Source organism: Chlorocebus sabaeus, chromosome 13 (assembly GCF_047675955.1).
Source record: "Chlorocebus sabaeus isolate Y175 chromosome 13, mChlSab1.0.hap1, whole genome shotgun sequence".
Taxonomy (NCBI): domain Eukaryota; kingdom Metazoa; phylum Chordata; class Mammalia; order Primates; family Cercopithecidae; genus Chlorocebus; species Chlorocebus sabaeus.
The window spans coordinates 10,925,534-11,069,712 of NC_132916.1; the positions used below are offsets into that span (position 1 = coordinate 10,925,534).

At 42.2% G+C, this 144,179-nt stretch overlaps 2 protein-coding genes, 1 non-coding gene and 1 pseudogene across 8 annotated transcripts; 3 read left to right on the forward strand and 1 right to left on the reverse strand.

The window, feature by feature from the left end:
- Nucleotides 1–5,558: 5,558 nt before the first annotated feature.
- WTAP (WT1 associated protein) lies at nt 5,559–35,209 on the reverse strand. Of its 4 annotated transcripts, none has more exons than XM_008007723.3 (8): nt 35,103–35,209; nt 26,181–26,218; nt 23,752–23,807; nt 20,695–20,753; nt 19,039–19,166; nt 14,137–14,315; nt 8,943–9,097; nt 5,559–6,873 (listed from the first exon to the last, which is right to left on the reverse strand). In XM_008007723.3, the coding sequence occupies exons 2-8, from the start codon at nt 26,208–26,210 to the stop codon at nt 6,290–6,292; spliced, it is 1,191 nt and encodes a 396-aa protein (XP_008005914.1). In that variant the 5' UTR covers nt 26,211–26,218; nt 35,103–35,209; the 3' UTR covers nt 5,559–6,289. The 4 variants fall into 4 exon arrangements, with proteins under 4 accessions (XP_008005914.1, XP_008005913.1, XP_008005917.1 ...); XM_008007722.3 differs by lacking the exon at nt 35,103–35,209 and adding an exon at nt 34,747–34,945; XM_008007726.3 differs by lacking the exons at nt 5,559–6,873; nt 8,943–9,097 and adding an exon at nt 13,088–13,917.
- On the forward strand, nt 35,129–78,798 carry SOD2 (superoxide dismutase 2). 3 transcript variants are annotated; one of them, XM_008007721.3, is made up of 6 exons: nt 65,330–65,512; nt 65,794–65,996; nt 70,474–70,590; nt 73,662–73,841; nt 75,279–75,443; nt 78,618–78,798. In XM_008007721.3, exons 1-5 carry the CDS (start codon nt 65,490–65,492, stop codon nt 75,422–75,424), a joined length of 669 nt encoding a protein of 222 aa, XP_008005912.1. In that variant the 5' UTR covers nt 65,330–65,489; the 3' UTR covers nt 75,425–75,443; nt 78,618–78,798. The 3 variants fall into 3 exon arrangements, with proteins under 3 accessions (XP_037857102.1, XP_008005912.1, XP_037857101.1); XM_038001174.2 differs by lacking the exon at nt 65,330–65,512 and adding an exon at nt 35,129–35,239 and having other exon boundaries at nt 75,279–78,798; XM_038001173.2 differs by having other exon boundaries at nt 75,279–78,798.
- Nucleotides 35,387–51,525, forward strand: LOC103240820 (heterogeneous nuclear ribonucleoprotein H2-like; annotated as a pseudogene).
- Nucleotides 42,166–42,289, forward strand: LOC119625531 (U4atac minor spliceosomal RNA). The gene has a single exon (XR_005241724.1). It is a non-coding gene; the product is annotated as a U4atac minor spliceosomal RNA (small nuclear RNA).
- Nucleotides 78,799–144,179: the final 65,381 nt, after the last annotated feature.

Below are 144,179 nucleotides of genomic sequence, written 5' to 3' on the forward strand. Positions count from 1 at the left end.
CGCCTCCCGGGTTCACGCCATTCTCCTGCCTCAGCCTCCGGAGTAGCTGGGACTACAGGCGCCCGCCACCTCGCCCGGCTAGTTTTTTGTATTTTTAGTAGAGACGGGGTTTCACCGTGTTAGCCAGGATGGTCTCGATCTCCTGACCTCGTGATCCGCCCGTCTCGGCCTCCCTAAGTGCTGGGATTACAGGCTTGAGCCACCGCGCCCGGCCGGGCTTTTTTGTTTTAACCTTAGTTTTTCGAAACAGTAAAGAGTGGGGTGTGACAAAAGACTCGTTCAGCTCCCACGGGCGAGAATCTCGAGTGAGAGCCCGGCCCGCCGCGGGTCTCAGCAGAGCTCTGATGGGTCGTTTTGCTCTCGGCGGCTTCGGGAGGTCCTGTGCGTTTCGCTTGGCGTCAGTCATTCGCTCGCGTGCGGGGCTTGCTGGGAGCGTCTCGGTGCGAGCCCCCTTGGGGCTGGCGCCCCCTGACCTTCGAATATCAGCTCTGGCGATGAAGGGGTGAGGACGCCGGGAGCGTCTTAATGTCCCACAGTGAAAAGTTACCTTGGTTGACGTTTGGACAGTGAAAGGAGCATATAACAAGTGGGGTCAGTTTTGTTTAAAACCCTTGCTGACTTCCCAGCCTCTTACTGGGCAAAGTTCATAATTTTTCTGAGCTTTCTAGGGTTTCTAGGCAAGCTTATGAGGGCCACCATTACAGCAACTTGTTGGGAACACCTGGATAGTGGAACAAGAAAACTTGGTCACAAAGTCATGAAGGGGAAAACGGTTGACGGACCTGGAGAATCTTCCTGAAGAACTTTAAAGTAGATTGAAAGAATCATTAAATCCTGGAAACCTACATTAAGACTTTGCAGAGATATGTGGATGAGTCAGATAAATCAGAGAAGATAAACTAGAGTGTACGCCCCAGAGGTGGGGCAATAGAGAAGGAAAAAAGTTGCATAACAGTGCAATTTCAGGAGAAATCTTTAGGGTCTGGAATAGTGGTGAAATCAGCTGCCTCCCCTGCTAAGAACTGAGCAGCACACTTAAGTCTCTTCTTTTCAGTTATCTTGAATGTGTTTCCTGTGCCCTAACATATCTGAGTCCAAGGAATTCTAGGAGTGCCTCCCGTGGCTTTTGCTCTATTCTATCCCATTTTCCCCTTACTCTCTGGCCACTTCTGAGTCTTTGTGGGGTTACTCTGACATCCCCTTAACATGTTCTCCAAGGCTCCTACTTTGCACCAGCTCCCTGGGTAATACCAGTCCTTCCCACGGCATCAGTCACCACCTGTATACTGACAAGTCTGAAATCTTTACATCTAACCTAGTCTCCTAAACTGAGCCTCTTCATTTAAATTCTTACAAGCGCATCAGGTCGGGCACCCTGGCTCACACCTGTAATCCCAGCACTTTGGGAGGCCGAGGAGGGCGGATCATTTGAGATCAGCAGTTTGAGACCAGCCTGGCGAACATGGTGATATCCCATTTCTACCATAATGCAAAAATTAGCCGGGCATGGTGGCGTGCGCCTGTAATCCCAGCTACTGGGAAGGCTGACATAGGAGAATTGCTTGAACCTGGGAGGCAGAGGTTTCAGTGAGCCGAGATCACACCATTGCACTCCAGCCTGGGCGACAGAGAGAAACCATGTCTCATAAATAAATAAACAAACAAAATTTCCTATAAGCACCTCAAATTTGACATTGAAACCAAACTCTTCCAGCCTGTTTCTTCTCTAATCTCAGTGAGCAGTGTAACTATCCTCTGTTAACCAAGCCAGAAATTTACCTCTGAAACTCCTCTTAAACATTACTTCTTCTAGAAAAACCTTCCAATCTCCTGGATTTGGTGCAGCATCTTACCCCTAACTTCCTCTTTCAACTTACCATGTAATTCCTCGTTTATCTGTCTCCTCTACCAGACTATATAAGCTTTGCAAGATGATCCTGTTACACTGCTTTATTATGAATGAACACCAATACATTCTTTATGGCCAGTGCCTAGCACATTTGAATGAGTATGAATATATTCTTCTGGAGACAAGAAATATATTGTTTCCTGCCTGAAGGCTCTATCTAGAGTAAGTTTAGGAGCAAATCTTGATAAGGTAATTGCATGCTTCTGTTGAGTGGCCAAACAGCATCTGTTCCCTGAGGGGTCCTCATTATAGCTACTCATATTATTACCTACTTATATGGGCTAGATGGGGGCTAAGAATAACGAATAAAGGAAAGAAGAGGAATTTTTTTTTTTTTCTTTTGAGATGGAGTCTCACTCTGTCGCCCAGGCTGGAGTACAGTGGCACGATCTTGGCTCACCGCAACCTCCACCTCCCAGGTTCAAGCGATTCTTCTGCCTCAGCCTCCCGAGTAGCTGGGATTACAGGCCTGTGCCACTATGACCAGCTAATTTTTGTATTTTTAGTAAAGACAGGGTTTCACCATGTTGGTCAGGCTGGTCTCGAACTCTTGACCTTGTGGTCTGCCCACCTCCCAAAGTGCTGGGATTACAGGTGTGAACCACCGCGCCCAGCCAGCTGGAAGGTAATTTTAAAAATTATGTCTTGGCTGGGTGTGGTGGCCCACGCCTGTAATCCCAGCACTTTGGGAGGCCGAGGCAGGCAGATCACCTGAGGTTGTGAGTTTGAGACCAGCCTGACCAACATGGAGAAACCCTGTCTCTACTAAAAAAACAAAATTAGCTGGGCGTGGTGGCACATGCCTGTAATCCCAGCTACTCAGGAGGCTGAGGCAGGAGAATCACTTGAACCCGGGAGGTGGAGGTTGCGGTGAGCCGAGATTGCGCCATTGCACTCCAGCCTGGGCAACAGGAGTGAAACTCCGTCTCAAAAAAAAAAAATAAAATAAAATTATGTCTAGATCTCGAATCATAAATACCTGGACTGGTGAGCAGGGTGAGTGGGCAGGAAGCCACAAAAATCTCCAAGTGCTTACTCGTGAGGAGCCACCATTATAGCAGAGCTATGGAGCCAGTTTATCCTGAAGGGCCTTCTCAGCATCTTCCCCCTCCGCCCCGTGTAAAGATGCAGTCATTCTTGGTTAAGTTTCATAAAGAGTTGCAGGAGTCCAGGCCAGGTCTTAGCCAGAGGCTGGATTCACCAACCTACCATGTAGCAAATTCCTCCTTGGTCTCCATGAGGGAAACAGTGAATCACCAAATTGGATTTGCCATAGGATGGAGGTCAGCAGTGTGCTCCTTACCACTAGGGGTGGCTCAACACTGCCTCAGCACAGCCACCCCATGGTGGGTCCAGATCAGAGTTAATGACATTACCTGGGGCTATGAAAGGTTCACTGTAACTACAGGGATAGGTGAACTCCCAAGACAGTGTTGTAGAGCAGCAGGCAATGATTGAGTACAGGGCATAACTACTCATGAAAAGAGGGAACATCTGAGAGACAAAGTTGTCAGAAGGAATGGCTTTACATTGTTCTGCAAAAGTGTCTCAAAAACTGGAGTAGTTAGTTGAATCCAATACAGCTGAGGAGCCAAGGAAACTGACATCTATTGCGCTCTCTGTATGCAGACTCCTACCAGGAACCAAACTGGGGCACCAATCGGGGCACTGTGATCTTATACTTCCCAGGCTCTAAAAACAGTGAGGAAGGAGTGTGTAAAAGCCACCCAGTCATTTTTTTTTTTTTCCAAATAGCCGCCCGAGCTAAGACAGTAGTAAGTGCTCTTACAGGGGAGAAAAACAAAACATCGAGCCACGAGGATACTTTTGCCCAAATCAGTTAAGTGTAATGCCAGGATTCAAACCAATTAGATGCAGAAGCCACTCTATCACCTCTCTTATCATAGTCATACCAGAAAATAAAGCATCCAATTCCAGAAATGAGAAATACTATGTACCACAGCATAAGTGCTCTGAGTTATTCATCAAGGCAGACTCAACAGAAACATGAAAATGTCACATTAACAGGTCAATATTAAATTCAGTCATAAAATTATATCACTGGTTGAAAAATTTAATTTCCTGTCACAAACTCATTACACCAACAGGGCAGAGAAATTCCATTTTTGTTTAAATTGGTCAAGTTGAAGGATGTACATAACAAAAGCCACAATATTTGATATATCAAACACCAAAATGTTTAATCATATGCAAATACAGGATTTTTTATGCACTCGAGCACATTGTAGAAAAGGTTAATCAAGGTAGGGCACGGTGGCTCACAAGGTCAGGAGTTTGAGACCAGCCTGGCCAACATGGTGAAACCCCGTCTCTACTAAAAATACAAAAATAAGCCAGGCGTGGTGGCATGTGCCTGTAATCCCAGCTACTCAGGAGTCTGAGGCAGAATTGCTTGAATCCGGGAGGCGGAGGTTGCAGTGAGCCGCGATGGTGCCACTGCACTCTAGCCTGGCTGGCAGAGCGAGACTCTGTTGCAAAAAACAAAAAACAAAAACCAGAAAAGGTTAATCAAGAGACAGTACAGTATTTAATATACTTCTGAAGACTGGACATACCTGTATCGGCTAAACCAGCAAAAGCAGCAGTGACTTTCAAATAAGTTGTACTTCAGTTTTCAAGTATTGTAATTCCACTTCCAGGGTTCCTGGATTGTATTACAAGTTACGTCTAAAACAATACTTTTTATGTTTTAGACATAACAATACTTTGTATGTCTAAAACACTACTTTTTTCTTTTAGCAGAAATGGAATTTTATTTCAACCATATATGAAAGCTACACATTTTTAAGGCCATTCAATATCATAGACTTTATACTTAATTACCTCTGAGAAAATGGAGCAAACTTTGAGATTCTTCCACCTTAAAAACATTCTCTCCTACCTACATTCTAACACCCCTTACTCATGTAATATTACCAAGTATGTTGTTAGTAAAAATCAGTAGTACTGGCCAGTGTTTTAAAACAAACATCACTGACTACAAACATACTCTACTTGAAATCAGGTCACAAAAAACAAATCCTGCTTTTCAATTAAAACTCAAAAAGGGCCAGGAGCTGTGGCTCACTCCTGCAATCCCAACACGTTGGGAAGCCAAGGCAGAAGGATCCCTTGAGTCCAGCATGTGCAACATAGCAAGACCTTGTCTCTACTAAAAATAAAATAAATGTAGCTGGGTGTGGTAGTATATGCCAATAGTCCCATGTACTCAGAAGGCTGAGGTGGGAGGATCACTTGAGCCTAGGACTTGGAGGCTGCAGTGAACCATGACTGCACCACTGCACTTGAGTCTGGGTGACAAAGTGAGACCCTGTCTCAATTTAAAATAAATAAATAAATAAAAATTTAAAAACCCCTAAGAAATATTTGGATGACTATTTTCTTTATACTTCTCTGTATTTTCAAATATTTTGTAACAATTATAAGAAAAAATTTTAAGTGTAGACCTAAACTCCAGCTCCATTTTGCAAAATAAGGCATAAATTAAAAATTAAGTGCAAAATCAAAATCGATGCTTGGTCTTAAGTTTCACTGTTGTAGTACTTGAAAGATGAGTAGAAATTCAGTGACTCAATGAAAATCAATGACAAATGCTAAACATACACCCAAAACAAAACAAAAACGCTAATTAAGGAGTTACAATAAAAATCTTTATTTAGGTTTGGTCAGTACAGGTAAGATATACTGGAGTCACAGAGCAATATGCATTAACAGGATACAACAGTTCATAAAAACTGAGTAACTATGCACACAAATTTCTTAAACATTCAGTCACCTAAAGAGAAAATGCACAGATGTATGGTGGAAAAAACTGTATCTAACACTGAAACTACTACAGGACTCCATCAATGAGTCCAACTTTTAGTGATAAAAAACTACTGTACTGGGCAAACTTGGCAGTCATAAACCCACATCTACTCTAACAAGTCTGAATGGTGCATAAGTACAGTAACAGCATGAGGAAGAATGCCCTTACACAGCACAGGTTCTAAACAGACATAGATTTATACAGACGTCATTGTGTTATATTTTAAGGAAAAATTTCCATTTACAATTTCACATTAACTCATATAAAAATAACTTGACCCTACACAAAATGTTCTTTTAGCAACATTCAAAGTAATTAACTGTTAACAATTTCCAAAGTGGCAGAGGTATTGAAGCAAAAAAAAGAAAAAAAAAAAAAAGAAAAAAAAAAAAAGAAAAAAAACAAAAAACAAAAACAAAGAGAAAACAACAACAAAAAACCAAAACGTACACCCACAAAAAGGCAAATTGTGACAAAAGTTTGCATTAATTTTCTGGACAGTATCCTCTCCCAAATTAAATGACACTGTATAAAAATTTGCTGAAAAAATATTACAAAACTGAACCCTGTACATTTACACTTGAGTCCAAGCCATTCTGAACGTGGCGGGAACCCACAGTTCGGTTACCTTTCCCACTCACTGCTTTCTCCTCTTGAGGGTCATGATTGGAGTCTGTGTCATTTGATTGGTGTGTGAGAGAGTTTTCACTGCCCGTGGGAGAGTCTACACTTTCATACCCCGCACTGAGTTGATTTATGTAACCACTACCTCCTCTGCCAGTTCTCTCCTCTGAGCTGTTGGAGGACTTATTACCATTCCCTGGAGAAGAAGGAAAGTCATCTTCGGTTGTGTTGCCCTCCCTGTGAAATCCAGACCCAGACGTCCTCTGGCGGGAGGAGCTACCATTACTTGGTCCGTTTGTCAGACGACTGCAGTCTTTACTTGTGGCCTCCAACTGTTCTACAGGTTCAGAAGCTGTAGTCCTGCTGGTACTTGGGGCAGAGGCCTGAGACTGCTGCTGCTGGTACTGAGCCAACTGCTGGCGTGTCTCCTTCAGCTGCTGCTGCAGAACGAGAATGGTACTCTGCATACCCTCTACTTCTTCATCAAGCTGGATGATGAAGTCATTCAGTTCTGTGCAAAGGAGAGTCAAACCAAGTTTAATATCGCTTATAACATTGAAAAATGTTTCTTTAGTGCCTGCCACAAAGCAAGGCAGTCAATAAATGCTTAAGTAAACAAATACAATTCTTTTTTTTTTTTTCTTTGAGACGGAGTCTAGCTCTGTCGCCCAGGCTAGAGTGCAGTGGCCGGATCTCGGCTCACTGCAAGCTCCGCCTCCCGGGTTTACGCCATTCTCCTGCCTCAGCCTCCCGAGTAGCTGGGACTACAGGCGCCCGCCACCTCGCCTGGCTAGTTTTTTGTATTTTTTAGTAGAGACGGGGTATCAACATGTTAGCCAGGATGGTCTCAATCTCCTGACCTCGGGATCTGCCCGTCTTGGCCTCCCCAAGTGCTGGGATTACAGGCTTGAGCCACTGCGCCTGGCCAACAAATACAATTCTAAAATCGCACTACATTTAACAATTTTGCTTGGAATCTTAAAATATGACTGAGTTTGTTTTGGGGGAAGTCAGATACTTAAAATAATACACAGTTGGCCCTTCACATGCACCCATGGATTCAACCAACTGTAGAAGGAAAATATTCAAGGAAGAAAAAACTGGGTCTATACTGAACATGTACAGTTTTTTTTTTTGTCATTATTCCCAAAACAATACAGTAAAACAACTATTTTCATAGCATTTAGATTGCATTAGGTACTGTTAAGTAATTTAGAGATGGCTCAAATGGGAAGATGTACATCGGTTTGTATGTAAATACGACATCATTTTATATGAGGGGCTTATCTGTGGGAGGTCCTGATGATACCAATCCACCATGGATACCGAGGGCAACTGTATTAAGCAACCAAGTTAAAATTGTTTTAGTCCATCTTGCCATACGCCTGATTACAGCCCCAAAGTTTGACTCACCTTTACCTATGGACCCACTATGGCCAGTCCCCATATTCCTGACCCAGTGCCTTAGTTCCATGCAGCTCTGGCCCTTAAGGACAGCGTGGTCCTCTATAACACTCCAAAGAGGCCCATGTTCTCAACCAAGGACTGTTATACATGTAAGGACAAAAGTCACAGGAAATAATTCCTGAAGATTTTGAAAAGGTAGGTGGTTTAGAAGAAATTACTTGGCTACTGATCATCTTTGCAATTAACCTGAGACACTAATTTTCAATTTAAAATTTCAAAGAATCTGGATATTTTCCTTACTAATAATGCACCTTACAGAGAGGAGAGGCTGGGTGCGGTGGCTCATGCCTGTAATCCCAGCACTTTGGGAGGCCGAGGCGGGCGGACCACCTGAGGTCAGGAGTTCGAGACCATCCTGGCCAACATAGTGAAACCCCATCTCTACTAAAAATACAAAAAATTAGCCGGGAGCAGTGGCGGGCGCCTGTAATCCCAGCTACTCGGGAGGCTGAGGCAGGAGGATCGCTTGAACCCGGGAGGCGAAGGTAGCAGTGAGCTGAGGTCATGCCACTGCACTCCAGCCTGGGTAACAGAGTGAGACCCTGTCTTAAAAAAAAAACAAAAAACAGAGAGGAGAAACAGGAGAGATGCAGCTACACTTGCACTAAAAAGGATGGAGGCTGACAAGTTTTGTTTATCTCAGCAAATTTAAAGATTAAATCTCTTATTCACTAATAAAATCTTCACAGATACAATCAACTATATTACTTTCAGATCGCTGAAAACTGCCAATGTTTCTAAGATTCACACTTAATGAGAAATGGTTAAAGATATATCTTCCTTTGAAACACTGAATACAAATTTGTCCATCTTGTTAAATAATACAACACCCTTTTATCTTTTACCAACTCCTACCCCCGACTAAAAACAAAAACTTAAGAAATTCTGAACAATAAAGAATTAGGAGGGTAGGGATAAACACAATAAAATTATATGGCTTTTTTTGCTGACTCAACTAAAAATGTTTCATTCACAATAATATACAATCACAGGCAGAGGTTATTGTAGAGAATCTAACCTATAATATTCATGACTGGCAGTTTTAAAAAGCCAATGCAAAGTTAAGAGAACTTTTCAACAAAACAAAACAAAACACAACAAAAAAACCCTTACCATCCTGACTGCTTTTAAGCTCCTCACTATATTTCTTCTGTAAAGCCAACTCTGCTTCAAGTTGTGCAATACGTCCCTGGGACAGCTGCCTTCCAAGCTCTTGATTCTCCTGGATAAGCATTCGACACTTCGCCATTAACTTTTTCCCTGTTTGGCTACAAAGGAAAGAGCCATCCATCACAAAATGAAGACAAAATTCTGTCTTTGCTTACAATTATTACAGTGATAGATGTCACACATACAAACATAACTACATCACAGCAGATGCTTCCCCATAATTACCATCTTCTTTTCTGGGACACATCCATCTTCTGCATTTCAGTATTTTGCCAACACAGCAGCAAAAATAAACCCTAAACAAAAAGTGCCCAAACAGCTACACCTTGTTTCTATTATATCAATAATCAATTCTGAAATCCATCTGTTTTCATCTCAAATTATCATCTGAAATGGAAACAGAGCCAGTTTTAACACACACCTTGGCTATACCAATATTATTACACTAAGGAATCTAGTGCTTTATCAGAAAAGTTCTTGAAAAGGTATATGCAACATCAATCACAAATGCTTCTCTATGAAAATCAGTACCTACAAATAAAAATGCATGAGAGTATATTTATTCTTGCTAGAAAAAACACTTAATAAGGATTTTCCTTAACAGGAAGTCCTCCAGCATGGGCAACATAGTGAGACCCCAACTCTACACAAATTTTTTTTAAAAAATTAGCCAGGCACACATGCTTGTAGTGCCAGCCTCTGTCTGGAAAGGCTGAGGTGAGAGGATTGCTTAAGCCCAAGTGGTTGATGCTGTGACCATGCCACTGCATTCCAGCCTGGGAAACAGGGACCCTGTCTCAAAAAAAGGAGGAAAGAGGGAAGTTTATGGTACATCCATCTTCCATAACTCTCAAGAATATATCTATTATATTAATTGAGGCACATTCAGCAATTAAGTTGTTTTTTTTTTTTAAGACTTTATTAACAGAAAAGATCGTCCTTTTGACACAAAATAAGACCAGTGGTCACGTACCACAATTCAAACATGCAAATATCTGCCAATCTAGGAGTGTCACACTTTCCACAAATTAGTTTCCAAATGCTAGTGGAACCTATGTGCACATACAGAGCAACTGCAAATATGTAATGAAAAGCTCAAATGTTTCCCAATAAAATTTTACTGCTTTTCTTTAGCCTCAGCAATAAAAGGAGAAATTATTTGCTTGTTCTTGTAATTAGTTATGAAGAAGAAAAAAATGATCACTTTTAAAGGGATCTAATAATTGTGATATTTACCTTTGAGACTTGGATAAAGACAGTGTGACATTCTTGTCCTTGGGGTAAGTTCAGAATGACCTTATTGGTTAAAATGTTTTTAAATTCTAGTCTTTCCTTCTCCTAGTGAGACTTTCACTTGCCTGACACACTACTTCAGTATGCCTTAGAACTTTAAAATGAGAGCATTTGGTAAATAATTGTCAGTCTTTGAAGAAATGTTGCACGGTTCTTTCACCTACAGCATTTTTTTTTTTTGAGATGGGGGTCTCACTGTGTTGCCCAGACTGGAGTGCAGTGGCGTGATCTCAGCTCACTGGAGCCTTGATGTCCCCAGGCTCAGATGATCCTCCCACCTCAGCCTCAAGAGTAGCTGGGACAATAGGTGTGCACCAGCACCCCCAGCTAATTTTTGGAGTTTTAGTAGAGATGGGGTTTCACCATGTTGCCCAGGCTGGTCTCAAACTTCTAAGCTCAAGTGATCTGCCTACCTCAACCTTCCAAAGTGTTGGGATTACAGGTATGAGCCACCGTGCCTGGCCACATGTTTTCTAACCTAATGTAATTCAAGGAAGTTTGGAATTAAGCTTTCTTCCAGAAAATATGTGAAGAGTTAAACCTGGGTTACTACTGCTCAGAGGAGCCGAAGGGTGAAAGGTCACCAGTGAGCATGTGGTAAAGGCTTTATTCTTTCATAACATTATTAGCTGGTGTTCTTGTTCGTTGCTACTGTAGCTCCAGATTTCCACCATTTCCCATAAGCACTCTCAGGCGTTAGCCTCCACTGAACACCCACTTAGAAATTAAACAGTGGGAAAATGAGAGATATGCAAGATTGTCAAAAGCGATGGAATTCCTGCCTATGCGCTCAAAACTGTCTTCTTGCAAAGTATATCTATTTCATTGGTGTTTACAACTAACCTTCTTATTATATGAATTTTAAAGAGTGGAAAAAGAAAACTATAAGAGACATTAATTTGTGACCTGACTTAACCCCATATAAAAATGCCACAAATTCTAATGCAAAAAAGGGGTTCGTTTAAAAAGTCATACCTTTTAATAAATAAATGTCTAAGCTAAGATAATCGTATCACATTTAAAACTAGTGATTACTAAAATAAATTTTAACAAAACCACATTTTGAAAAAATAATTTAATTACAAGTAATTGTTTCTGAAATAATTTTTTAAAATTACAAACAAAAAAACCCATTCCTAAAATCAATTAACCCACACACATAATAGAAAGCACTTTGAAAGATATACCTCTAAACACTCTAAAATGTGTGCATTCTCACATGAATGAAATATTTTAACTGAACCGGACAGGTTATTTCTGAGAATCTTTCTTCCTCAAAATTAAAACAAAAAAACAGTAAAGCGAAGACACACGTGGGCACACACACACCCCAAAGCAAAACCCATTCCACTACTGGAAATATTCCAGACAGGGGGATTGCCTGAGCCATTATTTGTTTCAAATTAGTGATGTATTTATAGTACCTGATATACTCTAGCTTACAGCCAATTTTACAGAAAAAAATCAATTTATAAGTGATTTAAATAAATTATGATTTCTTAATATAATGGAAATACACTATGCAACCATTACAAATGTAGTAGTCTAGATACACTAAAAAATGGAAAAATGCTGAAGAGACCAACTAAAAAAAACAAGGTGCAACTCATCTGTATTTATGGTATGATCACATTTGTTTAAAATAATATACATAAAATGACTGTATATGCATAGAAATTATCTTGATAATACCCAAGAAAAAGTAATAGCAGTTACTGCTCCTGGAGAACAGAATGAGGATGTCCAGGTAACATCAGAGAGTGACACTCACTTTTCATCTCCCCCTTTCTCTATAGTATTTCAATTTTATATACAAGCATGTATTATCTTATTATTAAGAGAAAATTTTAACAATGACAAGAAAAAAACCCATAGAACTCATGACTGTTATCTAAGTGGCAAAGAAAGATGCCTGCTAAATTTGAGTACATGTTAATAATACATTTTATGAATTACTTTTCTACTAAATTTTACTAAAAAGATACTTAGGCCATTTCTACTGTGAACTTAAAATGGCATAAAATATATACAAAAGCGTTAATGCAAGCACATAAGCTAATTTCAAACAGATCTGGTTACTTACCCTCCAACCCTCACAAACAGTGAGAATTTTAGAAGCAGGTTTCTTGCTGAAAAGTCACATAAACCACTTCTTCAACCCACCCTCTGCCCCACAATCAGTTCCCTAAAGCACAAACATATAAGATACTTACAATTGATTTGAATGATTAAGAGAGAACTTAAGTCACCCTTGTTAAAACTGCACTTAAACGTTGGGACAAGCTGGAACATTTATCTTCCACTCATCTTAGACTCCATTATCACCAAGCGAAAATTTGAATTGGTGACTTATAGAATGATCTGACGGAAAAAATTCACCTCCAGGATTGGATGGAAGCATGAAGAAAATAATGCCTCATTTATCTAAATGATTAAATGAATTTGCTAGAAATGATCACTATACCTTTTTTCAATTCACAAAATGTCTTACTTAGGCCAGCCCACAGTTCCAACACATTATCTTCTGGCAGGCACCCTGTGAAGCTGTCCCGCAATTACTTTCTACTGCAGTACCCTGGGACAAAGTGTCATAAAAGTAACCAGTGTCAAGTCTCCTTGTCTTTTATGTAGGTCTTTTAAAAATGAGGCACAGCGCCTTTTCCTTCACTTTGAAGAGCACAGCAACAGTATTTCCAAAATGAATCTGCTCTCCACAGGCCCCCCCCAAATTAAAATGTTAGAGTACAACAAAATCATCATAATATTCTTTGAACTTAAAAAAAAAAAAAACCAACTATTTCAAGGCACATTTAATTTAATATCAAGAGTGCAATACAAAAGGCCCAAATACAATGAAGGAACACATTCCCCCATTAACACCAACGACAATGCTCTTTTAAACATGTGCCTGTTGAATGGAATGGGGATTTCATAAAATTCACTAAAAAAATAATGCAGTGAGTCTCATCACAGCTAATATCCTTATACAATCTAGTTGTGAAATGAATGTTTATAATGCTTCAAACAGTTTCAACCTGAAGTTTGATACCACACCTTCATGTTTGTACAGTCCTCAGTAAGATAATCTACAGATTTGCAACCATTCAAAGAACAAACCATTGAATAAAACCACATTGATTAAGGCTCAAGCAAGTAATATAGAGCCCCAAACTAAATGGTTAAATATATGCGCTACTTGTACGGACATCTATTATTTGATTCTCTCGTGACTATTAAAAGTTGGTTCTCAGCAAATAAACCCTTTAAAGGCAAAATTCACCTCATTTGAGTTTTGACCCAGAAGTTCAACAACAATCATGAAGTCCACAGTCTTATTGGCAAAACTGATACACAGTGTCTCTAAGTCACTATGCTCAAGGTTAAGAGCGATGCATATTCCATTTTTACATTTTACTGGAATTTTACATGTTCAATTCATGATTTAAAATCTCTAGGTTTTCATTCCTTCAAACTGTCTGAAGACACAGTGTGCCACAGACTTAAGACTTCTGTTTCTCCCTCTATTTTCTTCAAACAGAAACATTTCTCAAGTGTCTACATGTTCTAGAAGGGGAATTTTTCGGAGGTGGCCACTTCTTCGGAATAGTCCGACGCCATCAGGCCTCTGAAGCAAGGGGAAGGGGAAAAGAAAAAAGCTGAAACACAAGGTTCATCTGGTAAGTTTTACATTAACCATTACAAGCTGGACAGTGTAAGAATGTGGCTTTTTTTGGCTCAAAAAGTCTGAGTCTTGGTGTGGAAACGAGTACTTGGCTGTCCCACCACAGCTTTCTCGTAGTGGGACTGTCAGGGAAGTCTTGACTGGGGAGTATGATTTGTTTACCTATCAGGCGTAAACTTCCAGGCACTCAGTTCATTTTGGGCTTGTTCCAGTTTGTCTTTAGTCTGTTCCAGTTCACCTTTCATTTTTAGGAAAAACAAGTTGATCGCTGGGTCTACCATTGTTGATCTCAGTTGGGCAACGCTCGGCTGCTGGACTTGCTTGAGGTACTGGATTTGAGTCTGTGCAAAGCAAAAGAAACAATTACGACCAAATCAAAGGGAAACATACATAAGAAGGTGGGGAAAACTCCCTCCATTCACTTGATTTACCAACTCTTTCATTAAGTCCTCCCCTCTTTGATCCTGAAATTCTCTAGAAAAATCTTAAAACTTTCTCGAAAAAGTACAGATTAAAAACTATTTGATGAATATGCTAATTACCCCAATCTGATCACTATACATTATATGTATTAAAACATCACTAGTAGTCCTTGAATATGTACAAAAATTATTTGTCAATTAAAAAATAACTAAGGTTAATCATTTAGGAATTGAGGCCATTTGATTACATCTCCAAATCTGGATCTTAAAGGGGCTACATACATTTTACTTTACAATCCAAAATTACCAAAAAAACAAACAAAAATCAACATTATATTTACTAAAAATGCTGACAACTCACTGGAAAAAAGCAAAGTTTAAAATATTAATTACCTAAGAGTTAATGAAGTCTTTTGGTTTGCTTATTTTAATTTTTTGCCTATGGAAATTATTCTATGTAAAGTCTCCTAAAAATACATCAGGTGAAAGATTATAACTTAAAACACACATTTGCATTTCTAAAGGAAAAAATATACAGTACTCATAGCTACAAGAGTTGCCGTTACAACTTTATAAAAGCAAAATTCTATAGGACCTTAAGCCAAAATAAAGTATAATTCATATATTTTTCTCCCTCTGAATAGATTTGAATCATAGAATTGTAAAGCTGGAAAGTAACTAACCTAACCCAAACTGCTTATTTTGAGATTAAATAACCCAACTGTTTAGTTCAGTGCCATAGCTGGGACAAGAACTCTAGTTCTCCAGCCTTCTGATTCCCAGTCTAGAGCTTTTTCCATCACACCAGAACCCTTCTACTTACATATGAAACCTTCAATTTCGACTTCAGTTGTACTATTTACTAGAACACTAAAAATACATTTCTAAAATATGAAATATAGTTATTAGCATTAAATTCATCATTTTCTTCATACTCAAAGTAGATCCGGCCCAAGATCTAACTCCATACTAAGGCTTAAACAGAATTACAGTTGAAATTTTCTAATATAAATTTAGTAAAGGAACAAATATACTAAGTAGTTTGGGAATATATTTGTTCCACTGAGCAAAAATCTACTATAACTGCACAGTCAATGTGAAACCAGCTGCTAAGATAACTTAAGAGAGCAAGAATAAACCATGACTTACAGTGCACTCCACGTATTGACAGGACTGATTAAAACAGTCTACAACACTGACTGAGACTCAGTTACTATTTAGCTTTACAAAGACCCAATAGTCAACACTTTCAATCATGAAAAGAGAGGTGAATCTGACTAGAATAAATTCCATGTCCTACAGAAGAGAACACTGAGTAAAGTGTTTTCAAAGTTAGTTTTATTCCTAAATCTATTTTGCATTGGTTGGCAAAAGGACTAAATGAAAAATAGAAATACCACTGAGGTGAACAAAAATGATAGATTTTACTTACCAACAAAATAGAATATAGTTAAGAACACAGTATATAGTTAAGACTATAGTAACTATGTGGCTAACTTATGCCTTACACTGAAAACTGACTACTGATGTACTTGGCAAAGACTGCACATAGACAATCAAATAGATGATTTAGTATGCTGGACAAACAAAAGATCTACAGAAACAAATTGACTCCTGAGGATGTATTTTATTTTTTCTAAGCTTAGCTTAATTTAACACACCAAGAGTAAAAGCAGCAGCTCTGTTTTAAAGGACAAGTACCTAATACAAACCTTTCCACTATTTTTCACTCGCAAGAGGGTAAGAAACCCTACTTCTCAGGGCCAATCCTTTCAACCATTTGCTTAACCTATTCCCTCCTACCTCCTATAGTACACAACTCCCATTCTTTCTACTCTTTAAATTCAGTTTCTCTCACTTCCCACTTGACAGTTCCTCTAGAGCAGGGGTATCCAATCTTTTGGCTTCCTTGGCCAACAATCTCTTAACTGCCAATCTAACGAACAATTTTAAATTCGTAATGTACAGAACTTTATGTACGCCTTTGTTTTAATCACTTTATATTTTGGGGAAGGAGGAGGGAATGCTGGATTTCCTCAGTTTTCCTAACACCACACTCTACTCTTCTTTTAAAATTTGATCTTTGTAGGCTCTATCCTAGTGCATTGTTACTCAAACGAGACAAGCCTGAAGCTGTGATTCCTCCCTAGATTTTTTTCATTCCTTCCACAACAGTATCCAAACTAAACAATTCCTATTGACTGTGCCTCCAAAACACCTACTCTGTCCTGTCTGCTATTACCAGTGGCTTAATTTATTTCATCTGGACTATTTTAATAGCCTCACAATTGGTTTTCTTGCTTAAAGTCCTGTTCCACTCAAATCCATCTTTCATACTCAAGCCAGAGTGATCTACCTAAAATGTGAATCTAAATCTGACCCTTACATACATCTCTTGCTAAAAAATTCTTCAATGGCCCCCTCTCTTCTAGAATACCCAAGATTCCAGGCCTGACCTCATGTTTTTTCACTCTCACCTGAAACTTCATCCTCATTTGCCATATATAATCTTGCCCTTTCCTTGTGATTTTGCTCCTGCTGCCCTGCCCTGTCTGCAAAACCTCACTTATATTATAACTGGAAGAATAGGAAGTTGTTCAGCTGGCCTGTGCAGGTGACAGCTGTTTAAAGAAAAAAAAAAAAAAAAACCTGGAAAAGGTTAGGTTCCATTATAGTTGAAATAACCTTAAAATCCAGGTCGGCCGGGCGCGGTGGCTCAAGCCTGTAATCCCAGCACTTTGGGAGGCCGAGACGGGCGGATCACGAGGTCAGGAGATGGAGACCATCCTGGCTAACACAGTGAAACCCCGTCTCTACTAAAAAATACAAAAAACTAGCCGGGCGAGGTGGCGGGCGCCTGTAGTCCCAGCTGCTCGGGAGGCTGAGGCAAGAGAATGGCGTGAACCTGGGAGGCGGAGCTTGCAGTGAGCCGGGATCCGGCCACTGCACTCCAGCCTGGGCGACAGAGCGAGACTCCGTCTCAAAAAAAAAAAAAAAAAAAAAAAAAAAAAAAAATTCCAGGTCAAGCAGACAAGAGTGATGAGGTATCACCAAGGGCCCTGACCAGGCATAATATGATCAAAACCGCCAGTGTATACAGGACAGATGGAGAATCAGAAGTGCATGAATAGCATACACATTGTGATGTGCACACATCAACTATGATGTCAAGAGTAGGAATCTGGAAGAGAAAAGGAATTCAAGACATTCCGATCTTATGAGATATTACCATCAACACCATCTATTCACAATCTATCTCCCAAGTGCTAGCAGTCTAAAGGTAAGATCCATTTTTCGTGAAAAGGGAAATTTGTTAAAAAACATTCATAAGTAACTGGAGAGAAAAGTATCAGTGGTGTGAGAATTACAACAAAACTGACAGAAACAAAAGAACAAAATGTGGTGAGAAGGTAGAGAAAATGATAATGGGCCAGGTGTGATGGCTCACACCTATAATCCCAACAGTTTTGGGAGGCCAAGGAGTAAAGATTGCCAAAGGCCAGGAGTTCAACCTGGGCAACATAGGGAGACCCCATCTCTACAAAAATTAAAAAATTAGCTGGGCTTGGTGGCACGTGACTATAGTCCCAGTTACTCAGGAAGCTGAAGTGAGCTGTGATTATACTACTGCACTTCAGCCTGTATGAGGCCCTGTCTCAAGAAAAGGGGGAAATAACAACAAACTAAAACAACAACAAAAACAAAAACAAACAAACAAAAAAAAAAAAAAAAGGAAAGAAAATGATAAAAGCCAGCCTTTAGCAAAGCAAAATGTAAAGAAGTCATTTAGTAAAAAGTGAAAGAGTAAATAGGTACTTTTGTGGAAATTTAAACAATCTCTGCACAGGAAGAAAAAGGACTGTGACCGAGCCTTAAGGAACACTCTATTGGTAAAACAAACAGGAACAGGACTGTGCCCATAGATTTTTGGTGTCTCCAGTGATCAGACTACCTTAGAAGATTTTAATAACACATTAGAAGACTTCAATATGTATCAAATGGAGAGTACCCAAAGAATTGAAGAAACATTCAGATTTTAAAATCAGAAACAAGGATACAGCTGCCTCTAATTATTTTGTATAATTACACTGTAAGATTGAGTCTAAACTACCAGAGCTGGATGATCAATTATGTCACTAGATTTCAGATCTACATAGACATAGTAAATACTACACAGTACACATCAAAGTTCTAACAATTAAAAAGGACACGTTGAAGAAGTTGCTGACACTAGGAAAAACAGTTCTATACACAGAGGGGACAAGAGAGCAGAGGTAAAGTCATCAGATGGCTTTCCTAACCAGTGAAAGTAAAGCAATAAGGAGCAAATGCTCTTTTATTGATTATACCCTCAGACACCAAGATATCTGAAAAATGTCTGGAATTGATGAACTAATATTCACAATGCATGAAAATTTCAAAACACAACTTAAAACTATTGCCTTCTTGGCCACAAAAAAAAAAATTATTTAAATGAAGAGACATTATCAAAATTTTTCACCTGGTATACTTAAAGCTCTAAGTGTACATACCTATAAAAAAAAACCTCTTATATTTAATATTGTTTAAAATTAACAAGCAATAAGGCGGACTAAAAACCAATTCCTCAACTAAAGACATTTATATAACTTGAAATACTTACAGTACACTCTTGCATCTCTTGTTCCTTGGTTGCTAGTCGCATTACAAGGATGTTTTCCCTGCGTGCAGACTCCTGCTGTTGTTGCTTTAGTTTTTCTTCAGACTCTCTTAGGCCAGTTACATCATTAGCTGATGATTTAAAAAATAATTATAAATATAATTTTAAGATCAAGTTCAAATACTTCTGTCAAGAACAATTAAAAACTAGGGTCAAAAAATTAATCAAGTCTTTAATTTCCATCCTAACTACTTTTATAACAAGCAAATTATTTCCTGGTCATGACAGCTGATTTAGAAGGCAAGGTGTCACAGTGCTCCATGACTACCAACTGAATTATGTTTTCATAGTTTCATCTATTCCCAACAGAAGACAGGAAACATTTGTGTTTTACAGCATGCACAAAATCCTGATGAGTATGTTTTAACCTATTTAATATAAAAATGCTGTCTGGGCACAGTGGCTCACGCCCGTAATCCCAGCACTTTGGGAGGCGAGGCGGGTAGATCACCTGAGGCCAGGAGTTTGAGACCAGCCTGACCAAGATGGTGAAACACCATCTCTACTAAAAATACAAAATTAGCCGGCTGTGGTGGTCCATGTCTGTAACCCCAGCCACTTGGGAGGCTGGGGCAGGCGAATGACTTGAATCTGGGAGGCAGAGGTTGCACTAAGTCCCAATTGTGCCACTGCATTCCAGTCTGGGCGACAGTGCGAGATTGTCTCAAATAAACGAACAAATAAATAATATGATAGTAACTGCTGGACAATTTGTATTTTAAACTTTGAGGCAGGATCTTATTCTGTTACCCAGACAGGAGTCCAGTGGCACAATCAGGGCTCACTGTAGCCTTGACCTCCCAGGCTCAAGTGATCCTCCTGACTCATTTTTTTTTTTTGGTAGAGACAAGGTCTCCCTATGCTGCCTATGCTGGTCTCAAACTCCTGGGCTCAAGTATCTTCCCACCTTGGCCTCTCAAAGCACTGGGATTATAGGTGTGAGCCACTGTGCCCAGCCTTAATCGTTCATAATGTTCATGATTTCTTTGGATAACATAGTCACGTAAAATTAGAATTTCAGGGTATTAACCCTTCTGAAGTTAGAAAACAATATATATTGGTTTTTATACTCAAGGAATAGTATGTGGTTCAAACAGTAAAAACTGAGACTAAAATGGCTTAAAATGATAAACTTTGTTATTTTCAGCAGATTTAAAAAATTTGTAAATATATATTACATATAATTAAGTTATACATATTAATTTAACCTGTCATAAATCTGTTACTAGTTGCTTCTATTTATTTCTCTTCTAGACTAGTAACTCACGCTTCAAGTCAAATTCCTATGTAGAAGGGGTTAGGGACAAGTAAGAAAAGTTTCAAGTAGTTCTGAGTTACTGTATCTATACTCAGAACCTTGCATATAATTTTGCTAAGTCACGCCATTACATGAGTATTACATGTCTGTCTTCTCCAATGACTGAGACTATGTCTCATTCACCTTTATATTTTCTTGCACCCAAAAGTGCCTATGTATAGTTCTTATAATAAAACACCAGAAAAATTACATTTGCTTTAATAAAACCAATTACCCTTTTGATTGTAACAATAATCAAAAGGAGATTATTCAGTCTTTAAGAAGCTAAAACTCAAACTTACAGTTAAGATCTGTGTACTTGCCCTCCAAAGCTTGTACATATGCTTCATATTGTTTCCATCTAATAAAAAAAATCCATACATTAGTTGTTATAACAAAATAGCTTTTATTAAATAACCTAGAAGATATCTCAAACAGATTTTAGTAATACTGAGCATTCTGCTGGATGATTTTTCATTTTAAATCTAGTTTTCTTAGACAAAGTCTCGCTCTGTCCCCCAGGCTGGAGTGCAGTGGCACAAACAGGGTCTGGGCTCAAGCGATATCCCTGCCTCAGCTTCCTGTAGAGCTGGGATCAAAGGCACATGGCTAATTTTTTGTAGAGAGGGGGTCTCACTGTTGCCCAGGCTGGTCTTGAACTCCTGGGCTCAAATGATCCTCACACCTTGGTCTCCCAAACTGCTGAAATTACAGGCCTTAGTCACCACATCCTGGCCTAAATCTAGTTTAACTGATAAGAAAGTAGTCCCCTCATTATTCCTTCCCATTTTACAGGAAACAGGTAAAAGGAGATATATAGAGAAGGTGTTTTCTGCTGAGAACATGCCAAGCATGCTCTGGGTGAGATCAAATCCCAGATTTGGTTTGACACTTTGGTATCACTGGTGATGTTCAGGATAATCCTGGATTATAGAAAAAAAAATCCTACTGCTACTTTCATATGTTGTCCCCTTAGAAAAAAAGGCATATTAGAAATGTGCCTAGTTATGTAGAATTGAAGGTTCTTTATTTTGGCTCTTTTGTGAAAATACCATGTGACTCTTCTCAAGGTAATATCAATTTCTGCCTGTAAACACAGGGGGAGAATACAACATTTTTCAAGACTGTAATTTAACAATCACATCTAACTGGCAGAAACCTGCATGCCACACGCTATCGGAATACAAGGGCACCATTTTTCTTCATTATACTTCTCTACCCTGAATATATACACTGCTAAGTCCTCTTAGCAATAAAGATTTTTCCTAGACTTATTAGGCAGTTCCTAATGGAAAGTGCCCTGCCCTGAATGTCTGTTCTCCTGCATACTTAAGAGCCATGTTTTCAAGCTGCTCTTTAGGTACAGTTAATTAAAATTTGGCTTTAGAAAACCATTTTATCATCTTAAAAACAGGCTTGCCATGAGTTAATAATGTTACAACATAATGAACAAAAAGGCTCACGCCTGTAATCCCAACAGGGGATTTTTTGGGAGGCCAAGGCGGGCGGATCATGAGGTCAAGAAATCGAGACCATCCTGGCCAACACAGTGAAATTCCGTCTCTACTGAAAATACAAAAAAATTAGCAGGGCATGGTGGTGTATGCCTGGAGTCCCAGCTACTTGGGAGGCTGAGGCAGGAGAATCACTTGACTGGGAGGCGGCAGTTGCAGTGAACTGTGATTGCACCATTGCATTCCAGCCTGGCGACAGAGCGAGACTCTGTCTCAAAAAAAGAAAAACCTTCTTAATACCAAACTAATCCACTTTCTATATAAACACTACTGTTAAGCTAAGGTCATGCTTTGTTTCTATGGCACTTACAACCTAGGACACGTACAGTTTACCAAATATTTGGGGATGTATAAGAGAAAGGTCTCAGTGGAGACTATAAAAGAACAATTTATTTTAGAAGAACAGAAAAGTATAAAAACTGAAGCAAGAACATGTATATCACAAGGATAGAAGGTATAGACTAGTTAAATAAGTAGCAGCTGGTTTAAAATCACCAAAGAAATTAAAGAGAAAAAAATCCACCTAAAAGTCTTACATGAGAATTCCCTAAGGAAAGATGTTAAACTGACTGCAAGGTAATACACTGCATATAATTTAGAAACCTTAAAGGTATCTTAAAATACAACATTTCTAGGATTCTTTAAGATTACTGACTTTTCCACTCCTACAGTTAAATCAAGAAAACGACTGCAAAGACTAACCAGAGCAATTATGTAAGAAGGCATAAAAAGAAGTGTACAATGCCAGAGGTAGGGAAAAAAAAAAATCATGGCCGGGCATGGTGGCCCATGCCTGTAATTCCAGCACTTCAGGAGGCCAAGGTGAGAGAATCACTTCAGGCCAGGCGTTCAAGACTAGCCTGAGCAACACCTCACCTCTATTATAATTTATATGTACATTATATATATGTACATATGTTGTTTTAACATATGTGTTGTTTTAATAGTTAAATAAAAAAACAAAAAACCCAGCATTGAGTAGTAGTGTATCTTAAGTATCTACTTCAGCGTAAGACAGAGTGTTTTAGAATACCAACAATTTAAATTTTATGTGCAAGAAGACAAAGGTATGCAATGGAAACTGTCCTATGTATGAGATTACGGCAAAAAAAAAAAAGGATAAAAAGTGTGTTCATAATACAGTAGCTGTGCAAAGGTCAAAGTAGGAAATTGTCACACTGTAGGAAACAACAAAATCTGTTACTCTATCTCACAAAACATCTTTTCTCTCCCCCGCTTTCAGCTTGTTAAAATACTCATTTTATTTTTATCTAAAAGTTATCAAAGCTATAAAACATAGAACATCTTACTTCCTGATTTCTTACACAATCTATAAAGATTATATGCTGTACCTGACAATCTGCTTTTGTAAGACATTTATAAGATAACCACAGAAATTCAGACCTGGAAGTCACCTTTAAAAATAACTTAACCCAACTCCTTCAACTTACAGATGAGAAAATGAAGAGTATGAAGTTAAATGAGCTGGTCAAGCTAATAAGAAAAAGTAACCTCACTTCATTAGTAAATTATGTATTTCTTCCACAAATATAAGTTTATCTTTTAGGATCACTTTTTTTTCAAATGTTAAAACACAAAAAGAAAAACTACACAAAACAAGCCATATATTTGTTAAACTTATAGCTTCCTAGTAGTTCTCTAAAGTGTTACGTTTTCCTCAGTGTTAATATAAGAAATAGGTCATAGTATGTTCAAAAAGTACATTAAATTATTTGAGGATGTAACAACATTAAAAACAGTATCTGGCACAAAGACAATTACAGTGTAGAGGCATAATACAATGTTCTATACAAAGATTTTATTTTTGAACAAGTAACATTTTACCTTAGAATTAACTCATCTCTTGCCATAACTTTGAAGTCTGTTTCACTCAGTCGAACCTATAAGGAGAATTACAATATGAATTGAGTGATCTTCCTGAAGACACAAAGCTCTATGAGACCTATGAAACATCTCCTGAGTGTGAGATTTAAACAGCTCAGTACATACTTATCACTAAAAAAAAATCATTTGATTACAAAAGTTTTTTTTTTTTTAAGGTAAACTATTTGTTATCTTAACAATGGGCATCATCATTAGGAATATGCACATTAAAATCCCAAGTATCACCACACACTGATTAGAATGGCTAAAATAAAAACTAGCGGCAACACCAAATGCTGGTGAGGATTCAAAGAAACTGAAGTTTCCTACACTGCAGGTGAGAATGTAAAATGGTCTCAAAAAGATATACACTACATGTTGTTGTTTATATAAACACTCTGAAATAACAATTATAGAAATAGAGATAAACTAGTGGTTGCCAGGGGTCAGGCATGGGGAGGGAGGGGGTAGATGTGGCTACAAAACAATAACTCAATGAAGTTTTATGCTAATAGTTCAGATATGTATCTCGATTAATGATGGTTACACAAAGCTAGACATGACAAAATTGCACATAGTTCTTCCCCACTCCCCCCACAAACAGTACAAGTATAACGTGAAATGTGCATAAGCTCTGTGGATTGTACCAATGTCAATTCCCTGATTTTCAGTTATTAGAGATGTCTGCTAGTCATGCAAGACATTAACAATGAAAGAGGCTCAGTGAAAGCTGCACAGAACCTCTCTGGACATTTATTTGCAACTTCCTGTGAATCTGTAATTATTTGAAAATAAGAAGTTGAAACAAGGGCATAAGCTGACATGCTTCAAAAATTGAGAAACAGTATATTCACTATACCAAATAAAGGCTGTAAAGGTGAGATACCTCTCCTACTTCAGTATAAAATTAAGGCTTTGGTGGGCATTGTGGCTCATGCCTCCTGCACTTTGGGAGATTGAGGTAGGAGGATATCTTGAAACTCAGGAGTTCAAGATCAGCCTGGGTAACATGGCAAAACTCCATCTCTACCAGAAAATACAAAAAATAGTCAGGCGTAGCAGCACACCTGTAGTCTGAGCTACTTTGGGGGGCAGAGGTGGGAGGACTGCATAAGCTGGGGCATGAGGCCACAATGAGCCAAGATTGTACGACTGTACTCCAGCATGTGCGACAGAGTGAGACCCTGTCTCAGAAAATAAAAAATAAAAAGAAAATAAAGGCTTTATTAGTATTTCCTTATTTTATTAGTATTTTCCTTATTTCACTTAAATTTTTTTCCTAAAAAATGTTTCAAATTATAATACTAACCAGTAAAATAGTATTACTATAATATAGAATGGGGGAGACTATCATAGTGTAAAATATTAAAAGGCTGCCAAAGGCAGCTCACGCTTATTATTCCAGCACTTTGGAAAGCAGAGGCAGGTGGCTATCTCTTGAACCCAGGAGTTCGAGACCAGCCTGGGCAACATGGCAAAACCCCATCTCTACAAGAAACACAAAAATTAGCTGGGTGTGGTGGCACATACTTGTAGTCCCCAGATAATCAGGAGGCTGAGGTGGGATGATCACTTGAGCCCAGGAGGCGGAGACTGCAGTGAGCTGAGACTGCACCACTGCACTCCAGCCTGGGCAACAGAGCAAGACCCTGTTCCAAGGGAGGAAAATCAAAGGCTACCAGAGGGAACACACAGTAATTCTCAGATTATGAAAGTATAGTACAATCCTTTACTCATTTTATGAGTAATTTCACTCCACAACAGGAAACTTCTGTAGTATCTATTCACTTAAATATTCAGTTTAGTTAAGCACATGCCCTGCTTTCCCAATTGAATCACAAATTCCTCCTAGAGACTATGTTGCTCTTTTATAACATCCACTGTGTGTGTATGTAAGAGTAAACTCGAGGTAGGAATGCACAGCAGGGGGAGATTGAGACTAGACAACAAAATTTCAGAGAAAAAAGTAGAATTTGAAAACTAGCTATAACCATTTTTTAAAAATAAAGTAGTTTTTAATTTTAATCAAAGGGATTTACAGTAGGAAAAGAATAATATACTCATGATCTCCATTTTTGACGTTATTTGTATATATGTAGCTGGAAATAGTCACATAATGAACGTTAAGAGTAGACCACGGGAATATTATTATAACTAAAGTTTTCCAAAATCTGAAAATATTCTAAAAATATACTGGATATAAGATACAATATCTAGCACATTGTACAACTCCAATGCTATTATTGTTATAAAGGCAAAGAAATGAGAAATAAGCAAACAATGATAATCCTTCCAGTCTATTTTTTTAAAAAAGTGCTTACAACTGCTTAAAAAAACAAAACAGAACCCAAAACAAAACAAAACAAAAAACCCAAAACCAAAACCCATACCTTCTTGGGAAGAGGTTCTTCGTTGGTCATCTTGAATCCTAAAAAAAAAGTTGAGGAAAACAAGTTCAATTGATTTTCTTCCAGTGCAAGTAGGGATAAAAAATACTGACTCTTTCAAATCAATTTATTAGTGAACTAAATTACTGTCGAGTAATTACAATTTAAATAATTTAAAAATAGTTTTAGATTTACAAAAAGTGGCAAAGATATTACAGAGTTCCTATATACTCTACACCCAGATCTTCCTGTTAACATCTTCCATTATTATAGTTATTGGGTAGTTTTTACAAATTCCCTCATAAAAAAGCTGATCAGCCATTCAAATCATTTGATGTCGCCATAAAGGGTCAAGAGAAATACAATTTCTCATCACACTATTACAATCCCCCTATGAAAGTCTCGTCACAGACATGATACTGACCTCAAGTAGTATCCTAGCCATGTTGCTAAGGGGCTATTAAAGGGTAATACCAGCTTAAGTCTTCCTTTTATAGCATTAGGTTGTTAAAGCAAGGCAGTACCTACCACAGTCATAATTTACTACTGCCCAATAGTTTTTTTTTAAGATATATTATATATTTTATTTTTATTTTTTTGAGACGTAGTCTCACTGTGTCGCCCAGGATGAAGTGTAGTGGTGCTATCTCGGCTCACTGCAACCTCCGCCTCCTGGGTTCAAGCAATTCTCTTGCCTCGGCCCCGCAAGTAGCTGGGACTACAGGTGCGAGCCACCATACCTGGCTAGTTTTTGTATTTTTAGTAGAGATGGGGTTTCACCATGTTGGTTAGGCTGGTCTCGAACTTCTGACCTTGCGATCTGCCAGCCTTGGCCTCCCAAAGTGCTAGGATTACAGGCATGAGCCACCACGTCCGGCCTATATTTTGAAGTATATGTATATGCTGGGTGTGATGGCTCACGCCTGTAATCCCAGCATTTTGGAAGGCTGGTGGGTGGATCACTTGAGGTCAGAGGTTCAAGACAAGCCTGGCCAACACGGTGAAACCTGGTCTCTACTAAAAACAAAAAAATTAGCTGGGAGTAGTGGCACACGCCTATAATCCCAGCTACTAGGGAGACTGAGGCAGGAGAATTGCCTGAACCCGGGAGGTGGAGGTTGCAGTGAGCCGAGATGGCACGCCACTGCATTCCAGCCTGGGCACCAGAGACTCCATCTCAAACAAACAACAAAAATTCACATACACGGGTATGTCACACCTTAATAAAAATATTCCTTCAGTATTTAATTTTATGCCAAATATTTTGCATCTCAAAATTAGCTTCTTTATTATACAAAATTCACTTAACTCCGTTTCAAAGATAGGTTAATGAATTCAAGTAGAGAACACTTTATTATGCTATTTTTTAGAATGAATGCTAATAGCAGCTATTATTCATTAAACTCTACAAATCCACACAATAAAAAAAGACAAAGAAAAAATGTGTAATAAACGTACCTTAAGCATCACATTAAAATACAAGGTCGGAAAAAAGAAGCATACAACATGAAGCGCTAACCAGACAAACATAAAATCTTTATATAAAAATTCTATGAGGATTAAAAAATTGAATCAGGTTCTGAGTACCAGTGATCTTTTGAAAAAGCATCTAAATTGCAATTGGCATATTAATAATTTATACAAATTAAGAAATTAGTTCTTACACTAGTTATTCTCATTCTTTCTTTCTTAAGAGATAGGGACCCACCATAGTGCCCAGGATAGTCTTGAACTCTCAAGTCATCTTCTCACCTCAGGCTCCCAAGTAGCTAAGACTACACATGCAAGGATCATGCCCAGCCCTAGTTATTATTTCTAATAGCACAGTCACGAATGTTCCCTTACTTTACAGTATTTATGGTTTATTTTACTTACCCATACTTACTATAAATTCTAAACTACTAGAACTTTGACTAAAAGCTTGGTATGTTAAACTGAATTTTTTTTTTTTTTTTCCCTGAGATGGAGTCTCACTCTGTTGCCAGGCTGGAGTGCTGTGGCGCCATCTCGAAAGCTACTTGAGGCTGGTGTGGTGGCTTGCACTTGTAATCCCAACACTTCCGGAGGCTGGGACAGGAGAGCTGCTTGAGCCTAGGAGTTTGAATCGAGCCTGGGCAATGTGGTAAGACCCTGTCTCTCATTAAAACAAACAAAACACACACACACCAAAACTACTTGATTTCTCCCACTTGATTTTGAGATTCCTCAAAAGGAGATAACCTTCCAACAGCATTTTTTATACTATGTACAATCTCAATTCTACTTTATAAATGAAACATTGTAAACATACTGTTATTAAATCCTGGTTTTCAGATTAAGTAAACTGTGTTGAAGAAAGCAGAATTCAGAGGAAAAAATCATAAATTGATCTAGGTTACTGGCTTGCTTCTTTCTCTCTTTAATCTTTTTTTTTTTTTTTTTTTTTTTTTGGAGATGGAGTTTCACTCGTTGCCCAGGCTAGAGTGCAATGGCGCAATCTAGGCTCACCGCAACCTCCACCTCCTGGGTTCAAGTGATTCTCCTGCCTCAGCCTCCCAAGTAGCTGGGATTACAGGCATGCGCCACCATGCGCGGCTAATTTTTTGTATTTTTAGTAGAGACAGGGTTTCTCCATGTTGGTCAGGTTGGTCCTGAAATCCCGACCTCAGGTGATCTGCCCACCTCAGCCTCCCAAAGTGCTGGGACTACAGGCATGAGCCACTGTGCCAGGCTTTTTTTTTTTAAGACAGTCTTGCTCTGTCACCCAGACCAGAGTTCAGTGGTGCGATCACGGCTCACTGCAATCTTGACCTCCCAGGCTCAAGTGATCCTCCCGGCCTCAGTCTCCTGAGTACCTGGGACTACAGGCATGTGCCACCACACTCAGCTAATTTTTGTACTTTTTGGTAGAGACGGGATTTCACCATGCTGCCCAGGCTGGTATCGAACTCCTGGGCTCAAGCAATCCAACTGCCTCGGCCTTCCAAAGTGCTGGCATTACAGGTGTGAGCCACTGCACCCTGCCTTCCCTCTTTAATCTTTCTCAAGGGATATAGTAAACTGATAAAAACCTCAGTATATTATTTGTTTCTGAGCTAAATGTATAGTCTGTTTCACTGAGCAAGTCACTCTGTCCTATGAAGACATAAACCATACTACTATGAATAAAATGTATATTTTTTTCTTTAAATTGGTTCCTGCCTACTTTATGACCCTTGTTGCCCAGTTTATAATCTCTGCTGCTATTACAGAAAGCTGCTTTGTAACTACCTTAACCTGGTGGCAGTCATTTTAATCATCTGAGAAACCATCACCATATTTAACTCCACATGTCTAACTACTTCTATTTTAGCATGACACGTGCATCCACTCCATTAGACTGCGAAGTCTTAGAACTCAGATATCAAAAATGGCATTTCCTTGTAATTTTTCTAGAGCGAAATATTAATTTTACACACACACACACACACACATATACATACACACCCACCCACCCCGGAGTCTTTGTTGCCCAGGCTGGAGTGCAATGGTGCGATCTCGGCTCACTGCAACCTCCGCAGTCTGGGTTCAAGCGATGTTCCTGCCTCAGCCTCCTGAGTAGCTGAGATTACAGGGGCCCACCACCACTTTCAGCTAATTTTTGTATTTTTAGTTTCACCATGTTGACCAGTCTGGTCTTGAACTCCTGACCTCAGGTGATCCGCCTGCCTTGGCCTCCCGAAGTGTTGGGATTACAGGTGTGAGCCACCATGCCTGGCCAATATTTTTAATTTAAAAAATCTTAAAAGACAATTTTAGCTATTTTACCTGTACATATTTAACCAGTATATCAGTATCTGTATCTATGTATATGCAAACACAAAATTTTGAGAACCAACCAGGAACTTCATATAACAGGTACTGTGGTAAGAGAGTGACAGTTTGAAAACAGCTGTATTTATCACTAAGGCTAGGTGGTATACCTTTTATCTAGTTACTTGGTATCCTACCTACTCAGTATGTACAATTTTAGTTGTAATACTAAAGTATCATTGATGTTATTCAATATAAATTCCAGTTTATGAAAGTTATTATAGTTAGCCCTTGAACAACCCAGGTTTTAGCTGTATGGGTCCACTTATATGTGGATCTTTTTCAATCAAACTCAGATAAAAAATACAGTACTCGGATCAAAAATACAGCATTCATGGCATGCGAAACCCGAGTATGCAAAGGGCAGACTTTTCATACACCAGGGTTCAAATTCCTTTGCCAGGATTTTGGCAAGGATTGTCTGTGTATGTTTCTACAACCTGATACTTCCCGGATCCCACTATGATGCTGATGGCTCTCAGCATCATAAAGTTACTTGCTTACTCTCTTCTTAAAGTTTACTTGCGTCTTCATAAAGTTTATTTGCTTACCCTCTTCTTAAAGACAAGTATCCATATTCTTATTCCATTAAAATAAAATTAACTGTAAGCTTAGTTAGCAACGAGATGATAATCTGTTTTTAAAGGGCATTAAAAGGACTAAGAAACACATGAAGACAGTTCTGATAACCTTGGTATTCTAAAACAGGCTGTCAATTTTGCAAATACAAAAGTAGCAAAATCTCTGCACCTCAGTTTCCCCACCTCAAAGAGAATTACTGCAACTAGGGTCCAAATATTGTGCTATTTCTGAAGACAGACATTAATCTTTAGCATGGCAACTGGAACAAAATGGGCATTTAATTATTAGTTTCCTTCTCCCCATCAAAAACACACACTCAGTGTTTCTTGAAACACCTGAAAAGATAATTCACAGGTTGCGGATAATAGTCACACTGTCATCCTGACTGTTTCTAACACTTACTGCGGAATTCTTGGCATCTCCAATATTTAGAATTCTAAACAGAAGTTACTTAAATTTTCTTTTTCTCTCTCTTTCTTTGAGACAGCGTCTCACTCTGTCGCCCAGGCTGGAGTGCAGTGTGACTCGATCATGGGTCACTGCAGCCTCTATCTCTTGGGCTCAACTGATCCTCTTGACTCAGCCTCCTGTGTAGCTGGGATCACAGGTGTGCACCACCATGCCCAGTTAATTTTTTTTTTCTTGTTAGTAGAGATGAGGTCTTACTATGTTGCCCAGGCTGGTCTTGAACTCCTGGGCTCAAGTGATCCTCCTGTTTGGACCTCCAAAAGTGCTGGAATTACAGTTGTGAGCCACCACACCCAGCCTACAGTTACTGAAATTTCTTTTCTTTTTTTTTTTTGTTTTGAGACGGAGTCTCTCTCTGTTGCCCAGGATGGAGTGCAGGGGTATGACCTTGGCTCACTGCAACCTCCGCCTCCTGGGTTCAAACGACTCTACTGCCTCAGCCTCCTGTGGAGCTGGGACTACAGGCGCGCGCCACCATGACCAGCTAATTTTCGTATTTTTTTTTTTTTTTTAAGTAGAGACATTATTTCACTATGTTGGCCAGGCTGGTCTCGAACTCGACATTGGCTTACATTCTTTTTAAAAAGTTTGATGTTGAGTAGATTTTAATTAAATGGAGATTTTTACTGAACTTTTCTTTAAAAATAAAATTCTGTTATTTGTAATGTAAGTCAGGAGTAAATACAGGTTTTGGATAAATGTGTACGCTTCCTAAGTCAATTCTCAGAGTCACTTTTAAGATCACTCTAGCTGTTTGGGGTATCCAACTTGGGAAATTCAGCGCCTCGGCATTTAGAAAGAAAATCCTTTCTCAACTTTAATCTGAGGAAAAGTAAATCGTTCCTTGGAAGTCCATGATATGTCACAAAGTTAAATGCACCATCTGGCAAAATCAAATTAGAACAGGTTCAAAATTTACAACTATCTAACAACATTCAACTATTTGCTCAAAATAGAACCTAATTGGCAATTTTGACTTTCACACCACAAGAAGGTACTGAGAAGTTTGGTATTCCCCAGGGCAATTTTTTTTTTTTTTTTTTTTAAGCGCAAATGACAAACACAATTACCATTTAAAGTCAATTCTAGATTCATAAAGACAATGAATATTCCAGGTTTTCAGAACAATCTATTGTCACATCAGAAAAACAGAATGACCATAACATCATTTGGAGTCAATTAAAATTGAATCCTGAAGGAAAATAATAAAATATGCTCAGTTCTTATGAGTCACACATTGAATAACAGCACTTTTCAAAGTCAAAGTTAGTTCCCATTTTCCAGGATGAAAATGACTGTGAGTCATTAGGTGATTAGCTATTAGGTGATTAAAACAACTATTAATAAATTGGGGTAAGGGTCTCAAATTTAGTGCCACCCAAAAAGGTGGTAACATGATTGACTAATTTTATAACACGAAAAGGTTTCAGTTATTTATGTAGATAATTCAGAGATAATATATCTCAGAATATCAGGACAATCATCTACTCTTGATGCCTTAACATAGAAAAACAGCTTAGTATGGAGTTCAGTCTTGACTGGTTAGGTGCCTAACATCCCAGATCCCAGTACCTTCCTGGCTCTCAGCATCATAAAGTCAGGTAACTCAGTTCCCTCTGAACAGAGGCAAGCGCCAGCCAACACAACTTCAGTAAGAAGACACAGTACCTTGGTGAAACAAATCATAGCTGAATGTAAGAAATCAATCTTCAGACACTGTAGGAGCAAGGTACTGATGAGGAACTGAAAGGCCATCTTTTCCTTACCCTCTATCTGCCATATGTGATTCCAAGCAAGTCTTTTAACTCTTGCAGTTTCAAGTCAGCAAAAAGATAATTTTGCCTGCCTCACAAAGTGCTGCAAATATTAATGCTTTCAGCACAATAAAAATGCTACAAATAGATTTTTCAAACAAAATATGAACATAATATGAACAAAAAAGGCAACTTCAATGTGCACTTAGAAAAGATTAAATTCTACTAACTGTATTTTCAAAGGCAGAAAATATTTATAGCACTATATTCTAGTTAGATGGAATACCCTGTTATACACAATGAAGTATACTATTGTGGAGATACTGAAAAGTTTTTCTGTGTTAAGCTTAGTAACTACAAGAATCAAAATATTTAGAGGCAGAAAGTTGGAGACAACTAAAAAAATTAAAAACACTATCTTAGTCTTGTTTTGCTGAAGGACCTACTAACACACAATTTTGACGAGCAAGAAACATAATGATCTAAACTGCTAAACAATATATTCAAAGGGATTCAATACTACATACAAGACCATAAGAGACCTTGAACACTGTACTGTACAAATTGTGACAATGCTCATCTCCACATCATAGGGCTTTTACATATTTTCTGTTTCATCTCTACCAGCTTATTTCTGACAAACAATACACAAAAATATTTTCAGCAAACATGACTCAACGTTGAATTGGAAAAGCTACACATAAAAGAGCCATGTAAAAATAAGCTGTGCCTGGGACACCCTATTATTATTACTTTTATCCTTTAGGAGTTAGACATTCTGGTAGCTTATACAAATTCTGCCACTGAAAAAGTACTAAAAATACTGAACTTTTAAACTATGTGTCTGCTTAAGATACCTTAAGATCTAAAAGCACTGTAAGAAACACACCTATCCAAACCTGTAAAATGTAACCTCAACCTTATCACAAGCCAACCTGCGGACTTGCCTAATCAGATGCTACTTGAATGAATTAAAATGTATCCACCTTGAAAAGATTTTTCGCTCAGAATTTTAAATTACGGTTTTAAATGACCACAACATGTTTATCGTAGAAAACTTAATGGTCAAAATTTTAAAATCCAAAAAACGAGACCTTGTGATGGATCTATGACGTCCACTTATCTTCTGAAGCAATGGAATTAACTAAAACTAGATAAAATAGGCACAAATACAACTTCTAACTGTAACATACTAATGGAAGTATTTCCCTACCAGACTAAACAGTTTTTTGTTTTTTTTTTTACATAATCAGCTATGCTAGTCCTTGATAATGTTAAGCTAGTCCTTTGGGATCAACCAACCAAGTGACTTCCTTATCAAAACAAGAACTTGGCCTTTTCCACTACGTGTACACTGACTTATGAAAAAAGGTTAAAAAAATAATGTAGTAACTGCCTCACAGGGATCCAACATAAGACTTGGATTTCACAAAAATCTGCAAATAATTCAGTTTCTTTCCTCAGAATGCATGCACTCATTTAAAAATGGAAGTCTACAAGAGAACGTAGCTGCAGTAACATCCTACTGCGTGACATGAAATGTAGGGAACGAACGTTTCTTTTTTTCCTTGCTGAACTCGGCAGAGGCCCAAGGGAGGTGGAGGGAGCGACACCGAGGTGAGGAAAAAACGAGCGCCGCCGCTCAGCCCGGGGAGGGCATCCTCCGACCTCCGTGAGTGGCCGGTCTCTCCGGCCGCCGGAGCACCCCTCTCACCCCGGGCCCTGGGGACGGAGGACGGAGATAAAATGGCCTCGACGCGGCGGAAGTGTTCCCCGCTGGCGGGAAGGGAGAGCGGATAACGAGACAGGTGCCGCGCCGGGCCCGAGTGGCCTTTCGGGCCCTGCCAGCCCCTTACCGGCTGGGGGCGGCTGCGCCCCAACCCTCAGCCCCGGAGGTCCCCCGCGGCCGCTCCCGCCAGCCGGCCCGCACCTACCTCTTCAGGCAGAAGCCGCGCCGGCGCCGCCAGTCGCATAGGCCGAGGCCGCGCTGCTTGCCCTGCCGCCCGGGCCCCCCGGGCCCCCGCGCAGCCGGACAGCACTGGCGCCTGCCCCGCCGCACTCCTAGTCCCGCCGCAACCCCAGCGCTCCCCTTTATTTGTGGGTCTCGCTGCCACAAAATGGCGCTGAGGGAGGAAACCAGGACCCGCCGCCCGGCCCCGCCCCGCCACCCGGCTCCGCTCCGCCCTGCCCCGCCCCACAGCCGGCCCAAACTCGCCGCAGGCCAGCGCCACTGCCTCCCGCCTCCCGCCAGCCTCCCCGCTCCGCCATGTTCGCGTTCTGGCCCACTCACAGAAGAGTCGCCTTTCAGGCGTGGCCGCAGTCACTCGCCCGCCGCCGGGCCCTGCCAGGAGAGGAAAGGTGAAGGGAGGGAGGCCGCCAGCCTAGCGCGATCGGGGCCTCGAGGCGCAGTGGAGCAGCTGCTCCCAGGTAATACGCCCCGTCCTTTCCCAGGAGCCTGGCGCGAGCTCCGCGGGCGCCGGAGCTCAGCTAGCGCGGTAAGCGAAGCGGCCGAAGGGAGGGGCGGGCCAGCGAGGTCGGAGGTCAGACCCGGGGCATCACGGGAAGGGAAGGTGGACGTACTCGCCGGGGCCACCTGCGGCTGCGGGGGCGGCCTCGTGCGGAGGGATCTGGGCGAAGGCGGCGCGTGATTGGCCGCTTTGTATTCGCGATGCTCATCCGTGATGCTTCCGCGTGCCGGAGAACCAGGTGCCACCTCAGGAGAGAAGCGTTGGGCGGCGAGCCGCGGGCTTTTGCTCTTAGCAGAAGCTCACCTGTAAGTTTTGGGAACTTAGAATCCGATGTCCTCTCTCTCTTCAGTCGTGAGGCGCAGCCTCCTGGCCGCTGGGTTCGTTCCTCCTTGACATCTCTGGAGACGCATCAAGGAGCTATTGTTCTCTGGCGTCGGAGGTTGCGCTGTGTCCGCGACGCCGAGGGCTCCTTGCTAACTCGAACGTGGGGAAGGCGGCCCTGTGAGGTTTAGTGAACCCAACCAAAGAGGTCCTGCAAGTGGAGTAGACTCCCTGAAGCAAGACTGTGCCATCTGGACCGCCGAGTAACGGCGGTGTTACCTGGAGAAGCAGTCTCTAAACACTTACTAGAGGAGCACGTAATTCTTTTGATTGGTCTGTCCTTAGCCGGCTTTCTCGAACCTGTTCATCCTCAAAGGAGTGTCTTGTAGTGAGGTGATCTATTAGGATAAGATTAAAGTACACTCCAGGTGGTCATAGTGTGTTCCCAGTGAATCAGATCAGTCTGGAGAAAATCTTTGCAACTTGTATCACAAGAGCTCTCAAAAATTGAAAACAAAAAGTCCAAAAGCCAAAGGGGAAAATGGGGAAGGACATGAACAGATGATTCTCAGAAAAAATACAGTCATTTTTTATGTTCTATGTAATTCTGTGTTCCTCATGAACATAGAAAGTCGCTCCACCTCACTTACAATGGAAATACACATTGAAATTGCCTTTCCTGGTGGGAATGGAAAAATGGTTCAAGTTCTGTCGAGTTCAGAATTACTTGTGTTTTTTTTTATACCTTGAAGTTATACTTCTAACCCTAACCTTATTCTGAAGGTACAGCTCCACACATGGAAACAATAGGTACACAAGGTTATTGCAGTGCTGTCATAGCAAAAGTTAGGGATAACCCAAATATCCATTAATAGAGAACTGATTGGGAATGGTGCATCCATACAGTAGAATACAGTGCAGCCATTAAAAAGATTCATAAAATAATCATGTATTGCTTTGAAATGAGTCTCAGGTTATATCAAGTATTCACTTAAATACTTAAGTATATTAAGTATTCACTTTATTCAAAAGCAAAAATAAGCATATATGCTTTTATCTATTTACTTAAATATATAAAAATATATTTAATATGAATATTTATATATATATATGCTTATTTTGGGGGAGGAATTGGAAGGATATCCTTGAAACTTAAAATAGTTACCTATAAAGAATGGTGGGAAAGAGTGGAGGGGAGACAAGACTTCTCTATCTTTGAATTTTTAGTTTTACATAGCCAAAAAGTAAATAAAAAAGAAAACAAAATAAATCCTAAGGTTGAAAGCAAATAGAAACAAATGAACTTAACTAATACAACTAGCGATACACAGAAAAAATAATTATTCTTTGGGGCTTTTTTTTTTTTTTTGGAGACAGTCTCACTGTGTTGCCCAGGCTGGAGTGCAGTGGTGTAATCTCAGCTCACTGCAACCTCTGCCTCCTGGGTTCAAGCGATTCTCCCACCTCAGCCTCCTGAGTAGCTGGGATTATAGGCATGTGCCATCATCCCCTGCTGATTTTTGTATTTTTAGTAGAGATGGGGTTTCACCATGTTGGCCAGACTGGTCTCAAACTCCTGACCTCAGGTGATCTGCCTGCCTTGGTCTCCCAAAGTGCTGGGATTACAGGTGTGAGCCACCACCACTGGCGCCTCCGAGGTTTTGAACACAGTACTCTAGTAGTGTATCTGTGTTGAGATAGTGTAGTCTTTCCTTATATGCAGGAGATTGGATCTAGGACCTTCTGGGAGCATATACAGAAATCTGCATACTAAAGTCCCAGACCTGAGCATAGGGAAAGTTGGTTCTTTGTATAGGCATGTTTTGCATCCTGCTGTACTTCTGCTTTGTTTTCTTCCTTCCTTCTCTTTCTTTTTCTTTTCTTTTTTCTTTCTCTCTCTCTCTTCTTCCTGCCCTCCTTCCCTCCCTCCCTCTCTCCCTCCTTCCCTTTCTTCCTTTCCTTCCATTGCTTTTCTTTTTTTTTTCTTTTTTGAGAACAGGGTCTGACTGTCATCCAGGCTGGAGTGCAGTGGTACGATCACGGCTCACTACAGCTTTGACTTCCTGGGCTCAAGCAGTCCTCCCATCTCAGCTTCCCGAGTAGCTGGGACCACAGACATGTGCCACCACATCTAGGTAATTTTTTTCTGTTTTTTTGTAGAGCGCTATGTTGCCTAGACTGGTCTTGAACTCCTGGGCTCAAGTGATCCTCCCACCTAGCCTCCTAAAATGCCAGGATTATAGGTGTGAGTCACCGTCCCTGGCCCCACTGTGTTTGGGTAAAAAGAAATCCACATATAAGTGGACCCTGGCTGTTCAAACTAGTGTTGTTCAAGGGTCAACTGTGTATCCTAAGGATGAAAAAAGTGCAAAGGAGCTTTCAGCTTCACTGATCTATGATTAATGGTAACATTGTTACTGTGGTTTTGAAACTGTACTGCATATGGTAGGATAACATAAGTATTTTAATGTTACTGTGTACAAAGACTTGCAGTGTATGAGAAAATGAGATACAAATGCAAGATCAAAGAAGTTCAGAAGAGGGCCGGGTGTCTGATGCCTGTAATCCCAGCACTTTGGTAGGCCAAGGTGGGAAGATCGTAAGAGTCCAGGAGTTTGAGACCAGCCTGGGCAACGTAGCAAGATCTGTCTCCATTTTTAAAAAAATTTAAAACAATTTTTAAGAAGTTCATTGATCCTCGGGGGTAAGAAAACTAATATAAAGAATTTTAGGCCGGGCGCGGTGGCTCAAGCCTGTAATCCCAGCACTTTGGGAGGCCAAGATGGGCGGATCATGAGGTCAGGAGACTAACACGGTGAAACCCCATCTCTACTAAAAAAATACAAAAAAAATAGCTGGGCGAGGTGGCGGGCGCCTGTAGTCCCAGCTACTCGGGAGGCTGAGGCAGGAGAATGGCGTAAACCCGGGAGGCAGAGCTTGCAGTGAGCTGAGATCCAGCCACTGTGCTCCAGCCTGGGCGACAGAGCGAGACTCCGTCTCAAAAAAAAAAAAAAATTTTTTAAGAAGTTCGGAAAAAAAAAGTCTGTAATATTGAGTTTAAACTGGAGGGCTGGGTGCCGTGGCACATACCTTGAATCCCAGTGCTTTGGGAAGCCAAAGTGGCCTAGGAGTTCAAGACCAGCCTGGGCAACACAGTGAGATCTTGTCTCTACAAAATACAAAATAATAAAATAGCCAGGGGTGGTAACCTGTGCCTATAGGCCTAGCTACTTGGGAGGCTAAGGCGAGGGGCCCAATTGAGCCCAGGAGTTTAAAGTTACAGTGAGCTGTGATATCACCATTGCACTCCGGCTTGGGCAATAGACCCTATCAAAAAGAAAAAAAAAAAGAAAAGAAAAAGGAAAAAAAAGTTAAACTGCAAAAAAAAAATAATGTCCTAGTTCTGTGGACTGAAAGGGCCTAGAAGCACTAGGGCGACCAGTTGTTCCAGTTTGCCACAGACAGAGGGGTTTTCTCTGGATGCTGAACTTTCAGGTTAAAACTGGAAGAGTCCCAGGTGAACCAGGATGTACAGACATGGTCACCCTACAGTAACAGTGAGCACATCTAACACCCAGATCTTGGTTTCTAAATTCCATTTCCCACTAAAAAGATCCAGAGCTCCTTTGGAGAATTGGCTGATTCCAGCTCTGGGATGGGAAAAGTACAAGATGAGCCAGGTATTTCATTGTGCCTGAATGTAAAGGAAGTGCTTAGACCAATGAGGCTATGCCAGCTGTATTTAGGAGAACAAACAAAACTAATCCATAGTGAAAGACAGATCAGTGGTTGACTAGGAGGGGAAGAGAGAAGGAATTGACTGGAAAGGAAAATGGGAGAACTTTTGGGGGTGATGGAAATGTTCTGTGTCATGGTTAATGGGGATGTATATAAAATTCATCAAATTGTGTCACTATAAAGGATGCATTTTATTGCAAACCAAATGAGAAAAGCAAAGTCTGTTGAGAACTTGCCGTAGCAAGGGAGTCAGCTACCATCCCTTATGTTTTGGCAGAGGTTCAAAGGCATGCAGAGGAGTGGGAAAGCTTTACAGTGGACCAAAGGAAAGGTTTCACAGGTATGCCTGATCGGAAGCTGTTGGCATGGGGAAGCTGGAAGCTAACTGCAAGTTGGCATCCTGTGGGCTTGGTTAAAGGAGGATATTTGGTTTTCTGTGAATGGTCATAAGCTAGAAATGGGGACAAAAATTAGGGAAGCTATCAATTTTTAATCAAGTCCTGGCCATTTTGAGCTGATTGTCATAGAAGTTATTATTTAGCTTCCTGGATTGCTACCAGAGATAGAGTCTGATTTCCTACAAGTCTGGTTGATAGCAGGTTTGGCTTTCAGGCTGGGAGGACAGCACTTATGGTAGATAGGTGGTTGGTATACTGGGCTAGTTGTTGCAGGTAATGGGTCAGAATTCTGCTTTTATGTATATTCTGGCCATTTTCCATTTGTATTTTCAGTCTCTCAAAAATAAATTTAGAGACAGGGAGCCAGCTTGAAGGATCTCCCACAGGCCAAATTTAGGGCAGTTTTAGCGTCAAAAAGAAAATGAATACAATTGATTGCAAGTACTAAATAAATAAAAATCTGCTATCTAGTACAGAGAAGAGAGAATAAGAAGAGGGAAACTATTTTTCCCTCATTAGTAGTGTCTATTACATCAATTCGATACTCTGAAAATTAGTTATTAAAGGGAGATAGCATTTACCCTGTTTGTTTTTTGTTTCATTTGTTTTTGTTTTTAAGACAGAGTCTTGCTCTGTCATCCAGACTGGAGTGCAGTGGCACGAACATGGCTCACTGTAGCCTTGACCTCCTGGTCTCAAGTGATCCTCCTTCTTCCTCAGAAGCTGGGACTACAGGTGCTCACCACCATACCTGGCTAAGTGTTTTTGCTTTTTTTTGGGTTTTTTTAGAGATTGGGTCTTGCTATGTTGCCCAGGCTGGTATTGAACTCCTGGGCTCAAGTGTTGCTCCCACCTCAACCTCCCAAAGCATTGGGAATACAGACATGAGCCACTGCTCCCAACCTACCCTGTTTTTTGTTGTTGTTGTTTTTTTAATAAAGAATGTGGTTTATCCCCAGTTGATGAGGAAAAACTCTACTATAGGATGCCAGCTAATAAGTATAGAATAAAATATAGAATCAGAAAATAACCATGATGCAAACCTTAATGAAATAATTGACTCAGACAAGGACTATCAATGGACTTTAAAACCTTTAGATGAAAGACTGCTGGGAAATGCCATAAAAGTATCATTCTACAGGCTACTTACCTAATTGTAAAAGAAATTACAGGCTGGGTGTGCTGGCTTACGCCTGTAATCTCAACACTTTGGGAGGCCGAGGCAGGCAGATCACAAGGTCAGGAGTTCAAGACCAACCTGGCCAATGTAGTGAAACCCCCATCTCTACTAAAAATACCAAAAAAAAAAAAAAAAAAAAAAGCCACAGTGGCTCATCTTTGTAATCCCAGCACTTTGGGAGGCCAAGGCAGGCGGCTCACCTGAGGTTGGGAGTTTGAGACCAGCCTGACCAACATGGAGAAACCCTATTTCTACTAAAAATACAAAATTAGCCGGGCGTGGTGGCGCATGCCTATACTCCCAGCTACTAAGGAGGCTGAGGCAGGAGAATCGCTTGAACTCGGGAGGTGGAGGTTGTGGTGAGCCAAGATCGCGCCATTGCACTCCAGCCTGGGCAACGAGAGCAAAACTCCACCTCAAAAATAAATAAATAAATAAATAAATAAATAAATAGGCTAGGCGCAGTGGCTCATGCCTGTAATCCCAGCACTTTGGGAGGCCGAGGTGGGCAGATCACGAGGTCAGGAGATTGAGACCATCCTGGCTAACACGGTGAAACCCCGTCTCTACTAAAAATATAAAAAATTAGCTGGGCGTGATGGCGGGCGCCTGTGGTCCCAGCTACTTGGAAGGCTGAGACAGGAGAATGGCGTGAACCCGGGAAGCAGAGCTTGCAGCGAGCCGAGCTTGTGACGCTGCACTCCAGCCTAGGTGACAGAGTGAGACTCCGTCTCAAAAAAAATAAATAAAAATAAATAAATAAAAAGTAAATTAAAATAAAAATACAAAAAAAAATTAGTTGGGCGCAGTGGCATGCGCCTGTAGTTCCAGCTCCTTGGGAGGCTGAAGGCAGGAGAATCACTTGAACCCAGGAGTGGAGGTTGCACCGAGCCAAGATCACGCCATTGCACTACAGCCTGGGCGACAGGGCAAGACTCTCAAAAAAAAAAAAGATAAAATACACCTGTATAGTGGAGCCATCTGGTGGTCACCATTTGAACCAACCCATCAAATTTAGTATCAGTAATAGTGGGACAACCTCCAGTTTACAGAAAATACAAGAGAAAGGGTTGTCATGCAAATCTAATAGTACTAGCAAAGATAATTATTCAAAAAAAAGTCATAAGACTATAAGCAATAAATATTGAGCAGCTGAGTTAGGCATACTATAGTCTCAGTTTCAATATCTAACCAGCTTCAAGTCACCATTTCGAATGAAGTATCAGTACATGATGAAAGTTACTTACAACCATCCATTTCTTGGGTTTGTGCTACTGTTCAATGAGTGCCTAGTGAGGGCAGTACCACTAACTCCTGCACAACACTGAAATCAACTAGAGCTGTGCTTTACCTTAGTGCAATTTTTGGGAAAATGAGAAACTGCTTTCCCACACACACACGAAGTTATTTACATATTAGTGTATTAAAAAGTACATACAGGCTGGGCACGGTGGCTCACGTCTGTAATCCCAACACTCTAGGAGGCTGAGGTAGGTGGATCATTTGAGGTCAAGAGTTCATGACCAGCCTGGCCAACATGGTGAAACTCGGTCTCTACTAAATATATATATACATATATTTACATTTTTTAAAAATAAAAAATGTGGTTTATCCCCAGTTGATGAAGAAAAATTCTAGTATAGGATGCCAGCTAATAAGTATAGAATAAAATATAGAATTAGAAAATAACCATGATGCAAACCTTAATGAAATAATTGACTCAGACAAGGACTGTCAATGGACTTTAAAACCTTTAGATGAAAGATTGCTGGGAAATGCCATCAAAGTATCATTCTACAGGCTACATATATATATGTATACACACACACACACACACACACACACACACACACACACACAATTAGCCGGACGTGGTGGTGGGCGCCTGTAATCCCAGCTACTCAGGAGACTGAGACAGGAGATTCACTTGAACGCGGGAGGTAGAGGTTGCAGTGAGCCGAGATCGTGCCACTGCACTCCAGCCTGGGAGAGGGAGCGAGACTCTGTCCCCCGCCACCACCCCAAAAAAGAAAAAAAAAAAACAAGGCTGGGCATCGTGTCTCACGCCTGTAATCCTAGCACTTTGGGAGGCCAAGGTGGGTGGATCACTTGAGGTCAGGAGTTCGAGACCAGCCTGGCCAACATGGTGAAACCCTGTCTCTACTAAAAATACAAAAATTAGCCGGGTGTGGCGGTGCACGCCTGTAATCCCAACTACTCGGGAGGCCGAGGCAGGAGAATCTCTAGAACCCAGGAAATGGAGGTTTCAGTGAGCTGAGATCGCGTGACTGCACTCCAACCTGGGGGACAGAACAAGACTCTGTCTCAAAAAACAAAACAAAACATAATACTGAGTTAGATTGAGATTAAGTGAATTGGCCACTTCTTTGCCATAAGCCTAATACTTAGCCTATAACTTTTTTTTTTTTCTTTTTGAGAAAGGGTCTTGCTCTGTTGCCCAGGCCGAAGTGAGGTAGCACGATCTTGGCTCACTGCAGACTCCGCCTCCTTTGCTCAGGTGATCCTCCTGTCTCAGCCTCTCCAGTTGCTTGGACCACAGGCGCAAGCCACCTCTCCGGATCTGGGCTCACTACAACCTCTGCCTCCTTGGTTCAAACGATTTTCCCACCTCAGCCTCCTGAGTAGCTGGGATTACAGGCACGTGCCACCATGCTCGGCTAGAGTCATGGGTAGAGACAGTAGAGACAGAGTTTCACCATGTTGGCCAGGCCGGTCTTGAGCTCCTGACCTCGTGATCCACCCGCCTCGGCCTCCCAAAGTGCTGGGATTGCAGGCATGGGCCACCGCGCCAGCTAACTTCTCTTATCTCTTACGTGGTGAAAACAGGAAAAGAGAGCTCTATGAGATCCCTTTTATAAAGGCACTGATCTCATTCCTGAAGGCCCTACCTTCATGACCTAATCACCTTCCAAGGGCCTCACCACCTACCTCCACATTAGGGATTAAGATTTCAACATGAATTTTGGGTGGATGCAAACATTCCATCTATTGCAGAAGTACAGAGGAAAAAAAAAATTTTGCAGTAAGTCTAGCTTTTGGTATTGGCACCCAGAAATCCAGGGATCCTGAAGAGATCAGAGTTGTTGGTTAAAAACATTAATGTTAATCCACAGTGCTCTCAAGAACTCACATCTGGTATGACTATGACCATGTCGTGCTGTTTCACCAGTTAGTACCTCTGCTGGGTCCATTCTTTCTGTCTGGAATGCTCTTTCTCCTCTTCTATGCCAAGTTATCTCCTATTCACCATTAGCAATTAGCCTAAGAAACATTTATTTACCTTAGTTTGTGTCAAGCATAGAGATTTGTGGTTTTACAGATAGGGAAGGCAAACCAAACTTCCTAGTCTTCTTTTTCTAATCTAGCGGATTTTACACCGACTTATGTGATTTTACTGTGAGCAGCAATGCAGCATATCAACCCAATGTATCTAATCTTTCAGATTTAGTGAACATTTAGATCTTTTAAATTATAATTAAAGCTAATAATGTTTAGTCTTCATTTTCTCTGCAGACGACAAAGACTTCTGACATTCTAAGTTTTTTTTTTAAAAAATTAAGTAGGTTTTTATAATTTTTACTAGGCTATTATTAAAATACTATTTCAGAAATTCATATGTTGATGAGATATCTGCGTTCTCGTGTATGTTGCAGCACCATTCACAATAGTCAAGATAAAGACTCAGTCTAAGTGTCCATCAACAGATGAATGGATAAGGAAAATGTGGTATATATGGCCAGGCATGGTGGCTCATTTCTGTTATCCCAGCACTTTAGGAGGCTGAAGTGGGAGAATTGCTCAAGGAGGGTTTGAGACCAGCCTGGGCAACAAAGTAAGACCCCATCTCTAAAAAAAAATAAAAATTAGCCAGGCATGGTGGTGTGTGCCTGTAGTCCCAGCTACTTGGGATGCTGAGGTGAGAAGAATTCATGAGCCCAGGAGTTCAAGGCTGTAGTGAGCTATGAAGGCACCTCTGCATTCCAGCCTGGGTGACAGAGGGGAGAGACCCTATCCCAGAAAGAAAGAGAAAAGGAGAGAAAAAGAAAAAGAAAATGCGGTGTGTATATATATACATGTACATATCCATGTATATATGTAAGAATACTATTTAGCCACAGGAAGACATTATATTAAGTGAAATAAGCCAAACACAGAAAGAGAAATACTGCATGTTCTCACTGATATGTGAAAGCTAAAAAAGTTGATCTCATAGAAGTAGAGAGTAGAATAGTGGTTACTAGAGGCTGGAAAGGGTGGGGGTAGGGAGGGGACAGCCAGAGGTTATTAACAGATACAAGAGTACAGCTAGATGGGAGGAATAAGTGCTAGTGTTCTACAGCACTATAGGGTAACTATAATAACCAGCAATTTATTGTATATTTTCAAATAGAAGAGCAGATTTTGAATATTTTCAAACAAAGAAATAATAGGTATTTGAAGTGATAGATGTGCCAATTACCCTGATTTCATCATGACACATTGTATACATGTATGGAAACATCACAGTATACTCCAGAATATGTACAATTATTATGTGTCCATTAAAAACAATATTATGACTATAAATTATTTTATAAATAATTTTATACTCTGTCTCTAATTCTAAAATAATAATAGTAAAAAAATAAATATAGAATTAGGTTTTAAACATTCTGAACTCCTTGGTGGGAATGAGGAGCATCCATTAGTCAACAGAGGTAACAGAGGTATGGGTAACTCAAGAGTCAATTATTCTTGGAAACAGGCTTGTCCAGCTACTGGAAAAAAATCCCTTTATTGGGAAAAATAAAGGCACACTTTGCATGTAATTTCCCTGTCCTGATCCCTGTAATTCTTTCCTGGTTGCCCATTCGGTACAAATAACAGCAGCTTTCTGAAAAGGATTTAGCATGCCAGAATGACTAGGCGTTGCTGTACTCCTTCCAACATCCCAGTACACACTACTGGGAGCCATGTTCCTCCTCTTGCACAATCTAGGAACTTCTAAATTGTGTTTGAGTCATAGTGTCTTCAGGCCAGGAGATGAATTACGGCCGTTGTAAGCCAGTGTTTCTCAACAAGTGTGCTGTTGTTTTTGGACAAGACAATTTGTGTGTGTGTGAAAAGTATTTTGTGGACATTTAGCATCCCCAGACCAACCCACTAGATACCAATAGCACCTCTCTGTTTATGTGACAACTGAAAGTGTCCCTTTCTATATTTTCAGTACTGCCCCCTCCCATCATACCCTTGATGAGAACCCGTGGTCTAAGGTAACCATGGCTATCATGGTCTTTACCAAATAGTGGTGGTGCTCAGTCTTCTTGCAGGCAGAGTTGGACAGTTGAGCAGTTCTGACTGGGATCAGAGGAAATCTCTCAGGGTTTCTGAGAAAAATTTTCCTTCCTGAGAAGAGAGAGGCACACAAGGTGAAATGTTTTCCCCCTCCCTCCCTTCCTTGTCTCTTACTAGGCTGTGAGAGGCTGTGATGCTTGCGCCTATAGAAACCATCTTATGATGATGAGGCAACAAGTTGGAAAATGAAAGCAGGCTGCTGGGAATTCAGAGTCAAGAATGGAAAGTCCCTGGATCCTCGATGACCCTGTTAATCTTCCAATCTCACCAAGGGACTGCCAGTTCTTGGGCTTTTTATTAGGTAAAACAGATATGTCCTTATATTTAAAACCCTGTTCATCAGGATTCCTGTTACCCATAGCCAAACACATTCTAACTTAGTTAGGAAGGGCATTTATATGATAAACAGGTGAAATAAAATGGAGAAGTGCCAGCAAAACGAGGTTTTTCTGTGACACTTTGCTTTATTGTTGTTGTTTTTACATTATGATGTACATAGCCCTTGTTTTATAATTTAATAAAGCAAAAATTTAGAAGTCATTATTCATTTCAGAAAACCGAACTTTTATAAGACAAAAAGCTAGCTACAATAAAAATATAAGGGTCTTGAAGCATTTTATTTTCAGAACTTTTTTTTTTTTTCTCTTGAGACAGGGTCTAACTCTGTTACCCAGACTGCAGTCCGGTGGTGTGATCTCGGTTCACTGCAGTCTCCACCTCCTGGGCTCAAGCAACACTCCCACCTCAGCCCCCCAAGTAGCTGGGACTACAGGTGTGACCTACCACACCCAGCTCATTTTTGCATTTTTTGTGGAAACAGGAGTCTCACTATGTTGCCCAGGCTGATCTCAAACTCCTGGGCTCACCTCCCAAAGTGTTAAGATTACAGGCGTGAGCCACCATGCCTGGCGTATTTTCAGAACTTTTGAAAATGCTATTCTGTTTGCCTCTGATGCTTGCTAATTATGTTTAACCTTATGGATGCAACAGTAAGATCTTGTTTGGTTGAACACTCAGTCAAATCTCTTCAGTTTTTAAAAGGACAGTTTTTTGTTCCCCACAAATTAAAGACCCACTAGAACAGGAGACAGTCCATTCAAAAACTACGTGCCTGTTGACAAGCTGCAAATTGCAAATCTGTATTTCTGCCAGAGGAATTCTGCCTTAAGCAATGGTTCTACTGTGGACCACATTGACTGCCTGTTAGGCTTGTTTTTGTTGCTCTTCCCTGTCTTTGTTAACCTTTAAATAGTTTTCTCCCAGTGCTGCTGGCCAATCCAGGTCTTCAGCTTTTCTTGTTGACTAACAGTCGCCCCCTAGTTGGTCCTCTGCCACCCATCTTTGCTTCCCATCAAAACCGTCTCCTACACAACAAGCCTTTTCTAAGCACAGTTCTGGGAGATTTCCACTCCTGGGAAAATGAAGTAGACATACTTTGCCATGTTCCTCTCACCAAGTACGGCTGAAAATCCTGAGTATTATATGTAAAACAAGCAGAAGAAGACTAAAAGGCAAACTGGCTATGGATTTCAGGATCCAAGGACTGACACAGGAGTGACTCCCTGTGTTTCGTTTTTGCTTCATATATCCCAGAAGCCAGCAATCTGTAAACATCAACAAGCATAGACCAAAAACAGCCCCCAGCAAAAGCCTCTTATGTATAACTAAAGGTCCAGGAAAGGAGGCAGTCTACCAAGACAGAAAACCTTTAGACAGTAACTGCTCTACTCCAGCCAGACAACAGAGAAGAATCTGTAGCCTGCTCCCATCCACTCAAGCAAAGGCTCCTGATGAAAATGCCAGTGGGCTGTGATGTGATTAATTAGGCAGGACACCAGGGTAGGCTTATCATAATCTGGGCGCACAGAATTGCAGTCATTCGGCACACCTTTTCAGCAAAGTGAAAAATAGGAATTGCTTTATAGTACTGTGGGAAAGAGCACCGCCTGGTGATGAAACAAGAACAAAACATCTAGAGGCTGTGCTGCTGAGCCTGGGAGTGAAGTAGGGAATGTACAGTCAGGAAAAGGGACTGATGGAATGTGCTGGTCTGTTCCCAATGGAAGCTAGGCACATCTTCCCTAAGAGGGAAGAATCAGTATGTAATGTGTCAACCAGTGCAGGACTTACGGAAGTCCAAGGTCATTGGGTTTCTGGAGGGGAAAAGAATAGAGGAAAAGGTATGGGCAGAGAAAGAGACGGGGAATGATGTTTCTTTGGTCCTCACAACCCAACATCTAGGGAAGTGAGGGCCTGCATTAGTCTCGTGTGACAGATGGGACAGCAGAGGCACAGAGAAGTTAGATGGCAGCACAGATAAGAGGTAAAGCTGCTGTGCTCATGTGATCACTTGCTTATGTGAGCATAAGTAGTTCTGGTTGTCATCTCACTATAGCCCATTTGAAGGCAGAAGGAGGAAAATTGCCCACTACACCAAAATTGCATTCAGCCAAACTTGCCACCAAGAGCTGAACAGTCGCCACGATGCTGAGCATGGAAGGCAGGGAGGGGTTCGTGGTAAAGGTCAGGGGCCTACCCTGGTCCTGCTCAGCCGATGAAGTGATGCACTTCCCTGATTGCAAAATACAAAATGGCACATCAGATATTTGTTACATCTACATCAGAGAAGGCAGACCAAGTGGTGAGGCATTTTGTTGAACTTGAATCTGCAGATGAAGCGAAATTGGCTTTGAAGACAGAGAAACTATGGGACGCAGATACGCTGAAGTATTCAAGTCTAACAGTGTTGAAATGGATTGGGTATTGAAGTACACAGGTCTGAATAGCCCTGATACTGCCAGTGATGGCTTCGTCTGGCTTAGGGGACTTCCGTGTGGCTGTAGCAAGGAAGAGGTGGTTCATTTCTTTTCAGGGTTGTAAATTGTGCCAAATGGATTAACACTGCGAGTGGACTTTCAGGGGAAGCCTTTTTGCAGTTTGCTTCGCAGGAGGTAGCTGAGAAGGCCTTGAAGAAACACAGGCAAAGAACAGGGCACAGGTACATTGAAATCTTCTAGAATAGCCAAGCTGAAGTTCAAACCTACTATGATCCCCCTCACAAGCTCATGGCTGTGCAGTGGCCGGGTCCCAGTGATAGGCCAGGGGCTGGCCGAGGATATAATAGCATTGGCAGAGGAGCTGGGTTTGAAAGGATGAGGCAGGGTCCCTATGGTGGAGGGTATAGAGGCTATGATGACTATCGTGGCTGTAATGATAGATGTGGCTGTAGGTCTGATAGATTTGGAAAAGACTGCATTTACTGTTTTTCAGGAATGTCTGATCATGGATATGGAGATGGTGGGTCCAGTTTCCAGAGCACCACAGGGCACTGTGTACACACTAGGGGGTTACCTTACAGAGCCACTGAGAATGATATAATTTCTGTTCACCTCTTAACCCCATGAGAGTACATACTGAAATTGGACTCAATGACAGAGTTTACTGATAGGGCAGATGTTGAGTTTGCTGCTCACGAAAATACTGTCGCAGCTATGGCAAAAGACAAAGCTAATAGGCAGCACAGATACGTGGAGATCTTTTTAAATGCTGCAGGAAGGAGTAGGGGGGTTTATGATCACAGCTATGTAGAACTTTTTTTTTTTTTTTTTTTTTTTTTTTTTGAGCTGGAGTCTTGCTCTGTCACCCAGGCTGGAGTGCAGTGGCGCGATCTTGGCTCACTGCAAGCTCCGCCTCCCGGATTCATGCCATTCTCCTGCCTCAGCCTCCCGAGTAGCTGGGACTACAGGTGCCTGCCACCACGCCTGGCTACTTTTTTGTATTTTTAGTAGAGACAGGGTTTCACTGTGTTAGCCAGGATAGTCTTGATCTCCTGACCTCATGATCCACCCGCCTCGGCCTCCCAAAGTGCTGGGATTACAGGTGTGAGCCACCGCGCCCAGCCTGTAGAACTTTTTTTGAATTCTACAGCGGGGGCAAGTGGTGGTGCTTATGGTAGCTAAATGATGGGAGGGAAGGGCTTATCCAACCAGTCTAGTTATACAGCTAAGTGGTGGTTATGCAGGTGGTTATGGTGGTCAGAGCAGTATGAGTGGTGGTTATGGTGGTCAGAGCAGTGTGAGTGGTGGTTATGGTGGTCAGAGCGGTGTGAGTGGTGGTTATGAAGGTGGTTATGGTGGTCAGAGCAGTTGAGTGGTGGTTATGGTGGTCAGAGCAGTGTGAGTGGTGGTTATGCAGGTGGTTATGGTGGTCAGAGCAGTGTGAGTGGTGGTTATGAAGGTGGTTATGGTGGTCAGAGTGGTGTGAGTGGTGGTTATAGAGGCGGTTATGGTGGTCAGAGCAGTGTGAGTGGTGGTTATGGTGGTCAGAGCAGTGTGAGTGGTGGTTATGCAGGTGGTTATGGTGGTCAGAGCGGTGTGAGTGGTGGTTATAGAGGCGGTTATGGTGGTCAGAGCAGTGTGAGTGGTGGTTATGGTGGTCAGAGCAGTGTGAGTGGTGGTTATGGTGGTCAGAGCAGTGTGAGTGGTGGTTATGGTGGTCAGAGCAGTGTGAGTGGTGGTTATGGTGGTCAGAGCAGTGTGAGTGGTGGTTATGGTGGTCAGAGCAGTGTGAGTGGTGGTTATGGTGGTCAGAGCAGTGTGAGTGGTGGTTATGGTGGTCAGAGCAGTGTGAGTGGTGGTTATGGTGGTCAGAGCAGTGTGAGTGGTGGTTATGGTGGTCAGAGCAGTGTGAGTGGTGGTTATGGTGGTCAGAGCAGTGTGAGTGGTGGTTATGGTGGTCAGAGCAGTGTGAGTGGTGGTTATGAAGGTGGTTATGGTGGTCAGAGCAGTTGAGTGGTGGTTATGGTGATCAGAGCAGTATGAGTGGTGGTTACTGTGGTCAGAGCAGTGTGATTCGTGGTGATGGAGGTGGTCATGGTGGTCAGAGCAGCTGAGTGGTGGTGATGGAGGTGGTTATGGTGGTCAGAGCAATGTGAGTGGTGGTTATAGAGGCGGTTATGGTGGTCAGAGCAGTGTGAGTGGTGGTTATGGTGGTCAGAGCAATATGAGTGGATATGACCACGTTCTGGAGGAAAACCCCAGTGACTGTCAGTCAAACCTTGCTCAGATAGAGAAGGAGCACTAAAGAGCTACTCCGGATATAAAAGATGTGCATTTATGGGAGTTGAATAGAATGGGAGGGACATCTAGTATATCCAGTATGATGGATAAATGGGAAATATAATTTATTCTGATCACTCTTAGTCAGCTTCTATTTCTTTGTCTTCTTTCTTTCTCTTTTTTTTTTTTTTTTTTTTTTTTTGAGATGGAGCCTCTCTGTGTCGCCAGGCTGGAATGCAGTGGCACGATCTTGGCTCACTGCAGCCTCTGCCTCCCAGGTTTAAGCAATTCTCCTGCCTCAGCTTCCTGAGTAGCTGGGAATACAGGCACACACCACCACGCCCAGCCAATTTTTGTATTTTTAGTAGAGACGGGGTTTCACCATGTTGGCCAGGATAATCTCGATCTCTTGACCTCGTGATCCGCCCGCCTCGGCCTCCCAAAGTGGTGGGATTACAGGCGTGAGCCACTGCGCCCGGCCTCTCCTTTTAAAGAAAACAAGCAAAAGTTTACCAGTTTTGCATTACAGGCTTGTGACACTACATGCTTACTGTAAAAGTGGAAGATTATTTTAAAACTTTGAGCTCAGTAGTTTTGAACACCGAACACTGAAACGTTCATCTATGACATAACAATAAGTTCAGTATTGACCATAACTATTGAAACAATTTTCAGCTTTCCTCAAGTTAGTTATGTTGTAGGAGTGTACCTAAGCAGTAGGCATATTTAGGTTGATGCAGTTTCACTTATATTAAATGTTGCTCTTATACCACAAATACATTGAAAATTTTGGAGACACGTTGAGAAACATGCTTTTCTGTAAAACTCAAATATAGAGGCTGTGTATACGATTCAAAATGAAAACATTCAGCATGTTTGTTAATTTTAGCTTTTTGGTTTAATATCCTCTAAGGCATGTGAGTGTACACTTGAGTGTATACTTTTACTTTTTTTTTTAAGATATGAGACAATTTTAAGATGTAATACTAATACTTTAGGAGTTTTGTCATGTCATTTGTATGGAATTCTGAGGCTTTTGTTTAAATCTTTCCTTGTGATTTCCATTTAGAAGTAATGTACTAAGTGAAACTTGTTAAATCTTCCTTTAAAAAAAAAAAAAAAAAGTAAAGCCTCAACTTGCATGAAGTAAGCTGCTTTCAAGTCCACTCCTTGAAACACACACAACAGAATTTCCATATGTACATACAAAAACAGAAGCCCTTTGCTCTTGTTGCCCAGGCTGAAGTGCGGTGGTGCAATCTCGGCCCACTGCAACCTCCACTTCCCAGGTTCAAGCTATTCTTCTGCCTCAGCCTCCCAAGTAGCTGGGATTGCAGGCATGCACCACCACGCCTGGCTATATTGTATTTTTTGTAGAGATAGGGTTTCTCCATGTTGGTCAGGCTGGTCCTGAACTCCCAACTTCAGGTGATCCACCCGCCTCGGCCTCCCAAAGTGCTGGGATTACAGGTGTGAGCCACTACGCCCGGCCAGAAGCCCTTTTTTTCAAAGATGAGGTCTCACTGTTTGCCAGACTGGAGTGCAGTGGTGCAATCAGAGCTCACTGCAGCCTTGAACCCCAGGGCTTAAGCAGTCCTACCTTAGCTTCCTGAGTAGCTGGGACTATAGGCAAATACCACAACACCTGGATTTTTTTTTTTTTTTTTGAGATAGGATCTCACTCTGTTGCCCAGGCTGGAGTGCAGTGGTACCATCACAACACACTGCAGCCTCTATCTCCTGGGCTCAAGTGATCCTCCCACCTCAACCTCAGTAACTGGGACTACAGGCGCATACCACGAGACCTGGCTATTTTCTTTTTTGGAGGAATGGGGTCTCCCTGTATTGCTGCTGGCTGATTTAAAAAAAAAAATTTTTATAAACTATATATATATATATTTTTTTTTTTTTATAGGTGTGGCGGGGTGGCTCACACCTGTAATCCCAACACTTTGGGAGGCTGAGGATGTGGGCAGATCATCTGAGGTTGGGAGGTTGAGACCAGCCTGGCCAACATGGTGAAACCCCATCTACTTAAAACACAGAAATTAGCCAGCTGTGGTGGTGCACACCTGTAGTCCCAGCTCCTTGGGATGCTGAGGCACAAGAATTGCTTGAACCCGGGAGGCAGAGGTTGCAGTGAACCGAGATTGCACCAATGCACTCCATCCTGGGCGACAAGAGTAAGACTCAGTCTCAAAAAAATAAAAAAAATTGTTTATACAGACAGGGTCTCGCTTTGCTGCCCAGGCTGGTATTGAACTCCTGGCTTCAAGGGATCCTCCCGCCTCAACCTCCCAAAGCACCGGGATTACAGGTGTTAGCCACTACAAATGCTTAGCAGCATAAAGGCACAACTTAACTTCAGAGAATGTAATCTAAAGTATGTGTAAGCTCATCAGACTGATATGATAAAAGTAAGGTCCCTTATTTGGGACATCCTTATTTTATGCCCATAAACCTTTGAACTGAATAACAAGTCTCCCTCTCAGTAGAAAAAACCTTAGATACAGGGCAAGGACATTTTGTTCTTGTTCTCTAGGAAAAAGTGAGAGAAAAAAAAATGCTTCATTAGCCAAATGATCCAGTAAGTTTGAGTAGTACCACTGCCCCTGACAGGGGAATGAGCACATGGTAATGAGGGCAGATTTGGGTAGGAGGCAGCTAAAAGAAGCTGCTGTGGAGATGATCAGGGCCCCAGAGGCTTCCTTAATAAGGAAAACTGGGCTGTCTAAGGCTATGGGCAGAAGGCAGGGAAAATTTAGGCATGTTTTGGGCAAACAAATGTTTCCAGGGGTCCATTCTCCGAGCAGGGCTCAGCAGTGAGAGAGTGCAGGAGGTGGAACTGTGTGGCACACCAGCTGGTTATATTCCATCTAGGACTGTAAGTGAAAGCCAGGACACAGACACGAATCTGGCCCCAAAAGAAGGGATTGGCAAGGGCCAGGGCATGTTCGGGGGCCTCAAACACTGAAATTAGGGAGTGAGCAAGATACACAGGATAAATGTCAGCAGATAGGTGTGCCTACTCTATACAGGAATCTTACTAGAAGGCACAGAAAAGATAATATATATTTAATAAGTGTTTTAAGGATAAACCATGGCATAGCTTTGACCTAGGTAGTTTTCTAAAATCTATGTAACTTCAGCCTTGACTTTTGGAAAGCTGGAGTCAAGTGATAATTTTAATGTCATTTGGGCTGTCCCTGACCTTGTGCTAGATGAGCGATTATGTAACAGCATAGGTTACCATCATATTCAACCAGGCTAACATCATCAGTCATATGAACATGCCATGCCATTTGTATTATTATCAATGTCTAGATAGTCAATAGATATAGTGTAGGGTGAAAATATTCTTAAGTTCTATATTCAGCGAAATTCTGTCAGTTAAAATATAAATGTGTATATACTATGCAATAACTTTAAATTGAGCTAAATACATCTCATTCTGATTAATATCATTTATCTTCGTATACACATTTGTTGATTCAAAAGGACATAATGGTCTTTCTAAAGTTATCTGGCGAATAACGTACTCTTTTAATGGCCTTTATTAAGTTTCCACTGCACTTAGCTTTTTTATTTTTTTTAAAGAGAGCAGAGTCTCATTCCATCACCCAGGCTGGAGGGCAGTGGAATGATCATAGCTTACTGCAGCCTCTAACTCCTGGCTGAAGGGATCCTTCCATCCCAGCCTCCCGAGTAGCTAGGAATACAGGAGAGTACCACCATGTCTGACTAATTTTTATTTCTTGTAGAAATGGAGTCTTGCTATGTTGCCCAGGCTAGTTTTGAACTCCTGGCCTCAGGCGGTCCTCCCACCTCAGCCACCAAAAGCACTTGAAATACAGGCATGAGCCATCATGCCCAGCCTATTTAGGTCTTTTTTTTTTTTTTTTTTTTTTTTGAGACCAAGTCTTGTTCTGTTGCTCAGTCTAGAGTGCAGTAGTGTGATGTTGGCTCACTGCAACCTCTGCCTCCCAGCCTCAAGCAATTCTCCTGCCTCAGCCTCCCGAGTAGCTGGGACTACAGGCGTGCACCGCCACTCCTGGCTAATTGTTTTGTATTTTTTGTTTTTTGTTTTGTTTTTTGAGATGGAGTGTAACTCTTGTTGCCCAGGCTGGAGTGCAGTGGCGCAATCTCGGCTCACTGCAACCTCCACCTCCTGGGTTCAAGCAATTCTCCTGCCTCAGCCTCCCGAGTAGCTGGGGTTACAGGTGCCTACCACCATGCCCGGCTAATTTTTATATTTTTAGTAGAGATGGGGTTTCACCATGTTGGTCAGGCTGGTCTTGAACTCCCGACCTCAGGTGATCCGCCCGCCTCAGCCTCCCAAATTGCTGGGATTACAAGCATGAGGCACCACGCCCAGACATTTTTTTGTATTTTTAATAGAGATAGGGTTTCACCATGTTGGCTAGGCTGGTCTTGAACTCCATACCTCAAGTGATCCACCCGCCTTAGCCTTCCAAAGTGCTGGGATCACAGCCATGAGCCACCATGCCTGGCCCTATTTGGGTTTTTTAAAAGTTCATAATAATTATCTTTGTACATAAAACTTAATTATTAAAATTAACTTTCAGCCATGATTGTATAATGGTTAATATTTAAAAATAGAAAAAATAAGTTTCACAATCACTATAAATATGGGATTGTGCCCTTGCAATAATACATACAACACTTATACTTCATCTAATAGTTCTGCAATGACCTCTGCAGTAATCTAGCAGCTGACATGCTGAGAAATTATGTCAGGTATTTAAAATTAATTAATTTTAAACTACTATTAAATGTTTTAATAAAACTTCAGATTCATTCTTGAATTTCAGAAGTTCATTCTCTGATGGTAATATTTGCATTTGATCAGATATTGATCCTAACAGCTGGTCACTAGGCATTCAGCTAAAGCATGCATTTCTTGCATGTCTAAATTCTTTAGAAAGTGACTAGAATTGTGGCATAACATTTCTTGATAGTCTGTGGATATTAATTGATATCTTAACATTTACTAATTACCAGTTACAGAAACCTTAATCAACTTTTTGTGACAAAGACTTGTCAAATAGTCACCAAATCCATTTCCTCTTCTTCCTGGTCACAGGCCAGAATGTGGCCACGTAGCTGAGCTCCAGATAATCCAGAGGGGATATATGATGTTTCCACTCCACAACAACCTTTCTCACTCTCTTTGCCTTCTTCCAACTGGATGGAGAGGAAGCCAAGGACCTAGAGGAGGATGAAGCCATGAAATGGAAGCCAAGGAACCTCTGCACGAGACTGTGATGAGAATGTAAACCGTGGAGAAGCAGGAATATATCTGTCAAAGCAGCTAGTGTTACTCTTCTAAAGGAATTTCAAAAAATGAAGACAACTCAGGAAGTCTTTAAGATCCAAAGCTGCAGCTGTGCATAGCACTTTCTAACTGTAAAGGTCACGCTTGGGCTGACTGGGGGTGGGTGATCGTCCGGCAAGAAGGGGAATTTAGGTTCTCTCCTAAAATCCCCACTGAAATGACTCATAGAATATATAGACTGGGGGGGAAAAGTCCACATTCAAGCTGGAAATGTTGGGTACTGTTCAAATACCAAAAATATGGGAGATTTTGAGATTCCACCATAGCACTGATGTGTGACTATTACACAATGAATAACAGTGACTCATGGATGAGATCATGAAGTGATATTCCTTTATTGCCCAATAGGTCATTAAATTTGTTTCATGGGCTTGTTTTTTCTTTGTCCCTGGAGCAAATGCTGGTCCCATGACTTTTTTTTTTTTTTTTTTTTTTGAAACAGGGTCTTACTCTGTCACCAGGCTGGAGTGCAGTGGCATGATCATGGCTCACTGCAGCCTCAAACTCCTGGGCTCAGGTGATGCTCCTGCCTCAGCCTCCCAAGTAGCTGGAACTATAGGCATGTGCTATCACGCCTGGCTTGGTCCCATGACCTTTTAAAAAATATGTTCTTTAGTAATAAAAAGTCTTATAATCACTTTAAGTGAGAACACAGGCTCAATTCACTGTCCAAAATGCTCATTCCCATGTGAGAACCAAAACTCCGAAAGTGATTTAAAGTCAAGACTTCTTCAGCACAGGCCTCTAGCAGACCAGCAGCCTACTGAGGGAGAAAGATGTTGGCGGCTGGCAGGTGTCTTCTCTAGCGTCTTGCCTTCTGCTGCTGCTCCTCATCTTTGAGCATGCTAACCATGGTTCCTCACATCTCCAGGGATTGGCCTGGAGAGGAAGCAGGTGTGGGGTTATATTTATATTGCTCACAGTGGTGGCATGTGGGTGGAATACAGGGAAATCTTACATACTGTCTTGCCTGACAGTTGCTTTAAGTGGACTCTTATATAAGATTTTGGAGAACACCCCATCGCTGAGAATTTGTCTCTTAGAGTTCAATCTAAAAGTCGGGAACCTACATTGTGTTCCAGGGAAGCTTAAGAAAATTAGGTCTCTGCTTGATTTGGAAAGCTTAGATTGAACCTAAATGAAAATCAGGTCAATAAAAAGTCAGAGTTTAACAAAGATAGATGTTACGTCCCAGAGACCAGACACATTTTTTCTTTTTTTTCTTGAGACGGAGTATCGCTCTGTCGCCCAGGCTGGAGTGCTGTGGTGCGATCTCAGCTCACTGCAAGCTGTGCTTCCTGGGTTCGCGCCATTCTCCTGCCTCAACCTCCCGAGTAGCTAGGACTACAGGCGCCCGCCAGCACGCCCGGCTAATTTTTTGTATTTTTCGTAGAGACGTGGTTTCACCATGTTAGCCAGGATGGTCTCGATCTCCTGATCTCGTGATCTGCCCACCTCAGCCTCCCAAAGTGCTGGGATTACAGGTATGAGCCACTACGCCTGGCCGAGACCAGACACATTTAAGCATTACTTTCAAAATGGACTCAGAGAGGTATCTGTTCTTCATTTAGTACTTGGAGACTAAGTCTTCTTATCCATGCCATCAAAAAAAAATGGGAGTTGGAAAACATGCCACACATGTTAACAACGCATTTTAACTTAAAACATGTAAATACAATCAGATGAAGAACCAGAAAATTATTGGAGCTACTGCATCACCATACTAGTAATGTGTTGTCTCTAATTTCCATCAGTTCTCTGAAGTGGAGTGGAACTTAGACACCTGCAAACCAATCTGATCCCTTAAATGTTTAATAATTGACCTACTCTTAAATATTTGTTTTGTCCACATCTAACTGAACAGTGATCGTTTTTAGTGGCTTACCTCTAGTGTACCATCATATAGCTGTCTAGTTCCCTCAAACTAAATATCTTTAGCATGAAAATGAAGTCTTATGCGATTTTATCTAATTTCTCACCAAAGGGTAAATGCAGACGTAAGCTGGCACTAGAGGAGGGTGATGTGGCCCGGATGGATAGAGTCCTGGGAGTTGCCTGGATGGGACACTGGTTTCCAGAAATACTCTGATATCAATACTGTTCTCAGTGGACCACGATCTGGCATGGGTGGTATGCGAGGCCATTCCTCCTGTGTACTTATTTTGGCTCCTCCGAGTAGATGTACAGTGTGGGGTGGTTGTGCTGGCCCAGAGATTCACCCAGCCAAGATCCTATGCTTTGTCACGGCCCTCAGTGGTCTGGGCCACTCTTTAGTAGCTTGAGTAGCTCTTGAGAGTCATTCTTGGAACTGTGCACCTGAAATCAGTCTTACTCTATGACAAATCCTGGGATATGAACTAGAAGTTGGCAGTTTAATAATGACAGATCCCACCCCTTACATAGAATGCAGTGACCATGGTTTTTTTTTTTTTTTTTTTTTCCGTGGAGTAGTAATGGGGAAGAGGTGGTGTTCATTTCCATAAAGGAAGCAGGATGTTGCAGGAAGTCCTCATGAAGGGATCTTATGGAGGGCTCTGCCAGACTCTCAATATGGGACAACCCTTCTCTTTTGGCCTCCTGGGTCCCCAGCAAGTCTGAGTCTTTCACTAGACTAGGTTGGGAAGACTCAGCTGGGCCATTGTGAAGGGAAACTCCAGGAAACTGGGTCTTCACTGAGGCTACCAAGCAAATGTGATCTAAGGGGCAGATGGACCAAGGTCAGGGCAGAGAAGCAGTATCAAGCTTCAGGTCCAAGAGTGATGACCAGAGTCATGTGTAAGAGATGGGACAACAGGCCAGTCGGGAGTTCGGGAGACGGGGATAAGTTGGGAAGTTGCGTAGGGACAGGAGGAGGAGGAAAGTTTCAAACCTTGGGCTCCAATTAGATAAGGCTGGGCCCAATTATTTTGGGTTTGAGGAATGTGGGAGAGGGAGTGGCAGCTGTTTAAAGGCACAGAGTTACACAGGTTTAACAGCGACCCTTGAACAACATGGGTTTGAACTGCATGGGTCCACTTCTATGTAGATTTTCTTCTGCCTCGGCCCCCCGCCCCGCCGAGACAACAAGATCATCCTCTCCTCTTCCTCAGCCTACTCACCATAAAGATGAGGAGGATGAAGACCTTTATGATGATCCACTTGCACTTAATGAATAGTAAATATAATTTAACTTCCTTGATTTTCTTATTAACATTTTTCTTTTCTCTAGCTTACTTTACTGTAAGAACACAATATACATACAAAATATGTGCTAATCAACTTTGTTATTGTCCTCTCTGTGATGTATAATCTTTATGTTATTGCCAGTCAACAGCAGGCTACTAGTGGTTAAGTTTTTGGGGAGTCAAAAGTTATAGTCAGATTTCTTTTCTTGTTTTTTCTTCTAAATTTTTTATTGGATTCTTTTTTTTTTCTTTTTTCTTTTCTGAGACAAAGTCTCACTCTGTTGCCCAGGCAGGAGTGCAGTGGGTGCAGTGGCGCAATCTCAGCTCACTGCAACCTTTGCCTCCCAGGCTCAAGCGGTTCTCTTGCCTCAGTCTCCTGAGTAACTGGGACTGCAGGTGCTTGCCACCATGCCCGGCTAATTTTTTGTTTGTTTGTTTTGAGAAGGAGTCTCGTTCTGTTGCCCAGACTGGAGTGCGGAGTGCAGAGTGCAGTGGCGGGATCTCGGCTCACTGCAATCTCCACCTCCTGGGTTCAAGTGTTTGTTTGTTTGTTTTTGTTTGTTTTTGAGACTGAGTCTCACTCTGTCACCCAGGCTGGAGTGCGGTGGTGAGATCTCAGCTCACTGCAGCCTCCACTGCCCGGGTTCAAGCGATTCTACTGTCTCAGTCTCCCAAGTAGCTGGGACTACAGGTGCGTGCCACCACGCCTGGCTAATTTTTGTGTTTTTAGTAAAGACGGAGTTTCACCATATTGGCCAGGCTGGTCTCCAATTCCTGACTTCATGATCCACCTGCCTCAGCCTCCCAAAGTGCTGGAATTACAGGCGTGAGCCACTGGGCCCTGCCAATTTTTGTATTTTTAGTAGAGATGGGGTTTCATCACGTTGGCCAGGCTGATCTTGATTTCCTGACCTCAGGTGATCTGCCCACCCTGGCCTCCCAAAGTGCTAGGATTACAGGCATGAGCCACGGTGCTGGGCCTATACGCAGATTTCTGACTGAAGGGGTCAGCACCCCTGACACTGCATCGTTCAGGGGTCAACCGTACATTCATACCCCCCTACTACCTACTGGCTCTATGAGTGACCTTGGTCAAGTCACTGTCTTTGCTTACAGTAGGAATAAAGCATTTGACTTAGTAGCTAGCAACATGGAGGATCTGCTCAATGATGCTGATTCCCTCTTCCCCTTATGGATAGAATCAACTCGTGATTACCTGCCATGTGTGCCCGTTTTATCCCTTTGTTTAACAGAACACTTTTGTTCTGAACGGAGCTACTCCTTTCCTTTCCAATAGTTAATGTGTTCTTTGAGGATGCAATCTAATCGTAATTTTGCCTGAAGTGGGGAAAAAATTAAGCTCACGTTGAAACCTTAATATATCTCTATAACCGTTTTCTCTTTTTGCCTAGATCATTTCATTTTAGCAATTTAAGTACTACTTTTGGTCCTATTAACAATACCAATCTTGCAAAGGACAGGTTAGTACAACCAATTCTCAGATAAGAGAATTGCCTGGATAAGATTTGTGACCCCAAATTTTAAAAAAGCAGAAAAAACCCCCACAAACCACAGGCAGGAAGAAAGAAAAACAAGAGAATGTAGCTAAGATAATTCCATTAATGATCAGTTTATGTCAAAGCGTGTGGAAATAATGCCTTATAGGAGGATATGTAGCAATGACGATTTTTTAAAACTCATTTTCCCTTGTAGGTACAGAATTGCAAGTTTTTTCTGACTTCAGATGTGCAACGCTGGCTACGTCTGTGTGTGTGTCTACCTCTCTTGCCCAGACTGGAGTAAGGCGGCACAATCATAGCTCATTGCAGCCTCAAAGTCCTGGGCTCAAGTGATCCTCCTGCCCTCAGCCTCCTGCATAGCTAGGACTGCAGGCACGTGCTACCACACCCGGCTACTTTTTTTTGGTAGAGACAGAGACTTGCTATGTTGCCCAAGCTGGTCTCAAACTCCTAGCCTCAAGCAATCTTCCCACCTCAGCCTCTCAAAGAGCTGGGATTACAAGCATGAACCACTGCACCTGGCCCCATACCTGACTACATTTCTCAGCTTCCTTTGTGGCGAGGCTGTGCTAGGTAGCCTTGTACCTAATTTTGACCAGTGAGCAGTGAGTGGAATTTGTTGGGTGAATCTACTACAAAGGATCCTTAAAATGGAGATAGTGGGGCCAGGCGCGGTGGCTCATGCCTGTAATCCCAGCACTCTGGGAGGCTGAGGCAGGCAGATCACTTTAGGAGTTTGAGACCAGCTTGGCCAACACAGTGAAACCCCAGCTCTACTAAAAATACAAAAATTAGCCAGGCATGGTGGCACACACCTGTAATCCCAGCTACTCAGGAGGCTAAGGCAGGAGAATCACTTGAACCCGGGAGGTGGAGGTTGCAGTGAGCTAAGGTCGCACCGCTGCACTCCAGCCCGGCAACAAAGCAAGACTCTGATTCAAAAAGAAAGGAAAAAAAAGGTTGGGGGAGACAGTGGGAGGCCAGTCTTTTGTGCTTCCCCTTTCCTAGAAAGGAGATGAGGTTGCTGGTGCTCTGGTAGCTATTATGGACCATGAGGCAGCTTTGAAGACAGAAAGCCTGCATCCTTGATGACTGTGGAATTTCATCCCAACCCAGGACTGACTGCCCCAGATCTTTGTTACATGAGGGAAAACACTCTTCTGTGTTTAAGAAACTGTGGCTGGATCTGTTACTGGAATATGAATGCAGTTAATACCTGGCTCAAAATGCCTTCATCTCAACCCACATTGGTTGCCTCTTCCAAACAATATATAGGTCTGCACTGTGGCGGGTCTCAGGATGGCTGCGATGTAGTCTTAGGAAGTTTATCTATGGGAAATCTATATTCATGGTGTCCTGATGTTGCAGAGGACATCCTGAGCTCGCTGGAGAAACTTGGGACACAGCTCAATCGACTGTAATCTAACTTCTGAGGCCATTCAGTAACCTACAGTGGCCACCTAAAAAAAAGGCAGCCAGGTGCGGTGGCTCAAGCCTATATAAATCCCAGCACTTTGGGAGGCCGAGGTGGGAGGATCACTCGAGCCGAGGAGTTTGAGACCAGCCGGGGCAACATGGCGAAACTGTTTCTACAAAAAATACAAAAAATTAGCCAGACATGGTGGTATGCACCTGTAGTTCCAGCTTCCTGGGAGGCTGAGGTGGGAGAATCACATGAGTCCAGCAAGTTGCTGCAATGAGCCGTGACCACGCCACTGCACTCCAGCCTGGGCGACAAAAATAAAAAGAAAACGGAGCCTATTCACTGGATGTGGTAGACAAAGTGATAAACTTTTCTTTTACCTCCCATATCCCACAACCTTGGATGTGCTCACAGTCATGGTAGTGTTTTGTAATGATGTAGCTGATGACAGGTGTGATGTTGAAGATTCTTCTACCTGACTGCTGCTGTCAGTCCTACCAGCCCCCAACGTTTGGTTGGTGCTTGTTCTAAAGGGCATGTCCTAGGAGTTACTTGAATCTCAAAGTATCACTCTCTGTACAAACAAGAAGTGCAAGTAGCCTGAGCTCAGTCTCCCTATAGGAATATTTGATTACGACTAGATCAAGTCTTTCCATTACAATGACTGATCTATCTCTGAATCCTGTTGGTTCATCCATCAAAATGCCCTTTTCTTCCAGTTCTCATAGCTAGTGCCCTAAAAGTGACCTGCAGTACCTCCTGCTGAGACGAATGTACCAGCTTCCTAACTAGCCTGCACTCCCTTCGCCCACCCAAGTCAGTGCCAGACCACCTTGCCTGAAAAACCACTTTCAGTGTGCCTCATGTCAGCAGAAATGTTTCTCAGCTTCCAATTAACCACATGAAATCTCTGCTCTTGTCTGCGTTTTAAGGCTATCTATAGGCTGGGTGTGGTGGCTCCTACCTGTAATCTCAGCACTTTGGGAGGCCAAGGGAGGCGGATCACTTCAGGTCAGGAGTTTGAGACCATCCTGGCCAACATAGTGAAACCCTGTCTCTACCAAAAGTACAAAAAAAAAAAAAAAAAAAAAAAAAAAAAAAATGCGGGGCGTGGAGGCGCACGCCTGTAATTCCAGCTACTCCGGAGGCTGAGGCAGGAGAATCACTTGAACCCGGGAGGCAGAGGTTGCAGTGAGCTGACATTCGCGACACTGCACTTCAGCCTGAGTGACAGAGCGAGACCGTGTCTCAAAAATACATAAGTAATAACTTTAAAAAAGCGTATCTATAACCTGGTCCCAGCCTGAATTTCCTTCTTCACCCCAACACGTAGCCCTAGTTACATTCTTCTGATGTCTGTAAACAAGCCCAGCCCTTCCTGTTGTGAAGCCAAATTCACGTGGTTCCTCTTTGCCTGAATGTTTTCCCATTCCACTTACCAGAAGCCTAGTCATCCTTGGGAGGGCTGTACCGGGGTTGCAAGAAGCAACGGAAACGGTTCAGCACCTGCTACCTTCCATCATATTCTCTTCAATAAAGGGGTAACTCCCGCCAATGGCAGTGTAGATTTCCTAACCTCTACACATGGAAGATTCACACCATTCGGGATTGCTGTTTAACTGTTGAGAGAGCACTTGATACTTAACAGCTTACTAGGCTACAAAACAGCGCAGGAAAGAATCCTCTGTTGTCCTTTTATGTTATCCTGAACAGTTGGTTCACAGAGTTACTGTAAACACACAAAACATGACTGCCAGGGCCTAGTAGTCAGGAAAGTAGGAACTAGTCCTGACTCACTCAGTAACTGTGCCCAGGCGAAGCTGCTTAACCTCAGGATTTGTCACCTGGCATCAACAATGCCAACCCTAGGGGTAAAATAAAGATAAATGTGTGCAAAGGCTGCCGCAGTCTCGGGCAAGTCGTAGGTGTCCAAGAACTGTTATTAGGCAGCCGGTGGGGACAAAGTCTGTGTGCCTCCTGTCCTGGAGGAGGTCCCAAGGTCAGCTTACTTGCAAAGCAAGGACACGGCGCAGGAGTGCTGAATACGGGCTGGAAGGCCGCTGACTCTACCCTCCGCTCATAGGCCGGCTGGGCGGCGCTGACCAGCAGCTAGGCCCCGTCTTCCCTAGGAACGGCCCCGGGGGCCCTGGGAGGGTACGAACGTGTTGCAGTCAGGCCTCTGGACCCCGCGGCCGCCCCAGCGTAACCAAAACTCAGGGGCAGGTGCCGCAGCCGCCTCGTGCAGCGCGATCCCCGCCGGCACCCGGATCTGGGGGAGCCGGAGGCAGGGCCTTCGGGCCGTACCAACTCCACGGGGACAGGGGCCGCCTTCCCTCGGCCGCGCACCGCCCAAGTAAGGCAGACAGGCAGCGAGGTTGCCGAGGCCGAGGCTAGCCTGCAGTCCCCTTTCTCCCCTGCCCTGGGCGCGGGGTGTACGGCCAGCGCGGGCGGGCGGGACAGACCCGGGGGCGCCCTGCGTGCCCCCCCCCCCGGTTGGGCGCGGCGGGCGCGGGGCGGGGCCCGCGGGGGGGCGGGGCGGCGTGGCGGTGCCCTTGCGGCGCAGCTGGGGTCGCGGCGCTGTTCCCCGCGCTCTCTTAAGGCCGGCGGGCGGCGCAGGAGCCGCAGTTGTGGCTGTGGCGGCCTCTATAGCGGCTTCAGCAGATTGGCGGCATCAGCATCAACACCAGCACTAGCAGCATGTTGAGCCGGGCAGTTTGCGGGTGAGACGAAAGGGGACCCGGTCAAGGCCCCAAGGGCGAAGGGGCGCGCGGCGGGCAGGGCCTCCGCGGCGATGGCGACAGTGGCCGCACTGGGCCTGGCGGGGCCGGGGCACCTGCGGGCGGTTCTCCCGGGAGTGCGCGGCGCGGCGGCTGGAGCGGGGATCCGCAGGGAGGGGACGCGGGGACTCGGGGGACGCCGCGCGCTGCGGTTCCTCGGCAACCCAGCCTGCGTAGACTGTCCCGCGGCGCGCACTGACCGGGCTGTGCTTTCGCGTCTTCAGCACCGGCAGGCAGTTGGCGCCGGCTTTGGGGTATCTAGGCTCCAGGCAGAAACACAGCCTCCCCGACCTGCCCTACGACTACGGCGCCCTGCAGCCTCACATCAGCGCGGAGATCATGCAGCTGCACCACAGCAAGCACCACGCGGCCTACGTGAACAACCTGAACGTCACCGAGGAGAAGTACCAGGAGGCGTTGGCCAAGGGTAGGTTCCAGGCTGTGCGGCGGGAGGCAGTCCCCGGCAGAGGCGACCCCAGGGGAGCCGGGCCCCACACGAATGGGCCTCTCCGTGGGGGAGAACCCGCTTCGTGTTTGTACCGGTTCCGAGTTTTCCAGGCACAGTAGTCTCTCTTAAACACATGGTCTACCTCGTTGTAGAAGGAGTGCCTCGATGGGTTTGAACACACTTCTGTCATCTCAGGGAACTTGGGGTCCTGCGAAGGAGTTTGTCTTAGTGTTGTAAGCCACATTCGGTTACTCATATTGCCAGCACTGGTGAATTGTAGGGCCTGAAAAGAAAACTCTACTGTGTCACTCGTTTTTTTTGCAAATTGAAGTTGTTCTTGTTGTATAATGTGCTTTGGCGAAATGTTTGATCTCTCAGGTAGGTGTGCCAGCCGTTTGCAGGAGGGCTGAGAGCGCCTGTCCACTGGCGGCCCAGACATCATCAGGTCCGCAAGTGTCTCTGAGTGTCTCTGAGTGTCAGGGTCACCTCCTGATAGAAGTGGGAGTGGCGCCTTGCTGCCAGGTCACACTGAAGGTGGGAGACAGGAGGACACTACTCGGTGCTAGGAACCGTGGTCCTTGTCATCTTCCTGAGAGCAAACAGGGTCGGGAGTCCAGCCTAGGACTTGGAGACTCCCTGCGTCCCCAGCAACCCTGCAGGGGAAACTTCACTGAGCCCACTTGTTGACTTCAGGTGGAAGAAGAGGAGGCACACCACTGTGGTGTGCGTTACCAAAAAAGCAGTAACCTAACTGGTAAAGCAGTAACCTAACTGTGGAACAGTTCAGGATCTTTAGACTCGATACTTTTCTTGGTTTCAGTTAGGGGTCAAAGTTCACAAGGAAAATAGCTCCTCAGTGGGAAACTGAAATAGGCTTGTTTTTATTTACTATTTACTCATATTTGTAATGCAATTAAAAAATATGGCGTTAACTTTTTTTTTTCCTTCAAGAGCTTGGTTGGTAAAACCAGGGGTATGTGGACTTTCTGAGTCTGCGCCATTTGGGGGTGTGTATGGGAATGTTATGTTTTAACGTTTTTTTACAAAATAGTATTGTCCTTTTAATCTATTCGTTAGTGGTGTGCGCAAGGAAGATAATCAATAGTCATGTTTTCAGACTCTGTATTGCTTGGTAAGCTAGGTAGTACAAAGTGTTTACTTTTCCTTAAATGTTTTGAATTTCGGGGTTATGAAATTTGTTGAGTAATTTTTTACACAGTGACATCTTGTTGACTGGAGGCATCTAGTGGAAAAGTGCGGTATTTCAGCCTGATTGTGTTTGAAGTAAATGACTAAACTAAAAGAGGAGGAAGTTACCACATTCTGGAAGATTTGCTTGAGACAAATGAACCTTGAATTACGGGAAAAGGCCCCGTGATTTAGGAAATAGCAAATTTGGGAAACATGTAATGGGGAGAGACTGGGGAATACCCCAGTTGTGAAAGTAATTCTTGTAAGACAACATCTGACACCCAGGAAGCTTTCTCTTCAGTATTTTAAAAACAACTTAATTTCAGTCCTTTACTTGTGGAATCAGAGCTTTACTTATGTAATACAACCCACTGGAAAAAAGCTTTATATTATATTTTACTATATTGTTTATAAGTGATTGAGTACCTGCAGAACTTTCTTTTACTTAGACATATTTTAAAAATTATTAAAAAGTTAGATTTTCATGTTTGAAATCTTGGGGAAAAAAGGTAAAACAATGTCATAATCTCATCACATGTAACTGATTAATGAATATTTTTCAACCAAAAGCATTTGACTTTTATTATTATTTGAGGCAAAAACTAAACTGAAGCCAAATAAAATGTTGAATTTCAGAAAAGTGTTCTTAAAAGCAGATATTAAGCCCTCCATTTTTATTAATTTTAAAATGAGTAAGCAAACTGTAAGATGTTAAGATTACTAAATTATCTCTCATTAAGCATGTATCTTTCCCATTTGAAAAATTTAGTTACTATTGATTTATTAAAAAGTAATAGAAAACTTACATTTATTTTTAGGGTGACTCTCAATCAAATTTAATAAGGGAAACACAGTTCTATAAGAAAATTATTTGTAAACCTAGCAAAGGAAAAAAAAAAGTTGGTGTCTTTAAATAACCCTTTGAGATTAGCCGTGTATTCAGATATCACTTGGTCCTCTCCTCCTTTCTGAATTGCTGAACAACTGGAGCTTGTTTCAGAAAGCAGCATTGCCTATGTATGTTCCTTTTTTAAAAAAATGTTTTTTTAAATTTTATCTAAAAAATAGACGGGGTCACACTATGTTGCCCAGGCTGTTCTTGAATTCCTGGGCTCCCCCATCCACCCACCTCAGCCTTCCGCAGTGCTGGGATTACAGGCGTGAGCCACTGTGCCTAGCTAGACATATGTTTTTTTTGTTTGTTTGTTTGTTTGTTTGTTTTGACGACGGAATCTCGATCTGTCCCCCAGGTTGGAGTGCAGTGATGTGATCTCGGCTTACTACAACCTCCGCCTCCTGGGTTCAGGCAATTCTTCTGCCTCAGCCTCCTGAGTAGCTGGGATTACAGGTGCACACCACCACGCCTGGCTACTTTTTGTGGTTTTTTAAGTAGAGATGGGGTTTTTCCATGTTGGCCAAGCTGGTCTGGAACTCCTGACCTCAAGTGATCCACCCACCTCGGCCTCCCAAAGTGCTGGGATTACAGGTGTGAGCCACCTCACCTGGCTTTGTATGTACCTTTTTTTCTTTTTCTTTTTCTTTTTCTTTTTTTTTTTTGAGACAGAGTATTGCCCTATCGCCCAGGCTGGAGTGCAGTGGCGCAGTCTCGGCTCACTGCAACCTCTGCCTCCTGGGTTCAAGCTATTCTCCTGCCTCATGCTCTTGAGTAGCTGGGATTACAGGGACGCGCCACCATGCCTGGCTAATTTCTGTATTTTAGGGTTTCACCATGTTGACCAGGCTGGTCTCGAAATCCTGACCTCAAGAGATGTGCCCGCCTCAGCCTCCCAAAGTGCTGGGATTACAGGCGTGAGCCACCACACCCGACCCAGACATGTGTTCTTAATGTACACTTTCAGAACAGCAGTTGAGAACTTTTTCCAAAATGTAAGCTCCTTGAGAGCAGAGCTCTCAGTGGGTCTCTCTGTCCTTTACTTTGCTTCTCTTGGTATCTTGTGGTTAATATGCATGAAATATTTATTAAACAAGGGGATTTCCATTTTTTTCTAATATTAATAGTTCAGTTAATCTGTAGCTTCTTGAAGGCTTAGAAAACAATATTTCATTTTGCCTACTTGTTTGACAAGGTACCCATGCAGTATGCCAGGAGTTACAGGGCCTATCGAGAAGGAGTAAAGGGTCTGGGAGGGTGGCAGGGAATTGCTAATTCATGTATGGTGTTTAGAGAAGACTTCACTGATGGGGTTGATGTTTCAGTGGAGACTTGAAGGAGGAACAGGAATGCAGCATGAGGCTGTCATGGGGAAGACTGTTCAGCAGAGGCAGCAGTGCTCAGCTAGCCTTGAAGGGAACATCTGAGTTGATCATGTGAGTGTGAAAATGCCAGTGTGGATGCAGCTGGGTAAGCACGTGCTCAATGATGGGGTCAAGTGCAGCGCCTCTTGGTAGTGAGAGTAGCTGAGTGTAAGCACCTAGGGTTCACTCCAGTGAGAAGGAGAGCTTTTGGAGAGGGCAAAGCCCATCCCCCTCCCAAAACTGAGGGAATAGTGGCACCAGTGCAATGGGAGATACTGGTCCTCTGTACCAATGAGGCAGCAGTAGAGTTAGGAAGAAGGGATTGGGTTCTGCTTGTGCTGTATTTTGTCTTTCATTTTTCCCTGTGTGCTTTTATATAAATTGGATGTATTTTAAAGGTAGAGCTGACTTTGCTAATGGATATGCTGGTGGATTGGATGTGGGGTGAAGGGAGAGGAGTCAAAAATGACATCAGGTTCCCAAGGATGTCCTGAGGGACAGAGCTGGCATTTACTGAGATCAGAGGGGACAATAGGAGGAGTTAAGTTTGGGGTTGAACATCAGGAGTTCAGTTTTGAGTATGTTGAGTTTCTTGTTAATGTGACTTGGAGATATTTCCCAATGAATGGTTGTCTGTCTTGAAAATGAGAGTTGAAAGTTTTCTGTACAGTCTGTGTGTTGAGCCATACATTTTAGCATTCTATTATTTTATTTGATTGTCCTCTTTGGTGTTTCATTTCCTGAAATCTCTTCTATCTAAAAGAACCCTGAGCCTAGCAGCCAGGAGTGAATTTTCTAGCTTTTCCACCTCTGCTAGGCCCTTCATCAGTTGTTCAGCATGTCTGGGACAAATAATTTTAGGGGGAGGTGAATTTTAGGACAAACAGGGATGTTATAGATAAGCTGGTCCCATTATCTAATAGCTTACAAAGAAAAAAATATAATGTATACAGTGGTTGAAAAAGTAAGAATTATAAAAAAAAAATGTGTTTACATTTTAACTTTTCAGGAGATGTTACAGCCCAGATAGCTCTTCAGCCTGCACTGAAGTTCAATGGTGGTGGTCATATCAATCATAGCATTTTCTGGACAAACCTCAGCCCTAATGGTGGTGGAGAACCCAAAGGTTAGTATATATTGGTGCACCCTTATCTTCATCTTGTGCACAGTAGGAGTCGATGGTTGATTTACTTAAGTTACCTTATACTTGCTTTTTTTTTTTTTTTTTTTTTGAGATGGAGTTTTATTCTTGTTGCCCAGGCTGGAGTATAGTGGCGCAGTCTTGGCTCACTGCAACCTCCACTTCCCCGATTCAAGCGATTCTCCTGCCTCAGCCTCCCGAGTAGGTGGGATTACAGGCGCCTGCCGGCATGCCCGGCTAATTTTTGCATTTTTAGTAGTGATGAGGTTTCACCATGTTGGCCAGGCTGGTCTTGAACTCCTGACCTCATGATCTGCCCGCCTTGGCCTCCCAAAGTGCTGGGATTACAGGTGTGAGCCACTGTGCCCAGCCTAAGTTACCTTATTCTTACTAGAGGTATCATAGTGGCATATTTTTCATAACAACGAGTACGACAAAAGTTGTAACTTTCAAAAGGACACAAGTAGGAATGGAGAATGCATTCATGGAGTTAGGTCATAAGATTTTATGTTCACACACACGTAGAATATCACATCAACTCCACCTTCTGGTTTCTGGACTGTACTTCATATTAGGGAAAGACTGAGAAACTTTGTTTTATGAAGTTTCTTTTTTTTTTGAGACGGAGTCTTACTGTCGCCCATGCTGGAGTGCAGTGGTGTGATCTTGGCTCACTGCAACCTCTGCCTTTCAGGTTCATGCAATTCTCGCGCCTCAGCTACCCAAGTAGCTGGGATTACAGGCATGTGACATCGCTCCTGGCTTATTTTTGTATTTTTAGTAGAGACAGGGTTTCACCATGTTGACCAGGCTGGTCTTGAACTCTTGGCCTCAAGTGATCCACCCACCTCGGCCTCCCAAAGTACTGTGGTACAGATGTGAGCCACCGTGCCCAGCCTAGAAAAGATGAACTTTCTGTTTACTAGTTTCTAGGGCCTGGATTAGATAGTTAACCTTCTGTACCTTTTTTCATCTATGTGATACAGGGATAACAACGGTGTTGTTTTGGGAATTAAATTACAGTGTCATTTGCTATTTTTCACTCTTCCTAACTGATAAAAAGTCAGTTGTTCCAGGAAATTAGGTTTTCTGGGTATTTTTTAAAAGCGTTCAGGGAATGAGGAGAGGACAGGGCTGGATGGTCTTGTTCGCTATCACTGTTTCCTTGACTTCCTGTGTAGCTTGTGGAGGCCCAGATGACTTCAATTATCTTCCTCACCCAGGGAAGGCATGAGGCCTAAATGTAGTTCTTCTCTCTTGTTTCTGGGCTCCGGATATGCACGCTAAGTTTCTGTGGTTTTATTGTTCGTTTTTAATCAGTGTTACGGAAGGCAGCCTATCTTATGCACTTGAAATAAGCAATTTCATTTTAAGGTAATGATGACTGAGGGGAGTAAGCATGGGGAACTGGGCAACTTTTTATTTTTGTTTTTGTTTATTATTATTTTTGAGATGGAGTTTAGCTCTTTCGCCCAGGCTACAGTGAAGTGGCTTGATCTTGGCTCACCACAACCTCCGCCCACCCCGGGTTCAAGCGATTCTCTGCCTCAGCCTCCCGAGTAGCTAGGATTATAGGCGCCCGCCACCATGCCTGGCTAATTTTTTTGCATTTTTAGTAGAGTGGGGTTTCTCCATGTTGGCCAGGCTGGTTTGAAACTCCTGACCTCAGAGGATCCACCCGCCTCAGCTTCCCAAAGTACTAGGATTACAGGTGTGAGCCACTGTGCCCGGCCAACTTATTTTTCTTCTGAGTTCAGTCTTCTAGACTATCAGTTAATACTTATAAAGTTTTGTCAGTTATCAGAATATCAGATATATTCATATGCAACCAATGGTTTTGGTACACTGCTATTTTTTTAAAAATCTGTACCATTTCATTCCATCATTTGTGCTTACAAAGATGATTACTTTTAAACCCGTAGCATAAAAGAAGTGCGATTTTGACCCAGTTGATTTAATTGATGTGACTAATCTAGAATTATATTCTGTATTGCTACAGAATAAAAGGGTTGTAGCTCTTAAAGCATACCCTTAGTTCAGTCAAGAGAGAAAATCGCCCATTTTAAAACAATGTAATCAAGACAGGAAGATCTGGGCTGCCTTGGATAAGAACAATAACTTTATTCCCAAATAGAGACATAGAAGAAGCAGGGTAGAAGTCAAGGGAAAATTTTCTATTCAGGGAAAAGAAAAAGCTAACAGAAGTAGTATTTCTTTCCTAACAAAAATAGCACAGTGAGTGGGGAAATCCCTCTAACACGATTCATTAAAAAATGTAAACTATACAGCTGAAAGCCATTATCCTAAGCAAGTTAACCCAGGAACAGAAAACCAAATGCCACAAGTGGAAGCTAGACATGGGGTACTTATGGACATAAAGATGGCAACAACAGATACTGGGGACAGAGCAGGGAGGGAGAAAGAAGGGGAGGGGGTGAAAAACTGTTGTGTACTAAACTCACTACCTGGATGATGGGATCAGTTGCACCCCAGACCTCAGCATCACATGATACCCACGTAACAAGCCTGAGCATATACCCTCTGAATTTAAAATAAAATTTGAACCGGGTGCAGTGGCTCATGCCTGTATTCCCAGCACTTTGGGAGGCCGAGGCAGGTGGATCTCCTGAGGTCGGGAGTTTGAGACCAGCCTGACCAACATGGAGAAACCCTGTCTGTACTAAAAACACAAAATTAGCCAGGCGTGGTGGTGCATACCTGTAATCCCAGCTACTCGGGAGGCTGAGGCAGGAGAATCGCTTGAACCTGGGAGGCAGAGGTTGCAGTGAGCCGAGATTGTGCCATTGCACTCTAGCCTGGGCAACAAGAGTAAAACTCTGTCTCAAAAAGTAAAAATTAAAAAAAAAAAAAAGTTTACATTTTTTCAAATGAAAACATGTGAATTAAAATTGTGCAACTTAGATCCAGGTGTCGCTTTCTGATGTCTAGTTTCTTGGGCCCTATGACAAAAATATTTTAATACATGTAATATAACATTTTATCGTAATTGTTGAAATCTGTTCATTTGTGGGTGTTTTTGGATTTTTTTTAAATAGGGGAGTTGCTGGAAGCCATCAAACGTGACTTTGGTTCCTTTGAAAAGTTTAAGGAGAAGCTGACGGCTGCATCTGTTGGTGTCCAAGGCTCAGGTTGGGGTTGGCTTGGTTTTAATAAGGAACGGGGACAGTTACAAATTGCTGCTTGTCCGAATCAGGATCCACTGCAAGGAACGACAGGTTAGATTTAAAAATTGTCATTTCATTTGGGAGAGATGCTCTACTGTAAAGCATTCAACTAGAAATAAGGAAAACCAGCAGTGTTTTCACTTACGATCATGTAATAATTTGTGCAAATCTTAACAGATAACACTCAGAATCTTGTGTAAGTAAAAATGTTTTTAGAAGTCCTGATATTTCATAAAATAAGTGCATGTAATTTTATAGGTACATTAACAAAAATGTTTTGCATTTATTTATTTATTTATTTTTTAATTTTTTCTTTTTTTTTTTTTTTTTGAGATGGAGTTTTGCTCTTGTTGCCCAGGCTGGAGTACAATGGTGCGATCTCAGCTCACTGCAATCTCCGCCTTCTGGGTTCAAGCAATTCTCCTGCCTCAGCCTCCTGAGTAGCTAGGATTACAGGCACGCACCACCATGCCCGTCTAATTTCGTATTTTTAGTAGAGATGGGGTTTTTCCACGTTGGTCAGGCTGGTCTCGAATTCCCTACCTCAGATGATCTGCCCGCCTCGGCCTCCCAAAGTGCTGCGATTACAGGCGTGAGCCACCGTGCTCAGCCTATTTATTTATTTATTTATTTATTTATTTGAGACAGATCTCACTCTGTTGCCGAGGCTGGAGTGCAGTGGTGCAATCTCGGCTCACTGCAACCTCTGCCTCCTGGGTTCAAGCGATTCTTCTGCCTCAGCCTCCCAAATAGCTGGGATTACAGGCATATACCACCATACCTGGATAATTTTTGTACTTTTAGTAGAGATGGGGTTTCACCATGTTGGCCAGGCTAGTCTCGAACTCCTGACCTCAAGAGATCCACCTGCCTCGGCCTCCCAAAGTGCTGGGATTATAGGCATGAGCCACTGCGCCTGGCCTGAGAGTTTTTTTAAAAGAATGTTTTACAGTTAGAACTAAATTCTTCATTTACCTCACTTAACTTCTGAAAACACTGTGTCCTCCAACTGCTCTGTATTCCCAAAGATTAAAATTAGCCTTGCGGAGCAGAGCTGTTTTCTCGTAAACCCCTGTGAGTGCCCAGACCCTTTGGAGGAGATTCTCAGGGGGCTTCTGCCCACTCCCACGGATATAATACCCCCTTCCTGCTGCTCCTAAGACCACCATGAGGAAGGCTGAGAATTGGCTCTTGAATGAATTTGTTGGTATTTTTAAGAATAGCTATTAAAATACTGTTATTAATTTTCCTGTCTATTTTATTTATTTTTAGTATTTGTCACATTTTGTTTGTAAACAATAAATTAAAAATATTCTATAGGAATATTCATTCTTATCTAGATTTCCTATTTCTATAAAAAAACAAGTGAATGAGATTGTTACAAAGGGTAATTTTGTATGGGTGGAATAATAAAAGTTGAACTTGAGAAGATGCAGTGTTTTAGACTGAAACTGATGGTTCGTTCTTTTTTCCCCTTCTTTCTAACAGGCCTTATTCCACTGCTGGGGATTGATGTGTGGGAGCACGCTTATTACCTTCAGTATAAAAATGTCAGGCCTGATTACCTAAAAGCTATTTGGAATGTAATCAACTGGGAGAATGTAACTGAAAGATACATGGCTTGCAAAAAGTAAACCACAATCATTATACTGAGTATGTTAAGCTCTTTATGACTATTTTTGTAGTGGTATAGAGTACTGCAGAATACAGTAAGCTGCTCTATTGTAGCGTTTCTTGATGTCGCTTAGTCACATGTTTCATAAACAACTTAATGTTCTGAATAATTTCTTACTAAACATTTTGTTATTGGGCAAGTGATTGAAAATAGTAAATGCTTTGTGTGATTGAGTCTGATTGGACATTTTCTTCAGAGAGCTAAATTATAATTGTCATTATAAAACCATCAAAAATATTCCATCCTTATACTTTGGGGACTTGCAGGGATGCCTTTCCAATCCTATTTCATTGCAGTTATAGAAAATCTAGTCTTTTTCCCCAGTTACTTAACAATAAAATATTAACACTTTCCCAAGGGAAACCCTCAGCTTTCTATAGAAAACTGCACTTTTTGTTGAGTAATCCTCTGCAGTGATACTTCCGGTAGACGTCACCCAGTGGTTTTGTTATGGTCAAATGTTCCTGTATAGTTTTTGCAAATAGAGCTGTATACTGTTTAAATGTAGCAGGTGTAACTGAACTGGGATTTGCTCACCTGCGCAGTAAAGGCAAACTTCAACAGCAAAACTGCAAAAAGGTGGTTTTTGCAGCAGGAGAAAGGAGGATATTTCTTTGCAGGGCGCCAAGCAAGGAGAATTGGGCAGCTCATACTTAAGACCCGATCTCCATGATGACTTCCAAGCTAGAGTTTTTAAAGGCAGTGGTAAATTTCAGGAAAGCAGAAGTTAAAGGCAAAATTGTAAATCAGTTGAGATCGGGTGCATTCAGGGTGGAATGGCTGTATACCAAAATTGTAAATCAATACATGAAGCTTATATATTGGTTTGGCCTGAAGGGTGAAGTGGGCAGACTTACAGGTTATGGTGGATTCAAAGACTCCCTGATTTGTGATTGGTTAAGGAAGCAAAGCTTTGTCTAAAAACTTGGGGTCCACAGAAAGGAACAAAAAGGTCGGGCCAGGCCCCTCAGCAAGAAACTTGGAACAAAGAATGGAGGTCAGAGTTTAGTCCCTGGTGTTCCCCCTTATCTAATGTCTGTGTGAATCCATTTGGTAGGGGTCTGGGTTTCTGAAAAGTAGCTCAGGGACACATGCTAAGGATGTTTCTAGGAGACTCTAACTTCCCTGGCTATTGTTTGAAACTGTTATTTATTACCTTCTTGCTTATCAGGTTGCTGGTTTACTTCTCAGGGCTAGCTAGGTGCCTGGAATTTTCAGTGAAGGAACTCAAGATTTTCCTTTATTTCTGTGCTTGTGGGAATCCCCCTGGCACACCCCAAAGAGGGGTCCCTGCTCCATCTCACAGGGATCTTTTTTTATATTTGGCTTATCATGCATTTCCCATGTTGTTTCATCATCTCCCTAATTTCCTGTTTTTGAGTATTTCATTTGTTTCTAATTGTTATTACAGATCATGCTGGGGTGGGGTGAGTAACTCTGTGCACATAGGTTTATCTCCTATTGGAATATTTTCTTTATATAGGCCTTTTTTTTTTTTTTCCTGGAGACGGAGTCTTGCTCTGTTGTCCAGGCTGGAGTGCAATGGCGTGATCTCGGCTCACTGCAACCTCCACTTCCCGGGTTCAAGTGATTCTCCCACCTCAGCCTCCTGAGTAGCTGGGATTACAGGTACATGCTACCACACGCGGCTAATTTTTGTATTTTTAGTAGAGACAGGGTTTCACCATGTTGGCCAGGGTGGTCTCGAACTCCTGACCTCAAGTGATCCGTCTGGCTTGGCCTCCCAAAGTGCTGGGATTACAGGCATGAGCCACGGCACCTGGCCTATATAGACTTTTCTCTTAAACCTATTTAGTAATGTTTTCCCAAGTTTATTTTTAATTTTTAATTTTTTCCCCAACCTTATTTTTCTATTTTTTTTTTTCAAGGAAAAATGGGGTAACTTAGCAGTTTCAATATTGAAGACTGAATTTTTTAAAAAATTTAAATTCAAGGTACTTTTAAAATTCAATTAGAAAAGTAGGCTTTAAAAATTATTAGAGACGAGAGTACCGAAACTGTGTGTGTGTGTATGTGTGCGTATGCATGCTTGTGGATTGGAAAAGCTTTGGAGACTGATGGCTTTTCATTATATATGTATCACAGTGAAACAGCTTTTATGTGTCATGTAAGATTACTACTTGCCTCTCTAAACAAGGTGGTGACTCTGTGTAAGTAGATGGGCAAGTGGAACCTTTGGGAAGATGAGCTTTTGAATATAAGTCGTCTGCTAGATCATGGTTTGTATTGAACTAACAAGGTTTGCAGATCTGCTGACTTATATAAAGCTTTTTGATTCCTACTAAGCTTTAAGATTTAAAAAATAATCAATGTTGAAATTTCTATGGGGCTCTATTTTTGCTTTGGCTTTCTGGTGAGAGAGTGAGGAAGCATTCTTTCCTTCACTAAGTTTGTCTTCTCTTCTGGATAGATTGATTTTAAGAGACTGAGGGAATTTACAAACTAAATAATTTAATCATCTGGTGGAAAAAGAGACTTTAAGATTGTAAAACAGGCTGGGTGGGGTGACTCACATCTGTAATCCCAGCACTTTGGGAGGCCAAGGCAGGTGGATCACTTGAAGGAGTTCAAGACCAGCCCGGCCAACATGGTGAAACCTTGTCTCTACTAAAAACACAAAAAAATTTAAAAAGATTGTTTAGCTCTGTTTTTCATAATAGAAATAGAAAAAGTAAAGTTGCCTTTTCTTCTGAAAAGAGCAAGTATTGTTCAGACCAAGAAGGGTTTTTGTGATTGAATCACCAGTGCCTGTCCTAGTCATAGCTGTGCTTCAAAAACCTTAGCATGATTAGTGTTGGAGCAAAACAAGGAAGCAAAGCAAATTCTGTTTTTGAAATTCTGTTGCTTGAACTTTTTTGTAATAATTAAACTTTGATGTTGAGAAATTACAACTTTATTGTACACTTCATTGCAGCTTGAAATTCATGGTCTTAAACTGAGATTTGGGTTTCTATTGAGCACCTTTAAAAAAGTAATACCAAACCATAAAGTTAAAATTGATGTATATTGAGTCATATCTAAAACCAGGTATAAACGTAAATTGTATTTCCTGTTTTAATTTCAGGGGAACTACTGTTTGGGAAAGCTATTATTAGGCAAATGTTTTAAAAATTACTGTTTCTCATTTTCAGTCATACCCTAATGATCTCAGCAAGATAATGTCCTGTCTGCTAAGATGTGCATCAAGCCTGGTACATACTGAAAATCCTATAAGGTCCTGGATAATTTTTGTTTGATTATTCATTGAAGAAACGTTTATTTTCCAATTGTATGAAGTTTTTGACTTAATAAAGGAATCTGTCAACCATCAAAGAGGTCTGCATTATGCTTGCATGTCAAAAACATTAAAAGTCCTATAATGTTCTATCATTTTCACTGAGTTTCCGTGGGAAAGGAATAGTAAATAATAGGTAGTTGAAATATTACTCTTAAGACCAAGAACTCTATCTCCAGTCATATCTGTAATAACATCATCTGATAACATAAAAGCATAGTATTAGGGATATAGGACAAAACCAAAGTGTTTTTGCTGTTGTCACATACCACTCAATACTTTTACACCAGATTGTACAGTGGACACCAGCTGGATGTCCTGTAATTCAATTCTGATACTATCTACCTGGAATTGAAGTCAGATCCCACAAGTGGAGGGCTCAGACCACAAGACTGCCCCCACTTCAGATACCAATCGCAAGTCCCTGTACTTCTGTCTATAAAATGGGGTTCCCATGACCCCTTCCTTGGTTTTGGTTTATTTGCTAGAGCAGCTCCCAGAACACAGGGCAACACTCTACTTATGTTTACCCATTTTTAATTTGATTACTTTATTAAAACTACATATTGGGTACAATACTAATTTATTGTAAAGGATATTTCATTTATTTATTTGTTTAGAGATGGAGTCTCACTGCGTCATCCAGGCTGGAGTGCGGTGGTGCAATCTCAGCTCACTGCAACCACCTCCTCCTAAGTTCAAGCGATTCTCATGCCTCAGCCTCCCAAGCAGCTGGGATTACAAGTGTGCACCACCACACCCAGCTAATTTTTGTATTTTTAGTAGAAATGGGGTTTCACTCCGTTGGCCAGGCTGGTCTCAAATTCCTGACCTCAAGTCATCCACCCACCTCAGCCTCCCCCAAGTGCTGAGATTACAGGTGTGAGCCACCGCCTCTGGCCTGTAGAGGATATTTCAAAGGATACAGATGAACAGCCAGATGGGAGAGATGCACAGGGCAAAACATGTGGGAAGGGGTATGGAGCTTTCATGCCCTCTCCACGCCATCAGCTACCCGGAAGCTCATCTGGACCCTGACCCTTTGGGGTTTTATGGAGGCTTCATTATGTCCATTGTGTCAGCATGATTACCATTGGCCATTGACGATTAACTCAACCTGCAGCCCCTCTCCCCTTTATGGAGGTTGTGGGCTGCGGCTGGGAGTCCAGACTCTCCAATCTTGCCTTGGTCTTTCTGGTGAGCAGCCCCCCATCCTGAAGCTACCTAGGGGCTCCCAGTCGCCAATCATTTCATTAGCAAGCAAAAGATACTTCAAGGGGTTTACAGCCAAGAGACCAAGCAAGGATTAAGACAATATATATATTTCTTATAAATAACATGATCATAAATAGTATTTTATATATTTCTCATAATAACTGGGTGTGGTCGCTCACGCCTATCATCCCAGCTACTAACAGGCTAAGGCAGGAGGATCACAGGCCCAGGAGTGTGAGGCTGTAGTGAGCTATGATTGTGCTACTGCGCTCCAGCCTGGGTAACAGTGTGAAACCCTGTCTCAAAGTTCTTGTAGCATCTTAGAACATTAACCAACCACAGAATATTGCCTTCACTCTGAAAAAGTAATCATACTTTTACAAGATGTATTTTACATAAAGTTCTGGTGATATTTTACTCTGGTCATTGGAATATAGGAGCTTACGACCTGGTACCACTCTTCCTAGAGTGGTATACTATTTGTTATAGTACCGGCATACTATTTGGAAAGGGATGTTAAGTTGGCATGACCTGTCTAGGGTGAATTCATGCCGTCTGCTTTCATCGTGGGCTTTATAGTAATGAGAGTGCTTCTGTTGTCAAGATGATTCTGGGACACGTTAAAAAAATGAAGATGTCTCAGTTTGTGAAAAGGAAGGAGCATGAATGCTTTCAAGTTCCTGTGACATGCTCGTCATCTTTCAGTGTGTCCCACTGTTGTACCCAGTAGTCTCGATGTGCAGTGTCATGGGTGATTCCAAGTTTGTCTCTCTGCCCACTATAACATGTGCTCCATGAAGTCCCAGAGCATGAGGTTCTTGTTCATTTGTGCGTCTGGGTCTATATCCAAGTATTAAACACTGTGACTAACTGTATTTATCATTTTGTAAATATGGGTATCCCCAAGGTTCAGAAGTTAACACAGCATATCCACAGAGAGGTTTGACAGCATGGCTGTGGTGACTGGGAAGGCCTTATGCTTGCCCCTCCTTCTGCTGCTTGCCTTTGTGTGGGCGTGGAAAGAACACTGAATTAGGTACTGGAAGGCCTGGGTCCTGGTCTTGGAGATTTTACCAAAGCACCTGTGGGATATTGGTCAAGATGCCTGGTTTTAGTCCTGCTCCTTTGCTGTGAAAGAGAATCTTAAGGTACCAACTCTGGCATTTTATGGTTTTCTCTGTGTATTGACTATGATTATAGTGGATAAATGGATATTGATGTTATTAAATCGTCATGTCCTTTACAGAAGACATACAACTTATATCCTTTAAACAAAGTTCTCCAACCAGTAGGGTACGCTTGCTGGTAGTGCTCACAGCCGGCATCATTCTTCACTGGGGCTCAGAGTGGATGCCCGGAGGAAAAAAGAAAATGAATCTTTTAGCTCCTAGTTACTGTTAGCATTTTTACCAGAAAACAATTTTAAAAATGACACAAATAAGTCTTCACCTATCAAGGCTGAGTGTGATGGTCTCTACTTGTAATCCCTGTACTTTGGAAGGCCAAGACAGGAGGCTCTCTTGAGTCTAGGAGTTTGAGACCAGCCTGGGCAACAAAGCAAGACCCCGTCTCTACAAAAATTTAAAATTTAGCTGGGCATGATGGCATACCCCTATAGTCCCAGCTACTTGAAAGGCTGAGGTGGAGGATCCCTTGAGGTCATGAGTTGGAGTCTACGGTGAGCTGTGATTACAGTGTGAGTCTATACTGCACTCCAGTCTGGGCGAAAGAAACCCTGTCTCAAACAACAGGCGATTCTCCTGGGAAGATATTTTTTTTTTAAAGTCCACACCTCTATTGATGATAACCTTGAATGTAAATGGATTAAATTCTCCCACTTAAAAGATATAGATGGACTGAATGGATTAAAAACCACCCCCATGACTCAACTATATGCTGCCTATAGGAAACTTCACCTGTAAAGACAGATAGACCAAAAATGAAGGGATGGAGAAAGATAGTGCATAAAAATGGAAGCCGAAAAAGAGCAGGAATAACTATACTTACGTGAGATAAAATAGATTTTAAGTCAAAAACTGTAAAAAGAGAGAAAGAAGGTCATTATTTAATGATACAAGGATCAATTCATGCAAGATATAATTGTATTTGTTTTATTAAGAAAATTTTTTTGTAGAGATGGGGTTATGCTCTGTTGCCTGGCTAGTCTCAAACTCTGGGTATCAAAGCAGTCCTCCTGCTTTGGCCTCCTGAGGGGCTGGGATTATAGGCATGAGCCACTGTGCCAGGCCTGAGGATATAATAATGGTAAATATATATATGCCCCACACTGGACCACCCAGATGTAAAGCAAATGTTATTAGATTTAAAGTTAGAAATAGACTCTAATACAATAGTAGTTGAGGACTTCACTTTACATCGGACAGATTTCCTAGACATAAAACCAATGAACATTGGATTTAAATTGCACTTTACACCAAATGGACCTGACAGACATTTACAGAACATTCTAATAGCTGCAGATTACACGTTCTTTTCATCAGCACATGGAACATTCACCAGGCTAGTTCTGGAACCCACTTCCTGCCTTAGTGTTCTTTCCACGACAGTGCATGATAATTCCGACAGAATGCCTTTCATTTGTACCTTATTAGCTGTGGGGGAAAGCTTTTGCATGTACAAAAATGCTGTAATTTTCTGATTTAATAAATTAACTCCACTAATGTTTTTATTTGCTTCTTGGTATACATGTTTTAAATGTATCCTTTCATTTCTTCATGAGTCCCAAAGTATATCATTGTTTACAAAACAGTTTTTTACCCCCTAAAAAGCTTATTTTTATTTGATTAAGCTTTTCTGTAAGAATGCCTGGGATGTGGCCGGGTGCAGTGGCTCACACCTGTGAGGCTGTGGTGGGCAGATCACCTGAGGTCGGGAGTTCAAGACCAGCCTCACCAACATGGAGAAACCCCATCTCTACTAAAAAAAATACAAAATTAGCCGGGCATGGTGGCCCATGCCTGTAATCCCAGCTCCTCGGGAGGCTGAGGCAGGAGAATCGCTTGAACCTGGGAGGCGGAGGTTGTGGTGAGCCGAGATCGCACCACTGCACTCCAGCCTGGGCAAGAAGAGTGAAACTCTTTATAAAAAAATAATAAAATAAAAAGAATGCCTGGGATGAGCCCAAAGTGAACATACCCCTGCAAAGAGGGCAGATGAAAAACGGTGTGTACTTTTAATTTCTATTTTGGGGAGACTCAACCATCAAATGGTTAAGGAGTAAGAATCCTTACATGGTTCTTGTAAACAAATCAAGATTTTGGTTTGGGGGGTGTTGAAAGTGACATTTTCATTTTTTCAGACAAAATGAGATATTTTGGGCCAGGTTCGGCCTGTGCATGATGTATGCCAAGTGATCAATTTTCTCACTTTGAGTGTGTCAAACCTTCTGTACCAAGAGTCACTCCTTCTCCGGGGTTTTTTTTTTTTTTTTTTTTTAAGTTGGAGTTTCACTCTTGTTGCCCAGGCTGGAGTGCAAGTGCGCGATCTTGGCTCACCCGCAACCTCCGCCTCTCAGGTTCCAGCGATTCTCCTGCCTCAGCCTCCGGAGTAGCTAGCATTACAGGCATGCGCCACCACGCCCGACTAATTTTGTATTTTTAGTAGAGATGGGGTTTCTCCATGTTGGTGAGGCTGGTCTCGAATTCCTGACCTCAGGTGATCTGCCTGCCTCGGCCTCCCAAAGTGCTGGGATTACAGTGGTGAGCCAGCGCGCCTGGCCTTCTGGGCTTTCTCTATCCCTTTCAGCATCAGTGTCAACATGTCAGGGATGGTCTTTATTTTGCAGTTTCCTTCTGAGACAAACTCCTTGAACGTGTAGCCTTCAGTCCCGCTTCTTTCTCACCTCCCATCCGCTGATCTTGCTGCTGCAGGTTCTGCCCCATGCCACGCCCAGTGTGTGTTTGAACACTGTGCTGAACATTTGTAGTTTTGTGTGACACATTTTTCATGAGTCATACTTACAGCAATGGTCCCTAATCTAGTAATGGCCGCCTGTCCCAAGATGGGATTCACTGGGTTTCCTCCCTCAAACTTTTAAGACTACAATTTTAAAAGACAGTTGGTTCCTCTCTTTATTACTGAGAACTATTAAATGTCTTTTTTTCTTTTTCTCTTTCTTTCTTTCCCTTTCTTTTTTTTCTTTCTTTCTTTCCCTTCCTTCCTTCCTTCCTTCCTTCCTTCCTTCCTTCCTTCCTTCCTTCCTTCCTTCCTTCCTTCCTTCCTTCCTTCCTTCCTTCTTTTCTTTCTGTTTTCCTTTCCTTTTCTTTTCTTTTTGTAGACAGAGTTTTGCTCTTGTTACCTGGCCTGGAGTGCAATGGTACGATCTCGGCTCACCATAACTTCCGCCTCCTGGGTTCAAGCGATTCTCCTGCCTCAGCCTTTGAGTAGCTGGGATTACAGGCATGCGCCACCACGCCTGGCTAATTTTGTATTTTTAGTAGAGACAGGTTTTCTCCATGTTGGTTAGGCTGGTCTTGAACTCCCGACCTTAGGTGATCTGCCCGCCTCGTCCTCCCGAAGTGCTGGGATTACAGGCATGAGCCCCTGCACCCGGCCAAATGTCTTTCTTTTATTTAAGCCAAATGGTTCTCATTCCTGGGTACACATTACAGCCACTTCAAAGGAGTTTTACCCAAATAATGATGCCAGACTCCACCCATGAAACACTGATTCAGTCAGTCTGAACATGGATCTGGAGTGCAGTGGCACAATCAGGGCTCACTGCAGCCTTAACCTCTTGGGCTCAAGTTATCCTCCCATCTCAGCCCACCCCTCCCAAGTAGCTGGGACTACAGGCATGTGCCAGCACACCTGGCTGATTTTTTTTTTTTTTTAATGTTAGTAGAGATGAGGTTTCACTGTGTTGCCCAGGCTGGTCTTGAACTCAGCTCAAGTGATCCTCCCACCTCGGCCTCCCAAGTGTTGGGATTACAAGCATGAGCCACTATACCTGGCAACAAGTGATTCTAATATACATCTAGGGCCAAAAATCATAAACATGGAGCTTCATTGTGAGAGAGACCAGTCCAGAAAAGCATGAAGTAAGCCCACGCTGATCACTCTCCATCCTGTGCAGGACTGCTGCATGGATGCTAGAGATGGACATCTGCTCTTTGTCTGCTCAGCACCTGTGGGAGACATGGCTGCTGTCCACCAGAGGCTTAGGTTTCCCTCCCATTGTGCAGAGTGGCTGCTGGGAACGGTTGCCCAGCCAGGTCTGACTTTTGCAAGACTTCCCTACACACAGTGGGGCCCCATGGCTAGTTCTGTATGTGACTAGAGGTGGTGGAGAAATGGGTATGTCTTCTTAATCTTCTTCACCCACTTCTGCTGGCTTGAGTGCTACTATTTTATTTTTTTGTTTGTTTTTAAATTTTTTTAAAATTTTTTTTCTTATTTTTTACATACAGATGGGGTTTTGCCAAGTTTCCCAGGCTGGTCTCGAACTCCTGAGCTCAAGCAATCTGCCTGCCCTAGCCTCCCAAAAAGCTGGGATTACAGGCATAAGCCACCACGCCTGGCTTAGTGTTAGAAATTTAGAAACCACTTGTTGAAGCTGGCACAGATACAGAAGAGAAGAAACCCGTTTCCTCAAATCACTGCTTCAAAGAAAGCTGCCCGATCAAGAACACACAGATTATATGAGTGGCTGGGCATGCTGGTTCAGGCCTGTGGTCCCAACTACTCGGGAGGCTGAGGTGGGAAGACGGCTTGAGCCAGGAAGATCCAAGCTGCAGTGAGTTGAGATCATGCCACTGCCGTGCAGCCTGGGTGGCAAAGCAAGACCCTGTCTCAAAAAAGAAAAATTATGTGAGCGGGAAATAGCATTTTAATGTGTTCAGATATAGAAATGTTGGGATTTGCTTGTTACAATAACTAACGTTACTCATCATCTAGCAGCCATCCCCTCTGTCTGATAAAGCACCCTGCTTATTCTTTGGGGAAGCAACTTCTTTGCGCTTCATCAGGGGTTGGTAAGATTGTTTATCTCTGTGCTCTGTGGCTTCCTCTCCCCAGTCTGACCCATTACTTTGGCTCACAACCCAGACTAGTCATGTTCTCCTTTTATTTTTTGGATGCATGATAAGTTCAGAGATGGGCTCATGACTCAAATCGTGCCAATGAGAATTGTCCTGAAGCCTCAGCATATGGGCAGTGGGAAAGAGTTTTCCCCTTTCTCTGGACTCCTGTGTGGAGGATCTGTGAGATGGGGCCACCTCATCCAGTATATTGAGGAAGGAAGAACCAAGCGATGGAGAGAGGCATCATTCATGGCATTATACGAGTCTCTGGGTCTAGCTGGGCCTGAAGCCCATCCTTGGATTTGCCGGTTACGTGAGCTGAAAGTTCACTAATATTATTGTGTTCAATTTTTGTTTAGTTACTTATTTTGCTTAAGCTACTCGAGTTGAATTTTTGTCTCTTGCAGTCAAAAGAGTACAGACTTACACTCTTCCCCACCACAGTTCCAGCTCCAGCCTCCACTCTCTGGACTTCGTAGTTGATACACCCTATCTCACCGCTGCACTGGAGTGGTTAAGAGGCGTTCAAAACTCACTTGCTCCAAAGTGAACTCTGGATTCTGCCAGTTTCCAAATCTGTTCATCTCCGAGTCTTTCCCCTCAGTGAATGGTAACACTTAATTGCTTGAACTCAGAGTTTAGGTTACTCTTTTTTTTTGTTTGTTTTGAGATGGAGTTTCACTTTTTGCCCAGGCTGGAGTGCAGTGGCTCAATCTCGGCTCACTGCAGCCTCTGCCTCCCAAGTTCAAACGATTCTCCTGCCTCTGCCTCCCAAATAGTTACAGGCATGTGCCACCATGCCGGGCTAATTTTCTATTTTTAGTAGGGATGGGCTTTCTTCATGTTGGTCAGACTGGTCTCGAACTCCTGACCTCAGGTGATCCACCCGCCTTGGCCTCCCAAAGTGCTGGAATTACAGGCATGAGCCACCGCGCCTGGCCTAGGTTACTGTTAGGTCTTCTCTTTCTCTCCCTTCCTTTATCCAGTTTAGCAGCAAGTCTACCTCCAAAATATAACCTTCTCCTCCCTATGCTGTCTCACCTGCATTTCTCCAAAGGCCTCGTAAATGGTCTTCCAGATTCCATTCCTGCCTCCCCTTAACTCATTCCTTACATAGCAACCAGGAGAATCCTACAGTTGTGCATTCTTCTGCCTGAAACTGTCCAGTGTCATTCTTTTGTTCTTAAAGCCTAAAATCCTCTACCAAGATGTTCACGGTCTTGCACGGTCTGGCTCTTGCCTGCTTCTACAGTCTCATCTCATACCTTCCCCCCTTTGCTCAGTATGTGCCAGGTATTCTGGATACCGTCTTTCCCAGGCCACCTGCAGCCCTTTTGCACATTTGCGCCTTCGAACCTGTTGTTCTCTCCATCTAAGAAGTTATTCCTCTTTCTTTTCATGGCCCCACTTCCCCAAGAGACCTCCCCTGACCATCCTATTTAGTCTATTATTTCCTTCATAGGAGATTCTGTCATTATCTTGGCTATTTACTCTTTTATTTGTCTATTATCTGTCTCTCCCCATTAGAATGTAAGCTTCAAGATGACAGGAACCTTGTACCATAGCTGACTCTCCTGGCACTGTGTCTAGTACATAGTGATGCTCAAATATAAACTCTCCTCTGCCTGTGGCAGGCCCTGAGAGGTTCTACCAATGCAGTTTGAAACCGCCAAACTAGAAATTGTCTATGGGCCCTATTGATTCCAGGGTTAATGATTCTCCTGAACTAAAGCATATCAAATATGATATCTCAATTAATATCATGTAGGTTGGAGTGACAGAGAGATATATAGCCATGTATTTTGGAATTGTAGCTGTCTCCATGGAACAAGTTTTCCAATAGGAAGTCAACAGTGTTTGTCTTAGTTAGCTTAGGCTGCAATGACAAAATATCACAGACTGAGTGGCTTAAACAAGAGACAATTATTTTCTCATAGTTCTTGATGCTGGACGTCCAAGAACCTGGCAAGGACTCTCTTCCTGGTGTGCAAACAGCTGGCTAAATTTTTGCTGTGTTCTTCACACGACAGAGAGAGCAAGAGAGAGAGAGAGAGAGAGAGAGCTACAGTCCTATCAGAATCAAGCTCTACTCTTATGACTTCATTTAATCTTTTTAAAAAAAATTTTCCATAGGTTATTGGGGTACAGGTGGTATTTGGTTACATAAGTTCTTTAGTGGTGATTTGTGAGATTTTGGTGCACCCCATCACCCAAGCAGTATACACGGCACCCTATTTGTAGTCCTTTATTCCTCGCTCGCCTCCCACCCTTCCCCCCAAGTCCCCAAAGTCCATTGCATCATTCTTATGCCTTTGCATCCTCATAGCTTAGCTCTAACATATCAGTGAGAACACACAATGTTTGGTTTTCCATTCCTGAGTTACTTCACTTAGAGTAATAGTCTCCAATCTCAGCCAGGTAGCTGCAAATGCTATTAATTCATTCCTTTTTATAGTTGAGTAGTATTCCATCATACACATGTGTGTGTATATATGTATGATGGATGTATGATGGAACATATATATCACAGTTTCTTTAGCCACTCATTGATTGATGGGCATTTGGGTTGGTTCCACAATCAAATTGTGTTGCTATAAACATGCGTGTGCTTGGACCAGATGTGGTGGCTTACGTCTGTAATCCCAGTATATATATATTAGTTTCTTTATCTACTCGTTGATTAATGGGCATTTGGGTTGGCTCCACAATTTTGCAATTGCAAATTGTGTTGCTATAAACATGTGTGTGCTTGGGCCGGATGCGGTAGCTCACGCCTGTAATCCCAGCACTTTGGGAGGCCTAGGGGGGTGGATCACCTGAGGTCAGGAGTACAAAGTCAGCCTGGCCAACATGATGAAGCCCCGTCTCTGCTAAAACTACAAAAATTAGCTGGGTGTGGTGGTGCATGCCTGTAATCCCAGCTATCTGGGAGACTGAGGCAGGAGAATTGGTTGAACCTGGAGGTGGAGGTTGTGGTGAGCTGAGATCACGCCACTGCACTCCAGCCACGAAAACAGGAGTGAAACTCCATCTAAAAAACCAAAAAACCAGGGGGGGGAAAAAAAAACAAACACATGCAAGTATAATAACTTCTTTTCCTCTGGGTAGATGCCCAGTAGTGGGATTGCTAGATCAAATGGTAGTTTTACTTTTAGTTTTTTAAGGAATCTCCACACTATTTTTCATAGTGGCTGTGTGTCTGGAATTGGTTCCTTCTGGTGGGTTCTTGGTCTCACTGACCTCAAGAATGAAGCCATGGATGCTTGTAGTGAGTGTTACAGCTCTTAAAGATGGTGCATCTGGAGTTGTTCGTTCCTCCCGGTGGGTTCATGGTCTCACTGACTTCAGGAGGGAAGCTGCAGACCTTCTCAGTGAGTGTTACAGCTCTTAAACGTGGTGCATCTGGAGTTGTTTTTTCCTCCTGGTGGGTTTGTGGTCTCGCTGACTTCAGGAATGAAGCCTCAGACCCTCGTGGTGAGTGTTACAGCTCATAAAGGTAGTACGGACCCAAAGAATGAGCAGCAGCAAGATTTATTGTGAAGAGCGAAACAACAGTACTTCCACAGCCGGGAAGGGGCGCCAAGTGGGTTGCCCCTACTGGTATCGGTGGCCAGCTTTTATTCCCTTATTTGGCCCCGCCCACATCCTGCTGATTGGTCCATTTACAGAATGCTGATTGGTCCATTTTACAGAGTGCTGATTGGTCCATTTTACAGAGTGCTGATTGGTGCATTTACAATCTTTTAGCCAGACACAGAGATCCGATTGGTGCATTTGCAATCCTTTGGCTAGACACAGAAGTTCTCCAAGTCCCCATCCAAGGCAGAAGCTCAACTGTCTTCACCTCTCAATCCCCCCTCTAAACAGGACACCCCAACTGCTGTTGGGAATTGGCAGATGACTGTTCTAGCTATTTCCTGCTGGATAGGGACAAAGAAGGGACCCTGTAGTTGTAGTGTCCTCCAGAGGGGAACTCTTTAGGCTAGTAAAAGGACCAGCAGGTTGGTCCAGGGGTCCTCAGTAGCAGTTGTTAGTTGAGCTCTTTTGGGGTTCCATTTGTAAGACCATCTGTAGCTTGATGGCCTCGATCCTAGAGGAAACAAATTTGACAAGAAGGTTAAAAATACTGGGCCCGAAGACGAGTTAATAGCAAGATGGCTGCCACGGGACCTAGAAAGGGGAGAAGCCATGGTATAAGAGTTTGAAAGGCGTTGTCTGATTTCAGACTTTTCCTGTAAATGCCAGGTGGCATCTTGTACTATCCCTGACTGATTAGTGTAAAAACAACACTCTTCCCCTAAGAAGATGCAGAGTTCTCCTTTCTCAGCAGTGAGGAGGTCTAGGCCTCCTTGGTTTTGGAGAGTCATTGCTGCAGAGTCTATTTGGGACTGTAGAGTAAGGATAGATTTTGTTATTTCTTGCAAACTGAGAAATCCTTTGAGAGTGTGTGGTAGCAGGATAATGAAGTAGATAAACTGCTTATTCCAGTTCCTGTAGCAGTAGCCATTCCTAACCCTATAAGTAGGGGTATTAGTTGTATGGCTCTGCGCTGACGGACTTGAGCTTTGAGGGGTACTGATAGGGTCTGATTTCCTGGGGCAATGTTAATTTTGGGACTTAGAAAGACTAAGGTGCAGGTGCCTGTCCAGTTAGTGGGGAGGCAGATATAGGCTGACATTCCATATAAGAAGAATATACCTGGATGGGTAGACAGAACTGGTTGTGTATGTTAAAAAGGTGTGTGAGTTTGTTGTTTTCATTTCACATACTCCTAGAGTACTTGCTAAGGTAGCTCTGGTGAGCAGCTGGAAAGGGGTGTTGGGAGCAAACTGAGTGGCTCCCTGCGTTCTGTTTTCCCATTGGAGAATAAAACCATTTTGTATCTACTAGGAACCATTCAAGAGAGTGATTGAAAGAGGGGATGAGGAGGCATTCACTAGTGGTGGCGGTGCTGCTGCGGAGGGCCCAGGGGTGAATGGTCATGCAGGGAGTATGTTTGCCATTACAAAACCCAGACTGTTTGTTAAGCAGGGAGGAGGTGATGATTTTTGGAGGCCCTGAGAAGTGGACAAGCCATCTGAATGGAGCTGTTTGGGTGACTCGGAAGTTACTATGATCAGTTGGAGCTTGAAGTTGTAGGTGTAATTACACTGATGGGGTGGTAGGTGCCCCAGGGGCAGGCCTGATAAGAGGTTGTGTTGGATGCATAAAGGGGCTTGGAAAGTTAAGATGGTATTTTGTAGTTACAGGGCCATGCATGGGCTTTTCATTGCTTGTGTAATAGGTGAGGTTGGAAATGTAAGAACGTAAAAGTTGGATTGCAAGTCGTGTTAGGGTATTCTTGGTCCTTTCAGAGATTGGGAAGTCGGCTAATGATTGCATATTTAGAAGTTGGAAACTATATTTTCCTTCATAACGAGGGTGGTAGGTTAAGTTAGTAAAGACCCAATTTTTTTGCGGGAATGGGAGTGGCAACGTAAACAGAGGTTGATAGAGAAATACTAAGCCAACAGTCATTTGCCAGGGAAGGATTATACTAGTTTAACACGGAGTGGGTTAAGTTGAGAGTCTTGTAGAGGCAATTAGGAGCTAGTGGAAGGGGAGGGGTGACTGTATGAGGTAACCAAAGAAGCAGGAGGGATAGATAGGCAAAGAGTAAATAGGAAGGTAAAGAGGGTGCTCTGCAAGACGAGATCATTTTATCCAGTCTGAGTTAAAAGTAGGAGTAAATTGCTGTCAGAAGCAAGGAAGATAGAAAGAAGGTTGATGAGATTAGGATTTTCATCCCAGCAGGAGCTACAGTATATAGTCCTATTGCAAAAAGTATGGTTAGTATGCTGCTTAATAATATGATGAAATAGTAAAAGGATTCCATTAAAGGGGCAAGGAGAGGTGTTAAATATAAAGATTATGTAGGTTTTCACTTATTTTTTTTAAGGAGGAAGGGGTTTTTCTTCAGGATCAGTGGTAGGAGCCTTTTTAGTCTGGGATGTTTCCTTCTGAAATGGGAGATGCAAGTCCTCCAATGGTTCGCAGGAGTTTCGAGGCTGGTCTGGCTGATCTTGGGACTCCTGAGTGGATGGTCGCGCAGGTTCCTCGGGGGTGTCCAAAATTTAACTCGGGTGTGGTGAATCCAAGATTCCACTCCTGCCACCTTAACTGCAGTGGGTGTAGAGAGGATTACCGAGTATAGTCCTTCCCACAGAGAATCCATAGATGGGGAGGTAGAGGGGAGATATTTGACCAATACTAGATCTCCTGGATCTCCTGGTTGAAACAACTCTGTTCTCTTTTCTCTGTGAAGGGATCTCTGTGAATTTTGCCAAGGAAGTTATATGTTTGACCAAGTTGGCTGTTTCCTGATCAAGTAGGAGGTAATTTTGTGAGAAAAGGTCACTCATACAGCATTTCATATGAACTGAGCCCCATTTTGTGAGGAGAATTTCGGATTCTCAGCAAGACCATGGGCAAAAGAGTAGGCCATGGGAGATGAGTTTCTTGTGTAAGTTTCCTTAAGTGCCTCTTGAGTGTCTCATTTGCCTTTTCAACCTTCCCTGAGGATTGTGGCCTCCAGGTGCAGTGAAGGCGATATTGTATCCCTAGGGCCCTGGACATTCCCTGAGTTATTGTGGCTTTAAGAGCCAGACCATTGTCACTCTGTAAGCTTTGGGGAAGCCTAAATCTAGAAATTAGTTCATGAATTAGGACTTTAATCACTTCCTGAGCCTTCTCTGTCTTGCAGGGAAAAGCTTCTATCCAATTTGTAAAGGTATCAACACAGACCAACAAGTATTGAAATCCCATTGACTTAGGCATATGGGTGAAGTCTAACTGCCAGTCCTCTCTGGGATAGTGACCTATTCTTTGTTCTCCCAAAGGGGACTTACAGTGGACCAAGGGATTATTCCTTTGACACATCTCGCAGATTTTGACTTCCTGTTGGATGGCCCAGAGGAGATTCGGCCCTGTAAATAGGGATTTGGCCATTTGATGAGTGTTTTCAATACCCATATGAAAAGTTCGGTGGAGGCTTTTAAGTATTTTCCACTGGCTGGCTTCAGGTATAAGTATCTTTTCTTCTTCTGTTGTAAACTACCCTGAGGGGAGAGAACTATGGCCCCGTGAAAGTCCCCATTCTGTTTCAGTTGGGGAATACTGGGGCTTAATCTCTTGGAGGGGGTTTTCCATACCAAGGGTCCTTCCATAGGTATTTCTAATGGGAGGTTCCATCTGGCAGCATTTCCTTACTCCTGAGCATTTCCTTACTAAGCCTTGAGGTTTTAAATGTTTAACAGCATCCTGTAATCCTTTATGAGCTTCAGGCCTTAAGGGATATTGCTTTTGATAAGGAAAAGTGGTGGGGGTCTTTCAGCCTGATTTGGACTGGGCGGACATTTTCTGCTCTTCCAAATTGTCCTTCTGATGCCCAGACTTCAGGGTTGATTCCCTCCTCAAGTAGGGGACAACAAATGGGTAACTTGTTCCCCATATTCATGTAGATAATAACTCCAGCTTTGGCTAATATGTCCCTCCCTAATAAGGGTGTGGGACTTTCAGGTATAACAAGAAAGGCGTGTGAAAAGAGCAAAGTCTCCCAATTATAGCTGAGGAGGTGGGAGAAATACCTGGTTAGAGGCTGTCCCAGGATTCCTCGGATGGTAACGGACCTTGAGGACAGTCATCCGGAACAGGGGATTAACACTGAGAAGGCCATGCCAGTGTCCAGGAGGAAGTCAATTTCCTGGACCTCAATGGTTAAAGGTACCTGGGGCTCAGTGAGGGTGATGACATGAGCTAGTGCTTGCCCTGGGCACCCTCAGTCCTGTTGTTGGATCAACTGGTTGGGGGCTTCTGGCCCAGAGAACCTTTGCCCTCTGGCACAGTGTGCCTTTCAGTGATTGCCTTGGCATAGTGGACATGGACGAGGGGGCGGCTTGTTTCTCATTGGACAATCTTTTTTAAAGTGTCCTAGTAAACCACACTGATAACAAAGCCTACTGGGTGATTGGCCTGTTCCATTTTCTGTCCTCTCTGAACCACCAAGGTTTGTTTGTCTGAGGGCCATGACTAAGGCTGTGGCCTTTCTCTGATCTCGCTTTTCCTTTTAGGCCTGTTCCTCTTGGTCCCTATTATAGAACACCGAGGTTGCCAGGTTTAATACTGCCTCTAGATTTTGTTCAGGGCCCAGGACTCGCTTTTGGAGCTTTCTCCTGATATCTGCGGCTGACTGGGTAATAAACTTATCTTTTAGAATCAATTGACTCTCAAGTGAGTCGGGTGACAGGGGAGTATATTTTCTTAAGGCCTCTCATAGCCACTTGAGGAAGGCAGAAGGATTTTCTTCCTTTCCCTGAGTTATGGTGGACATCATTGAATAATTCATGGGCTTTTTTCCTAATTCTCCTTAGTCCTTCTAGAACACAGATGTTTGCAACTCCAGTCCCCATGATCTGAGTCAAGGTCCCAGTGGGAATCCATACTGGGAACAGCTTGCTGACCAGTAGGGAATTTGTCCCTTTCTTTGGCTGTCATTCTATCATTTACTTGACTAAGATACCAGGTATCTCCAAACTCTCGGGCTGCAGCTAAAGCCACATTATTTTCATTAAAGGCCAGGGTTTGATCTAACAATAGCATGACATTTCTCCAAGTGGGATAGAAGGTTTGCCCTACACCCTGTAGGACATCTATGTATCTATCAGGATCATCTGAAAGCTTCCCCAGGTCTGCCTTGATCTGCTTTAAATCAGGGAGGGAGAAGGGGACATTTACCTGGGTTGGGCCAAATTCCCCTCCCCCTACAGCTTGAAGGTGACATAACCGATAGCCCAGGGATTTTTGTGGTCCTTTGGAGATTTATTTGCTTATTTCCTTCTGGGTGGGGGAAATTAGAGGAGACTTATCATTAATAGGAAGGGGAGCTATAGGGAGGCTAGGATATGGGGGTAAGCTGAGAGGTCCTCTTGTGGGATGTAAATTGCAAGCTTGGCATAGTTGTGTATTCTCCTTCAATGAAAAGAAAGCTTAGACATAAGGTATTTCACTCCATTTGCATTCCCTCTTACAGAAAAGGTCAAGCTGCAGGATAGTATTGTAATTTATACTTCCCTGAGGTGACCATTTTTTCCCATCAGAGAGAGAATATTGGGGCCAAGCTATAGTGCAGAAAAAAATGAGCCATCTCTTTTTCAGGGTTTGCGGGTCAAATTGGTCCCAATGGCTTAGGATGCATTTCAAGGGTGAGCCTGTTGATACCTGTGTTTCCCATCTGAAAGATAAAACCGCCCGTGGTTTTGGTTTGTTTGTTTCTCCCCCTGCCCAAGAATCCGCAGTGGTCCCTGGACCCTGCTGATCAGAATAGTTGCGCTCACCAATGCAGCAGCAGAAACACCCCCTGCCCAAAAACCTGTAACAGTCTCTGGACCCTGCTGATTGGAATAGTTGTGCTCACCTACACAGCAGCAGAAACACTAGTTTTCCTCCTAGACCACAAAGAGGACTGAGGAAGTTTGGATTTAGTGGCCTTTACCAACATATTCTTGAAAACCTACACCCTTGCGTGTCCTCCTTGACTACAAAGAGGACCGAGAAAAATTGGATTTGGTGGCCCTTACTGATGCATTCTCGAAAACCTGTTAGAGTCCTAAGCATTGTCCTGTTAGTACTGTGACTTTACTCACATCCTATAAAGATGTTATGCCCCAAAAATGAAGTGGAGGGCCATACCCTGAGGGAGGGAAGGGATCTCCAGAGTTGGAAGAGTGATGCCTTTTGTATTCATTTATATGAAGAGGAAGGATACAATTTCTGAGGCTCCCCATATCCTAACTTCAGGAATAGCTTTTGTTAGGCCTGCTTGTCTGAGGAGGGATCCTAAAATTCCAGCTAGTACCCCCTACAATGGGGCTTTGGGCAAAAATTATGTCTTTCTGATTGGTGAGCCCAAGTGCCTGAAGAAGGGAATAGAGTCCTGGAGTTTATTCTAGAAATCATTCTTATAGGAGAAACTAGAAAAGCACCAGAGACAGGAAGTGGTTTTTAGAAGCGGGACTGGCCTCAGAGAAGAAAGGCAGGAGGAAGTTTGTCTGACAGTTATTAGGACTCAGGAGGCAAGGATCAGGATAGATAGGATAGATGGGTGAGTCTCGCTTGGGCAACGTGATTTTGAGAGTTCTGCTCATGGCCACAGGGTCAACCAACTTGCTGTTGGGACCCCGGAATTGAGTGCCTTTCCTCTCTGTCGACCCTCAGCTCAGCCCAGAAGTACACGAAAAGCAGAAGCTAGTTCCAGGCAAGCCAACACTCCCAACTCCGAAGAGTCGGGGGTTGTCAGAGAGCCTTTTCCCAGAAAGCCTGACATCCGTGTCTTTAGTCCAGTGGCCATGCTACTCACTTTTAACTGGCTGACAGGTGCCTGATATTTAGCCCCTGTATTCTAAGGAAAAATAGGACAGAATAGCAAGTGAAAGGGGTCTGATGGTACTCACCGCTTGGTGATTGTCCTGGCGGAGTTGCCAAAATGTGTCTGGAATTGGTTCCTTCCGGTGGGTTCTTGGTCTTGCTGACTTCAAGAATGAAGCTGTGGACCCTTGCCAGGAGTGTTACAGCTTTCAAAGATGATGTGTCCGGAGTTGTTTGTTCCTCCCGGTGGGTTTGTGGTCTCGCTGACTTCAGGAGTGAAGCTGCAGACCTACACAGCTCTTAAAGTTCATGCATCTGGAGTTGTTTGTTCCTCCCAGTGGGTTCATGGTCTCACTGACTTCAGGGATGAAGTCGCAGACCCTTGCAGTGAGTGTTACAGCTCATAAAGGTAGTGCGGACCCAAAGAGTGAACAGCAGCAAGATTTACTGTGAAGAGTGAAAGAACAAAGCTTCCACAGTGTGGAAGGGGACCTGAACGGGTTGCTGCTGCTGGCCCGGGTGGTCAGCTTTTATTCCCTTATTTGGCCCCACCCACATCCTGCTGATTGTCCATTTTACAGAGCACTGATTGTTCCATTTTACAGAGTGCTGATTGGTCCACTTTACAGAGTGTTGATTGATGTGTTTACAATCCTTTAGCTAGACACAGAGCACTGATTGGTGCATTTATAATCCTTTAGCTAGACACAAAAGTTCTCCAAGTCCCCATCTGACCCAGAAGCTCAGCTGGCTTCACCTCTCAGCTGTACTAATTTACATTCCCACCAGCAGTTTAGAAGTATTCCCTGACCACCACATCCAGGCCAACATCTATTGTTTTTGAATTTTTTATTATGACCATTCTTGCAGGAGTAAGGTGATATCACATTGTGGTTTTGATTTGCATTTCCCTGATCATTAGTGATGTTAAGCATTGTTTCATATGTTTGTTGGCCATTTGCAAATCTTTTGAGAATTTTCTGTTCATGTCCTTGCCCAATTTTTGATGGGATCATTTGTTTTTATCTTACTGATTTGTTTGAGTTTGTTGTAGATTCTGGATATTAGTCCTTTGTCAGGTATATAGATTGTGAACATTTTCTCCCACTCTGTGGGTTGTCTGTATACTGACTGTTCCTTTTGCTGTGCAAAAGCTCTTTAGTTTAATTAAGTCCCAACTATTTATCTTTGTTTTCATTGCATTTGCTTTTGGGTTCTTGGCCATGAAATCCTTGCCTAAGCCAATGCTTAGAAGGGGTTTTCCAATGTTACCTTCTAGAATTTTTATAGTTTCAGGTCTTAGATTTAAGTATTTAATTCATCTTCAGTTGGTTTTTGTGTAAGGTGAGAGATGAGGATCCAGTTTCATTCTCCTACATGTGGCTTGCCAATTATCCCAGTACCATTTATTGAAAAGGGTGTCCTTTCCCCACTTTATGTTTTTGTTTGCTTTGTCAAATATCAGTTGGCTTTAAGTATTTGGGTTTATTTCTGGGTTCTCTATTCTGTTCCATTGCTCTGTGTGCCTATTTTCATACCAATACCACACTGTTTTGGTGACTATGACCTTACAGTACAGTTTGAAATCAGGTAGTGTGATGCCTCCAGATTTTTTCTCTTTGCTTAGTCTTGCTTTGGCTATGCAGGCTCTTTTTTGGTTCCATATGAATTATGGAATTTCTTTTAATTCTGTGACAAATGATGGTGGTATTTTGGCGGGGGTTGTGTTGAATTTGTAGATTGCTTTTGGCATTATGTTCATCTTCACAATATTGATTCTACCTATCCATGAGCATGGGATGTGCTTCCATTTGTTTGTGTTGTCTGTGATTTCTTTCATCAGTGTTTTGTAGTTTTCCTTGTAGAGGTCTTTCACCTCCTTGGTTAGGTATATTCCTAAGTATTTTATTTTATTTTTGCAACTATTGTAAAAGGGGTTGAGTTCTTGGTTTGATTCTCTGCCCCATTGCTGTTGATGTATACAAGAGCTACTGATTTGTGTACATTAATGTTGTATCCAGAAAATTTGCTGAATATTTTTATAAGTTCTAGGAGTTTTCTGGAGGAGTCTTCAGTGTTTCTGAGGTAAACAATCATATCATCAGCAAACAGGGACAGTTTGACTTCCTCTTTACCGATTTGGATACACTTTATTTCTTTCTCTTGTTCAATTGCTCTGACTAGGGCTTCTAGAACTATGTTGAAGAGGAGTGGTAAGAGTGGGCATCCTTGCCCTGTTTCAGCTCTCAGAGGAAATGCTTTCAACTTTTCCCCATTCAGTATTATGTTGGCTGTGGGTTTGTCATAGATGGCTTTTATTACATTAAGATATGTCCCTTGTATGCTGATTTTACTAAGAGTTTTAATCATAAAGGGATACTGGGCTGGGTGCAGTGGCTCACGCCTGTAATCCCAGCACTTTGGGAGGTTGTGGTGGGTAGACTACGAGGTCAGGAGTTCGAGACCAGCCTGGCCAACATAGTGAAACCCCGTCTCTACTAAAAAATACAAAAAATTAGCCAGGTGTGGTGGTAAGCGTCTGTAAGCCCAGCTACTCAGGAGGCTGAGGCAGGAGAATTGCTTGAGCCCAGGAGGTGGAGGTTGTAGTGAGCCAGGATCATGCCATTGCACTCTAGCCTGGGCAACAGTGTGAGACTCTGTCTCAAAAAAAAAAAAAAAAAAAAAAAAAAAAAAAAAAAAAAAAAAAGATGTTGGATTTTGTCTAATGCTTTTTCTGCATCTATTGAGATAATCATGTGAATCATGTGATTTTTATTTTTAATTCTGTCTATGTGGTGTATTAATTTATTGACTTGCATATGTTAAACCATCCCTGCATCCCTGGTATGAAACCCACTTGATCATGGTGGATTATCTTTTTGATACGTTGTTGGATTCAGTTAGCTATTATTTTGTTAAGGATTTTAGCATCTATGTTCATCAGGAATATCGGTCTGTAGTTTTCTTTTTTGGTTATGTCCTTTCCTGGTTTTGGTATTTGGGTGATGCTGGCTTCATAGAATAAGTTAGGGAGGTTTCCCTCCTTCTCTATCTTGTGAAATAGAGTCAAAAGGATTGGTACCAATTTTTCTTTGAATGTCTGGTAGAATTCTGCTTTGAATCCGTCTGGTCCTGGACTTTTTTGTTGTTGTTGTTGGTAAGTCTTTAATTATCATTTCAGTCTCACTCTTTGTTATTGGTCAGTTCAGGGTATCTAATTATTCCTGGTTTAAGCTAGGAGGGTTGTATTTTTCCAGGAATTTATCCATCTCTTCTAGGTTTTATAGTTTATGTGCATATAGGTGTTCACAATAGGACTGAATGTTGTTTTGGATTTCAGTAGTGTCAGTTGTAATATCTCCCATTTTGTTTCTTAATGAGGTTACTTGGATTTCCTCTCTTCTTTTCTTGGTTAATCTTGCTAATGGTCTATCAATTTTATTTATCTTTTCAAAGAACCAGTTTTTTGTTTTATTTATGTTTTGTATTTTTGGGGAGGTTTGTTTCAATTTCATTTAGTTCTTCTCTGATTTGGTTATTTACTTTCTTCTTCGGGTTTGGGTTTGGTTTGTTCTTGTTTCTCTAGTTCCTTGAGGTGTAACCTTAGAATGTCAGTTTGTGCTCTTTCAGTCTTTTGATGTAGGTGTTTAGAGCTATGAACTTTCCTCTTAGCATCACCTTAGCTGTATCGCAGAGATTTTGATATGTTGTGTCATTATTATTGTTTAGTTTGAATAATTTTTAAATTTTCATCTTAATTTCATTTTTGACTCAATGCTCATTCAGGAGCATGTTACTTAATTTCCATATATTTGCATGGTTTTGAAGGTTCCTTTTGGAGTAGATTTCCAGTTTTATTCCACTGTGGTCTGAAAGGGTGCTTGATGTAATTTCAATTTTCTTAAATTTATTGAGGCTAATTTTATGGCCTATCATATTGTCTATCTCTTGGGGAAAGTTCCATGTGCTGTTGAATAGAATGTATATTCTGCAGTTGTTGGACGAAATGTTTTGTATATATCTGTTAAGTCCATTTGTTCCAAGGTATAGTTTAAATCCATTGTTTCTTTGTTGACTTTCTGTCTTGATGACCTGTCTAGTGCTGTCAGTGGAGTGTTGAAGTCACCCACTATTACTGTGTTGCTGTCTATCTCATTTCTTAGGTCTACTAAATTTTATAAATTTGGGAGCTCCAGTGTTAGGTGCATATATGTTTAGGATTGTGATAGTTTCCAGTTGGATACGGCCTTTTACCATTATATAATGTCCCTCTTTGTCTGTTTTAACTGCTGTTGCCTTAAAGTTTGTTTTGTTTGATATAAGAATAGCTACCCCTGCTCACTTTTGGTGTCCATTTGCATGAAATGCCTTTTTCCATCCCTTTACTTTATGTGAATCCTTAAGTGTTAGGTGAGTCTCCTGAAGGCAGCAGATACTTGGTTGGTGGGTTCTTATCTATTCTGCAGTTCTGTATCATTTAAGTGGAGCATTTAGACCATTTACAATGTTGGTAGTGAGATGTAGAGGTACCATTGCATTCATCATGCTATCTGTTACCAGTATACCTTGTTTTTTATGTTTGTTTGTTTTTTGTTTTTGCTTTTTAACTTGTATTTTTGTTTTATAGGTCCTGTGTGATTTATGCTTTACAGAGGTTCTGTTTTGATGTGTTTCCAGGATATGTTTCAAGATTTAGAGCTCCTTTAAGCAGTTCTTGTAGTGGTGGCTTGGTAGTGGCGAATTCTCTCAGCATTTGTTTGTCTGCAAAAGACTGTATCTTTCCTTCATAAATGATGCTTAGTTTCACTGGATATTCTTGGCTGATAACTGTTTTTTTTTTTTTTTTGAGATGGAGTCTCATTCTGTCACCCAGGCGGGAGTGCAGTGGCACAATCTTGGCTCACTGCAAGCTCTGCCTCCCAGGTTTGCCCCATTCTCCTGCCTCAGCCTCCCGAGTAGCTGGGACTGCAGACACCCGCCACCACACCCCGCTAATTTTTTGTATTTTTAGTAGAGATGGGGTTTCACCATGTTAGCCAGGATAGTCTCGATCTCCTGACCTCGTGATCTGCCTGCCTCGGCCTCCCAAAGTGCTGGGATTACAGGTGTGAGCCACGTCACCCAGCCTAACTGGTTTTATTGAGAAGGCTGAAGATAGGGCCCCAATCCCTTCTAGCTTGTAGGCTTTCTACTGAGAAATATGCTGTTAATCTGATACGTTTTCCTTTATAGGTTACCTGGTGCCTTTGTCTCACAGCTCTTAAGATTCTTTCCTTCATCTTAACTTTAGATAACCTGCTGACAAAGGGACTAGGTGATGATCTTTTTACGGTAAATTTCCCAGGTGTTCTTTGTGCTTCTTGTATTTGGATGTCTAGGTCTCTAGCAAGGTTGGGGAAGTTTTCCTTGATTACTGCCTCAAATATATTTTCCAAACTTTCAGATTTCTTTCTTCCTCAGGAACACCAATTAATCTTAGGTTTGGTCGTTTATCTTAATCCTAGACTTTGTGGAAGCTTTGTTCATATTTTCTTATTCTTTTTTGTTTGTCTTTGTTGAATTGGGTTAATTCAACAACCTTGTCTTTGAGATCTGATTTTCTTTCTTCTACTTGTTCAATTCTATTGCTAAGATTTTCCACAGTGTTTTGCATTTCTATAAATGTGTCCACTGTTACCTGAATTTTTGATTGTTTTTTATTTAAGCTATCTATTTCCTTAAATATTTTTCCCTTCACTTCTTGTATTGTTTTTTTTTGGTGGGGGGGGGGGGGGAGTTTCCTTGCATTGGGCCTTACCTTTTTCTGGTGCCTCCCTGATTAGCTCAATAACTAACCTCCTGAATTCTTTTTCAGGTAAATCATGGATTTCTTCTTGGTTTGGATCCATTGCTGGTGAGCTAGAGTGACTTTTTGGGGGTGTTAAAGAGCCTTGTTTTGTCATATTACCAGAGTTGGTTTTCTGGTTCCTTCTCATTTGGGTAGGCTCTGTCAGAGGGAAGGTCTAGGGCTGAAGGCTGTTGTTCAGATTCTTTTGTCTCATGGGATATTCCCTTAATGTAGTACTTCTCCCTCTTTTCCTCTGGATGTGGCTTTCTGTGAACCAAGCTACAGTAATTGTTATCTCTCTTCCGAGTCTAGCCACCCAGCAGGTCTACCTGGATTCCGGCTAGTAATGGGGGTTGTGGGCACAGAGTCCTGTGATGTGAACTGTCCATGGGTCTCTCAGCTGTGGATACCAGCATCTGTTCCAGTGGAGGTGGCGGGGGTGGGGGTGAAATGGACTCTGTGAGGGTTCTTAGCTTTGGTTTAATGTTCTATTTTTGTGCTGGTTGGTCTCCTGCTAGGAGGTGGTGCTTTCTAGAGAGCATCAGCAGTGGTAGTATGGAGAGGAACTGGCGGTGGGCGGGACCCTAGAACTCCCCAGAGCATATGCCCTGTGTCTTCAGTTACCAGGGTGGGTAGGGAAGGCCCATCAGGTGGGGGCAGGGCTAGGCATGTCTGAGCTGACTCTCCTTGGGCGGGTCTTGCTGTGGCCGCTGCAGGGGTTGGGGTTAGGTTCCCAGGTCAATGGAGTTGTGTTCTTAGGAGGATTATGGCTGTCTCTGCAGAGTCATGCAGGTTTTCAGGGAAGTCGGGGAAAGCCAGCAGTCATAGGCCTCACCCAGCTCCCATGCAATCCGAAGGGCTGGTTTCACTCCCACCAACAGCCCCAGCAGGGCTTCAGAACTTGCCCCAGGCTACCCACCACCCAACTGTGAAAGAAAAGGGCTTTGGTTCTTCCCGTGCCTGTGGAGTCTGAACGGTAGATTCATACCCTCCCCCAAGTTCTGGCCAGGAGGTTTCTCACCCGGTTCATATTGTTACAAAGTTCAGCTGGAGACTTCCTTCTCCCTGTGGCATCCTCCCCCCCACCACCCGCATGCCTCCAGCCACCTTCCTGAAGGGTGCCTGGTGGTGCCAGGCAGGAATGGCCTGCTTGGGGGCCAGTGAGCTCCCAGCGCCTTTCCGCTCCTTCTTCTACCCCTGTAATTCACTCGGCTCTCTAAATTGACTCAGCTCCAGGTAAGGCCGGAAACTTCTCCCATGGAGCTGCACCTGCTCGGAGAAAGAGGACGTTCTTTTCCTCTTCTGGGTCTTACAAAGTAGCTCCATGAGTTAGCTTAGGCCTTATTAGCAGTCTTCTCCCTCCTTGAGTCCTGGCCTGGTACCCTACTCCCATTTCTTCTCTTTTCTAGGGAGTTCATCTTCGCCAAGGCTGCTGAGGTTGGGGTGGAGAATGAAAAATTATTTTGTCTTTATTAAACCCTCTAGATGAACCCCTTCTCTTAAACTCCCCCTATGCCCTGGGGCTCATCTGAAAATCAAAAAGTCATTTGCCATCTGCTCTGACAGTATTAATTCCTAGGCATGTCTCAAGGTTAAAAGACCTCTGTTTCCTTTGCTCTCCAACAACTTCTAAAGTCAATGTCCCTAAGAAGTTCTATTTTCCATTGTCCGAGTAAATCTCAGAGTTCTTGTTTTCCTATTAACTTAAATATATTTGTTCCATAACCGGTAGGTGGCAGTATTTCTACACTTTTCTCCCTTTCACGTACTAGGATGTACCTAAAAGCAGAGTGGGTTCAGGGTGTTGGAACAGCCTTACTGATGCAGATCCAAATATGCAACTAAGACGCATATTTCCCAGAACTTTTTTTTTTAATATAAAATGGAGTCTTACTATGTTGCCCAGGCTGGTCTTGAACTGTTGGGCTCCAGAGATCCCCCTGCTTTAGCTTCCTGAGTAGTTGGGATTGAAGGTGTGTGCCACGAAGCAGAGCTCTATCCAGAAATTTTTGTTGTTGTTGTTCACTGAGCACTGATAATCTTTTACTGTATTTTCATTATTAAACTTTTAACTTCTTTTTATTCTGAGACAATCTCAAATGTACATAAAAGTTGCAATTATAGTACAAGAACCTTAATTTTTCCAGTCATTGGGGTGTAAATTGCTGATGTGATGCCCCATCACCCCTGAATACTTATGTGCATTTCCAGCAAACAAGGCCGTTCGCCTACATAGCCACCGTAGGCCATGAAAATCAGGAAATTTACATTCATGCATTACCATCTTGCAATCCTCAGATACCATTCACCAGTTGTTCCAATAGTGCTCTTTATAGCAAAACCCAGTCCACAATCACCCTGTGTATTTACTTACCACATCTCCTACCATCCTTCAAACTGGACTGGCTCCACAGTCTTTCCTTGTCTCCCATTACCTTGACACTTTTGAGATTACATGCTTTATTTTGTAGCATGTCCCTCAATTTTGGATTGTCTAAATTTTATAATATTAGATTCAGGTTATGCATATTTGGCAGAAATATCATTGCATACTCTCAGATGGCACACCATGTTGATTTGTTTCATTATCAGTGATGTTAACTTTGATCACTTGATTCTCTGTGTGTCTGCCAGATTTCTCCACTGGAAACACATTCTCTTTCCCTTTGTAACTAATAGGACTTTTGTGAGGAGTTACTTTGAGACTATGTATCATGTTTATTATCAAACTTTCAAATTATTCATTTATTTAGTTATGTAAGTATAGACTGACGCATTTCTATTTCTTTTAGTAGGTTATTTTGATGCTCAAATTATTTCAGATTTAGTCAGTGGAAAGTACTTCAAGATGTCTTTTATGACCTTTTGATATGTTCATCAATAATTTCTGGCACAACGCGTTCAAAGTTCAAATTATATTTCCTCTGATCCCAAATCAACCATTTCTCCTCAGATCCCTGGGTCTTTTTGTGTAGAGTGGTTTCAGGTAAGTTCATTGCTACTGGAGTATCATTGCTTGTGGGTCTTTTTGACAGGCAAGGCTAAATACCTATATATATATAGATATAATATATATGTATAGATATATACATATACACACAGATATTTTTATTTTTATATGTACATATACATATGTGTATATATATACATTTATCAGACAAATACAGCTATATTTATTTCTATATTTTTATATATTGAAAACCATGAATTCACACCAGAGCTGTGTACATAATTTGCAAGCACAGTGCAAAATGAAAATATGGTGTCCCACGTTCAAAAAGCAGAAAAAAGTGCTATTAAAGTTACTGAAATATAGACCTTTGCCGTATTTTCACAGCCTCTCTTGGCTTTTCACAGTATTTTTGTTTGCTATTTAATGCCATTCTAAGAAAGAATAATTTAAAATGTAAATTACTAGCATTAATTTTAATACCCATCTTTATGTTGTGCAGTGCTAGTTTTCTTTTCTTTTCTTTTCTTTTTAAATTTTTTTTTGAGACGGAGTCTTGCCCTGTTACCCACTGCAACCTTTGCCTCCTGGGTTCAAAGGATTCTCCTGCTTCAGCCTCCCGAATAGCTGGGACTACAGGCGCATTCCACCACATCCAGCTAACTTTTGTATTTTTAGTAGAGATGGGGTTTCACCATGTTGGCCAGGTGGTCTCAAACTCCAGACCTCGGGTGATCCGCCTGCCCCGGCCTTCCAAAGTGCTGGGATTACAGGCGTGAGCCATTGTGCCTTGATGTAATGCTAGTTTTCAATGCAAATGTAAGAGCATTTAACTCATATGGGGACTCACTGATAATGACACAATGCATAATTTGTAGATTGTACAGGCGTATTTTGTTCCTACCAGAAGGGTGGAAACACTGTACAGTAATAACTCACTTGTTTTTATTTCCTTCTGCTACATGCACATTCTATGGCACTCTCTGCCTTTGGCTTACTGATGAATAAGGGAGGACGGAAAGGAGAAGGAATGACGTGGAGCTCTCTCTTTGCTTTTCCTTCTACATCACTATTTTCTGCACAGCTGGCTGGTTAAAACAAAATAACACGCGTCATAATGAACATGATAGGGTTTCTTGGTCTTTTGCGTTCCTTTCATTACTTTGGAAAAAGGTTCTAGTTGAAATGCAGAGTGTGGCATTTCAACGCAGAGTTGTCAATGCCCTGTTACTCTGTCACAGATGTGACATGTACTTGCCGAGTACTTGGTTTGGGTGTCACCGAACGCCACTCATCATGGGCCACAGGAATTCTGTGCTCCTGGGCATCGCCAGTGTTACGAATGTGACATCTGGGAACTGCAGACATGGGCATTGTGCCTGTCTCCTCTGCTGATGCACATGTTCTGTGTCCCGTTGGACTTCACATCCAAGACACAAGTTCAAAGATAAAATTATTAAGGATTTCCAGATGGTGCCAGTAGAGCATTACACAAAGCAAGGATTTTCTGGGTATGGTCCCCGTGCATCTGCACAGGTCCCACCTTCTAGGAAGCGGGCCTTGGCTCTGGCCTCCGACAACCTGCACTAGAAACTGCTTGGAACCTGCCTTGGACGCTGACATGACCCTGTGCAAGTGGGGACCACGGAAAAACACTCTTTCCGTGTGTCTTGTACGATACATTTGAGTAGAGTATTTAGCCTACGTACACAATCCCGCACAGGCTGCCTCAATCTGCCGGGAATGAATTGTTATCACATGCCAATTTGAACGCACTAGTATCCTTCCTTTCCTTTTTCTTATCCATCTAGAAAACATTTCCTAAGGCAAGAACTCATGCTTCAAGTTCTTTTTTTCTGAATCCTTTGTTCTGACTTACTTAGGTTACCAGGATGCCATAGTCAGTTTTCAGACAGGTGAAGGGGCAGTAGGGTAACTGCCCGTGCGAATGCCAATCACCATGGTGTGTATTTATTTTATTCCCTTCACTTCCTGCTGAGGAGTTTCTTCCCACAAGAGGGTAATCCGATTTGTGTAGGTTATAATCCTCAGTTCCTGTTTCCTCAAATGTTTCACTTGTGCCTTCTGTCTGGGAAAATCCCCTTATTCTCCATGATTCCGTGTAACGGTGCCTCTTTTTGAGGCCCCAGGCCAAATCGATCACTGGCTCTGCTCCTCCCTCTTTTCTGGTACTTGCTGGTTTAATCTGCTTCTAGGTCTGCTTTCTCCACCAGCTTCAAGTTTCTCAGGATGGGAATGGGGCTGTTACTCACTTTTGTGTCCTGAAAGCTTATCGCAGGGCTTGACGCCTAGAGCGTGTTAATTTAAAATGGGGAATACTTAGAACCTAAGAACTCTTTCCTTGAGTGTTTCCTTCTCACGTTTTATTTTAGTCCACTGTTTTTCTCAGTTAAGATGGCGTGTATTTTTTGTTGAGGAAAACGGACTAGAAAGCATTACCCCAATGCCAATGGCTTTATTATGAATAACGAGGGGTTGTCTAAATAGACATGTCATGATCATCAGGGAATGTAACATAAGGTAGCCCTTCCAAAGCCTGATTGTCATTCTAAAGGCTCATTGCTAAGCACGCTGCATGATTGGGTCAGTTTATTTAAGCTTCTGAAATGTTAAAATGTTTAAAGACATTTCTGGCTCTTTACTAAGATTAAAAAAAAAAAAAAAAAAAAAAAAACCCAGCTACAAATAGTGTTTGGTAAAATTCATTTAAAAACACTCGCCTGGTAGGAATTTTTGTGGGTATTCTTAATGGCCTACAGCTTGGACTTCAAGAGTCCATTTGTATGTTGAGGGGCCCTGGAACCATCCCCTGGGAAACGAGGGCCCTGCCTCTGGCTGCCATCCCGGGCCGCCTCCTGTGGAGTGAATGGCACATTGTAGTTTATTCTAGAGACCCTGCCTCAACCCTATTGGTTCTCGAGGAGGGTGGACCTGTCCGTAATTTGCAACATATACTGTAATTTTACTTTGGATAATTGTCAGAGCAAAGCCCCAAACTCTGCTGACCAATATTTATACAAATTAGGAAATAATAATTATAGGAATTTGTCTGAAGCCTGACTGCCTAGCACATTACACGGTAATCCATAAATGATAGATTTTGCTCTCTCCCCACCCCCAACATGGACTTCCTCTTCCTTGATATAATGATGAGGAAGTCTATCTGTTCTCTGGACTTTGCTAAATGCTCTAGAAATTATTCTTGAACTGGGCAGACCATTGGGCTGCTGCCCATGTGCACTGAGGTGTTGCGGCCTTTTGAAGACCTGCATTCACTGAACAGGTAGGGAGAAGAAAGCAGCTGAGCGCTTGGACTGTGGAGGCCAACGGCCCTGATCTGAACCCTGCTCTGATCCTGGCTCTATCCTCTTGCCAGCCGTGTACCGCTGGCAGGTTACCTGACCTCTTTGCCTCAGTTTCCTCATCTGTCACACGGGTTAAAGATACCCTTGACAGGGTTGTAGCAATGATTAAACAAATAATTCATAGACAGCACTTAACACAGTGCCTGGCCCATAGTAAGTACTCTATCTCTCTCCACATATATATATATGGTGAGATGGGGTCTTGTCATGTTGCCCAGGCTGGTCTCAAACTCCTAGGCTCAAGTAATCCTCCTCCTTGGCCTCCCAAAGTGTTGGGATCACAGGCATAAGCCACCTCACCCAGCTGAGATATATTTTAATATATTTTTTAAAACTATTTTAACATAGTTATTAACCGCACATTCCTGTACTTCCTTGGCCTGCATGGGGGTAACATTGTAAGACAGTAGTCCCTTATGGTATTATGCTAAGGTAACATTGTAAGACAGAGGTCCTTTGTGGTATTATGTTAAAGCTGTTGCCAAAATGTTCATTCATTCATGTATTCAATAAGTATTTGTTGATTGACTATTACATGCCAGGCATAATTTAACTTGCTGGTGATAGAGCAATGAACAAAACATTAAATAACCCCTGCCCTCAAGAAGCTTATATTCTAGTTGACATTGGGTGAGCAGGCAGGAAACATAATAAATAAGGAAATGACTGAATACAAGAGACAGTGAGGGTGCTATGGAGCAGAGTAGAGTAGAGTAAGACAGTGGGGAAGAGGGGGCATTGTAAGAAGGGTGCATGGTAGGCCTCCCTGAGGCATCATTTGAGTGAATACTTGAAGAAAGTTGGGGTGAGACACACAGATATCTAGGGAAGATCATCCCCACTCAGGCCTCGAGGTGGAGAGATGGTCTAGGAAAGTGGTTCCCTGAGGCCTTGTTGGCCTCTGGAGGGCCACTGGCTTTTGGTCTGGATGAGATAGGGGCCATTGGAGGGGTGTGAGTTGAGAGTACATTGCTCAGCTTGTATATCATAGCTTTCTTCTTTCCTCTCTGCCCTTGTTTCCTCCATCCTTCTTCCTTCTTTCTCTCTGCTCCCTTTCTCCCTTTTGCTCCTCTTGCCCACCCTCTCCCTTTGTTCTTTCCTTCCTTGCTTCCTTTTAACCTCCTTCAATTCCTTTCTTTCCTTTTTCCTTCTTTCTTTTCTTTCATCTCTCTCTCTCTCTCTTTCATTTTTTTTTTTTTTGAGACAGGGTCTCACTCTGTTGCCTAGGCTGGAGTGCAATGGTGTGATATTAGCTCACTGTAGCCTCCGCCTCCTGGGTTCCAGCAATTCCCGTGACTCACCCTCCAGGGTAGCTGGGACTACAGGTGTGCGCCACCACAGCCCAGCTAATTTTTTGTAATTTTAGTAGAGATGGAGTTTTGTTATGTTGGCCAGGCTTCATCTCTATCTCTCTTTTTCTTCCTCTTCCCCTTCATTTTCCTCTTCCTCTCTTTCTCCTTCTCCTTCTGGTGGATCAACATGAAATTTTTTTCCTTAAATTGCAATGTAAGGGTCAGCTGTGTTCCTGAGAGTTGAGAGGTAAGATTATGAAAGATTATTTAAAGTATGACTTGTGTGATTTCTAGAGCTGTGTTCATTGTGTTGCCAGCCAGAAAGTTAGTCTAAATCAACTCCTAGATCAAAGCGAGGGCTCCTTTTTGGCAACAGACTGTTAGATTGACGAAGCCTGACTTGGTTGTCTGTATAACTTTCTCAAAGCACCAGGTGACCTTGGAGCACTTACCACAGTTAGTTGTTACCTTCTTGATTATGTGATTGTGTGGTTCATAGCTATTTCCTCCACTTGGTCACAAGCTCCATGAAGGCACAAACCTTGCTGTTGTTTCAAAAATTAGCATTGTGACTGAGTGCGGGGACTCATGCATATAATCTCAGCACTTTGGAAGGCCAAAGTGGGAGAATTACCTGAGCCCAGGAGTTTGAGACCAGCTTGAGCAAGATAGTGAGACATCACCTCTAAAAAAAAAAAAAAAAAAAAAAATTACCTGGGTATGGTGGTTCCCCTGTAATACTAGCTACTTGGGAGGCTGAGGTGAGAAAATCATTTGAGTCCAGGAGTTCGAGGCTGCAGTGAGCCGTAATTGTGCCACTGTACTCCAGCCTGGGAGACAGAGTGAGATCTTGTCTAAAAAAAAAAAAAAAAAGAAAAGAAAATCAGCATTGTATCCCCAGAACATGCTACAGTGTACTGTACACTTAATAAATATTGTTGAATGAATGAACTGAATCAGAGTGACTATTTTTATTTTTTTATTCCCTTAATGCCAGAACCTATGTTATGAAACCTCTGTTTGGAGAGCCATAAGCAGACGTATTGTTGGATGAAAATCTGTGTATTTAAGAATATGTCGTAAGACTACATGTTATGCTAGCAAGATGCGGGCCATGGAGCCTGGCGTAGGCCATGATTTAGCAGTTGTCTGGAATTTCCCACTCTGCTAATTTGTTGTGAAATATCAGAGGAATGGTAAATTGTAATAAGGAACCCATTGTGTGTGTGTGTGTGTGTGTGTGTGTGTGTGTAAATGATTCAGGAGACTCAATTAGCTGTTTGGTTTTTTTAACCTTAAATTATTTTTTATTATATTTAATATGAATATGTAAAAATACAAACCTGTACATCTCTATTTATACAGATCTTGTTCAACTGTAAAATAAGATTAATGTATCATTTAATCCAAACAAAGTTATGAAACCAATCTAATTCAAATTAACAGCATCAGTGAAACAAATTTGCACCTAACCTTGATAATCTTCCTGTCTGCCCCTCCCCTCCTCTGTGGTCTTTGGCAGGCTCCGTTCTTGAGGCGATGCAATTCTGCTAATACTTTTCTTTATTCAGAATATTGCAAAATATGTATTTCTTCTGTGGTCTGCAAGGAAATTTACCTTCACTGAGTTAAAAATAATCCTTAGGCTGGGCACGGTGGCTCATGCCTATAATCACAGCACTTTGGGAGGCCGAGGTGGGTGGATCACTTGAGGTCAGGAGTTCAAGGCCAGCCTGGTCAACATAGTGAAACCCCATCTTTACTAAAAATACAAAAAAATTAGCCGGGTGTGGTGGCACATGCCTGTAGTCTTAGCTACTTGGGAAGCTGATGTGGGAGAATTGCTTGACCTGGGATGGGGAGGTTGCAGTGAGCAGAGATGGCACCACTGTACTCCAGCCTGAGTAACAGAGCTAGACTCTGTCTCAAAACAAAACAAAATAAAAACCCTTGATCTATTAAGTACAGAGCTAGACTCTGTCTCAAAACAAAGCAAAACAAAAAAAAACCCCTTGATCTATTAAGTCTAACTCTGCATAGCCCACCAAACTTAAAGTGATATTACCTGATGACCGTGTAATCAAGAAACACAACCACAAATGAAATCAGACACCCAAATAACCCAGAGCATGCTTGCATTCACAACGTCAGATTGTTACTGAAATGAAGAAGTGAAAATTAATAATCTAGGTAGAAAACTTGGGAGTCTCCAAAAATATATCAGAGGACAGTAGCTTAAAAAGATTAGGCTAAATTGTTACTGCCTATTTATTCAGATCCAAATAATCAATTTGGTATTTTTTTCTTTATGTATGTGCTCATGTGTGTTTGGGGTGTGTGTGTGTGTGACAGAGAGAGAAAGAAAGAGAAAGAGACAGAGAAGGAGGGAGAGCGAGGAGTCTTTTTTTTTGTTTGTTTGTTTTTTTGAGACAGGGTCTCACTGTGTTACCCAGGCTGGAGTGCAGTGGCACGATCACGGCTCACTGCAGCCTTGACCTCCCAGGCTCAGGTGATCCTCCCACATCAGCCTCCTGAGTAGCTGGGACTACAGGCACCCACCACCACACCTGGCCAATTTTTTGTATTTTTTGTAGAGACAGAGTTTTGCCACGTTGCCCAGGCTGGTCTCGATCTCCTGGGCTCAGGCAGTTCACCTGTCTCGGCTTCCCAAAGTGCTGGGATTACAGGCATGAGCCACCGTGCCTGGCCTCCAAGAGTTATTCTTTAAATATAATTGTTTAAGCTGATTCTTACATGTTGATGGATATATAATCTCTTAGGGAGTTTTTTGAGGAGAACAACACAGTGTGTTAGCCCCTGGTTATTTTCAAGATTTTTAATATTAAATTGGAATTCTTGAGATGAAAGGTACTATGTAGATCTAGAAAACAAATACAAGAACTTGCAAGTGACTGTCTTGGGCAAATGCCAATACCATTGCTTTTTATTTTCCACTTAAGTCAAATATTTAAATATGTGTTTGGAGATGATGTTTACCATATTGTTATATTCTAGACCGTTCATTAGATAGTTTACCTAAAACTTACTGGTGTTTATATTACAATAAACAGGTTAATTATCTGCTTTTGTTCTTTCATAATTGTCATGAGGCAGATTTCAGTTAAAATGTCGTTACTTTTTTTCCTCGACTTTATGCAAACATTTTTTGAAGTGTTCTGTGAATTCTTCAAAAATACAGTATATATTTACTACTGCCAGAGAATGTATGTGTCTTAAATTTGAGTATTTGAATTCTAACATCTGTGAATATTTGAAATAAATTTATGTTTCAAAATTAAATTATGAAATTAATGTGGAATCTACATCTGGAAAATGTATAGGAGTCTCAAAATTTAGATGACTTTATTAAGGAAAAATACAGGGACTTCAAATTCAATTTTATGTTTTATTTTCTAGTTCTGGTCTATGGAGTAGTTGAGGAATACAATATGTTAGCTCTTAATTCGCAAAGTACACAAATGTTAAAATATAGTTTTTAATTTAATTCTGACAAACTGTATTATAGGTAGATCGTGGGATGAAAACTTTAACGTGTAAAATTCTATTTCATATTTGAAAGCCATGACTATTTGGAAACTCTCATTATTACTTGATTATTTTTAGTTTTCAACCAGATGTTTAGCGTTCCGTGGACCTGGCCACAGAGTAGCACAGCAAACAGATGTATTTACTCATGTAGAATGTGGGCCATTGTGGTATCCTTGGTGTCATGCCTATTACCATAGGTTTTGCTCACTGTTTTTACTAGAGCCCTACTATCTACTTGGCGTAATCTTAACGAGGGGAAAAAAATCAACGTTTTGGAGGGAATAATGTGTTTGTGTGTGTGTGTGTACTTGCAATTACACAATCTTTATGGTGTACAACAGTAATTTGTTGAAACATTGTACAGTATAAAAGAACAAACTAAAAAAAAATCATGTTAGAAATTTCAATTCAAAATTTGCATTTTTCAAGGTGCTAATAGACAAGCACCCACACTTAGGTGAACATTGAGTGAGAAACATGTTGAACCATGAGACTTAGGGTTGGTCCAAATTGAGGGGGGACCATTAGGGTATTTTAATTGCAAAGAAAAAGAATCTCCACTCAAGCCAGCTTTAAGAGAAAATGAAATGACTCACATGCAGAAATCCAAGGCTATGGTACACTCCGGGGCTGTTTGATCCAGCGGCTCAGTGTGGTTGGTCTTCAAGCATCCAGGTATCTTCTGTCTGTTTGTTCTGACATCTGCAATATCAGTTTCATCCACAAACTAGCTTTCTGAGGAGTCGTGGTTTGGCTGCAGCTCAGTCAGGGCTTCATGCTTCTCTGTTCACATCTAGTGGGAGACAGTTTTATGTCTTGTGGTTCTCTGAATAGCAGAAACCCAGAAACCCAAACTTCTTGCATTGCGTTAGTTTGAATTGAGCCACATGCCCGTTTCTGAATCAATCCATTCCCTAACAGGCTTAGACCTAGGTTCCTGAACCAATCTCTACTTAGAGGACCAAATTACAATTGTTTAGTGTAGACCAGTCAGAGTCCATCCATGGAACTGGTATCAACCCCTCAAATCATGCTACTGCAACACAGTGGGGGAGTCAACCCTCTCTCCATGTATTTGCTGCAGCATGGGGAGAGAAAGAAGGAAAGATAGAATACTACTCTTCAGCAGAAGGCACAAATCCAACTGAAGACCCAGACTTTCTTTTTCACTTCATTTCTTTTCATTCCTTTCCTTTCCTTATTGAGGAGGATGCCGAAAGCTGTTGTTTGGAAGCTCATGTGCTCATTCTGGCTGCTGGTTATTCCCACTGCTCCTCCGTTCTGGTCTGAAGATGGATTGTCCATTTGAACTCTGATGATTTCCTGCACAGTCGCTGCTTAAATACCAGACATATTCGAATCAGCTTAGGCCTTTGGCCAGTGGTTTCTGTCTTTTCTTCCTAAATCTTGATGGGCTCAAATCTACTTTCAAGTGCATATGCCTATCTGACTTCCTGAAATTATTAAAATCAGACAGTGCATTAGGCTTAGACCCTTGGGCTTCAACTGCCCCATGAGTCTGGATGGATTCTGGTCTAGTTCTCTCCCTGTCAGCCTGTCCTGTCTCATCTGAGCCTGACAGGCTATCTCTATCTCTGCAGCCTCTAGCAGAGCCCTGCTTAGCTCTTGCCGCCCCAGGAGTCCTGCCCCTCTCTGTGGGCACAGCCTGAGGCATCACTTGTCAAGAGCCACCACATCTTTTCTTATCCATTTGGTAATACAAACCAACTGGGCACAGCCTGCATCTTCCAGCCCCTTGTCCACCATCCTCAGTCCCTCGGTTTCTGTGCCTTTACTCCACACCACAGCCGTTGCATTATGATGCAGTTTCCCAAGCCCATCTGCTTTCCTGGTCTGTGCACAAAGGTCCCCAGTTATTCACTAAACCAAGTTGTGCTCATTCCTCAAGACTGTGCTCAAGCATCAGCTCTTTCTGGAATTGACGCTGCATCTCTCACACCCCAATGTCCTGTGTTTTGGGACAACTTCCTGTTCCCCCTCCACGCAGCCTCGAGCCTAGCACAGGGTCCTCTCCTTCTGCTGTCATTGGTTGAATGAGCTAATTAGCACATGAATGAATTTGCTGCTTTATCAGCTGGCCAGTTTAGAGACTATGAGGTTTTATTCGTCAAGCATTCAAAAATCATGAGATTCCCTTGTGAGCTGAATCTCTCCCTCTGTCTCCTGCAAACCAGGAAGTGGGAATAAAAGAAAACCAGGTGAGAGTGGAGGTTAGTGAGGTGGAGGGAGCATGAGGAGTGGGCACAGCAGGCGGTGGGGTCTATGCCAGGTTCCTGCTGCCTGCAGGTGGTACTGGAGGACCATCACTGGGTGTCTGGTCCTGGAGTGGACCAGCTGGTTGTCTTAGTGCCATCAATGTGAAGGCTTCATTTGACCTCACTGCAGGTGGGTGGATTCCTCTGGTGATGGAGGACAGGCTCCACAGCTAACAGCTAATATGTGAACTCTCAACAGGGTGGTATCACCCCATGGGGGCAAAAGTTTATTCAAAAGTTGGGGCAAAAAATCTTGGAAATACCAGTGGTTTATGGCCCTCTAAAGTCCTTCAGTGCAAGACCAATATGCAGTATATCTGTGTATTACTGAAGCAGCCTCATTGTCTGGGCAGCACCCGAGGTTTGTTTTCTCATGGCCATGGAGATCAAGGATGCAGACACACAAAGGGTGAGGTTAAAAGCGGAACTTTAATAGGTGAAAGAAAGAGACTAGCTCTCTGCTACAGAGAGGGGTCCGGGAAAAAATGGGTTGCCGATCTTCAGTGAAATGCAGGGGTTTTTGTAGATGAGCTAGTGGGGAGGTGGTTAGAACCAGATGTGCCATCTACATAGGGTGTGAATCTCTGGCAGTCCCCACCCCAATCTTTTATTATGCAGGTGAGTTCTCTGCCTGAGCTTCTCTATGTTGCCCATTTCTTCCTTACTGTACACATGCTAACAAAAAAGTGAAGGTGGAACTTCCACAGTGGACAGGCTTTTCTGCCCCAGGTAGCTTTTTTCTATTGGCACAACTGCTAGCATTCCCTCGTGCAAGCTTCCAGCTTCCTTATCTATATTTGAAGCTTGATCTTTCTGGCTGCTCTTTGTAAGAAGAAAATGCTCTTTGGGGCTGCCTTTTGTTAGAAGGGAAATTTTGCTGAGGACTATTTTGCCCTCACTATCTGCCTAAGTAATTTCTTTCTATCTCTTGTATCATTACCACTTTATGGGAGGGAGTGATTAGGAAAAAAATGTCTAAAAGGCTTCCTGAGAGAAGGGTGGCAAATGAGAAAAACTGGGCTAATGAATGGTCTATAAGCTGAGAAAGAGGGATTCTGACCAGGGATACAATGGAAAATGATGAAGTTTCTGCATGGCCAAAAGGCACCTGGCACCTGGAAGACAGGGTGAGTGGGGCTGAGCTCAGCTGCTGTAGAGTCCAGCCCTTAACCTTATCCACCCAGAGGAGGCCTCTCCTTTAGTTTGCACATGGCAACTGAGGTGCTTTGGGACGCCTTGGTCTGGCTGTCCTGCTGCTTGCACTTGGCTGTGTTGGGAGGTTCTGGCTAAAAGAAAATCAAGAATTTGCCCATTCATTGCCTGGCATATTTTTTATTGGACAGTTTTTCTTTGTATTATTGATGTGTACGTTTTTAACATAAGAGTTGAATTATGGGCAGGCCAGCCCAGCAGGGGTCTGATTCATAGAGGGCACTGCAACAAATCAGAAATGTGACCTCAGGACATGTGAGTCCTTCTATTACTGGAGACTTACTGGTCCTACTCCCCCAGGTGCAGAAAAGTGCTTCTGTAGGAAAGAAGGAGGTGGTGTGGGAGTAAGAAGACACCAACTCGTCCCTGTGCTTTTGTCACCTGCAGGTGCTCAAGAGGCTCTCAGCTGAAAGTCAAGGTCGGCTGAAGCTCCGATGCATGTCTCTGTCCTATTTCCTGGCCATCAGTTATATTATCTTCAATGGAAATCCTTTTGTTTGCCTTCTGGATCAACTAATCCTGAAAGTCCCGAAGGAAAACTAAAGAGAGAACAAAAACTGCAGAAAAGTGAGAAACTTGCCAACTTAGTTTTTTTTCCCCCGAAACATTCACTCCACATTGGCCTGGGAAAAAGGATTAGTCATGAACATGTTTATTTTTTATTTTTAAAGACAGGGTCTTGCTCTATTGACCAGGCTGGAGTGCAGTGGTGTGATCACAGTTCACTGCAACCTTGAACTCCTAGGATCAAGGGATCCTCCCTCCTCAGCCTCCTGAGTAACTTGGGACTATAGGTATGCACCACCACACCCAGCTAATTTTGTTTGTTTGGTTTATGTAGAGACAGAGTCTTGCTACATTTCCCAGTCTGGTCTTGAACTCATGGCCTCAAGTGATACTCCTGCCTTGACCTCCCAAAATGCTCAGATTACAGGCATGAGTCATTGCTCCTTGTCTTTACTGATAATTTTAACCTCTTTTATTCTTTCCACATTTGAGTCTTTGATCAACTTGGTATTTATTTTGGAAGTATGCATCTACTTTAACTTTTCAATAAGAAAAGTCAGCTGCCTCAATACCACTAATTGAACGATTCATCAGTTCTCCACTGTTGGTAATACCATCTTTATCCTATACCAAGTTTCTAAATATATATGTATATTTATATATAATGTATACATTATATATTATTTTTGTACATATACAGGTCAATTTATGGACTCACTGTTCAGATCCACTGATTTTTTTTTTTTTAATCAACACTTGCACAGACACCAAACTGTTTTTTCAAATGAGTTTCATTGAGGAATGATTTATCAATTATACATTGCACGTATTGTATAATTGTTAATTATACAATATGTTGCACATATTTGGTTTACAGTTACATAAGTTTTGACTTATATACCCATGAAACGATCCCCACAATCACAACCGCATCATCACCCCTGAAAGTTTCCTTGTGCCGCTGGCAATCCCTTCCTTCTGCCTCTCCCAACTTCAGATTCCTGGCAACTCATGATTTGCTTTCATAGGGGTGTTGGGACCTTTCCTTTCATCCTCTAAAGGTTCAATAATTTAAGTCTCTGGAATCAACTGACAGTAGACAAACAGGAGAAAAGGCATACAAGTTTATTATGTGCACATGTGCACAGGAACCACACAAAATATTAGACTCAGAAATGGGCCAGACTGTTGAAGCTTAAATATCATTTTGAGATACAGGAATAAATGGGGCTTGGAGGCTCCTGGAGAGCAATAGTGACAAGCTATGGGAGAATAAGGGGAGGAACTACACTGCAAACAAAGGCTGGCTTATAATGCAGGCATACTCTCAGGTAGCTACCTTCAGAAAAATAGGTGAAGAGTCTGGGCATGGTGACCTGGATGGAGACCTTTTGCCTCCTCCCCTGCAATACAAGTTCAACTTCTCTTGTTAATGTAGATTTCAGGTAAGGGGTTCATGACAATGGCACTCCTTCTGGAGGAACTTCCCTTAGATAAAGAAAACTTCAGAGAAAGTCCCTTCTCATGCTTTGAGAGTGAAAGAGAATAGATAACAAGGTGGAGAAAGGTCAGAGAGACCTTGGTTCTGAGGCTGCTTCTTTAGTTCAAAGCACTCAGCATGTCAAAGTGTCACACTTTGGATATCATTCTCTGAGTTCCAGCATTTTCCATCACTGCGCAGGTTGTATTTTCTAGAGTTTGTATCAGTGGAATCATACAGTAGGCACTTCTTTTTGTATAGCTTATTTTGCTTGGCATAATTATTTTGAAATTTCTCCATGCTGTTGTGTGTATCAGGAAGTCACACTGCCGTTCACTGCATAGCAGTATTCCATTGTATGGATGTACCACAGTCTGTTGATCCATTTACTGACAGACATTAGGGTTGTTTATGGTGGGAGAGACCGGGAAATACCTTTCCAAAATATAAAAGATGGTTGAGTTAAAGACAGTTAAGACGCAGGAGAGTTCTCTGCTTTCTCTCTGTTTGCTTAAAAGCAAGATGGAGGTTGGGTGTGGTAGCTCACACCTGTAAACCCAGGACTTTGGGAGGCTGACAGGGTTGGATCACCTGAGGTCAGAAGTTCAAGACCAGCCTGATCAACATGGTGAAACCTTGTCTGTAGTAAAAATAAAAAAGTTAGCTGGGTGTGGTGGTAGGCACCTGTAATCCCAGCTACATGGGAGGCTGAGGCAGGAGAATCTCTTGTACCTGGGAGGCAGAGATTGCAGTGAGCTGAGATTGCACCACTGCACTCCAGCCTGGGTGACAGAGTGAGACTCCATCTCAAAAAGAAAAAAAAAAAAAGAAAAGAAAAGAAAAAGAAAAAGAAAAGTCAGGACAGAAATTTACATACAAAAGGTCTTTCTATTTCCCTCCCCAACTTTTCTTCCTGAAGACAGGATGTACATTCTCCTTTATTAGATAAATCCTTATTAGCTCAGAGATGGCACTAGAGAAACCTGTGAACAGACTTTACTCCATTATTTTCTTCTCCTTTCCCACAGTTTCCTGCCTTTGGAAGCCTGGGACTGTTTTATTTTGTCTTATCACTTTTCTAAAATGTATTTTTTTTGGTTAGATATACTACATAAGCCACACACCTAAACTGCTGCCTGAGTCAGTTTCCACTGAGGCACTGCACACATTAGTAATTTTTTTTCTCTTGTTAATCTGCCTTTTGTTACAAAAGTCTGTCCCAACTGCAAACTTTTTTTTTTTTTGAAACAGAGTCTTGCTCTGTGGCCCAGGCTGGAGGGCAGTGGCACAATCTTGGCTCCCGGGTTCAAGCCATTCTTGTGCCTTGGCTTCCTGAGTAGCTGGGATTACAGGCATGTGCCATCACATCTGGCTAATTTTTGTATTTTTAGTAGAGATGGGGTTTCACCATGTTGGCCAAGCTGGTCTTGAACTCCTGGTCTCAAGTGTTCTGTCCGCCTTGGCCTCTCAAAGTGTGGGGATCACAGGCGTGAGTCACTGTGCCCCGTCTAACTAAAATCTTTTGTGGGCTGAAAATATTTTTTTCTTATTCACTAGATTTTTAGTTATTATAAAGAAAGGTGGTATGAACATTTGTGTACAAGTTTTGTTTGGACATATGTTTTAATTTCTCTTGGATAAATAAATATCTAGTCATGGAATGACTCCTAAACTTCCTGCCAACACTCGTTCACATATCACCAACACTATGAATGATCAATTATTTTAATTTAGTATGTAGTGAAATCTCATTACAGACTTTTTGTTTTTTGTTTTTTGAGATAGGGGTCTCACTCTGTCTCCTAGGCCAGAGTGCAGTGCCACAATCTCCGCTCACTGCAGCCTTGACCTCCTAGGCTCAAACAATCCTCCTACCTCAGCCTCCTGAGTAGCTGGGACTACGGCGTGTGCCACCATGCCCAGCTAATTTTTGTATTTTTTTGTAGAGATGGGGTTTTGCCAATTGCCCAGGGTCTCCTGGGCATTATCCATATCCTGGGCATTATCCTGGGATCCATTATCCTGGGCATATCCATTTAATTAGGATACCTAATTAAAACTAGCATCAAAGATTTTGAGCATCTTTTCACATGCTAATTTGTTGTCTGTGTGTCTTTTTTGGTAAGGCATCTGTTCAAAACGTTGCCCAAGTGTTTTTATTGGGTTGTTTGTTTTCTTTTTTCTTTTTTTTTTTTTTGAGACGGAGTCTCGCTCTGTGGCCCAGGCTGGAGTGCAGTGGTGTGATCTCAGCTCACAGCAAGCTCCGCCTCCCGGGTTCACACCATCCTCCTGCCTCAGCCTCCCAAGTAGCTGGGACTACAGGCGCCTGCCACCATGCCCAGCTAAATTTTTTGTATTTTTAGTAGAGACCGGATTTCAACGTGTTAGCCAGAATGGTCTCTATCTCCTGACCTCGTGATCCGCCTGCCTTGGCCTCCCAAAGTGCTGGGATGACAGGCGTAAGCCACCGCACCTGGCCTTGTTTTCTTATTATTGAGCGTTGAGAGTCCTTTCTATTTTCTAGATGTAAATACTTGATCATGTATGTGATTTTCTTTCTTTTTTCTTTTTTTTTTTTTTTGAGATAGAGTCTCACTCTGTTGCCCAGGTTGGAGTGCAGTGGCACAGTCTTGGTCTACTGCAACTTCCACCTCCCAGGTTCAAGCGATTCTCTTGCCTCAGCCTCCGGAGTAGCTGGGATTACAGGCGCCTGCCTCTGCACCTGGCTAATTTTTGTAGTTTTAGTAGAGATGGGATTTCACCATCTTGGCCAGGCTGGTCTTGAACTCTGAACTCGTGATCTGCCAGCTTTGGCCTCCCAAAGTGCTGGGATTACGGGCATGAGCCACTGTGCCTGGCCATATATGTGATTTTCAAATTTTTTTTCAGTTTGTGGCTTCTCTAGCTTTTTGATTGAAGATTTCTACCTCATTGTTTTGTTTTTTTTTTGTTTCCTAAAATATGCTTCCTGGTTTAACGGCATCCAATAAATGTTGATAGCTTATGTTTTTGTTGTTAGTACTAAATATTTGTAACTTTCATGTGAGCTTTTCCTTAAACCATAAATTATTTTAGAAATCTGCCTCTTAATTTCTAAAGGTATTTTTATTCTTTCAATTAAAAAACTACTGTTGTTTGTAATGTTATTGCAATTACAGAACCTGGTTTATGTGATATAATTTTTTTGAACTGTGTTGAGAATTGCTTTCATAAAAGACTGTATATTGTATCTATTGGGATGTATATCAAGCTATTGATTGTATTGCTTGAATCATTTGTGCTCTTATCATGCTTAATGGAACAGTTTCTGATGGAGATGTGTTTAAAAAAACCACTATGATTGTGTATTTGTCAATTTGTACTTTTACATTCTAGTAATTTTTGGCGTATGTATTTCAAGGGTATTTTGTTAGATGAAGCAAATTTATGATTTCTATATCTTATTAGCTATGTTTTCCTTTTATTATTAGCTCCCTTTTTATCTTTATTAGTATTGTTGGCCTTAATTATATTTGACTAAATTAATACTATTAAATTGGCCTTATTTTCAAATTTTTATGCCCAGTTTTTGAATAAAAAGCCTAGATATTCTATAAAAAAACCTCTGGGAGTTTCTGTCTTTTAACTAGTGAGTCAAAATATATTTACATTTGCTATAATTACTGTGCATTTGGACTTCTATCATTTTATTTTGTGTCGACTATGTTTTTCTTTGGTTCTTTTTCTTTTTTCTTGAGATTGTGCTGAAAGGCAGTGCTGCGAACACAGCTCACCACAGCCTCAACCTTCTGGGCTCAAGTGATCCTCCTGCCTTAGCCTCCTGAGTAGTTGGGACCACAGGCAAGCATCACCACGCCCAGCTAAATTTTTTTATCTTTTGTATAGACAGAGTTTCGCCATGTTGCCCAGGCTGGTCTTGAACTCCTGGGCTCAAGCAGTCCTCCTGCCTTAGCCTCTCAAAGTACTGAGATTCATGAGCCACCATGCTGGCCAAGGTCTTATTTTTTCTTTACTGCATTCTATTGAACTAAAAGAGCTTTTTCTTTTTTTTTCTCTTTCTCTTTTCTTTCTTTTTATAAAAAGTTTCTCTTGTTCTTCTGTAGATTTGGAAATTATTAATATAAGTTCTATTTCTATTCACATATATAATTTTTATATTTCTAATGAAGTCTAAGGTTAATAAATATCTTTATTGTATTATTAATATAAGTTATATTTCTATTCACATATACATAATTTTTATTTTTCTAACAAAGTCTAAGGTTAATAAATATCCTTATCCTACTCATGAACAGTGACCTTAGAATGCTGTAACTTCCCTTTGAATCCACTTATCATCTTCCATGTTATTGTTGTCTATTATTTTAGTTCCAAATTTGTTTGTAATCTCAAAAGGAGTTGTTATTTTTATTTTTGAGATAGGTGTTATTTAGAGTTTCCAAGTTTTCTGTTGTTTTGTTTTAAGCTCATTGCTTCATGCACTCTTCTCCCTTCTGGGCTAAATTTTCTTCTTGCTGAGGTGGTAACAGTAATTCCCCACCCTGGGCCGGGCCCACTGCGGGAGCTGGCCCTCCTTGGCTCTTTCATCCTCAGTCTTTGCCTGTGAGTGGCTTGCCCCAGGGTGTTTTTCCATGTGCCTCTGCTTCCTCCCTTACAGACCAGCTGGAGGTTTCCTCCAACCTGCCCACTGTGCAAGGTTCTTTCCTGTCTTTCTTCTAGCACTTTCTCCTTCTTGCTTTTGAGTTTGGTTATATACTAGTGAATAACTAATTTTACCCAGATTTCTATGTGTTTGAAGAAGAAAAAATATGGATGAGGGATCTCCACTGGAAGTCCAAACATTATCCTCAGAGAGTTTGTGCTAAGCTATCAGGCATCATGTGGCATTGTAATATCTGGTGAAACTTCAATGAAAGGGCTCCATTTTCTGTGACTTTTTTTTTTCTTTTTTTTGAGACAGAGTTGGCTGGAGTGCTGTGGTGCGATCTCGGCTCACTGCAACCTCCACCTCCTGCGTTCAAGTGATTCTCCTGCCTCAGCCTCCTGAGTAGCTGGGATTACAGGTGCATGCCACCATGCCTGGCTAATTTTCATATTTTTCGCAGAGATGAGATTTCACCATGTTGGTCAGGCTGGTCTTGAACTCCTGACCTCAGGTGATCTGCCCACCTCAGCCTCCCAAAGTGCTGGGATTACAGGCATAAGCCACCGCGCCCAGCTGTTCTTTCTTCTTTATTTGAATATGTGAGCTTAATTATAGTGGAAGTGAATTGAGAGTATTACGGCATATAAAACTGGAACCAATGAGTCTCGAGTCACTTCATATCATTTTCCTGGGATGGTTTTTAGGAGTAAGCACGATATTTAATCAGATGATATCAGTTCTGGTTTTTATCACTTGGAAATGAAGTGTGATTGTTCGGTTTAATAACCAGTGCTTATGAACACCATTACTAAAAAGATGAGATGTGACTCCTAAAATACAATCGTACCCCAGTGCCACCTAGAGGAAAGAATTTGCATCGAGAGGCCGGGCATGTCTGTTTCTGTACAATCCTGGCCACTGAGGTACCGCTTTTGCCTTTTGTATTTCTTTTTAAAATGAGGCCAATTACAAGACTAGTGTGTCATAGAAATAATTACATAAAATTTCTTATAACTGAAGTCACTAACTAGTAATAATTTTAAGGAAGGCATGCTAATACTTTTAATTAAAAGACTGTAATTTAGGCTAAAGAAAAATCTACTGACTAAAAGTGAACATTACTTTTAATTTACAGCATAGAAAGCTGTTGAAAAATAAAAATAACCGGCCATCTTAGTGCTCAAGCCAGCTCTGACGCCAGAATTCTTTCCTATTCTATTCTTGAGACATTGGCTCAAAGTTATCTGATATGTCTTCCTAATCTTGGAGTTCCCTTTCCTGGTAAGTGTGTTATCTGTCTTATACTTACTATGAGATGTGAACATTTGCACCATTTAGAGAGACTGACAATGAGAATAATATCATTATTGAGTACTGGCTTTGAACCAGGAGAATGCACACAAAGTGATAATAACTCTCAGCACGGCACCTGGGATTGAAATCCTGAAAGTCTTGCCTCCTAGTCCATTTTTTCTTTTTTTGTGAGACAGAGTCTTGCTGTGTTGCCAGGCTGGAGTGCAATGGTGCAATCATGGCTCACTGAAACCTCCACCCCCTGGGTTCAAGTGATTCTCCTGCCTCAGCCTCCCAAGTAGCTGGGATTACAGGCACTTGCCACCATGCCCGGCTAATTTTTGTATTTTTAGTAGAGACAGGGTTTGACCATGTTGGCCAGGCTGGTCTTGAACTCCTGACCTCGTGATCCGCCTGCCTTGGCCTCCCAAAGTGCTGGGATTACAGGCATGAGCCACCACGCCTGGCCCTAGTCCATTATTTTTTATATCAACCTTTATTAATTTATAAAAAACAGAAAGTTAAGAGGTTACTTAGGTCAAGCATGCAGGCAGGAGGTAGGGATACAAAGATGACTGCTAAAATATGTTTGCCTTTACGAGGTTTTTCTCTAGCATCCCCAATCCTGATGTGATGAGATGTGATCAGAGGGAGGATGGGACTGTGTGCTGAGTGCTGTGGACATGTAAGAGAGGAAGGGATTAATTTTAGGGAGAAGGATGGAAAGAAAGTTGGTGACAGTTCACAGAGGAGCAGACATTTGCACTTGTCCTTGAGGGATGACTGCCTTTATGATATGGAAAAAGTGACTTCTGGATAAACTTAGTGGACATACCTCTCCTTTCTCTGGAATTCCCATTCAAACAACCACATAGTGATTTTGAAAAGCTTTAAATTGCAAATGATAAAACAGGGATAGAGAGGAAGCTGAGATATTCTGGAAGCCAGAAAACCTCTGCATAACTGGGAAGTGACGTAGCAGAGCAGGTACAGCAGCGGGGAAGGAAGTCCAGACTAAAGCTGACCATGTAGCAGGGCCTGGAGAGGCTCAGGACCCAGAGACCCAGGATCCTCTGAAGACGCAGGTGGGGCTTAAGCTGGGGGACTGGTTGAAAGTCTGCGGAAGTAAGTGGGTCCCCTCATCTAGTTACCCCTTCCTTTTCCTGGTAGAAGACTGTGTGTTTCTCTGTGAAGAGACCGGGCCACAAGAACTCTGGACTCAGGGACACCAGGCACAGTTAAGGCCAGAGATCTGCTGATGGTGAGATCCCCTAAAGCCTTCCCCACTCATTGTTCAGGACATGTCAGCCAGGCTCCTAGGTCACCGGCAGGATACTGGGGGAGTTCTCTCTGGGGAAACTGAGCAGCCAAGGGAAAGGCCTACAGATACTGACAACAGTATATGTCCAGTGAAAAGTTACACTCATTCTCCCTGCAGTGAAAACCTCTGTCCACACGTCCTGTCCAACACAGAGAAATTCCAACCACTTTGTCTGAGATTTACTCTTAAACGTGAATGAGGAGGCAAAGATCACAAGACTTCGGGGAAAGTTTTGAATGTTAGAGACAGATCAGTAAGAAACAAATGGCAAAGACATGAACAAACAGAAAAAAAGAATTTGGAGAAAATAGAGACACTATACAAAGGAGCAGAAAACTCCTCCTCCTGGGCCTCGCGCCCACTCCCGCCCCCGCCTCACAAGCCCCAGCAACTCGTAATCTTGAAAAGACTAAAGAAGGCACAGGCAGAAGTTTTTGCAGTGGGTATTCCTTTTCAAACTAAAAACAGAGCTTTTCGGCTGGGCGCGGTGGCTCACGCCTGTAATCCCAGCACTTTGGAGGCCGAGATGAGTGGATCACGAGGTCAGGATATTGAGACCATCCTGGCTAACACGGTGAAACCCCATCTCTACTAAAAATACAAAAAATTAGCCAGGCATAGTGGCGGGCACCTGTAGTCTCAGATACTCGGGAGGCTGAGGCAGGAGAATGGCGTGAACCCAGGAGGCGGAACTTGCAGTGAGCCGAGATCATGTCACTGCACTCCAGCCTGGGCGACAGAGCGAGATTCCGTCTCAAAAAAATAAAGAAAGAAAGAAAACAGAGCTTTTCTGGGAAAGATGCCTTTGTCCTTCTCCATTCTGTTTTTCCTGGGATGTGGACAAAATGCCTGGAGATACAGCAGCCACCTTGTGACCATGCGAATGAACGTCACAAGCCAAGGATGGCATCATAGAAAGGTGAAAGGAGCTTGGCTTCTGAAGGCCCTGTTGAGATTCGTGCCTGGGTTTCTTTTTGTGTGTGACAAATACACTCTTTACTTGTTTAAGTCACTGTAGAAGGTTTTCTGTTACTTGCAAATGAACATAATCCTAATTCATTTAACAAATATATTGTTTAGAAATATGGAGAAGACACAATCAAGAGTTGAAAGTAGCTAAGACTTGGGGGTGAGAAAATGGGGCAGGGGACGGCTATTTTTCTTTTTCTGTTTTTTTTTTTTTTTTTTGATGAGTCTTGCTTTGTTGCCCAGGCTGGAGTGCACTGGTGCGATCTCAGCTCACTGCCACCTCTGCCTCCTGGGTTCAAGCAGTCCTCATGTCTCAGCCTCCTGAGTAGCTGGGATTACAGGCACCCACTACCATGCCTGGCTAATTTTTGTAATTTTTTAGTAGAGACAGGGTTTCACCATGTTGGCCAGGCTGGTCTTGAACTCCCAACCTCAAGTAATCTGCCCGGCTTGGCCTCCTGAAGTGCTGGGATTATAGGCGTGAGCCACTGCACCCGGCCTGTCTGCCTTTCTTTCTTTCTTTCTTTCTTTCTTTCTTTCTTTCTTTCTTTCTTTCTTTCTTTCTTTCTTTCTTTCTTTCTTTCTTTCTTTCTCTTTCTTTCGACTAAGTCTCGCTCTGTCACTCACGCTGGAGTGCAGTGGAATGATCTCGGCTCACTGCAACCTCTGCTTCCCAAGTTTAAGTGATTCACCTGCCTCAGCTTCCCAAGTAGCTGGGATTACAGGTGTGCACCACCATGCTTGGCTAATTTTTGTATTTTTTTTTTGTAGAGATGGGGTTCACCATGTTGGCCAGGCTGGTCTTGAACTCCTGACCTCAGGTGATCTGCCTGTCTCAGCCTCTCAAAGTGCTGGGATTACAGCACTATTCACCATACCAAAGACAAGGAATCAACTTAGGTGCCCATCAAGAGTGGATTAGATAAAGAAAATCTGGTACATATACACCATGGAATATTGTGCAGCCATAAAAAGAATGAAATCATGTTCTTTGCAGCAATATGGATACAGCTGGAGGCCATTATCCTACGTGAATTAATGCAGGAACAGAAAACCAAATATAGCATGTTCTAATTTATAAGTAGGACCTAAACCTTGGGTACTCATGGACATAAAGATGGCAACAGTAGACACTGGGGGCCACTAGAGTGGGGAGATGGAGCAGAGGGCAAGAGCTGAAAAACTTAGTACTATGCTCATGACTTGGGTAACAGGATCACTTGTACCCCAAACCTCAGCATCACGCAATATACCCAGGTAACAAACGTGCACATGTACCCCCTGAATCTAAAATAAAAGCTGAAAATTTTTTTTTTTTTTAAAAAAAGGAGAGAAGGAAGCTGGAGGCAGGTCATGAAAAGTTCACTTTGCCAAGTTGTAGAATTTAGACAGGAAAAATATCCTAAATGTTAATGAGCTAGCCCAGTGACCTGGAAAAGCTAATCATAGTCCTTTCCCTGCAAGGGAGCTACCCATCCATTCTCCTGGAAGAGCAGAGCTACAACCAATCCAATTTAACCAGCCAATCAGAAAAACATGTCTGGTTCTGTTTTAACTGTTAATGATTATTTCGAACTGACCTATTTCTCCTGTTTCAGAAAAGAGATAAATAGGAATTTGATAGATTAACATGGACAAAAACATTATACAATTTTACTAAGTTGGAGTGCCAAGGACCAAACACAATAGACCTGTATGGGATTTACACTGGGCAACGTACTTGACTTCTCTGTGCTTCAGACTCTTCATCTGTAAACTGTTATAACACCACCTATTTCACAAGGCTGTTCGGGGATCTGATGAGCTAATAAATGCAAAGTGCTTGAAACAGTGCCTGGAAGACAGTAAATACTATTTAAGAGTTTACTATTATTATTGGGCATTGCCTGGATGTCTAGTAGTAGTAAATATACCTGGAAAAAAAATCTATTGAGGATCCAAATAATATGGCAAATGACAATATTTTACTGTGTAGATGAGGATTGGAAAACATATTACCTATCTGGACAAATAGGAGACAACATCTGAAAGCAATTAAAGAATTAATAAAGAAAAATTGTGTAAATTATCTGTGAACAATAGCCTCATAAATGTGCCATTATGAAAACCTGGCTTTGAGCAGAAGGTTCACAAAGAGAAAGGGGGAAAGAGTGAGCGAGAAAGTGGGGAGTAGAATAGGCAATTATGGATAAATCTTTTGGAGCAAATATTATGGATAAGTCTTATGGATAAATCTTATCGTCTTCTAGAGCATGGGTGAATGATATGATCTGCATCCTATAAAAAGCAAAAGCCTCATTTGGACACAGTCACAGACCCGTGCTCAATAGCAGAACATGCTTCATTATTCCATTTCCTTTGGTTCTTGCTTGTCCCCAGTTGAAAAGTCTATTCAGTCTTTCTTCTTGTTACATTTCCAAAATTCACATGTTGGAAAAAGTCAAAAGGAGTGGAGCAATCTTGACCTGGTGTGTGGAAGAAAAGAGGAACATGGAAAGTTTATGATAAGCACAAAAACTAGCTTGATGCTGACTTGACCCCATGTGGCTAATGTTCGGAAGAGAGAGACATTGATTATTCTAATTAGCCATGAACAGTGGGATAAGAAACTGCAATGTAATATGCCTGCAGGAGGAATCGTATTGACCACTAGGAATATCCTACCACAAGAACGTATCTTTCAGTGGGACTTGCAGCCAACAGAGGCTAGGAATAGTGCTAGGAGTCTTATGGGGTCAGAGACACACTGGCTTCAGTGTAAATATGAACTCAAAATTGAGAGAATACTGTGATCACTTAAGTCCAGCTCAGGACGGTCTGTCCTCCCTCTTTCTCTGAGTATAAATTTCCTTTACTGATCTCGAGGCCAAGGACTCCTAGAAGATCATGATAATTTTGTAGATGATTAAAAGCAAACTCGGGCGCATCTTATTCCAGGCACCCCTACGGCTGCTCAGTGCTGATTGATGGTGATAATTCTATTCCCCTTGGTTTTCCTAAGCCTGCAACGGAAAGCTCTTTTGTTTTTGTCTGTATTCACTCCATTTCATGAGGAAACCATTGAGGGGTCACTTCTACTACCATTACTACATGAGATCTAAGCAAACAGGGAGGAAACAGGAAAAAGTGGTGTAGCACTGGAAACAAAACTAATGTAGGCCTGTGGAAGGGGTTTGTCAGACTGGTCAGTGCTGTCCTGCAATCAGGTCAAATGTCACATTCTCAAATGTCACCTCAGAAATGTCTTTCCTGAACTTTCTTTTTAAAAGTAGGCTCTTCCAGCCAGGTGTGATGGCTCACACCTGTAATCCCAGCACTTTGGGAGGCTGAGGCAGGTGGATCACCTGAGGTCAGAAGTTCGAGACTGACCTGGTCAGCATGGCAAACCTGTCTCTACTAAAAATACAAAAATTTGCCAGGTGTGGTGGTGGGCGTCTGTAACCCCAGCTACTCGGGAGGCTGAGGCAGGGGAATGGCTTGAACCCGGGAGGTGGAAGTTGCAGTGAGCAGAGATCATGCCATTGCAGCCTGGGAAACAGAGCGACTCCATCTCAAAAAAAACTAAATAAAAATAAATAGGCCGGGCGCAGTGGCTCATGCCTGTAATCCCGCATTTTGGGAGGCCGAGCTGGGTGGATCACGAGGTTAGGAGATCGAGACCATCCTGGCTAATATGGTGAAACCCTATCTCTACTAAAAATACAAAAAATTAGCCAGGCATGGTGGCAGGCACCTGTGGTCCCAGCTACTCGGGAGGCTGAGGCAGGAGAATGGCGTGAACCCGGGAGGCGGAGCTTGCAGTGAGCCAAGATGGCACCACTGCACTCAGCCAAGATGGCACCACTGCACTCCAGCCTGGGAGACAGAGTAAGACTCCATCTCAAAAATAAAATAAAATAAAATAAAATAAAATAAAATAAAATAAAATAATAAATAGACTCTTTCCAGAGGTAACACCTTGATCAGTCACCTCTTCAATGATTTATTTGCCACTTAGTCATCATCTGCCTCCCTGAGTGCAAGCTCCAAGAGCCAAGTAACATGTTACTCAACATCTAGGATGGTGCCTTGCATTTAAGAACTGTTTTTTTTTTTTTCTTTTTTGACTGGGCATAGTGACTTATGCCTATAATCTCAGCACTTTGGGAGGCTGAGACAGGTGTACTGCTTGAGTCCAGGAGTTTGAGTCCAGGAGTTTGAGCCTGGGTCACATGGCGAAACCCTGTCTCTACAACTAGCCGGGCATGGTGGCGTGAGCCTGTAGTCTCAGCTACTTGGAGGTGCTGCGGCAGGAGGATGGCTTGAGCCTGGGAGGTCAAAGCTGTAATGAGCCGAGATTGTGTCATTGCACTCCAAACTGGGTGACAGAGCAAGACCTTATCTCAAAAAATAAGAATAAAAAAATTTTTTAAATAAAAATAATGTATGTATACAAGACTATTATTTAGGGATTTTCTAGTTTGGCAGGTTAAGATGTCTAGGAAAGCCTGCTTTTTCCTTTCTTTTCTTTTCTTCTTTAGGAGATAGAGCATCATTTTGTCACCCAGGCTGGAGTGCAGTGGCATGATCTTGGCTCACTGCAACCTCTGCTTCCTGGGTTCAAACGATTCTCCTGCCTCAACCCCCTGAGTAGCTGGGATTACAGGCACGTGCCACCACGCCCAGCTAATTTTTGTATTTTTAGTAGAGACGGGGTTTTGCCATGTTGACCGGGATGGTCTCGATCTCTTGACCTCATGATCCATCTGCCTTGGCCTCCCAAAGTGCTGGGATTACAGGCGTGAGCCACTGCGCCCGGCCAGCCTGCATATTTTCTTTGACTAAAGGTGTGCACACAAGAGCAAGAGCTGAGACAGGATTTAAAAAAAAAAACAAAAACAAAACTGATGAGAACAAAAGGCTGAAGTTAGAGATTAAAGCTTTCTCTCTGCGGCCTGTAGATTCATGGGGTGATGATGTATACTGGCTTCCCTTCGTCAGTCCTGGCTTATACCTGCTGTCCTGATGTCATTCTTGATAGCATCTTTTTCACAGCTTCAGAAGTTTCCTGGCTTGGGTAATAAATTATATGCTCATGATATCTGTAAGCACCTGTCCCCTGCCTTTCACTCCCCAGTCATAGTCACAGTGTTTGTTGAGATGACGATGAAATAGGATGTAAGATGGTGGAGGACGTCATTGTAATTTTGGAGTTCACAAACGATGTAAGAAACCCTCAAATATTTCTTGACTCTCATAATATGCTTCTCCGAAGATTCCGCCAGCCAGATGGTCTCTGTGATTCTTCTTGTTCATTACCCAAGGACGTTTGGAGCCATTGTTTCAGAGGGACAATGGATCTGCCCCATTTACACATTTGCATGATCTGAAGACAGCCGTGTCTCACTACCTTCCCAGGATTTTCATAAAGATGTCAATTTTATTCAAGGCCTTGTTCTCTTTAGGTCTCAGAAAAGTCTGTTCTTGAGAGCTCTTTGGAGGACAGTTAGAGAGAGGGGCTGTATTCATAACTGCACCTTCCTTTAAAGCTAAGGAGTTTTTCTTTGGCCAAGCTCTGAACACTGATTTCCTTCTCCTTGAGGACAAGTCTTTCCCCAGGAGGCTTTGAGTCCCTGAAGAGTGCTGAAGCCACACTGAGATATGTCAGAATCCTTGGTTCAATAGACAGCCCCATAAAGTCTGATAACACAGGCAACCAGTCAATGTATTTGATCCCCTTAAAGTGGCCAATTAATGCCAGTTTTTTTTGGACAGAATCTTGTTCTGTCATCCAGGCTGGAATGCAATGGCACCATATTGACTCACTGCAACCTCTGCCTCCTGGGTTCAAGCAATTCTTGTGCCTCAGCTTCCCTAGTAGCTGAGTTTACAGTAATGCGCCACCACACCTGGTTGATTTTGTTTTTTGTTTTTGTTTTTTTTTTTTTTTTAGTAGAGATGAAGTTTCCCCATGTTGGCCAGGCTGTTCTCAAACTCTTGGCCTCAAGTGATCCTAATGCCTGTTTTTCAATGAGTGGAGAAAGTCATTTGAAGTGATTTTAATAGAAATGTACATCACCCGTTATACCAGAGTGGTGAGATGATTAATTTCCCAAACTGGTGAATGATGTGGCCAACTGGAGAGGGTGCCATGCTTGCTAGATCTGAAGGCCCTTGATTACTTCTGGAATGTGCTAAAAGCACAGGTTTTTAAAATTTTAGTTAATTTAATTTTACTTTGATTTTTTGGTTTGAGGCAAGGTCTCACTTTATTATCTGGGCAGGAGTGCAGTGGCACAATCGTGGCTCACTGCATCCTTAACCTCCTGGGCTCACGTGATCCTCTCACCTTAGCCTCCTGAGTAGCTCGGACTATAGGCACGTGCCACCATGCCACATATTTTAATTATAAAAATATGTATATTTTGTAGACACAGAATTTCACCATGTTTCTCAGGCTGATCTCAAACTCCCAGGCTCAAGTGATTCTCTTGCCTTGGCCTCCCAAAGTGCTGGGATTACAGATGTGAGCCACTGTGCCCAGGACAGGTTTCATCATAAAAATCAGACAGAAATCATCTGAAGCAGTGCATCACTGCTGCAGGGACAGGTGGAAATGCAGCCTTAGCACTGTGTCCACTGTGATCGATTGCATATCATGGTGACAGGAAACAAAGTGAACATAACATGTGAGGTTATTTCATACCTCATGTATGATAATGGAATATCAGTGTATCATTTATTATGTTAATTTGTCTATGTTTCCAGACTATGGCCATCACACATCCCAAGTGTAAGGTGCTCTGATTTACCCACTTTCCATAGTCTTTATCACTGTATTAGTCCATTTTGCTTTGCTATAAAGGAACACCCGTGACTGGGTAATTTATAAAGAAAAGAGGTTTATTTGGCTCATGGTTCTGCAGGATGCACAAGAAGCAGAGCTCCAGCATCTGCTTCTGGTGAAGGCTCAAGAAGCTCACAATCATGGTGGAAGGCAAAGGGGGAAGCTGGGCATATCCATGGTGAAAGAAGGAGCAAGAGAGAGGGGAGGAGGTGCTAGGCTCTTTTAAACTACCAGCTCTCATGTGAACTAATAGAGTGAGAACCCATCACCAAGGGGATGACGCCATGCCATTCATGAGGAATCTGCCCCCATGACCCACACACCTCCCACCAGGCCCCACCTCTAACATTGGGGATTATGTTTCCACATGATATTTGGAGGAGGCAAATATCCAAACTGCATCAATCACCATCATTTTAAATGTCTTCCTAGTACTCAACTGGGGTGGTGAACTGTAATTTAACGACTTTTCAATTTTTGTGTATTCAAGTTCTTTCATTTTTTTCTATTTTAAATATTGTAAAAAGCTGTAATATTTCTTTCATATTTTAAATCAGTTAAGAAAAATACCACAAAGAGGAAGAAGATTTGGGAGCATCTGAAGAGCTGGAGGAGGTAGAGGCTCTGAAGCACAGTGACGTGATGTCTAAGGTGTTTTTGTGCATTCCCCTGGTTGGCTTAAATCTAAGCTCTCTCTTTGCTCTTATGATCATAGTCTCCTGTCATAGGTTTATAAGATTCTCCAAATTCAGAATGTGTAGTTGCAAATTCCTCATGGTAGGCTGGTGAAGGACTTGACAATCTGATGATAAATTACTTTGTGAACATTGAATGAAAAATATTGCATCACATATTGGTGAGGAGAAAGTGGAGTAAAGAAAAATCTCCATCTATACACAATACAGCTTTTTAAATGCAGCAGACTTTCAAATATTTGCATTTCTACATTATACGTTTTGTTTCAACTTATGCATTTATTGTTTTCTTTCCTTTTTCTTCCTCACATGTTAATGGCCCATGTGAGAGAAACATTCCCCTGGGTAAATAGAAGAGATTTGTGCAAATGCAAGAGAAATTTCAGTGTATCTGCTATGATTTGAACGTGTCCCCCAAAGTTCAGGTGTTGCAAATTTGATTCCCAATGCAGTGGTTATGGGAAGTGAGGCCTAATGGAAGGTGTTTGGGTCATGTGGGCACCGCCTTCATAAATGGATTAATGCCATTATTGTGGGAATGAGTTCCTTATAAAAAGGTGAGTTCAGTCCCCTCTTGCTCTCCTCTCACCCTTTCTTTGCCCTTTTACCATAGGCTGACACAGCAAGAAGGCTCTTGCCAGATGCTGGTACCTTGATATTGGATTTCCCAGGTTCCAGAACTAAAAAAATGAATTCCTTTTCTTTTGAAATTACCCAGTCTGTGGTATTCTGTTATAGTAGCACAAAACATGTTAAGACAATATGTCTTTCAGATGTCTTAGCTTATTTCATTGGATAACTGTAAGGAGAGTTTACTGCTTTTCTTTTTTTTTAAATTAAGAATTTAGCTGGACACTGTGGCTCACACTTGTCATCCCAGCACATTGGGAGGCAGAGGTGGGTAAATCACCTGAGGTCAGGAGTTTGAGACCAGCCTGGCCAACGTGGTGAAACCCCGCCTCTACTAAAAATAGGAGACTTTTGTTGGAAGGTTTATTTTCAAAAAAGCTATTTTCTTTTAGAAAAAAATAATTTTCCTTTTCGATGCTTGAGATAAATGTGATGGAGTTTAGGAACAGTTTATTAGACAGTTGCTTGATATTTTCTTCTGGATGATTTGCTTACAGATACTTGTGCATGTACATTGCTTAAAGCTCTCCTTTATGGTAGACTTTTCACTTTTCTATGGGATATGTGACATTTTAGGATGATGGCCAGATGCAGTGGCTCATGCCTGCAATCCCAGCACTTTGGGAGGCCAAGGCAGGAGGATCATTTGAGGTCAGGAGTTTGAGACTAGCCTGGGCAAAGTAGTGAGGCCTCCTTTTTTTTTTTTTTTTTTTTTTTTTACCAAAAAACAAACAAACAAAAGCCTGGCATCGTGGCACATGCCTGCAGTCCCAGCTACTTAGGGGGCTGAGGTGGGACACTGTCTCAAAAAAAGTTAAAAAAATTACTAAAAAAGAGATTTTGTAACTTCTGATTGCTGAGATTTTCTGCTTTTGTAGGAAGTGTTGGAAAATGCTGTGAATGGTCTTGAAGAATTTTGAAATAGAGTAGCCACACAGGAGAAGTGAGGTTAGAGCTAGCGTTTATTGGGTGCCTATTATGTGTGGGCCACAGAGGCATTTGCTGCACAGCTGATAACCCATTTCATCCTCACAACAACCTTAAGAGGTAGTACTATTATTTTTCCACTTTACTCAGCTTCAGTAGAAGGATTACGGACAAAGAAACTTGCTTTTCTAGTTAAATGCTTGATACACTGTGTTGTACTGGAGCCAGTGAGGTTATGATCAACTTTCAGGAGCTGACTGCGTTGTTGAGAACTTCTCTATGAGCAAAAGCTGCCTGTGTTTTAACAAAAGAACAAAATCATTGTCAAGTAGAATGGCAATTAATCCTGGGTTTCACAATGTATAAAGTCCAGTAAAAAGTAAACCGCAAAGCAGTAATGTGTTTCAAATATGAATATGTAACAGCTGTGCTCTAATTTCTTTGCTGAGTATAATTCTATTATTCTAAACATTTTCTGTGTGTTTAGAACAAACCCCACTTTTATTTTAATGTTCTGGCCATGCCACCCAGCTGCCTATTCTGAATTTAGATCCAATTCTCTCTCTCTCTCTCTTTCTCTCTCTCTCCCTCCTCCCCCACTCTCCAGAAGCCTTGTATAGACAGGATTAAAGTTTCAAAATAGTAAATTGCTAAATTCTTAATCTTCCTCCAACATCTGTTTATGCTTTTGGAATATATGCATATTTTAATGATTTTTAAAAGAAGTCTCCCCACTCCTATCTAAAAAAGCCCCTCACAAACCAATACTCTCATTCTCTCTGTCTTCCTTTTCTTTATTTTCCTTTCTCTTTTCTCTCTCTCCTTTTTTCCCTCCCTCTCTCTCTCCCTCCATCCATCCCTTCTTTTCTTTTTTGTTTTTTAGGATGTTTCAAGAGAAAATAATCCCTTAATGTCTGTGCTAGAAGTTTGAGAGGTGGGTGGATATATTTATGTTCCCTTCTGAGCCCTGAGTCCTGAGTCACTGGTTTTTTTGTTTGTTTGTTTGTTTGTTTTGTAAAACTAGCACCCATGAGCATGGTTGTTCTGTCAAAACTAAACTAGCCTCCACGATTTAAAATACCAGCTAACTAACCCACCGACCCACCAACCAACTCATCCCCCCAAAATGAAAAATGATCCAAAAAACTTGAATCTAACGAAAAACCTGTCCAAGTAACCCAGGTCCTCACTTTGGATCAAATCCAGATGACCTATTGCCTAATTCCTCTTGCTGTAAATAGAGGGTATGTCTCTGAAAAAAAGGTCAAATGAAAATTTACATATGAGTCATTCTTGAGACATTCTTATCCTTTAAATATTCATTCTCTTTTCCAGCTCTTTATGATTATAAAATTCTTTTTCTTCTAAGGTTCGCCTTAGAAATAGCATTAGAAAGGGAGCAAGAGTTTGGGAGGTAGTTGCTTTCCTGCCTACCTGCTCTTTCAGAAAGTATCTGGTAGTGGCTGGTGGGGCATTATGCTGTAGGTGCTCGGGGTCCTGGCTGGAATCTTGGAAAGCTGGAGATGTGTTCCTACAAATTTATCACCAAACAGGATGGGCCCCATAGAAGCCTTTGTGGTGGGGGTCGGGATGCCTGGGAGGCAGAGATGCCAGAATTTTATGTAGGAGGGGCCTAAGGATGGCCACCAAGCTGGAAGCGGGTAGCTGGAGGGGTGTCTGACAGTTGCGTGTGTGTAAGGCTTCCTACAAGATTCAGATTGTACTTCTTTCACTGATCAAAGAATGCAGAAGAGGGCAGCCGCTGACGGCTGTGGGTGGGGTTGGGGGAGAGAAGTCAATCCCTTCAGTCTTTCACGGAGTCCCCCACCAAAGAGGTGCCTCCTGGGATAGAATCTGAACCTTGACCCCACTGGGGCCTGGGTATGTTGGCAAACTGACGACGGGAGATGCGAGGCCAGCATGTTTGCCTGCGTCTGGGAGAACGCTCACCTTCCGCAGGAGGGGAAGCAGGATTGCGCATCTCCATCACTGAAGGCGAGAGCTGCTTCCGGGCATCAACCAATGTGCAGGGGAGGGGTGGGCGTTTCATGGCACATGTGACAGACCCCGAGGGGACCCCAGGAAATATGAAGCCTGGGGGTGAGGGGGACATCTGTGTGGGTGGGCAGGGCTGGGGGCCGGCTGAGGGGGTTGGTGGGACTTGGAGATGGGCAGTGGGGGCCAGTGTTGTGTCAGGAAGTGTAGGCCAGCCCCCGCGCGACTTGGAATTCTTACAATCAATGTGGTCTTGTTTGCACCCATAGACTGGCGAAGCTTTGAGGAGCCTCGGGTTTTACCCACACTCTGGACAAGCCTGCCCACTGCACACCGTGTCAGTGCATCTAGATGCTTTTCTCAGTCCTAACAGGTGAGTGGCCCTGCCTCTTGTGCTGCTGCAGACAGAAGCGCACAGCTTCTCATTCGACGGGCTTTCCATCAGCTTCCACAATGCCCCCCAAGCCTGATTTCCTTCCTAGCTTTATAAAGATTCCTGCACGCCCTCCCCACATCCCAACTCATATACTCAGCCCAGGCAATTGCCCTGGCCTTTTTGGGCTGTGAGGTGGCATTCCACTCAACATTTGCACACGTGCTATTTCAGTCACGTGCCACACGTACTTCTCCTTTGTCAAAGGGAGCCAGCCCCTAACAACATTGTCAAGCATAGATCCTCATGGACAAAACTTTGCAGATGCCATATTTACTAAAGGTTAGCTCTGCGTATCCTTTTTTTTTTTTTTTTTTTTTTTTGAGATAGAGTCTCGCTCTGTCACCCAGGCTGGAGTGCAGTGGTGCGATCTCAGCTCACTGTAACCTCTGCCTCCCGGATTCAAGCAATTCTCCTGCCTCAGCCTCCCGAGTAGCTGGGACTACAGGCGCCCGCCACCACGCCCGGCTAATTTTTGTGTTTTTAGTAGAGACGAAGCTCCACCATGTTGGCCAGGCTAGTCTTGAACTCCTGACCTCGTGATCCACCCGCCTTGGCCTCCCAAAGTGCTGGGATTACCGGCATGAGCCACAATTGCCCAGCCAACTCTGCTTATCTTTAAAGATGATTGGGTAAATAAAAGTCGGTTTGCCAAAATGTCTTAAGTTTTCAGTTTCAGTCAATGCAGTAAACGTTTTGGTGAGTCTGCTATGTTTCAGGCACTGGTTCAAGCCCTGTCGTCTTGCCAATGCCCTTTGGGTGCTAGTTATTCTTGCAAAAGTTATAGAGCTCTTTTTAAGTATTTACCATTACTGATACTTTAATAATATAATGTCTTTTTTCATTACATCTTAATGTTTTTTGCTGATATATGGGAAAATAGTTTAAATGTTTTTCTTACCACTTCATTGAAAAATTTTGTTAATTCTGACTTTAAAATCTCGCTTTCTGCCCTTTGTGGCATAGGACTGTATCATTTGTGAATTTTTTCTCTTTATTTGCAATATTTATATCTCTGAATAAAATTTCTAAGCATTTTATAATTCCGTGGAGACATTTAATTCAAATTATAAAATGTGCCAAAAATTTACTTTATTTCCATTAGAACTAATATGATACATTTGGGTATGTGGATGCATAATATGTAATGATGAAGTACGTTCTTTGTAGATGGCTGCAGTGGTTTAACATAATTCAATTTTATGTCTTGCCAGAGAAGCATACATCCCAGCATGTAAGTTACTTTTGGAAATTATATTTATAGAGTAACTGTACCAGAAAGGGGGTATAATAAATATTTCACTGAAAGTTTGATTAAGTGTCATGTATTAACTTTTTTGTCTTTGCCTTTTAATCCTCAAGTTGCATATTTGTTAAATATGTTGGGTTCTTGGGCATCTGGTCCATGTAACAAGCTGGTCCCTGGGAGAAGAGTGGGATGAGGACTGGGTCCTGGAAAAGAAAATAGGAGTCTGTGGTGTAGGTCTTTCTGAGACAAGGTGGTGGTTCACAGAGATTATGTCCACCGGAGCTGGGGCCCTGACCTCAGACATAGACAATAGGATGGAAAGTCTATAATGAATACTTTGAACATGAGGATTTGTTTGCAACACAAGACATTTTTAGATCTCTTTGTAAGTGTGCCAGTTACCTATTTATGGCCTCTCAGCTCTAACCCCACCCTTCATTGCCTGCTCTATGGTAATAGAGCTGGTCCTTGTATCTCTCCTTTGCAGTTGGCATGGTGTTAAACTTTGTCAGCAGAGGGCGCTAGATGGACAGTAAAGAAGAATGGGCATCACTTCCAGGTTCCAGTGTTCTGGTTTTGTCTGTTTGTTTCTTTTAAATCCTACTGTGGCAGCCTGTGGCATGAATGGAGGACATCCAGTGGTGCCCACCTTCATTAAGGTTCAGGGGCATCCCTAACAGGCAGATTCTCAGTGAGTCTAGCAGGCACCTTAGTGGTCAGCTGCTAAGCCTTGAGCCTCCTTCACCCTAGCAGGGTGTTTCCTGATTGCCAGTCCCAGCTGCAGCTTCTTGCCCATAGCTTGGACCACCAGCAGCCAGTGGGAGGCTTCTAGCCTGCCAATCCCAGCTCATGTTACTCTGTCTGCCACCCTCTGCCTAGCCCTGGTGGACTGGTTCTGGCTCAGGAAAACCCAGTGAGTTTCTCCACCATCCTGTGGGCTGCAAGCACACCACTTCCAGTGAGATCTGAATCCCAGCCTTGGAGAGGTGGGTCCTCTCCTTTTTACCTTTGTTTTTTCATTGAGGACTCTTTTTCATCCCTTGGGGATTCTTTAAAGTTCTCCTTACCTCTATGAATGACAAAAACTCATATATGACACTCAGTCAAATTTTCAGTGAAATATTTATTAAACCCCTTCTTTGTCCCTATGTTTTATTTATCTCTAGGATGTAGTTAATCCTCTGTTATAATTAACATTTCTTTATATTAAACTTTCCCTGTTAAAACTCTTGTGTGGTTTCTTTTGTCTCCTAATTAGATCCTAACTGATAAAAGATGATAGTACATAATTGATAGACATGTTGAGTTTCTTCCCATATGTAGTTTATTTCCTTCTTATTTGAAGCCTACAGTAGGGAGAGTTCAGGAGACTGGCAGGAGCTCGGAGCTCTGTGGTGCTGGCCCTAACAGGTGCATACCCTTAGAAGCTGCCAGCTGCATCCAGTGGGGCTGGACCCCAGTCATCTGCTACCCAGACTCACTGACGAGTTCTGCATCTGATGAAACCTCTGGGGAGAATGAGTGAGAACTGATGAGGGAACACTGGCACTGCATCTGAGTGAGGGGAACTTGGGAAAAAACAATTTGAATTTCCCGCCTGTGCAGAGGGATGGGAACTCAGAACTGGAATTAAGCTGAGTTAAAGAAAGTAAATATGACATTTCCAGTGTATCTGCTTTGTAGTTATACTTTTTATGTTGAATCACTCAGAAAAAAATGTAAAGATAAAAACAGATTAATTTTAGTAATGCCTTACATAACCTTATATTTTATTATTTACAAAGTGTTTACATATATTTGAAAACAGTGGTACATATAGCACTTTATTTGCTTGTTTTGTCTATAGGCATGTGGATTTTCTGCTGGAAGGTAGTGACTCTGCAGCCCCACTGGGATCAGGGGTTCACAGCTCTGATAGCTTGAAGAGATTGCTGTAATTACAAGAATGGAAATAGTACTGATAGTCAAGAGCTTGTTAGTACATAGCATGGTGATGATATCATCCTCTGAAAACTTAAGAGGCTGCAATCTGGCTTTCATTTGCAAATTTCTGTTCCCACCCTTAGTTTTTCTTTGTTCATATTTTGAGAGATAAACAATCACTTTTTTTTTTTGCATTGAAATATGAACTATTCCCAAGAGAAGATGATCCTCTAGGGGAAATGCACTGGCCCTGCCTGGGCTGATAGAGAATGACATTGAATGAGAAGTTGGCTGCTGCCATCAGCTGAGATGACGCCAGGAGAACAAAACGACTTGGAGCTTGCTTCTTTCCACCCCGCTACCCACCCTCCTTCTTCCTTATTCCTATTTGCTCAATTTTTTTCCTCTCTGGAAATAGGGGAAGCCTCTGATGTGCCCTCAGTCATATTTTTCTATTTCTCTACTCCTCTTATTTTAAAATTAGTATGTTAATATTTATAAAGATGTCATGAATACTTAAAATTAATATCGAATTATTAATCAATAAACATGATATAATTATAACATTAATTTATAAATAATAACTTATAAATATGCTAATATTTATAATGACATAATGAATGTATGTTTTTTATTTGTATAAATTTAAGGGGCATAAGTGTAGCTTTGTTTCATGGATATATGGTGTAGTGGTGAAGTCTGGGCTTTTAGTAAAACCATCACCTGTATTATGTACATTGTATGCATTAAGAAATTTCTCATCCTTCACTTCTTCCTACCCTTCTGAGTCTCCAGTGTCAATTATTTCACACTCTACGCTTGTGTGTTCACATTATTTAGCTCCCACTTATAAATGAGAACATTTGACTTTCTGTTTGAGTTATTTCACTAAGCATAATGGCCTCTAGTTCCATCTATGTTGCTGCAAAAGACACAATTTTATTCCTTTTTATGGCTGACTAGTATTTCATGGTGTGTATATACCACATTTTCCTCATCCAATCATCTGTTGATGGATACTTAGGTTGATGCTACATCTTTGCTACTGTGAATAGTGCTGTGATAAACATATTAGTGCAGGTATCTTTTTGATATAATGATTTATTTTCCTTTTGATAGTGACATGGTTTGGCTGTGTCCCCACCCAAATCTCATCTTGAAATGTAGCTCCTATTATTCCCACCTGTTGTGGAAGGGACCTGGTGGGAGGTAATTGAATCATGGGGGTGAGTCTTTGCTGTGCTGTTCTCGTGATAGTGAATAAGTCTCACAAGATCAGATGGTTTTATAAAGGGGAGTTTCCCTGCACAAGTTCTCTTTTGTCTGCCACCATGTAAGACATGGCTTTCACCTTCCACCCATAGTTCCATGTGACTGAGATTGTGAGGCCTCCCCAGTCACATGGAACTATGGGTCCATTGAACCTCTTTTTCTTTATAAATTATCCAGTCTTGGGTATGTCTTTATCAGCAGTGTGAGAACGGATTAGTACAGATAGATACCCAGTAGTGGGGTTGCTGGATCCAATGATAGTTTTATTTTTAGTTCTATATTTAATTATATTTATAAATTATGATAGATATTTATAAAGATATGTGAAGAAATATTTAACATTTTCTGACATTCAACATACATACTTATTTGCTTTCATAGCTCTATTCTAGTACTAATCCACAGAATGGAAATATCAATAGGAAAAAAAGCAATTAACAACATTAGCTATGGAAGCACTTCATTTAGCAAAATCAAGAAATAAAATATATTTTCCTAACTCTGATGTGATAAAATGGTAATCCTTTTATTTCTTTAATTTTATTTCCTGTGCTCTATTTTCCCTTTGACCACCCACAACACTTTGTGAAATAGTGTCTGCGTGCTGGGGGCCCGGGGCCCCTGAGGAATGCCTGTCTTGCTACTTTTCCATTTCCATTTCCTTTTCACCTTATGAGCCAACTACTAGGCTGAACAGTTGGAGAAGGAAATTCATTATGGTATTGGAAAGATTTTCTTGACAAAATTCACTTTCAGACCCAGGAAAAAGGGATCTAGGGCTTCCTTTCTGTGACTTATAAGGCAATGAGGCCTCTTGACAGCTCTTCTGGGTCCAGTGGAACAAGTGAGTGCATGGATGTCTGGAAATTCTACATCAGCTCCCATCCTCATTCTAGAGTCTCTGGCTTCCCCACTGGGGCATGATGATTAAATATATGATCACTGAGTGAAAGACAAAAGGAAGGAAAACAAATGATTTCATAAAATGGGAGAATAAAAACAAAATGGAATATTTACACTTTGATAATTTTTCCCCTTGAACTTTCACCAAAACCAGTTTCCTTGGTGCCTATGTGTTGATAATTCTATGTAATGACTTAAGAAA

Excerpts from the sequence above, each read along its gene's own strand:
- WTAP (XM_008007723.3), bottom strand. The coding sequence starts at position 26,210 with ATGACCAACGAAGAACCTCTTCCCAAGAAG. Across the intron at positions 19,167-20,694 it reads CAAGTACACAGATCTTAACT|CTAATGATGTAACTGGCCTA; the intron begins GTAAGTTTGAGT and ends TTAAATCATCAG. Across the intron at positions 9,098-14,136 it reads TGGAAGTTTACGCCTGATAG|CCAAACAGGGAAAAAGTTAA; the intron begins GTAAACAAATCA and ends TTTCCTTTGTAG.
- SOD2 (XM_038001173.2), top strand. The coding sequence starts at position 65,490 with ATGTTGAGCCGGGCAGTTTGCGG. Across the intron at positions 65,513-65,793 it reads TTGAGCCGGGCAGTTTGCGG|CACCGGCAGGCAGTTGGCGC; the intron begins GTGAGACGAAAG and ends TCGCGTCTTCAG. Across the intron at positions 65,997-70,473 it reads CCAGGAGGCGTTGGCCAAGG|GAGATGTTACAGCCCAGATA; the intron begins GTAGGTTCCAGG and ends TTAACTTTTCAG.